A 142703-nucleotide genomic window follows, 5' to 3' on the forward strand; every position below is an offset into this window, starting at 1 on the left:
CACCCACCAGCCCTTCTACGGACACTAAGCCCCCGTTTACCCCTGCTTGTGTTGGGCAAAGAGTTGGAAAATGTAGTGTTTTGTGCTTTGGAGACATTGGTGCGTTGCACAGCCGCAGCATTGACGCGCAGGAAAGCACCACCATGGCTAGCACGGTAGGCTAGAAAGAATTGACACTCACGCTGGTCCCAGCGCCACTCTCACCTACACTGTTTCCACCATTCCCACCAGCCCCCTACGAATACCAACACTCCTAGTAGCCTTTCCAATTTTCCTCGCTTTGCCCAGCACCGCCATTGCCATGCAAAGACGCACCAGCGAGCTCACTAGTTGCCCGACCGTCATCTCCAAAAGAAAGATTTTCCCCTTCTGAATCAGAATCGGCGAACAGGAAACCCATCACATCACTATAAGTAAACTTTTTCCCAGTCATCATTTATTTATTTTGTCTCTAACTCTTGTAATCCAGCAATACCGCTTCAGCAATCAAGATCTGTGGCACACTTTCTCCGTTTTTTTCTCCTACTACTTGGAATGGACTTCCTCGAACATTCTACATTACAGTGTGACGTATTCCGACCCAAAGTATAAGTTGGGGATGTCTGCCAACTAGTGGACGGGAGTATAAGGCAAATTTGACACTCTGCTTGGCTCTATCGTCTGTTAAAGTCAACACCGCTCCTTGTTGCAATATTGCGACTTTGGCGCTTAAAGGGTTAATGATCATCTTATAAAGACAAACCAACTAATGTGCAAATTCAAATTTGTTTAAAATCGTAAAGAAAAAAGAATCTGCCAAACCATGAAACACTACGGATTTTCCATGTCTCACTGATCGAACGCAAGACTCTACTTGATACATTCAACCACTCTGAAAAACACTGATAAAAACCAACAAGCTTCAGTTGTGAGATCTATTCCTTTTTATGTATCAAGGAATGGATCGTTTGGTCAGAAAGGGTTCGTTAACTTGGAAGCTCTAAGAATACATCAACCAAAGGGGAATTAGCTCAAATGGTAGAGAGCTTGCTTCGCATGTGAGAGGTAGCGGGATCGACGCCCGCATTCTCCAGGTGTCCTTCCTTTGTCCTCTGTGGAGGAAATGATTAACAGCTGGATGTAGCAACCTTGGGTGCAAACTGAAAGAAAGACAGCTCTTTCACATTAGCCTGAAGTCACACTCAAAATTCTTCATGATAGATTCAATTGCCCAAATGAACTTTGTGTGGCTAAATAAAAACTTTTGCGACAAAAGCATTTTTTGAAAAGCCTGCTTGTAAGAAGTGGAATGACAAATATTAACAAACCAGCACAAAACTTGACATTCAAAGCCGACGAGGATGGGATTCGAACCCATGCGTGCAAAGCACAATGGATTAGCAGTCCATCGCCTTAACCGCTCGGCCACCTCGTCCTCTATCCTATAAGTTTGACCATAAAAATTTCCCTCTTAAACTAAAGCTGGTATTATTTTGATCTCAAAATTGGAGCCTCATTAGATACAATGGCCTTGCGTGCAGAGGATATGAATTTATCCTGCTTTCACAAAAATAGAATCATTATTATCTAAATGTGGTACCATGTAGGGATGTTTGAGGTTGTTTGATTTAAAATTGGGCGAAACAAAAGCAATTGCACTTAGGATAAGTCCAATTTAAGGTTGGGGTTAATACAATCTCTTCAGTATATACCCAAATATGGAAGACAAACTATGTCAAATTATAAAGAGCTTGCTTTCCAGGCAAAATGTGGCGGGATTGATGTCCGCACTCCTCAGAAATCTTTTAGGTGCTCTTCTGGTGAGAGGCCTTAATGGTCATCTTATAAAGACAAACCAACTAATGTGCAAATTCAAATTTGTTTAAAAACGGAAAGAAAAAAGAATCTGCAAAACCATGAAACACTACGGATTTTCCATGTCTCACTGATCGAACGCAAGACTCTACTTGATACATTCAACCACTCTGAAAAACACTGATAAAAACCAACAAGCTTCAGTTGTGAGATCTATTCCTTTTGATGTATCAAGGAATGGATCGTTTGGTCAGAAAGGGTTCGTTAATTTGGAAGCGCTAAGAATACATCAATCGAAGGGGAATTAGCTCAAATGGTGGAGTGCTCGCTTCGCATGTGAGAGGTAGCGGGATCGATGCCCGCATTCTCCAGTTGTCTTTCATTTGTCCTCTTTGGAGGAAATGATTAACAGCTGGATGTGGCAAAGGTGGATTTAAACTGAAAGAAAGACAGCTCTTTCACATTAGCCTGAAGTCACACTCAAAATTCTTCATGATAGATTCAATCGCCCAAATGAACTTTGTGTAGACAAATAAACATTTTGCGACAAAACCATTGTTTGATAAGCCTGCTTGTAAGAAGTGGAATGAGAAATTTTAACAAACCAGAACAGAACTTGACATTCAAAGCCGACGAGGATGGGATTCGAACACATGTGTGCAAAGCACAATGGATTAGCAGTCCATCGCCTTAACCGCTCGGCCACCTCGTCCTCTCTCGTAAGTTTGACCATAAAAATTTCCATCTTAAACTACAGCTGGTATAATTTTGATCTCAAAATTGGAGCCTCATTAGATACAATGGCCTTGCCTGCAGAGGATATGAATTCATCCTCCTTTCACAAAAATAGAATCATTATTATCTAAATGTGGTACCATGTAGGGATGTTTGAGGTTGTTTGATTTAAAATTGGGGAGAAACACAAGCAATTGCACTTAGGATCAAAGTGCTGTGCGTACATGAAAACTGTGAGTAAAGAGCTCAGGACATTTGTGTGCACTGTTACTGTAGTTTGTCATGTAAATTGCGGGATTTGTTGTTATGTTAATGACCACGTTTTTGCTAGCTTAATTGTTCTGCTAGTTCTCATGTCGTTTATTGTTATGCTAATGAGTGCTACGTCAAGGTGTGAATGAGACTGGTATTGTATGTCAGTGTCGGTCTTATCAGAGAGTCTCTAGGGCGGTTTATGGTCGGAAACCAGGTCGTCTGCGTGTGTGTCGCAGTTAACGCAGACATGCCCCCCCCCTTACGCAGACACTCTGGTGCACCTCCCCAAAATTGTAACTCAACACAGACAGTGCCGCAGATATCGCCGCAGGGAGGAGAAAAAGGAGGCCTCTGATTGGTCAACTCTACATCCGCTCTACATTATGCGTATTTCCGGTTTGCTAACCGGCTAACGGTGATGCTAACCGTGCTAACCGTGACGATTCTTTCGCCTCTCTGCCAGCTCCAGTAGTAGCAATATTTCTTCTATTTCTAGATTGATCAGCTGCATCTCAATCAAAGTGCGCATTCGTCCAGTCGCCATTGTTGTTGAATGACCTCCGTAACCGGAAGAGAAACACGCCACCCACCACATCCACAATCCTAGCTTGTTTGTGATTGTCCCTCTTGCGTTGTGGCGTGGGATTAACATAGCGCAGACCGCGCTTCAAAAGTGGGCATAAATCAAAAATAACTGCGTCATGTCTGCGACAAGCTCACTGCGACACACTGCTGCGAGAGTATACACGGCCCTTCTATTATGAGGAGAGAGAAAGCTGGCGGCTTTTTCCGGGTGGTACTGCACTCTAGGGGGCGCCAACGACGCAGTGCAGAGCAGGCAGAACTCTCTGGTGGTACTATGAGATCCACCTTAGATGCAGCCATTGCTTTGGATAGAATTTTTTATATTTTTTCATTTTAATTTTCCTAAAGGCAGGATAAATTATCCTTTCAAACGGCACTTGGTTTGATTTTTTAGACTCACTAGATTTTTTTAAAATACACATTTATTGTCAGTATTGCATCACGAGTGACGTCACGCATGTGGCATCACTTTACGGCATGGTCAGTCCTAGCGCTGAGCTAGCAGAGAGGTGTTAGCTCAAATAGTTACATATTTCAGCTCATGCATCCTGTCATCCTGCGTGGCTAGAATAGGTACTATAAAGCATATTAAAGTTGTGGGCTTTGCTAATTTTATGTAAAAGGGCTGTGACTCTGGCACAGTGAACGAGTGCCGTAAAGCAGCCGGTCGTAATCAGCCATGCGTTCTTCAGATTCCGTTAGCTAGATGCTAGCGGAGACTGACTCGCAAATGCCAGACCTGTAAGAAAACAGAAAGATATAACTCCCAGGTTATTGTACTTTTGATATAAATCCACATCCCTCTGTCAGAAATCACAGTATACTTTCAGGTTTCAGCCGCTAGCGGGGACATTTTTTGAGTTATTAGCGCCAGCCCTATGGCCAATGGTCATTCTGCACTCGCTCGCCAGCGCCCCCAGACAAAGTCAACTGAACTGCAGCCAAATTTTGTATAATGGGGCGAATAGGAAGCGGAACGGCTGTCTGTAAAAGGGCTGTGGTCTTATTGAGTGAAACTTTGTTAGTTCATTTATGACGGTTTTTTTGGAGCTTGTCACTCATTCTTAATATTGTGTGAGAGTTGTAGGCTTATACTTTCTATTTGCATCAATATGCAAAGTTCATTTAATATTAAGGAAATTAAGGTTTCTTATTCGTACATTGTTCTAATTTAAATGTGCATATGGGTGAAGTTGTAATTATTGTGCATATTCAGAAGTTATTATCTGATATTCAGCAATGTTTATTATTTTCATTTCAGAACCACACACATTAATGCACTTTGGATATTCTGTTGGTGACAGTGTGTGGATTTTGTAGATGGTGACGAAGCTTCTACATAAACATTCTCAAAGTCAACTTCAACTGTGTCTGTCTTTTGCTGGACATCCCGGAGCGTGTTTGAATCCTTTATTAACCACTAACAACGGGTGAGGGCTACATTAGCCAACCGTGCAGACGGGTGAGAGCTTCCAAGAGCTAACCGTATTTTTCAGTTACCGTCCCTGTCACATGGGGAAGGAGTAGGACTCAGAATTCAGTAGATTTTCATTGTATTTTTACTTATTGCCTATTTGATTCTCCCTCCATGTCTCATTGGATTTTTAATGACACTTTGCATTCCACTCGCCCTGTCCCTGACATGTTTTGGCTGTGTGGCCGTCACAGTAAGCTACATTCCAGTTTGCCTGCCAATTGGACTGGTAGGTGTGCCCATGTGATGTTGGTGTATAATGTCCGTATTGCTGTTGACCCTTTTGCTCCTCAAGCCACCAGCTCAGTACGCAAACGCTCTATTCCTGGCAGTTTTGATGATCGTGTCTATGTAGATGCAATTGGAGTCCCCAGAGGTGTCCCTGACGAATACAAAGCCAGAAATCAAATAGCTGCTGGTTTGAGTCTATTTTCTTATGGCCTACTATTAACAAAAATGTGGACTGGATCAATTGTCTTTTTTATAACCAACAGCGTTTTATTAATTACACTCATGATGCCATTGAAGGACTAGCTGAACAGCTAGGCCCACACTTTGAGAAGCACTGATTAAAACCATGAGATGAAGTGCCTCCAAGTACAGACTGTTTTGGAAGTCCAGCACTCCTGAAGCACTGCTGTAAACAGTTATGGCACCATGTTGACGTACATAATAACATCTTAAGGCACTGCTGGGATTTGAACCCAGGATCTCCTGTTTACTAGACAGGCGCTTTGACCAACTAAGCCACAGCGCCACATGGTTCATAAAACTGATGAAGGAATAAAGAGCAGGAACTGGATCCACTTCAGGAAGTGGTTTTTGTGATTCTGTACCTCAAGAATAGTTAAAGTCATGAGTAGAAGTGCCTCCAGTTGGTTCAAAACTTCATCATATTTTGCAGATATTGTTGGGTTTTCAACTCAGACCCTGGTGTTCATGAGGAAGTCACTTTCACCAGTTACAGTCAGATCTCATGAAGCGGTGTACTTATTACACGCCAAGTCATTTACTGTGTTTTTACAAGGCTTTTTTATGCTTTTGCGTATTATTTTCCGCTACATATTTCAAGGAAATGGCGTCCTGCCCTCAGCTTTTACTCTAACTCTGACTATTTCACGGTTTGTGCATTTATTTTGGTGTTATGTAGTGTAACAGGAGGAGAACTTCCACCGTACTGTACCCTAACCATTTGATGTGTTATGTGAACGGAGGAAAATTACACTCTGAAAGTATAAAATAGGCATAAATGACACTTTAAAAGCTGTATGCTATTTATACACACTTTCATTAAAGGGGAACTCCGGGGCATTTGAAGCGCGTTTCCATTGCTAGGGGTTGTCAAATAATGATAGTCGGACACAGAGAGGTGCAAATCTGCGCTCCCTGTGTGGAGATCGCGCTGTTCGCACACCCTGTCATGCGAGGCTAATACGTGGTGGCTAAGGGGCAAGCGCTAACCCTTCCACGTAAAACAACAACTTGCACACTGCAGAAACGTCACACCACTTTATAACCCATCCGACAATAAAGTCACAAGCCTTACCATCAAAACCATATGCATGGTTCTCACATTACTGGCATGGGGACGTTACAAAACAACTTTATAAACAGCATGTAACTCACCGGCTGGTTGTAGGCTCGCGCATGTGAAAGCCCAAAAGAGTCGATGGAGAATAATCCCATATACAAAACAATTATATTCTCTAGAAAAACTGTGTTCAAGTATTTAAAACATTACAACAATACATGCCCAGTAATATTCTTGTAATGTTTTTCTGGAGAATATAATTGTTTTGTATATGGGATTATTCTCCATCGACTCTTCTGGGCTTTCACATGCGCGAGCCTACAACCAGCCGGTGAGTGACATGCTGTTTATAAAGTTGTTTTGTAACGTCCCCATGCCAGTAATGTGAGAACCATGCATATGGTTTGGATGGTAAGGCTTGTGACTTTATTGTCGGATGGGTTATAAAGTGGTGTGACGTTTCTGCAGTGTGCAAGTTGTTGTTTTACGTGGAAGGGTTAGCACTTGCCCCTTAGCCACCACGTATTAGCCTCCCATGACAGGGTGTGCAGACAGAGCGATCTTCACACAGGGAGCACAGATACGCACCTCTCTGTGTCCTACTATCACTATTTGACAACCTCTAGCAATGGAAACATGCTTCAAATGCCCCGGAGTTCCCCTTTAAGTGGACCAGTGAGAAGCATTTAGTAGAAAGCTGATAATAAGCTGTTTTATATGCTAAGTCATAGCTTGCTCTGAAGGCCCACAGGCACTGCTGGGACTTGAACCCAGGATCTCCTGTTTACTAGAGAGGCACTTTGACCAACTAAGCCACAGCGCCACATGGTTCCTAAAACTGATGAAAGAATAAAGAGCAGGAACTGAAACTCAGTTCGGAAGTCTGGAAGTTTTGGAAGTCCTGAGGGGTGTTCCACAAAGCTGGATTCGCAGAAAGCCTGGCTTTTCTCGATAGTTCTGGCTAATCTAAGAGAGAGTTCCGCTCCACCAACGTGGCTCTTTTCTTTCAGTTGCTCTTTCCAGCTCTCTGCCTCTTTCAGAACTGACTGATATTCACTTTCTGCTGCTGCTGCTTTCAGAGTTTCACACAATCCTGCAGTGACTCGGTTGCACTGCTTGAGCTCCTGCTCACACTTTTGACGGAGATGCCGCTCACACGTCAAACAGTTTTGCACCTTCTTTAGTTTTTCCTCAGTCATGGAGCAGCCGCTCTCTGCTGCCACTCTTCTGTCTTTTTCTCCTGTCAGAAAGAAATGTTTCTTCAGCAGCTTTGTCCTCAGAATATCCATCCCATGCTATAAATAGCTGATCTTGTCATTCTTCTGTCGGTAAGAGTTCTGTCATTTCTCTGATCCATGATCTCGGTCGGCAGCAGAGGCGTTAGAGGGAATCCCCTCGGTTTGTGAAACTGGAAACTTCCACTTGACTGGAGGAACTACGGAGGCCTGGAGATGATCCTGCAGGAGCTGGACATCCTCTGAGTGAGGAGTCCCAGCTGCAGCAGAGACCTGGGATTGTTCTTTTTCCAACAGTTGCTGGGTTCCTCATAACTTTCCTTACTACCAAAAGTAATGGGACACGTGTAGAAACCCTCGGGCAAATCGTCGTCTGCCATGTCACACCACTGAAGTGGAGGAGATGATTTCTTAGTTTGACTCATTTTGCTTGTTGTTTATGAGTACTTAAAATAACATTTTTTGAAGATAGCAACTAAGCATTGTTTCTAAGTGCTTGTTAAAATGATTATTTAAGATAGTAATTAAGTGTTTTTTAGGCGATGTGAAAACCGTTTGCTGTGACTTTCAAATATGCTTCAAAAACTGGACGTGTTTCTTCAGATAAACTCCTGACCAACTGTGAAAAAGCAGTGAAAATGTCTGGCCTGTAGAAACTTTGTGATGTCATACAAGATCAGAGATGACATCGATTGTGATGTCACTACAGTGATGACATCACAGCTTTGTGAAGGCTTCTGTTCTGTCTCTTCTGGTCTGTGGTTCCAACCACAGATTCTGGATGGAAGTGAAGTCCGGATTCCAGAATGTTGATTTGTGTTCTCTGTTAATCTCTGGACGACTTCAGCTGATTACTTCCTGTCACTGTCACGTTGGAAGGTCAACTTCTGCCAGTTTTTCAGCAGCCAGTATCATGTTTTCCACCAGCAGTGTTTTCCAAGACAGAATAATGTCAGTTTGTTTAAAATGTTGCCAAAATAAACTATTACAATTACAACAAATGTCATCTCAGGGCACTTCAGTAATAAAGTCCAATTCAGGCCAATTGGAGTTTAATTCATTGTAATTATAATCCAATTAATTCAATTCAGAATGAATCCAATTCATTCATACAGAGCAATTCAAAAACTATTTCCTCGCTAAGGAAACCAACAGATGGCACCGAACTTGCACTATTTCTAATTAGATAGAACTTAAAAAGTTAACTTGTTAAATGTGTGAGTGGGTCGGTGTGAAAACTCAACATCGAGGATGTTATTTCCAGCTTCTACGTTTAACTGAAATAGAAAATCTGAGAATTACGACAATTTGGGTAGAGCTATTTTACGACAGTAAAATATTTGGCAGTGACTAAGTGCCTTTAGCACAGACAGGAGGGTGGAGGCGAGAGGAGACAATGAGGCTGATACCAGAGCAACCAGATGAGCCTCCAGCGTCCACCTGTCCTGATAGTCCCTCACAAGCAGCTGTCTGTTGTTAGCACGTTAAGCTTTGATTGGTCTGGGCTGGTCTGTGGCATTATTTATAAACCTTCACCCTTGCTGTTTCCTCTCATAGCTTGTTTTCACCATGACAGCTGCTGGGTTCTTCCTGAGGTATAAGCACAAGCTGTCTTTCACAGTTTTTGTTTGATTGATTGGAAACATTAGTTAATATTGCATTCTTACTCTTTGCTGTACATAATTTCAGGGTTTCCCTCTTTGCCTTGTTGACTGCTGCTACATGGGGTTTTCCCACTAAAAGTGTGCTATCATCTGTTGTGGTAAAACACTACATGCTTGCTTGAATCAGCTTCTGCTAAACTTGTTCTCATGCACCCAGGTTCAAAATCAGCAGGCCAGAGCAGCAGCGGCACAAGAGCTGCAGGTAATTTTGGCTCTTACCAGGGAGCAGCCGCTGGCCGCCCGGTGCCCGTGCCCTACACTGCTTCCAGTGATGTTTATATGGCGACACCTGTGCTATCCTCTGGTCTAAGTCAACCTGTTCTTCAGGCAGACCCAAGATTCAGTGGCTATGGCTCATTTGTGCCAACGCAACTGGTTGTCCAAGCTCCTGGCTTTGTCCAAGGTGCTCTTCAGGCAGACCCAAGATTCAGCAGCTCTGGCTCCGTTGTGCCCGTGCAAATGGCTGTGCAAGCTTCTGGTGTCCCACAGGCTGTTCAGACGGGTCCAGCATTGAGCAGCTTGAGCTCTGGCCTGCCTGCAACAGGATACTCTACTGTCACTTATGTGCCTGTTGACGTAGGATCTGACGCTGCCCAATCTGGACCACAAGGTAAATCTTCTGCTTGGAGTGTAGATGGCCCAAAATATGTTTGGAAGCCTAAAGGTGTCTGTGTGTTTTCATGTAGTCACTAGCAAATCTTGCTTAGTTAAGAATATGTTAAGACTCTGTGCTATCAGAACTTCTGCTGTGAAAAGGACTAATTGTGAAATGTCTCCACACAGAAACCCAGTGGGCTATTGCTCCCTCATTCTTTGAGGATGCGTCAGCCCAAGCCCTCAGCCTCACTGACGTTCTCCCTGCAGCCCCTCTGTCACCACCTGGCCCTGTCCTCCAGTCAGGGGAGACCTCCAGTGTCACCAAGGAAGCTGAACTCGGGAATTACCAGCAGCAGACGGAGGAATTCGGCTACCCGGATGACCGCCAAGGGTCTGGACCGGGATCCGCAACAGTACTGGTGCCACGCTTTGGTGTGGGTGGATCTCCTAACTTTGACTATAGGCTTTTGTACGGCTTGTACCCCTCTGGAACCTACAGCACCTTCAGCCAGCAGCATGAGAAGGGCAAAGACTACTTTCAGGACGTCCACTACTTGAAGGAGCATATTACTGACAGCCATGGTTCTGGGCAGCAGAAAAAGTTCTTCCCAAGTGCCCGCTAGAGCTGAACATGATGTGCAGAGGGTATGTTGAGAGTGTTACCTGCAAATGTCTTTATCTCAATGCTTTAACTAATCTGGCTCTGTTTCAGATTGGAAAGCTGAATCCAAAGGCACAAGATTCTTTTTAGTCTTTGAATAAAATCTTGTCAAATGATCTTGCTTCAGAATGATTGACTAAGGGAAACGATGGCCTGTGAACACCATCTGGGTTCAAGGTAAATGGCAGGCATCGCCTGTCATATTTGACTCGGACGTTCTGCTTTTGGTTTCAAACATGGCGTCTCAAAGCTCTGCATCTTGAGAGGAATTGCTATGGAAGTGTTAAATGGTTGCTCAATTGACTATAGCGATCAGCTACAGCATCCTTTACAGCCATTTCTCTACACCTGTACATGGCAGCCAGACACAATCCCTTCTAGAGAGTGCACGGTAGCCAACCTGAAGGCTTGCCAAACCAACGTTGAGCTTGAAATACTTGGCTGGTTACTCCTTAAATATTCTTCTGCAGTTAAGCCACAGCCAGTGCTGTCTTTGGCAGTCTTGTCATATGATGACTTTGTCTGGGTTTTTTTTTTTTTTTCCCCAAACCCTGCAGACGGCATGCTAAAGTAATGGCTAGCCAGTAGATGATCATAATTTCCATTTGTCTCCTAGTATCCATATACTATGACTGTAAAAATGGCTCATTATGTTCAAATATTCCCTCTAAAAAAATGTTTAAATGGAAAACTAAAAATCTGTATTTGCACCTCATGTCTGACGCACATACACATCTGGGGGCTTTCAATCAGCCAGGCGACGACAGCATTATCAATGGCAAGGCGAACTACAACGAGACATGACTACTTGTATAGGTAGACTAAGTTTAAACACATTTGACAATGTATTTGAGTTTAATATTATGCCGTGAACATTTTCAAGATGTAACCTCATGTTGCTGGTGGTCGAATGATAAGCTAACCGTAGCTTCCATACAACTTTAACTTGAGGCTCCAAAATTTGTGAAACGACCAAAATCTGAAGTATTTCCAGAAAGGACTTTTCATATTTTTGGGGATTAAAATCACTTTCTCTGCGCCTGCAGTCAAGTTGGGCCCTGAACTTTCTGCCATCTTCACAAGTCAACTTTCAGCAGTGACGCTTTACCAGACAGTGTGACTCCTGTGACCTGTCCCAGACCCCGTCATTCTATTCAAATTTAGAATATTCTTTGACAACCCTACCCTGTACCACTCTTCTGTGCTTTAATAGGCAACTTGTTGCCTTTCCACTCTGTAATGGCAGGTTCTGCAGTTGTGCCAGAACATGCCTATTGATGTTGCATCCTCTGAATTTACAACTTCTAAATGGGAAGTCAAATTTCCTTGTTGGTATCCTGGGTAAGCTTTATCAAGTCCTTGTACAGTTGGAAGTGTACATGGTTTACTGAGTAAACGTGAAATCTTTCATTTGCTATTCTGCTCACTGAGCAAAGTATTGGTAGAACTAACGGTGCTCTCCCAGTACCCAGCTCCTCATCCAGCTTTCAAATTTCTATCCAGCAGTTTTTGCTCATAAATGGTCCAGGAATGATGTTGGAGCAACTCTAAGCGAGATGGTGTGTTGCTAATGCATTTAAGAAAAATAAATTTGATTTGAAGACTGGTTTGTCTATGAAAATATAAAAACTATCTTTTGTATTTTAATCCTCCATAGATTCCTCAATTGGCCTTGTTTTAATGTGCTCTTTTCATGTCTTGTACGTGGTTTGTTTTTATAGCTGAGTTAATATTTTACTGTTTTCTGCAAATGCTTTTATTAGTGTGGTCATTTTACAATCCTTGTATTTTGTTTCATTCCATGTTTGTCCTTTTTAATTGCTATATCAAACGTTACATTTTGCTTGAAAAATGCTCTAAAGTCACAAGCCCTGCAAATCCCTGAGATGCTCAGAGAAAGTCTTAAAGGGGACATTATGTTAAAATAACTTTTTTGTTTTTCCCACCTGTGCTTTTAGAGCATGATTTGGGTGTCTGAAGTTTATATCTTTATATCACGAGTGTTTTGGGTATATCTGGAAGTGTGTTTACTGCATTAAATTGCACACCAGATGCCCAGGTTTTGATGACGGGAAGCAGCATCAAAGCTGAACAATGTGAACTTTAAACGTTATAGGATGTGAAATAAAATGTGCTGAAGAGCAGGATTTCTCCACACGTCAGTCATCATGATGTGAGTGCTCAGCTGCATAGAAACATAAGAAGAAGCTCCACTTTAACACTGTGTGATTGCAATGATCATCGTAGATTTGTCACCTTCAGTTTCTAAAGAATTTGTTCCAAAAATCTTCCCGTGAAGTGATTTAATTGTAGGTCAGCGCCCCCTGCAGGCTGTAGAGCGAAGAGATTCCTCTATTTTTACCAGAGAGCTGGCTTGAGAGGCTGCTGTTGAGCCTGCACATTGACTTCCCTGATGTGATTGTTCTCTGCAGCTGAAAATGGGACTCTCAGATAACTTAGTGTCTGTCAAGCTCCTCTTTTCCCTGTGTGTAGTTTTGTGTTCATTGTCACACAGCGAAACGAGGGAAGCTCAATTTGATGACATCCTCATAAACTGCATCTGTTCTAAACAGTATAGTTCTATTTTAGAAGTCAGAGAAACATCTATTATTGTACTCTATCTATAAAAAGCTTGTTTGTGATCACTTCTCTCGCGTACGGCCACACAGCCCTGAACACGCCCGATCTCTGAAGCAACAGTCAGTTTTTGACACATTTTATTTTGCTTTTGATACATAATTGTGTTGTAATTTGTTCTATCAACATATTTCCTTCACAGAAAGTTGTGTCCCTCAACACATGTGCAACGCTTTGACCAAAACCAACTCAACGTGCCATGAGAAAATACGACCAACGGGAAATGCCATCAAGCCATGTGCTAACTAACACAATGAAGGGACCAAAACTAAGTTCTTGTAATGTGTAAAATGCAATTAATCCCACAGCACTTTACACTATAAAGGTATATGTAGATGCGCACAGAAAAGTAAACAGCTGCACATAATATGTCCCGGTTATCAGATTTGATACATTTTACTGATCTGAACTGCATGTAATTCTATCTTCTCCCAGCTTTCTATGTTAGACTGATTAAAGGAGAAGGCAAGGCAATTTTATTTATAGAGCACAATTCGTACACAAGGTAATTCAAAGTGCTTTACAGCTACATAAAATCACAAGAAGGCAATAAAATCATTAAAAAGAAATAAAAAATAAAAAAAACCATTAAAAATAATCATTAATTAATTAATTTAAAAGTGAAGAGTGCAGATAAAACACTTTCAGGAGTCATATGCACAGCTAAATAGAACTGTTTTCAGCCTGGATTTAAACATTGTCAGAGTTGAGGCCTGTCTCACATCTTCTGGAAGACTGTTCCAGATTTTAGGAGCATAAAACTGAAACGCAGCCTCACCTTGTTTAGTCCTGACTCTGGGTACCAGCAGGAGACCCCTCCCTGAGGTTCTCAGAGCCCGAGTTGGTTCATATGGCTCTAACATGTCAGAGATGTACTTTGGCGCTTGACCGTGAAGAGACTTGTACACAAGCAGAGCTGTTTTAAAGTCTATTCTCTGAGCGACAGGAAGCCAGTGCAGAGACCTGAGCACTGGACTAATGTGGTCGTATTTCCTGGTTCTAGTCAGGACTCGAGCACCAGCGTTCTGGATGTACTGCAGCTGTCTTACAGCCCGTTTAGAGAGCCCAGCGAGCAGGCCGTTACAGCAGTCTAACCTGCTGGAGACAAACGCATGGATCAGTCTTTCTAAGTCTGGTTTAGACACTATTCCTTTGATTCTGGCAATGTTTTTTAGATGGTAAAAAGCTGCTGATGTTACTGATTTAATGTGGCTGTTAAAGTTCAGGTCTGAGTCCAATATTACCCCGAGATTTCTAACCTGATTATTAGGTTTTAGAGAGAGAGTCTCAAGGTGACTGATAACACTTTCTCTTTGTTTCTGTGGGCCACACACAATGATTTCAGTTTTGTCTGAGTTTAGCTGGAGAAAATTGTTTTGCATCCACACACTGATCTGTTCGATGCAGCGACACAATGTATCTACAGGCCCGTGTTCTCCTGCCGTCAGTGACACGTAGATCTGAGTGTCATCTGCATAGTTGTGGTAGGACACATTATAGCTGCGTATTAGCTGGCCTAATGGAAGCATGTACAGATTGAACAATACGGGTCCCAGGATTGACCCATGGGGAACCCCACAGGTCATAGCCATTTGGTCTGAGAAACAGTTACCAATTTCAACAAAATATTTCCTGTCCTTCAGATAGGACTTGGAAGCAGTTTAAAGCACAACCAGAGATTCCCCAGAGTCAGAAAAGTGCTGATATATTGGAATCCCATTAAAGACATGGTTGGTAATCCTGTTCAGAAACACATTTTGTAATACTGGGTGAAATGGTCCGTCTATCCTGAGAGAAATCTATACAAGATGTATTTAGAAAAAGGGACGAAAATAATCAGACCTCTGTGGCAGCTGTAGGAATGAGAAAAAGCTGACCAATCCGAGATCTTTGGTCAGCCTACAAAAACCAATCAGATGCCTCTGCTTTCTGCCTACGCCCCCCTCTATCGGCTCCCTGCTCCGTGTGCGCACGCGGTTCTATCGGCTTTGGATGAAGCACTGACGGAATGGGGAGGGGGGGGGGGGGGGGGGGTGGAGCTTAGAGGAGGGGACACTTTCGAATCTTGCTAGCTCTCTCGCTAGCTCTCCAGGATTACCTACCATAGCTTTAATCATTGTTGATTTAAACAGAAAGTTTAAGGCATAATCTTAAAGGTAGAGAGGGTGTCAGCTTCCAGCTCCAAATTGATCATGTAGCTTTGCACCCAAGGGCATTTGAGTGCATCTTCCACATGTGTGCACTTCAGGTGGTAGAGTCAGGAAAACAAAAGCACAGGGGAGAGATTTAAGTCTTGTGTAGGATGAAAATCCCAACATGGGAAGATGCGACGATGCCATGTTTAGGACCGAGTCTGTATGAAGCAGTGGCATAAGCCCTCCAGCTGTTGTCCCAGGTGAGATGAACAAGGCCGCACACACAGAGGGCAAGTTGAGACTGTTGGTTTAGGGATGTATGGCTCTGATGAGGCACACAGAAGACACCAAGTGTTGCCAAGCAGACGAGGGGCAAGGCTACGTAGCATAGGCTAATGAGTCATATGCAATTAAAGCTTGGAAAAGGCCAGCGAGTGCAGATTTAACTGAGGTACCTCCATGAATAACATCAAGCCCTGATTTATGCAGAGATCACATGAATAGTGGAAATAAATCACAAAAACCACTTCCTGAGGTGGATCCAGTTCCTGCTCTTTATTCTTTCATCAGTTTTATGAACCATGTGGCGCTGTGGCTTAGTTGGTCAAAGTGCCTGTCTAGTAAACAGGAGATCCTGGGTTCAAATCCCAGCAGTGCCTGTGGGCCTTCAGAGCTAGCTATGACTTATCAAGTAACTGTCTTCACGTGATAAAAGTCAAACTTTCATAGCTATAATTAGGTCTACATTATAATGCGGTTGTGTGTATCTGCATATTATGACCTCTTAATCCAGAGAAAAGCAGATGGTTTTGCGCTACCGCTTAACGGGCTGCTGTGCGCGCTCCCGCAGCGGCAAATCAGATTCTGACAGACAATCACTTTTTGCCACAACACCGGCACGAGGAAACTAGAGCACAGGGAATGGGGAGGCGAACATTGGGAAACAAAGGCAAGATAAGAACACAGAAAAACTTGCACTGGAGTCGGCTTAATTACCACGAGGAGATTTAGTCGAAGGAGAAGTTTGTCTCTCTTGTGTGAAAGAGCTGGATACATGCCTTTGAGCTTGTATTGAACAATTTTTTCACATTATTTATTATTATTCAAGTAGTGGACATCCTGAAAGTTTAAATAAAGACTTAATAAAATTCATAAATATCCGTAAAATCTCAACTATTAGCACACAAATGATGACATCACCTCATTTGCATAATTAACGCTGGCATAACTCCAGGTCCTAAAAAGTAAGCACAGACTACAGAATATATGGGGATGGGCGTCTTAATGGCAAATTATATTTTCACAAGAAACAGAACATATTATTTGGAAAGAGGATAGAGAATCAAAATCATCTTTTTCACGTTTTTGGTGTTAGTTCTGAGTCTCCCCGCTGTGGGGAGCACACACGAAGCGTCAGCAAGTGTCAGAACCTCTTTTTCAAGTACTCCCCTTTTTTGAATTGCCCCCAGAAAAAGTGCCAATCCGTGTTTGTGAAAAAGTGATGTCACTTTTTCAGCAATCGCCCCCCCCCACACCCAAATCCACAGCCACCCCCTTTCAGACACGCCCCTTCGGCGAGAAACAGGAACAGGTGTGCCTTCCAAGGCTGTGAAAGCGGAAGGCACTATTCACTAGTGTTCCGGAAGCCAAAGAATGAGGTAAGTTTTCCCAAATTGTGTTGCTAGCGGAAAGAGATTGTTGAGTTTCAACAAATTAGAGTCAGAAGTGGGATTGTAACACACTCCTCTTACAGCTTGTATTCTCAGAATTGGCACGACAGTCAAGCAACACATTCTGTATCTTCTTCAATGGTCAAAGGTTAGAATCCGCCTGTCAAGCCGAGGAACAGGGTTCGATTCCTTGACGGAAGGCTGCCATTTTCGCTCAGCAGCGAGGGATTCGCCAAAGTCCGTTTCACACCATAGCATCAGAAAATCTTTTTAAAACCTGCAAAAATTGACTTTACATGTCAAGAATAGCAGATGAGGCTCCCCTCCTATCCATAATTAGGAATATGTTGATGTTGCTATCATTAACGTGCAGTCATACATCTTCACACAAAAATGAAATAAATAATGGAGGAGCAAGTAATGTTTCCGCCCAGTTTCGAACTGAGGACCTTTCGCGTGTGAGGCTAACGTGATAACCACTACACTACGGAAACTGAAGCCATGCCTATTCACTAGTGTTCCGGAAGCCAAAGAATGAGGTAAGTTTTCCCAAATTTTGTTGCTCGCGGAAAGAGATTGTGGAGTTGCAACAAATTGAGTCAGAAGTGGGATTGTAACACACTCCTCTGGGAGAGCATGGATAAATAGAAGCATCGTAAATGAATATGCAATAAGAAACCAAAAAAGATTCAACTAGCAACACAGAGGTGTGACGTCAAATACCACAGATCCTCTCAGCTGGAACTGATCAATCATGCACTCTGGTGTCATTTCACAAGTGACTAGCCTACTCAACTCATCTTCTTTCCAGAACACAACCATGACAGCACACACCTGAAGGTTCCACCAAGATTTGAACTCAGATCACTGGATTCAGAGTCCAGAGTGCTGACCTTTACACCATGGAACCCCTTCCACAGTCAATTTACGCTCTCAGTCATGCAAATGCTTGACAATGAAAGGGTTTTAGCACCGTGATTTTTTTTTATCAATTTTTCAGTGATACTCTTACAGCTTGTATTCTCAGAATTGGCACGACAGTCAAGCAACACATTCTGTATCTTCTTCAATGGTCAAAGGTTAGAATCCGCCTGTCAAGCGGAGGAACAGGGTTTGATTCCTTGACCAAAGGTTGCCATTTTCGCTCAGCAGCTAGGGATTTGCCAAAGTCCGTTTCACACCATAGCATCAGAAAATCTTTTAAAAACCTGCAAAAATTGACTTTACATGTCAAGAATAGCAGATGAGGCTCCCCTCCTATCCATAATTATGAATATGTTGATGTTGCTATCATTAACGTGCAGTCATACATCTTCACACAAAGATGAAATAAATAAAAGAGGAGCAAGTAATGTTTCCGCCCAGTTTCGAACTGAGGACCTTTCGCGTGTTAGGTGAACGTGACAACCACTACACTACGGAAACTGGCGCCATGCCTATTCACTAGTGTTCCGGAAGCCAAAAAATGAGGTAAGTTTTCCCAAATTTTGTTGCTCGCGGAAAGAGTTTGTGGAGTTGCAACAAATTGAGTCAGAAGTGGGATTGTAACACACTGCTGTAATTAAACCTTTACTTAAAAAACCTACTCTTGATTCAGAAGTGTTGGCTCATTATAGACCTATATCCAATCTCCCTTTTATGTCTAAAGTTCTTGAAAAAATAGTTGCAGCTCAGCTTTGTGATCACTTACACAGAAATAATCTGTTTAAAGAGTTTCAGTCAGGATTCAGAGTGCATCATAGCACAGAAACTGCACTGCTGAAAGTCACCAATGATCTCCTCTTAGCCTCTGATAGCGGACTTGTGTCTGTGCTTGTCCTGTTGGATCTCAGTGCTGCATTTGATACGGTCGATCACAGTATCTTATTACACAGACTTGAACATGTTATTGGGATTAAAGGAACTGCATTAGGCTGGTTTAAGTCATTATATTTATCTGATAGATTTCAGTTTGTTCTTGTAAATGAAGAATCTTCCTCACACACCAGAGTAAGTCATGGAGTTCCTCAGGGTTCTGTGCTTGGACCGATTCTTTTCGCTTTATACATGCTTCCATTAGGTAACATTATTAGACAGCATGGCATAAATTTCCATTGCTATGCTGATGATACTCAGCTGTACTTATCTATAAAACCAGATGAACCCAATAGGTTGGTCAGACTACAAGCATGTCTTAAAGACATAAAGACCTGGATGACTCAGAACTGTCTGCTTCTAAATTCAGACAAAACTGAAGTCGTTATCTTTGGACCTGAGCGTTTCAGGGAGAAATTGTCTAGCTATATAGTTACTCTAGATGGTATTTCCTTGGCTTCTAGTTCTACAGTGAGGAACCTTGGAGTTATTTTTGACCAGAACTTATCATTTGACTCACATATAAAACAGGTTTCTAGGACTGCCTTCTTTCATCTTCGTAATATTGTTAAAATCAGGAACATCTTGTCTCAGAGTGATGCAGAAAAACTAGTCCATGCATTTGTCAAGATTGGACTACTGTAATTCTTTATTATTGGGCTGTCCCACATATTCTCTGAAAAGCCTTCAGTTGATCCAAAATGCTGCAGCCACAGTTTTGATGAGAACTAACAGGAGAGATCATATTTCTCCAGTTTTAGCTTCTCTTCATTGGCTCCCTGTTAAATTCAGAATAGAATTTAAGATTCTTCTCCTTACATATAAAGCTCTTAATGACCGAGCTCCATCATATCTTAAAGATCTCATTGTAAGATATTTTCCTAACAGAGCACTTCGTTCCCAAACTGCAGGTTTACTTGAGGTTCCCAGAGTTTCTAAAAGTAGAATGGGAGGCAGAGCCTTCAGTTATCAGGCCCCTCTCTTGTGGAATAAGCTGCCAGTAAATGTCCGGGAAGCAGACACCCTTTCCACTTTTAAGACCAGGCTTAAAACTTTCCTTTTTTATAAAGCTTATAGTTAGGTCTGTTGAATCTGATAGTGTGTCTGCTAGTGTGTCTTGTTCTGCCTCCACCTCTGGCACCCTCTATACTTTCATTACCCCCTACCCGAACCGGGGTTTGAATCCCATTCCCGCCTATCTTACCTCTTTTATTTCTCCCCCTACCCGAACCAGGGTTTGCATCCCCACCCCGCTGTGACTGTTGTGCAGTTGGTGAGAGTGAGTTGTATGGCTTTGTTTTTGCTGGTATTTTTAGTGATTGTAGGGCTGTTTAGGTGAGTCTGCTGAATCTGCTAGTGTGTCTTGTCCTGCCTCCACCTCTGGCACCTTCTATACTTTCATTACCCCCTACCCGAACCAGGGTTTGAATCCCATTCCCGCTTATCTTACCTCTTTTATTTCTCCTCATACCCGAACCAGGGTTTGCATCCCCACCCCGCTGTGACTGGTGTGCAGTTGGTGAGAGGCTGAGGTAGCTTGTGGCTGTAAAAGATGGTTCTATATATGGATCTATATAGGGAGTATAGGGAATTACTCACTGAGTCTGGTCCTTTATTTATTTTTATTTTTTTCATTAGCACAAGTTTCTTGTGTTTACCTTGAATAGGGATGGCTCAGGTAATCCTGAAACATCCCTTAACCCTCTAGACCCCAACAGAATTTTACAACAATGCTCCAGATTCCTGAGAATTCCGAAAGAAATGGGCAATTTGAGAAACATTTCAAATAACCAAGAATAACTTGAAAACTAATGACAAGTGTTCATTGTAAGTTTCTTTCTATTTAAAGATTGGAAATGGCTCTTTCAAATGATATGTGATCCATTAGGAATTATTCATTCATGTATTTCATAGACGACCATTGAACTGTATCAAAAAGGATATTTTGAGACTGAACAAATATTCACTCCTCTTTTTAACTTGAAATGGATAGTTATAGTACTGTAGGCATATTTAAGTATTATTTTGCATAACATATCAACATCTCAGGTGATTCTGAACGACCTCAGTAATAATAAAATGAGAGTAAAGTGAATGTAATGAAATTTGTTTTAATTGAAATTCAGTGTAATTTCCCCCCTCACCCGCTGCCATACACACACATTTACACACATGCCTACATGTAATGTAAAGCGACCATGGGTATCTTGAAAAGCGCTATATAAAACTAAGTAATTGTTGTTATTATTATTATAGACGATAGGCTATAATGCAGAGAAATAGGGGCAGCTATTTGGTAACCTTCCTCAGAGAAAAAAAGTTTGGGCCCACTTCAGAACTTCACTACAGTACCATGACAAGACTACCACAAACAATTTTCCACAAAATGTATTAAGTATTTCAAATACGTTTGCAAAATTACATTTATAAGATCGAGTTGATCGTAGTCTAACTCTGGCAACCTTAAATGCTGGGGCTATCACTTGGTGGACGAATGATGGTGACAGGTCCGGTTTGAAATTCTGGCATTATAATCAGGCACGACATCACTCGAAATGTTTGTTGATAGGCGCCTTACATAAACTGGGAAATATGTGTAGGCTACTTATACCAGGCAGGTAGTTAGATTACCAGTAGCAAACAAGGAGTTAGACTTTAAAAAAAACTACTATTAATACTATTTCGGGATCTTCAATGGTAACCAACAGATAAGGTAATGATCATCATCATCTTTGCTTTATTATCTCTTAGTTTAGGTGTAGTCTGGTGTAGGTGTAGTCTGCTCTGTTGAAGGACACCGGCAAGCTCGCAAATAACGATAAATCAGCTGGAGTTAGCATGGCTAATCAAAACGGCTGTAGGTGACAAGGTTGGCCACTACGTCTCAAATTTAGGTTGTATATCTATCTAAATCACATTTACAACTTATGTTAGTGTCACTGAAATCCGAGTCGGACAATTGCGAACCGGTGCAAATTGCCAGGTAAACATCCGCGGTCTTTTCGGAGCTGTCATTTTCTTGATCTTGATTTTCTTGAATTGAGTGGCTGAGGTAATCGAGTGATAATGAACGAAGCTGGTAGCTACAAAGTAATACTTGGCACACTGCGAACCAATATCAAACATAACTACAGTAGATAGCACAATTTGCCGGCTAGTGAAGCTGCGCCCAAACGCAGAACCTCCGCTCTCATATCAGTCTCAACTGCGGCCAAGAGAAATCCCTCAAAATTTTTAAAACATGACAATATCTCGAAATAATTTAATATAAACATATGCTTTTGATAATGAAAAAACAACGAAGAGGGTCTGATTTTTTTTGTATTTATTGTATTTTAGCTTTTGAAAGCATCTGGTGACTTGTATTCATCAATGACATAACACCGGCCGGCCGCGGCCGTTGTGGGGTACTGCAGCACGGCCGGCCGCGGCCGCTACGGGGTATAAAGGGTTAAGGCTGAGTTATACTTCTTTTTACTGCCCTTGCGCTTTCTTCTTGCGTTTATGTTAATGGCTCGAGACGTTTATACTTCATTTAGCTTTTCCGGCGCTTGCGTGTGCTGCATGGCGATTCACTGCCAGGAGAGTAGGCGGAGTAGCGGGTTTTTTCAATGATATGATGAAAGGAAATTCACCGCCAGGACCTCTTCGAGTGATTCATGCTTCTTCTTCTTGTAAATAGTCGGTATTTTGTCAGATTTTCAACACCTTGGGGGTCTAAACGACTACTTTCTCGCCTGAAAATGTTTCAAATGTTGCTAAAGTTATATATTTACAGAGTTTATAGCTTAAGGGAAATCAGCTTTTCAGGCTGGCTGATTTCGGCTCGGACAGGAGTGAAGTGCACTGTGTGTAAACGCTCTGCATACTGTCTGATCGATGAGTATGCCGTTTTCAAGTAGTAGGCTTGCGTCTTTTCTTGCGTGAAGTTTAGAAAATTGAGGTGACACACGCAAGCTCGCAATGGGGGGCTTGCAACCGCGCAAGGGCTTGCGTTTCTTCTTGCGTCTTGCTTTGCGTCTTGCGTTACCGACTATAAACCAGGCTATAGTTAAGCTGCTATAGGCCTAGACTGCTGGGGGGCCTCATCTGTCACACCTTTCCTCACTTTACTCTCTTTATGTATATGTGACATTATTGTGGTCATTAACTCGTGTTTCCCTGTTCCAACAGATATCCTTTGATTGGTGTTACAGTGTTTTTTTTCCCCCCTTTCTGTCTTCTCAAACCCCAGCTGGTCGAGGCGGATGGCCACCCTTCCTGAGTCTGGTTCTGCCAGAGGTTTCTTCCTGTTAAAAGGGAGTCGTTTCTCTCCACAGTCGACTCAGGCACGCCGCTCAGGCCGGGAGATTGGACCGAAAAACAAAAAGTTTTCAGTGCAATCTGTTGGTTTTCTTAGCTAGGAAATTGTTTTTGAATTGGCTCTCTATGAACGAATTGGATTATTTTATGAATTATGATTATTATTAATTAATTGAATTCCAATTGGCTTGAATTGGACTTACTATCTAAGTGCCTTGAGATGACATTGTATTTGGCGCTATATAAATAAAAATGAATTGAATTGAATTGAATTGAATTGAATTGAATCCTGTGGGAGAGCATGGATAAATAGAAGCATCGTAAATGAATATGCAAGAGGAAACCAAAAAAGATTCAACTAGCAACCCAGAGGTGTGACATCACATACCACAGATCCCCTCAGCTGGAATTGATCAATCGTGCAATCTAGTGTCATTTCACAACTGACTGGTCTACTCAACTCATCTTCTTTCCAGAACACAACCATGACAGCACATACCTGAAGGTTCCACCGAGATTTGAACTCTGATCACTGGATTCAGAGTCCAGAGTGCTGACCTTTACACCATGGAACCCCTTCCACAGTCAATTTATGCTCTCAGTCATGCAAATGCTTGACAATGAAAGGGTTTTAGCACCGTGATTTTTTTTTATCAATTTTTCAGTTATACTCTTACAGCTTGTATTCTCAGAATTCGCACGACAGTCAAGCAACACATTCTGTATCTTCTTCAATGGTCAAAGGTTAGAATCCGCCTGTCAAGCGGAGGAACAGGGTTCGATTCCTTGACGGAAGGCTGCCATTTTCGCTCAGCAGCTAGGTATTCGCCAAAGTCCGTTTCACACCATAGCATGAGAAAATCTTTTGAAAACCTGCAAAAATTGACTTTACATGTCAAGAATAGCAGATGAGGCTCCCCTCCTATCCATAATTATGAATATGTTTATGTTGCTATCATTAACGTGCAGTCATACATCTTCACACAAGGATGAAATAAATAAAGGAGGAGCAAGTAATGTTTCCGCCCAGTTTCAAACTGAGGACCTTTCGCATGTGAGGCGAACGTGATAACCACTACGCTACGGAAACTGAAGCCATGCCTATTCACTAGTGTTCCGGAAGCCAAAGAATGAGGTAAGTTTTCCCAAATTTTGTTGCTCGTGGAAAGAGTTTGTGGAGTCGCAACAAATTGAGTCAGAAGTGGGATTGTAACACACTCCTGTGGGAGAGCATGGATAAATAGAAGCATCGTCAATGAATATGCAAGAAGAAACCAAAAAAGATTCAACTAGCAACACAAAGGTGTGACATCACATACCACAGATCCTCTCAGCTGGAATTGATCAATCGTGCACTCTGGTGTCATTTCACAAGTGACTAGCCTACTCAACTCATCTTCTTTCCAGAACACAACCATGACAGCAGACACCTGAAGGTTCCACTGAGATTTGAACTGGGATCACTGGATTCAGAGTCCAGAGTGCTGACCTTTACACCATGGAACCCCTTCTACAGTCAATTTACGCTCTCAGTCATGCAAATGCTTGACAATGAAAGGGTTTTAGCAACGTGATTTTTTTTTGTCAATTTTTCAGTGATACTCTTACAGCTTGTATTCTCAGAATTGGCAAGACAGTCAAGCAACACATTCTGTATCTTCTTCAATGGTCAAAGGTTAGAATCCGCCTGTCAAGCGGAGGAACAGGGTTTGATTCCTTGACCGAAGGTTGCCATTTTCGCTCAGCAGCTAGGGATTCGCCAAAGTCCGTTTCAAACAACAGCATCGGAAAATCTTTTTAAAACCTGCAAAAATTGACTTTACATGTCAAGAATAGCAGATGAGGCTCCCCTCCTATCCATAATTATGAATATGTTGATGTTGCTATCATTAACGTGCAGTCATACATCTTCACACAAGGGTGAAATAAATAAAGCAGGAGCAAGTAATGTTTCCGCACAGTTTCGAACTGAGGACCTTTCGCGTGTTAGGCGAACGTGATAACCACTACACTACTGAAACTGAAGCCATGCTTATTCACTAGTGTTCCGGAAGCCAAAGAATGATGTAAGTTTTCCCAAATTTTGTTGCTAGCGGAAAGAGTTTGTGGAGTCGCAACAAATTGAGTCAGAAGTGGGATTGTAACACACTCCTCTGGGAGAGCATGGATAAATAGAAGCATGATAAATGAATATGCAAGAAGAAACAAAAAAAGCTTCAACTAGCAAATCAGAGGTGTGACGTCACATACCACAGATCCTCTCAGCTGGAATTGATCAATCGTGCAATCTAGTGTCATTTAACAACTGACTAGCCTACTCAACTCATCTTCTTTCCAGAACGCAACCATGACAGCACACACCTGAAGGTTCCACTGAGATTTGAACTCGGATCACTGGATTCAGAGTCCAGAGTGCTGACCTTTACACCATGGAACCCCTTCCACAGTCAATTTACGCTCTCAGTCATGCAAATGCTTGTCAATGAAAGGGTTTTAGCAACGTGATTTTTTTTTGTCAATTTTTCAGTTATACTCTTACAGCTTGTATTCTCAGAATTGGCACGACAGTCAAGCAACACATTCTGTATCTTTGCTGGTCAAAGGTTAGAATCCGCCTGTCAAGCAGAGGAACAGGGTTCGATTCCTTGACGGAAGGCTGCCATTTTCGCTCAGCAGCTTGGGGTTTGCCAAAGTCCGTTTCAAACAACAGCATCGGAAAATCTTTTAAAAACCTGAAAAAATTGACTTTATATGTCAAGAATAGAAGATGAGGCTCCCCTCCTATCCATAATTATGAATATGTTGATGTTGCTATCATTAACGTGCAGTCATACATCTTCACACAAGGGTGAAATAAATAAAGCAGGAGCAAGTAATGTTTCCGCCCAGTTTCGAACTGGGGACCTTTCGTGTGTTAGGCGAATGTGATAAGCACTACACTACGGAAACTGAAGCCATGCCTATTCACTAGTGTTCCGGAAGCCAAAGAATGAGGTAAGTTTTCCCAAATTTTGTTGCTAGCGGAAAGAGCTTGTGGAGTCGCAACAAATTGAGTCAGAAGTGGGATTGTAACACACTCCTCTGGGAGAGCATGGATAAATGGAAGCATCGTAAATGAATATGCAAGAAGAAACCAAAAAAGATTCAACTAGCAACCCAGAGGTGTGACGTCACATACCACAGATCCTCTCAGCTGGAATTGATCATCTGACTAGCCTACTCAACTCATCTTCTTTCCAGAACACAACCATGACAGCACATACCTGAAGGTTCCACCGAGATTTGAACTCTGATCACTGGATTCAGAGTCCAGAGTGCTGACCTTTACACCATGGAACCCCTTCCACAGTCAATTTACGCTCTCAGTCATGCAAATGCTTGACAATGAAAGGGTTTTAGCGACGTGATTTTTTTTGTCAATTTTTCAGTGATACTCTTACAGCTTGTATTCTCAGAATTGGCACGACAGTCAAGCAACACATTCTGTATCTTCTTCAATGGTCAAAGGTTAGAATCCGCCTGTCAAGCGGAGGAACAGGGTTCGATTCCTTTACAGAAGGCTGCCATTTTCGCTCAGCAGCTAGGTATTCGCCAAAGTCCGTTTCACACCATAGCAAGAGAAAATCTTTTTAAAACCTGCAAAAATTGACTTTACATGTCAAGAATAGCAGATGAAGCTCCCCTCCTATCCATAATTATGAATATGTTGATGTTGCTATCATTAACGTGCAGTCATACATCTTCACACAAGGATGAAATAAATAAAGGAGGAGCAAGTAATGTTTCCGCCCAGTTTCGAACTGAGGACCTTTCGCGTGTGAGGCGAACGTGATAACCACTACACTCAAAACTGAAGCCATGCCTATTCACTAGTGTTCCGGAAGCCAAAGAATGAGGTAAGTTTTCCCAAATTTTGTTGTTCGCGGAAAGAGTTTGTGGAGTCGCAACAAATTGAGTCAGAAGTGGGATTGTAACACACTCCTCTGGGAGAGCATGGATAAATAGAAGCATCGTAAATGAATATGCAAGAAGAAACCAAAAAAGATTCAACTAGCAACCCAGAGGTGTGAAGTCACATACCACAGATCCTCTCAGCTGGAATTGATCAATCGTGCAATCTGGTGTCATTTGACAACTGACTGGTCTACTCAACTCATCTTCTTTCCAGAACGCAACCATGACAGCACACACCTGAAGGTTCCATCGAGATTTGAACTCTGATCTTTGGATTCAGAGTCCAGAGTGCTGACCTTTACACCACTGAACCCCTTCCACAGTCAATTTACGCTCTCAGTCATGCAAATGCTTGACAATGAAAGGGTTTTAGCAATGTGTTTTTTTGTCAATTTTTCAGTGATACTCTTACAGCTTGTATTCTCAGAATTGGCATGACAGTCAAGCAACACATTCTGTATCTTTGCTGGTCAAAGGTTAGAATCCGCCTGTCAAGCAGAGGAACAGGGTTCAATTCCGTGACGGAAGGCTGCCATTTTCGCTCAGCAGCTTGGGGTTTGCCAAAGTCCGTTTCAAACAACAGCATCGGAAAATCTTTTTAAAACCTGAAAAAATTGACTTTACATGTCAAGAATAGCAGATGAGGCTCCCCTCCTATCCATAATTATGAATATGTTGATGTTGCTATCATTAACGTGCAGTCATACATCTTCACACAAGGATGAAATAAATAAAGAAGGAGCAAGTAATGTTTCCGCCCAGTTTCGAACTGAGGACCTTTCGCGTGTAAGGCGAATGTGATAAGCACTACACTACGGAAACTGAAGCCATACCTATTCACTAGTGTTCAGGAAACCAAAGAATGAGGTAAGTTTTCCCAAATTTTGTTGCTTGCGGAAAGAGATTTTGGAGTCGCAACAAATTGAGTCAGAAGTGGGATTGTAACACACTCATCTGGGAGAGCATGGATAAATAGAAGCATCGTAAATGAAAATGAGAGAATAAGGCGCCGTTTACACATACCCGGGTATTTTGAAAAACGCATATTTTCTAACCTTCGTTTTCAAAAAAAAAACCGTGCACACAGCCCCGTTTTTTAAAAAAAACCCGTCTACATTGATCCGGAGAAATACGCTATCAAGAGCTGTTAAATTACGCCAAGCCTGACGGTGGCAATGTTAGAACAATGAGAATTCCACACAAGCCAATCAGAAGCCTAATAGAGAACCGCTGACAGGCAGCTTTCTTCACAACATCAACAGAAGCGCGCATGTGAGTACTCTCACCCTGGATGTGCGGGCGTAGCAGTTCTGCTAGGGAAAGGAGTGAAAATCGTGACATCCTGAAATTTTCCCTCCATTCCTCCGGGACAACAAAGCCATTTTCAAAATTTTCCCACCATAAAGCAGTCCGTCCGGGTCTAATCCAGAATCGCCGTCGCTGGCGGTGGTATGGCCGGGCTCTGTCTGCCAACAGAAGCTCCGCAATTGTTGCCCTCCGCGCCGTAATGCGCCTTTGTTGTTCAATACTTTGTAGGAGTGTAATTTTCAAAATCACACAAGCGAGTATAGCTCTCAACAAAATAAATGCTGCTAGTACCTCCATGCTTGCCAGATAAACAATGAATGGCGTTATCCTGCCACTATGGTGGATAGGGGCGGGGCTCTGTACTATGACGACAAGTCCGCATTCCATTCTGAAAACTCCGTTTTCGTCTTTCAACCAGTTTACAGACAAACGCTAAACGGAGTTTTTAAAAAATCTCCACTTTTGCCGGAGTTTTTTTTTAGCTTCGTTTTCGGAGGAAAAAACTCCGTTTGTGTATAAACGAAAGGCACAAACGAAGGGAAAGGTCTTCGTTTTTCAAAATACCCGGGTATGTGTAAACGGCACCTAAACCAAAAAAGATTCAACTAGCAACACAGAGGTGTGACGTCACATACCACAGATCCTCTCAGCTGCAATTTAGCACTCTGGTGTCATTTCACAAGTGACTAGCCTACTCAACTCATCTTCTTTCCAGAACACAACCATGACAACACACACCTGAAGGTTCCACTGAGATTTGAACTCTGATCACTGGATTCAGAGTCCAGAGTGCTGACCTTTACACCATGGAACCCCTTCCACAGTCTATTTACGCTCTCAGTCATGCAAATGCTTGACAATGAAATGGTTTTAGCAACGTGTTTTTTTGTCAATTTTTCAGTGATACTCTTACAGCTTGTATTCTCAGAATTGGCACGACAGTCAAGCAACACATTCTGTATCTTCTTCAATGGTCAAAGGTTAGAATCCGCCTGTCAAGCGGAGGAACGGGGTTTGATTCCTTGACCGAAGGCTCCCATTTTCGCTCAGCAGCTAGGGGTTTGCCAAAGTCCGTTTCAAACCATAGCATCAGAAAATCTTTGTAAAACTTAAAAAAATTGACTTTACATGTCAAGAATAGCAGATGAGGCTCCCCTCCTATCCATAATTATGAATATGTTGATGTTGCTATCATTAACGTGCAGTCATACATCTTCACACAAGGATGAAATAAATAAAGGAGGAGCAAGTAATGTTTCCGCCCAGTTTCGAACTGAGGACCTTTCACGTGTTAGGCGAACGTGATAACCGCTACACTACGGAAACTGAAGCCATGCCTATTCACTAGTGTTGTATTTTTAATCATTATTGTTCACATTCAGATTTAGTTTGGATATTGTATGGATAGTATTGAAAGAACGGTTGTTTCTAGACCTGATTGATTTGATATTGTATTGTTGCATGTTTGGACTACAAGGGGGCGTTTCTTTGTTTGTATGTCAGTTGAGAACAGGTGAAGGTTCGAATTTAGAACGAGAAAACTAGTGAGCAAAAACAACGTATATCTCGAGTTGACTGTTAGTCGTTATATTATTTGTCCTGTGATAGTATTTTATTTGGATCAGTAAAAAACCTAAAAAGACACAGAGAAGTACTGCGATCGTTTGTACGAGAAGCTGCAGCTAAGTTCCCACATTTTTAGTGCCGAAACCCGGGATACGGGAGACTTAACGACTGAAGAAAGGAACCGTTAACCGATATCTGCAACTAACTGACCAACGGCAGGAATCGGGACAATATGGAGCGGCTACAGAGACTAAAACAAAGGCGAGGAGTTGTAAGAGCCTCAACGACAAAATTGCTGCGGGTTATTGAAGAGGAGACATCAAAGGACGATGTGAGTTGTGACCGCGTACGAGAGCTGCTGTCCATGTTATCGGTGAAGGAAGCGAATCTCCTGGAGATGGAAAAAGAGATCGAAGAGGAGATACCGATGGACGAACTGGAGGCGGACATCGTTAAGACGGTGGATTACCAGGACAATCTAATCCTCTGGAAAGCTCGAGCTACCAGACTGATTGAAAGAGAAGGAGCCACCGCGGGCGAACAGATGTCGCCGCGGCTGAGCGACGTGAGCGCCCGCTCGAGCAGAATGACCAGCAGACCATCGGTAAAGTTGCCAAAGCTGTACATAAACAAATATGACGGCGATATATCGATGTGGCAAGAATTCTGGGACCAGTTTCAGACAGCTATCCATGAGAATATTGAGCTAAGCAAAACTGAGAAGCTTCCTTACCTGAAGTCCTATTTGGTGGGTCCAGCAGCCAGAGCCATCGCGGGATTAAAGATAACAGAGAGCAATAATGACGCCGCCATAAACATGCTCAAGGAGAGATTTGGAAGAAAGGACCTGATTGTGAGTGCACACATATCTAAACTGTTGAGCTTGACCCCAGTTAAAAGATCCACAGACATTGGTGCTCTCAGGAGACTTTATGATGAATGTGAGGTCCAGATCAGAGGCTTAGAGGCAATGGGAGTAGTGTCAGACACATATGGAGGATTGCTGTGCCCCATATTACTGCAGATGATCCCAGATGACCTTGCTCTTGCTTACACACGTGAAATAGGTTCTGACCATGAACTGAAGGTTCCAGAGCTCATTGTTTTTCTACAGCAGGAAATTGAAAGCAGAGAGCGTGCCATGCACCTGACCAAAGCATTAAGTCACAACAAGGAATCACAGTCCCCTAACCAGCACAGATACAAACCTGATTCAGCAAGCGGAAGGTTCAGAAAGCCAAGTCTGCCATCAGCTGCCATGCTCTACACCAGCAGCTCACAGTTCCCTCCAGGATGTATATTCTATGACAGCACAAGTCATAAATCTGAACTGTGTACAGACAACACACTTAACCTGCGAAAAGAAAAACTGAAGAAAATGGGACGGTGTTTCATATGCTTAGGACAGCGACACATGGCCAAATTCTGCAAATCCAAGGGAGTGTCATGTAGTGTGTGTGGACGGAGACACCACCCCACAATGTGTGACAAAGGCGAAACCAGTGAAATGCAGAGCACCGCTCAAGAAACAACTGAGGCTGTCATCTCATCTGTGACCCCACACACAGTTAAGACAAGCACAGCCAAGCAGAAAACGGTTCTCCTGCAAACAGTAACAGCAGTGGCAGAGGGAACAAGGGGGAAAAAGAAGGTACGTTGTCTGATGGATGGAGGAAGTCAATGGAGCTTTATCCTGGAGAAGCAGGCAAGGGCATTAGGATTACCGGTTGTGAGAAAAGAGACTTTAAAGCTCCACACTTTTGGCAGTGACACCCCAGTAGCAACGGAACGAAATGTTGTGAAATTAATTCTGAAAAACATCTGTGACAAAGAGAAAACCCTTGAGATTGAGGCTGTTGAAACACCACATGTTAGTTCTGCCATCATGCAGGTTCCAGGAGAGCAAATTCAGCAACAGTTAGAAAGAAGAGGACTGACATCAGCAGATGTCTCAGGCAGCACTGACCAGGAGCTGGAACTTTCTGTATTGATAGGTGCTGATGTCTACTGGAAGATGGTTTCTGGAAGAGTTGAAAGACTGTCAGACACCTTAGTTGCCATAGAGACAATGTTTGGCTGGACAGTACAAGGCCCAGTGTCCATGTTAAGCATGAGTGAGACTTCATGCATGAAGATCTGCACTGAAGAGATAATGCAGGTTTCAAACCAGCTGCGTGCATTCTGGGAAATAGAGTCTCTGGGCATCTCCTGTAAGGGTGAAGAACGGGCAGCGGACACTGAGGCCCAAGAACACTTCAAAAGGTCAGTCAGCTACAAAGAAGGGCAATATGAGGTTAAGTTGCCATGGCATGAAGATAGAACAGAGCTTCCAGACAACCTGAGAGTTGCCCAAAAAAGATTTGAAGGTCTGAAAAGAAAACTGAAAGCTGATGTGACACTGTTCAAGAGATACAAGGATGTAATAGATGATTATCTTCAACAAGGAATATGAGAAGACGTCCCAGACAACAAGGTCACAGAAAACAACGTCAAATACTACTTACCTCACCATGCTGTGATAAGGGAGGACAAAGCAACAACCAAGCTGAGGGTCGTTTTTGATGCTTCTGCACATGAGAACGGCTGTCCATCTCTTAATGACTGTCTGCTAACTGGACCAAATCTGAACCCAGACCTACTCAACGTCCTTGTCAGGTTCAGGTTGCACCCCATTGCATTCATGGCAGATATCACAAAGGCGTTCCTACAGATATCAATTGCAGAAAAGGACAGAGATGTGTTGAGGTTTCTGTGGCTCACTGGTTGCCCTGATGCTAAGAACACAAACCTGCGTGTGCTGAGAATGACTCGTGTGGTGTTTGGTGTCTCATCAAGTCCATTTTTGCTGGCAGCCACAATCAGAAATCACCTAGAAAAATACCAAACAAGTCACACACAGGTCATTAACACTCTGAAAGACTCTCTGTATGTTGATGACTTTATTGCCAGCTCAAGCAGTGTTGGAGAGGCTTACGCATTGACAACAAGTGCAAAGAAAATAATGTCTGACGCAAGCATGAACCTCTGTAAGTGGACTACAAATTCCCCTGAACTGAAGGCCAAGTGGCAGCAAAGTGACTTTGACTTCGCCAGGGATCCTGATACAAGCGGCTGTGTGTTAAAGGTGCTAGGCCTTGTGTGGAGGCCAGAGACTGATGACTTTGTTTTTAACCTGAAACACCTTATGGATATTTTTAAGGACAAGGAGAACACAAAGAGGAGTGTTCTGCGCTCTTCAGCTAAATTATTCGACCCTATGGGATTTCTGACACCATTCACGATAAGAGTAAAATGTCTATTCCAGGACATGTGGCAAAGAGGCATCAGCTGGGACGAGAAGCTGCCAGATGATCTTTCACAAGGTTGGCAGCAGTGGTGTATGGAACTACTTCAGCTCCATCACATTGTCATTCCCAGGTGGTATGGAACTGAGACACTGCAAAACAATCAAGTTCTTCATGTTTTCAGTGATGCAAGTGAAAAGGCATATGGTGCAGCAGCATATCTCCAAGGAAAGACAGCTGAGGGAGAGTCCATGACTAGACTGGTCATGTCCAAGTCCAGAGTTGCACCCATTAAGAAACTCACACTGCCACGCCTTGAACTAATGGGGGCTCTGATTGCTGCAAGAATGGCAAACAATCTACTTCAAGCATTGAATATGCAGCCGAACCAAATTCGAATGTGGACAGACTCCATGATTGTGATTCACTGGATTTCCAGCTCACCACACAGATGGAAACAGTTTGTTGCCAACAGAGTGATGGAAATTCAGTCTCTGACCACACCAGAAACCTGGTCCCATTGTAGTGGAAAACTCAACCCAGCTGATCTCACTACAAGGGGCCAGTCAGTCACAAGGCTGAAGGAAGAGGAGCTTTGGTGGTCAGGGCCACAGTTTCTGAGTTCAGCAGTGCAGCAAGAGTTTCCTGACGAAGGGCTCTATGAAGAGGAGGTAAAGACTGAGCTTAGACCAAGTCATGTCACAGTCCAGCTCAACAGCATGGAACCAACATCAACAGATCCACTGTTAAAGCTGGAAAACTACAGCAAGTTAAAAACAGTTCTCAGAGTCACAGCATGGATTAAAAGATTCACACACAACTTACGTTCGAGTGAGAGGAAGCAAGGAGAGCTGACAGCCGAGGAGTTGGCTGAAGCTGAAAGATACTGGATTCTGGAAGCACAAAATCAAGGTTTCCAGAGGGAAAAAGGTGAATTAAGAGCAGAAAAAGACATTCACAGAGGCTCGAGAATTAGAGACCTGAAGCCGTTTCTAGATGAGCACGGTTTGATCTGTCTGGGAGGAAGACTGCAACAATCAGACATGAGTTTCGGTGAGCGGCATCCATACATCCTGCCTTCAGACCACAGACTCTCTGAAATGTTGATCAGGCGCTGTCATGACCAAGTGATGCATTCAGGTATGAGAGACACTTTAATGCAACTAAGAGACAAATATTGGATTCCACGAGCCAGACAAATGACAAAGACAATAATTACAGCCTGCACTACTTGTAAAAGATTCAGGGTAAAGGCAATGCAGCAGACAACAGCACCCCTGCCAAGAGATCGGATTACAGAATCACCTCCATTTGAGACTGTGGGGGTGGACTTTGCAGGCCCTCTGTATGTCAAGACTAAAAAAGACAAAGTGGAAAAGGCATATATAGCACTTTTCACCTGTGCTGTGACACGTGCAGTCCACCTGGAGCTGGTGTCCGACATGTCGACAGAGACGTTCCTCCTGGCGTTCAAGAGATTCATATCCAGGCGAGGCCTCTGTAAGATTGTGTATTCAGATAATGCCTGAACCTTCAAACGAGCTGATCAAGACCTCAGAGAACTCTGGACAGCCATCAAGGAGCCTGAGCTCTTAAGGTATTTCACTGAAAAGGGAATCGCATGGAAATATATTGCAGAACGAGCCGCCTGGTGGGGGGGTTTTGGGAAAGACTGGTTAGATCAGTTAAGACATGTTTGAGGAAAGTGATGGGAAGGGCTTCACTGAGCTTTGAGGAGATGACATCTCTATTGGCAGAAGCAGAAGCAACAATAAACTCACGGCCACTCACCTTTGTTTATAATGAACCTGAAGAGCCTCAGCCTCTCACCCCAGCTCACTTTCTGATTGGAAGGAGACTCTGCTCCTTGCCACCCAAGCCCTTTCATGCTGCCAGTCACAACCCCCGTTCCAGTAGAGAGGAGCTAACACGGAGATGGAAATATCGCCAGCGCCTTCTCAACGACTTCTGGACCCGGTGGAAAAGGGAGTACTTACTGGAGCTGAGATCTGCCCATACCAGTAAGAACTCACATTCTACCCTTCTCAAGGAGGGTGATCTGGTGCTCATTGGAGAGGACAGGACACCGCGCCAGATTTGGAAGACTGGGATCATCAGGGAACTCTTTCCAGGAAGAGATGGTCTTGTGAGATCTTGTGCTGTACGCATATCAGATGGGACAATATTAAGAAGACCAGTTCAACTGCTGTACCCCCTAGAGCTGACATGAAATGACATGAAATGACATGAAATGACATGACCTAGAGATGATATGAACTGTCTTCATGGGGGGGAGGATGTTGTATTTTTAATCATTATTGTTCACATTCAGATTTAGTTTGGATATTGTATGGATAGTATTGAAAGAACGGTTGTTTCTAGACCTGATTGATTTGTTATTGTATTGTTGCATGTTTGGACTACAAGGGGGCGTTTCTTTGTTTGTATGTCAGTTGAGAACAGGTGAAGGTTCGAATTTAGAACGAGAAAACTAGTGAGCAAAAACAACGTATATCTCGAGTTGACTGTTAGTCGTTATATTATTTGTCCTGTGATAGTATTTTATTTGGATCAGTAAAAAACCTAAAAAGACACAGAGAAGTACTGCGATCGTTTGTACGAGAAGCTGCAGCTAAGTTCCCACAACTAGTGTTCCGGAAACCAAAGAATGAGGTAAGTTTTCCCAAAATTTGTTGCTCGCGGAAAGAGTTTGTGGAGTCGCAACAAATTGAGTCAGAAGTGGGATTGTAACACACTCCTGTGGGAGAGCATGGATAAATAGAAGCATCGTAAATGAATATGAGAGAAGAAACCAAAAAAGATTCAACTAGCAACACAAAGGTGTGACGTCATATACCACAGATCCTCTCAGCTGCAATTGAGCACTCTGGTGTCATTTCACAAGTGACTAGCCTACTCACCTCATCTTCTTTCCAGAACACAACCATGACAGCACAAACCTGAAGGTTCCACCGAGATTTGAACTCTGATCACTGGATTCAGAGTCCAGAGCGCTGACCTTTACACCATGGAACCCCTTCCACAGTCAATTTATGCTCTCAGTCATGCAAATGCTTGACAATGAAAGGGTTTTAGCACCGTGATTTTTTGTCCATTTTTCAGTGATACTCACTACAGCTTGTATTCTCAGAATTGGCACGACAGTCAAGCAACACATTCTGTATCTTTGCTGGTCAAAGGTTAGAATCTGCCTGTCAAGCGGAGGAACAGGGTTCGATTCCTTGACGGAAGGCTGCCATTTTCGCTCAGCAGCTAGGGATTCGCCAAAGACCGTTTCACACCATAGCATCAGAAAATCTTTTAAAAACCTGCAAAAATTGACTTTACATGTCAAGAATAGCAGATGAGGCTCCCCTCCTATCCATAATTATGAGTGTTGATGTTGCTATCATTAACGTGCAGTCGTACATCTTCACACAAGGATGAAATAAATAATGGAGGAGCAAGTAATGTTTCCGCCCAGTTTCGAACTGGGGACCTTTCGTGTGTTAGGCGAACGTGATAACCACTACACTACGGAAACTGGAACCATGCCTATTCACTAGTGATCCGGAAGCCAAAGAATGAGGTAAGTTTTCCCAAATTTTGTTGCTCGCGGAAAGAGTTTGTGGAGTCGCAACAAATTGAGTCAGAAGTGGGATTGTAACACACTCCTGTGGGAGAGCATGGATAAATAGAAGCATCGTAAATGAATATGCAAGAGGTAACCAAAAAAGATTCAACTAGCAACCCAGAGGTGTGACGTCACATACCACAGATCCTCTCAGCTGGAATTGAGCACTCTGGTGTCATTTGGCAACTGACTAGCCTACTCAACTCATCTTCTTTCAATAACGCAACCATGACAGCACACACCTGAAGGTTCCACCGAGATTTGAACTCCGATCACTGGATTCAGAGTCCAGAGTGCTGACCTTTACACCATGGAACCGCTTCCACAGTCAATTTACGCTCTCAGTCATGCAAATGCTTGACAATGAAAGGGTTTTAGCAACGTGATTTTTTTTGTCAATTTTTCAGTGATACTCTTACAGCTTGTATTCTCAGAATTGGCACGACAGTCAAGCAACACATTCTGTTTCTTCTTCAATGGTCAAAGGTTAGAATCCGCCTGTCAAGCGGAGGAACAGGGTTTGATTCCTTGACGGAAGGCTGCCATTTTCGCTCAGCAGCTCGGGATTCGCCAAAGTCCGTTTCACACCATAGCATCAGAAAATCTTTTGAAAACCTGCAAAAATTGACTTTACATGTCAACAATAGCAGATGAGGCTCCCCTCCTATCCATAATTATGAATATGTTGATGGTGCTATCATTAACGTGCAGTCATACATCTTCACACAAGGATGAAATAAATAAAGGAGGAGCAAGTAATGTTTCCGCCCAGTTTCGAGCATGGATAAATGGAAGCATCGTAAATGAATATGCAAGAAGAAACCAAAAAAAATTCAACGAGCAACACAGAGGTGTGATGTCACATACCCTCTCAGCTGGAATTGAGCACTCTGGTGTCATTTGGCAACTGACTAGCCTACTCAACTCATCTTCTTTCAATAACGCAACCATGACAGCACACACCTGAAGGTTCCACCGAGATTTGAACTCCGATCACTGGATTCAGAGTCCAGAGTGCTGACCTTTACACCATGGAACCGCTTCCACAGTCAATTTACGCTCTCAGTCATGCAAATGCTTGACACTTCGCTGGTCAAAGGTTAGAACAGGGTTCGATTCCTTGATGGAAGGTTGCCATGTGATTGCTGCTGCTTGTGCTTTTTTGTGTGTTTGTTCTCTGCTTGTCTGCTTACAGGTGCTCCTGGTGCCTCTAAGGCTGGATTCCCCACAAAAGCCTTGGATTGTCTTCAGTTTTGTTTTTACAGGTGTTGCAGCTGGTTTTCTGATTTTTCATTGTTTTCTATGTTTGTCTCTTCATATTTCTGTTCCTTTTTTTCCCTTCTTCACTCTCCCTCTCTCTCTGTCCCCCGGTCCGGTTCGGCACTATCACACTATCACATCATGTTAAGTATTGTAACAAAAATAAATAAATGAAAATAAGGAGTTGATGGAGGGGGCTGCACGGTGGTGTGGTGGTTAGCACAGTCGCCTCACAGCAAGAAGGTTCCAGGTTCAACACCCAGCTGGGGCCTTTCTGTGTGGAGTCTGCATGTTCTCCCCGTGTATGCGTGGGTTCTCTCCGGGTACTCCGGCTTCCTCCCACTGTCCAAAAAATTGTCCTTAAGTGTAAGTGTGAGTGTGAGTGTGCATGGTTGTTTGTCTCTATGTGGCCCTGCGATGGACTGGCGGCCTGTCCAGGGTGTACCCTGCCTCTCGCCCATTGACTGCTGGGATAGGCTCCAGCCCCCCCCGCAACCCGACTGACGGATTCAGCGGTATAGATAATGGACGGATGGAAGGAGTTGATGGGCATCAAGGGGAGCTTTACATTCATAAAGCTTCCCTTGGTATAGCAAATGTGTTTGGCATAAACGGTATTCAGATTACAATTCTGCTGCCATAATGCTGGACAGGACAAGGGGTTTAAAAAAAAAAAAAGAAGTGAGTGCTCATCAAACACAGCTCCAAAGCAGTCCCCAGGTCAGAGCCAGCCTTCTTTAGCAGTTTGCTCAGTTTCTTTGAGTCGCTGGCTCTGATGCTGCTGCCACAGCAGATGCTGCTGAAGAAAGATGCACTCTGCACCACAGACTTATAAGAGATATGCAACAGGTAAACTCCCAGATGTTCCTCAGCCACCTCTTCTCCTGGGATGGAGACGCTGTTTGGCTCATTGGTGCTCCTCCTAAAATCAGCAGCTGAGGTGATCATTCCCACACCAGGCCACACAGTGGTTGCCCACCTCCCTGCCTCTTGTCCTTCCTTCCCTGGTTACCTGTCAGATTTTAAAAAATAACTGACATTATTCTGTCTTGGGAAACACTGCTGGTGGAAAACATGATACTGGCTGCTGAAAAACTGGCAGAAGAAACACGTCCAGTTTTTGAAGCATATTTGAAAGTCACAGCAAACGGTTTTCACATCGCCTAAAAAACACTTAATTACTATCTTAAATAGTCATTTTAACAAGCACTTAGAAACAATGCTTACTTGCTATCTTAAAAAGTCTTTTTTTTTTTTAAAGTACTTAAAAACAACAAGCAAAATGAGTCAAACCAAGAAATCATCTCCTCCACTTCAGTGGTGTGACATGGCAGACGGCGATTTGCCCGAGGGTTTCTACACGTGTCCCATTACTTTTGGCAGTAAGGAAAGTTATGAGGAACCCAGCAACTGTTGGAAAAAGAACAATCCCAGGTCTGTGCTGCAGCTGGGACTCCTCACTCAGAGGATGTCCAGCTCCTGCAGGATCATCTCCAGGCCTCCGTAGTTCCTCCAGTCAAGTGGAAGTTTCCAGTTTCACAAACCGAGGGGATTCCCTCTAACGCCTCTGCTGCCGACCGAGATTATGGATCAGAGAAATGACAGAACTCTTACCGACAGAAGAATGACAAGATCAGCTATTTATAGCATGGGATGGATATTCTGAGGACAAAGCTGCTGAAGAAACATTTCTTTCTGACAGGAGAGAAAGACAGAAGAGTGGCAGCAGAGAGCGGCTGCTCCATGACTGAGGAAAAACTAAAGAAGGTGGAAAACTGTTTGACGTGTGAGCGGCATCTCCGTCAAAAGTGTGAGCAGGAGCTCAAGCAGTGCAACCGAGTCACTGCAGGACTGTGTGAAACTCTGAAAGCAGCAGCGGCAGAAACTGAATATCAGTCAGTTCTGAAAGAGGCAGAGAGCTGGAAAGAGCAACTGAAAGAAAAGAGCCACGTTGGTGGAGAAAAGCCAGGCTTTCTGCGAATCCAGCTTTGTGGAACACCCCTCAGGACTTCCAAAACTTCCAGACTTCCAAACTGGGTTCCAGTTCCTGCTCTTTATTCTTTCATCAGTTTTATGAACCATGTGGTGCTGTGGCTTAGTTGGTCAAAGTGCCTGTCTAGTAAACAGGAAATCCTGGTTCAAATCCCAGCAGTGCCTGTGGGCCTTCAGAGCAAGCTATGACTTGGCATGAGAAACTGGTTGTTAGCAGGGTTCTACTGAATGCTTTGCGTTGTTGCTCTTCATCAAATGATGGACCTTTCAATGAGCATCATGGTTATTATGAGACTGTTCTTTTGTCAGACTTGATAAAAATGTTTTTTTATAAGTCACAGTTAGTTTTGGGAAAGTCTCTGGAGCTCATTTTCTGAGGTGGATCCAGTTCCTGCTCTTTATTCTTTCATCAGTTTTATGAACCATGTGGCGCTGTGGCTTAGTTGGCCCAAGTGCCTGTCTAGTAAACAGGAGATCCTGGGTTCAAATCCCAGCAGTGCCTTACATATGTCAACATGGTGCCATAACTGTTTACAGCAGTGCTTCAGGAGTGCTGGACTTCCAAAACAGTCTGTACTTGGAGGCACTTCATCTCATGGCTTTAAATATTCTTGAGGTACAGAAGATGGAACTGGGACTTAATCCAATGTTTTCACATATAGAGATAATTTGAAAAACATCAAGCCCTGATTTATGCAGAGATCACATGAATATTGGAAATAAATCACACAAAACCACTTCCTGAGGTGGATCCAGTTCCTGCTCTTTATTCTTTCATCAGTTTTATGAACCATGTGGTGCTGTGGCTTAGTTGGTCAAAGTGCCTGTCTTGTAAACAGGAGATCCTGGGTTCAAATCCCAGCAGTGCCTTTAGGCCTTCAGAGCTAGCTATGACTTAGCATATAAAACAGCTTATTGTCAGCTTTATACTAAATCCTTTTCACTGGTACACTTAAAGCTGTCGTCGGCAACTTTTTTTTAGTCTTATTAGCATGAACTGTCATGGGATTCTGGAGGTAGAATATTAAATAGGCTGTTTAGGAAAAATCCCGAATTCTGTAGCTCCCTCTGAAGCCTGTAATCGTGCCTGCAAAAATCGAGCGCTCCCGGCTGTTTTTAACCAATCACGTTAGGTTTATTATTTATCTATTATGTGAGCAGAACAGTCACCAACCACGTCTTCCATGCTGAGCGTGAGTCTGCCCCCAGCTTGTGTGCGCGCACACTGGTGTGAACTCACTTGCACAACCTCGTCCACAGAGGGGGAGGGACCTGAAAGTTTTATCAGTTCGAATTTTCCGACTTTAGACTCGGAATTTTGAAAACCTGCCAACGGCAGCTTTAATGAAAGTGCGTATAAATAGCACACACCTTTTAAAGTCTCATTTATGCCTTTTTTATATTCAGAGTGTAATTTTCCTCCGTTCACATAACACGTCAAATGGTTAGGGTACAGTACGGTGGAGCTTCTCCTCCTGTCACTCTACATAACATCAAAATGAATGTACAAACCGTGAAATAGTCAGAGTTAGAGTAAAAGCTGAGGGCAGGACGTCATTTCCTTGAAATATGTAGCGGAAAATAATACGCAAAAGCATAAAAAAGCCTTGTAAAAACACAGTAAATGACTTGGCGTGTAATAAGTACACCGCTTCATGAGATCTGGCTGTAACTGGTGAAAGTGACTTCCTCATGAACACCAGGGTCTGAGTTGAAAACCCAACAATATCTGCAAAATATGATGAAGTTTTGAACCAATTGGAGGCACTTCTACTCATGACTTTAATTATTCTTGAGGTACAGAATCACAAAAACCACTTCCTGAGGTGGATCCAGTTCCTGCTCTTTATTCCTTCATCAGTTTTATAAACCATGTGTCGCTGTGGCTTAGTTGGTCAAAGTGCCTGTCTAGTAAACAGGAGATCCTGGATTCAAATCCCAGCAGTGGCTTAAGGTGTTATTATGTAAGTCAACATGGTGCCATAACTGTTTACAGGAGTGCTTCAGGAGTGCTGGACTTCCAAAACAGTCTGTACTTGGAGGCACTTCATCTCATGGTTTTAACTATTCTTGAGTTACAGAAAATTAAACTGGGACTATATCCAATGTTTTCACATATAGAGATAAATTGAATCACATCAAGCCCTGATTTATGCAGAGATCACATGAATATAGGAAATAAATCACAAAAACCATTTCCTGAGGTGGATCCAGTTCCTGCTCTTTATTCTTTCATCAGTTTTATGAACCATGTGGCGCTGTGGCTTAGTTGGTCAAAGTGCCTGTCTTGTAAACAGGAGATCCTGGGTTCAAATCTCAGCAGTGCCTTAAAGGCCTACAGAAAGCTGACACTACACCCAATACATAATGATCATACATACACAGAGGAACAATAATGATCATTGGACTCTACACCAAAACATTTCATAAACGCATGAAATTTGAGATTTTGAATTTGCCGCTAGGAAACCTCCTCGAAAATCCGTGTGACGTCACACGTGCCATGGTTTTTCCTGGCTGCCGTGTTGCCCAGACGGCTGCCGGAACGCACCCAGACCTCTTCGAAACACTGAAGTTGGAAGCGCATACATCAAAAACCCACTTCGCACGATCCACGAGGGCCACAGCTGTGAAGTACCAAGAACTCTGTGACACCAATGGAATCAGAGCTGAAACCAAAACCACTGTAACCAACAAAGAATTCCTCAACTGGTGGAAATGGGACAGTATTGGAGCAGCATGCGAGCCAAAGTTTGGAGGATGCAGATGCGGCAACTGCCAACCAGGAGGAAAAGAAATGACACTGAGTGAGGAGAAGGAGCTTGAAATCATCAGGACAGGCCTCACCTACGTCAACGCTGACAATCACAGCAGTGAACCACACTGGGACACAAAGTACCCATGGATTGAAGATCCAACTTCTCTGTCCAACAACAGAAGTGGAGTGGAAGCCACTTTTCGGAGAACAGAGAAACAGCTCAAAAAAGAACCAGTGGAAAGTGGCATATGCAACTCAAGTTCACGAAATGGTGGAAAGAGGAGCAGCAATGAAGCTCACCAAAGAGACGATGGCCAACTGGACAGGACCAGTATGGTATGTCAGCCACTTGGTGGCGCCAAACCCACACTCTGTCACAACACCTGTACGCCTGGTCTGGAACAGCAGCCAAAAGTTCAAGGGACTCAGTATGAATGATCTTCTGCTGAAAGGACCTGATGTCCTCAATCCAATCCGTGCAGTGCTACGCAGGTTCAGGAGAGGTGTGCATGCTGCACTCGGAGACATCAAGAAGATGTATAATTCAGTGTGGTTGGAAGACCTGGAAATGCATCTTCACAGATTTCTCTGGAGAGACACCGAAGACAATGAACTTGACGAGTCAACATTGGTGACCAACCAGCAGGGTGCATCGCACAGCTGGCCATGAGAGAGACCGCAAAGCTGCCCATGTTCACTCATCTGGAGGAGGAGCGCAGGATTCTGGAGGAAGACTCTTATGTTGACGACGTGCTTACTTCCCACAACGACCTGGAAAGGCTGGACAAAAACACCAGAGGAGTTGAGGAAATCCTGAAAGCAGGCGGATTCTTCCTGAAGCCCTGGGTCCGGTCAGGCCAAAGTGGGAGGGACACGCTCGCACCAGAAGCACCAGCAAAACAATTCCTTATTCTCCCAAATCAAAGGAGAGAAGAAGATGACAAAGCCCTGGGAGTCGGCTACCTTGTCGAAAGTGACAAACTGTACCCCAACTTCTCCAAGAGGAGGAAGAAAATGAGAGTTGGTCAAAATCTCCTGGAAGAAGAGGTGAGAGAAAAAACTCCCAAGCCACTGACTAGAAGACATCTGTTGAGCCAAGTAGCTAGCCTGTATGACCCAATAGGTCTTGTCACTCCTGTGAAACAGAAAGGTGCCATTCTAGTCAGGAGAGCCTTCCAAGAGGCTGGAACCAGCTCAGCCCGAGACACTTGGGACAAGCCACTGTCAGGACAATTGAGGGAAGAAGCAATCCAGCTTTTTGAAGAATACATCCGCCTCAGCCAAATAACCTTCCACAGAAGTCTAACACCATGCAACTGGACCACAAAACCATGGGGAATAACGTTCTCTGATGGGAGTGACCAGAGCTACGGAGCCGTGGTGTACTTCAGGTGGGAGACTGCAAAGGGCATTGAGGTCAGACTCGTCGAGTCAAAAGCAAAGCTCACACCACTCGACCAGAAGGGAGAACCAGTCAAAGCTGAAATCTGTGGTGCTGTCTACGCAGTCCACCTCAGAAGATACATTGAGAAGCACAGTCGGATGGAGATAGAAAAATGGCTCCACCTGCTGGACAGTCAAACTGTGTTGGGAGCAATCCAAAGAGACAGCTATGGATATCAGACGTTCTTTGCGAACAGAGTCGGAGAAATCCAGAAGACCACATCCCCTGATGACTGGTGGTGGATCCAGGGAGACCTCAATGTGGCAGACATCATAACAAGAGGTGCAGCTCCAGAAGATCTCAAAGAGGATTCTGTGTGGCAGAATGGACCAGACTTCCTGAAATTACCTGTCGAAGAGTGGCCGAAAAAGTCTGCCAAAGAAGTTGCAGCTCACGCCAGAGAGGGGATAAACAAACTTCAAAGGAAGTCCTTCTCAGCAGCTCTGACCAGATCACAGGTCAAGAAACCCACACACAATGCGCCACCTTGTGGTACAATCAGTCCAGTGAAAATCACAGGCGAAAGAGACACTGATGCTCAGCTAGGCATTGCAGATGGAAAGGAGACCAAGACTCAACTCCGAAGACCAGCAGCTGGTTCTGCAGTGAAAGAACTGATCAATGTCACAAGGTTCAGCAGCCTAACCAAGGTGATCAGAGTAATTGCCTGGGTGAGGAGAGCTGCAATTAAATGGAAGAAATTACTGGACAAAACCCAATCCACAAGTAAGCCAAAGTGGGAGGGGCTTTCATCAGAAGAGATAAAGTCCAGAACCAAACAAGCTGTACTTACCGTCAGTGAGTATGAAGACGCACAGAGAGATCTCTTCCTCGCAGCACAAGAGGGTGCATCCTTCCAAGACACCACTCTCAACAGGCTGGCTGTTTACAAAGATGCAGAAACTAGTCTCTTGGTCTGTGGAGGAAGATTTCAGATCTTTGATGACGACAAAACTACGGTACCTATCTTACCTTGTGATGCATGGATATCCTCTCTTCTAGCACAGGAAGCCCACAATGTAAACCATGAGGAAATAGCAGGTACACTCCTGCGAATGAGAAGGAAAGCATGGGTTACAAGAGGCAGGAAACTGGTTCAGAAGATTGTGGACAGCTGTGTGACCTGCAGAAAGGCCAGAGCTAAAAAGTGCCAACAAATCATGAGTGACCTCCCATCCGAACGGATAACACCAGCCAGACCATTCGAATTCACAACAGTGGATCTATTTGGACCTTATGAAGTGAAGGATGAAGTGAAGAAGAAATCAAGGCTCAAAGTATGGGGGTTAGTCTTCTGCTGTATGGCATCCCGAGCTCTGCACACAGATGTCGTAAGTGACCAGTCTTCTGAAGGTTTCCTGCTGGCCTACAAAAGATTCACAGCACTAAGAGGACATCCAAAGAAACTGTGGTCAGACCCTGGAATAAACTTTGTGGGCGCCAGACCTGCCCTCAATGAGCTGCACACCTTTCTGGACCAGCTACAGTCGTCAGAGGTTGAAAATGAAGCCTCCAAGCATGGGACAGAATGGAGCTGGAAACTTCACCCCGCTGATTCTCCTCACAGGAATGGAGCTGCAGAGGCTGCTGTACGCACAACGAAACGCGCTCTGCACAACCTGGGAGGAGATGGATGCTTTACCTGGAGTGAGTTCCAGACCTTCCTCTACATGGCTGCAAACCTTGCCAACGAGAGACCCATAGATGCCAGAACTCAAAGCCGAGAAGACTGTGTAGACTACATCAGCCCAAATTCCCTTCTGCTCGGGAGAATAGGACCTAGAGGAGACCTGGGAAGCTTTGACTTTGAGGGCTACCCCTACAAAAGGCTAAAAGCCATTCAGACAGAAGTTGACCGGTTCTGGAGGAAGTGGAGTCAGTTGGCTGGGCCCAATCTGTTCGTCAGGAGCAAATGGCACACAGCACACAGAAATGTAGCCACAGGAGACATTGTCTGGATTGCCGACCAAAATGCTCTGAGGAGTCAGTACAAACTTGCCAGAGTCATCAGTGTCAACCCTGACAAGAAAGGTGTTGTCAGAGATGTTCATGTCCGAACCTTCCCCAGCTACCCAGTCTCGACCGTCAAATCAACCCAAAGGTCAACAAAGAAACTATCCACAAAAATACCCTCTACAATCCTGCACAGGGACGTACGACGTGTCATTGTTCTACTACCAATCGAAGAACAAAAGTAATCACCAAGGAAAAAGAAGACACTTACCATCCACAACTCTTGTGACCTCTCTGGGTTCCAGAACCGAGAGGTCAAGTGGGAGGTGTCACGCCAACTGACAGAACAGCACATCCAAAGCATCACATTCACATTCACAACAATCCAAACAACCAGTCTTCAGCCGGACCTACAGGGGCCAGACCATCAGTGGAACAACCACACCACAGCACCCCAACTGACTTCCTGTCTGGACAGGGCAACTACCTGAAAGACGGCCATTTTAACCTCAGATGAACACATGCAGCAGAGGAGAGAGAAGTAAATGTTTGTTAAGAGCAAATGCTTGGAGGAAGACAAACAAAAACCAACAAAAGAAACCAAAAAATCCCTCAGTTCACCGGTCAGACGCAACTGGTAGGAGATTTGACTTTCTTAAATACTTACCTTTGTTTGACTGTAGAAATGGAAGAACTTTGATCCTTCACATGTGCACATGTGAAATGTTTGCTCTTGGTTGACAACTGACTTTAAGTTGAATGTTTCACTTGTGATTGTTTAGTTTGAATGTTTGGCTTAAATGTGTAGTTTGAAGAGTTAAAACCTTTTGTTTACTACTTTTTGATTAGTAGCTCAAACTTTTAAATGTTTTGTAAAGGCAAACCTGCCACCTAATTTGACTGTAATTGGTAATTACTTTAATTTGTATTTTTTACATTTTAATGTTAATTTACTGTTTGTTTAAATTTGAAATAACATCTTTTCTGTTACATTCTTGTGTCCAGGTTTTCAACCTAACTAATTCAGTGAGACAACCCCTTCGATGAAGAAAATCAATCCAACAAAAGAACGTGAATAAAAACACAAAAGGGGAAATCATTGTTTGAGTTGTTCCTTACCCGACCGGGCTTTTTCAAGTTTGAAGCTTTACTGAGGGAACCATCAAAACCACCAAAACTTGACAGTGCCCTAATAGAAACACTGAGCTGTTCCTCATTATAGTAAGTGCTTCTTGTTGGGGTAGTTTCATGACCTGCAGATCTTCCTCGTGTGAGCTGAACGGCAAGCTCACCGTTATCCACTTTTTTTGAGAACATGGTGGAAAGTCGTGTTAAGTTTGGGTGAGATTCTGAACAGACTCCTTCAGCGATTGAAGACTGTCTTCCAAAGAATAAGAAATGATCTCAAATAGTCGTGTGGATACCTCAGTAGGACATGCACTTCAACTTTATGCACATTCTTTGGGGAAAATGGTGGAAAGTGCTTTAAAGTTGGGGTGTGATTCTTAACTGAATGCTTCAATTATTGGACAAGATTCCAGGACTGTCAACCAAATAGTAGGAAACTCTTGAAAATTCATGTGGATTCCTCAGTAGGACATGCACTTCAACTTTATGCACATTCTTTGGAGAAAATGGTGGAAAGTGCATGAGGTTGGGGTGGGATTCTTGCCTCACTGTATGATGAATCCAGACTCTTAAATCTTTCCACAGTGTGGGGAGCCAATTTACAATCCTCCCACTTTTTCTGTCTCTTACACTTGATACCAGACTATACATTTGGTTTTGTCTTGTTTTGAAGTACGTGTGATGGAACTCCAACTGGAGGCTTCCTTTGTCAAACAAGGAAATTTGTCCTCACTGAAGCCGCTTTAATATCTATGTGGAGGAGATGGAGTGGTGAAAACTATCTGCCTCATTCCCTCCCCTGGCAGCTGTTGGTACTAGTACATCAGGAAGTAAGTAGCATCCTTAGTGTGGCTGCAGTTCATCGTGGCACACTGACCCTCGTTCTTCCACAGCAGAAGAGTCTGGGTCACATCACTCCCATCAGTTAGACCTGCAGGAGTCAAAGTCACATTGGCCCTCATTTATCAAGCCGTCGTAGAAAGCATCGTAGATATGAGCGGAGAACTCGTCGTACGCAGAGGCTCAAGTGAGATTTACAGAACATGCGTACCACACCAATCCCATCGTAAGACCGAGCGTCTGTTGATAAATCCGGTGGCTGAAATCCATCGTAATGATCCTAACCACGCCTTCTACAAAAGGGGGCTGAGAGGCCGCACCTCTAGAATTTGCGACATGGAAAGACGAAAGGCGGCAAAGAAACGCTGTCAACAGCGTTGACAGCTGGGACGGCTGTCAGCAGCGTTGGCGATGTAAATCACAGACCGGACGAGTTATGTATTTTCCCCTACTGTGATGGTCAATAAAATGTGATAAACTCCAGATTAAATTAAATCTAAGATTGAGCGATGTTTTACTTTTTCTCCAGTAAGATCAGGAAGAAGTGGTCCGATATGAAATTGGCCAAAAAAGAAGGTCGCAGCTCTCCGACGCAGCATGTCACAAACGGAGGGATCCAGGTTTGGATTTGAGTGCCTTGGAGGAGAGGGTGGCTGGCGTGATCGGAGCTACGTCCTCACAAGGCGTGCCAGCTAAACTTGACACTGATGCGCCCATGCTAGAGCTCGAGAATGGTAAGAATGACTGCACACCCAAGACGTTTAAATAAAACAGTTGCTTTAATTTTCAACACAAATGAGGTTCCTAATCAAACTAATATTTTTCATTCACAGATGAATCCGAAGTGGCATCCGGGCAACCTGACCCGCGCAATGAATACGCGGCCCGTCAACATCCGAAGCGTCTGCCTCTGCCTCTGCCCCCCGGTCTGCAGCGTCACACCGGCCAGCCGTGTTAACCACAGAGGTCCTAGAAAGACAAACAGAGATCGTGAAGTGGATGATGGCTTTAACACACACCATGCAATCTATCGACAGTACATTGAAAGACATAAATGAAACACTGAAGTCACAGAATAAATGCTGAAAGAAATCGTTGTTCTCCTTTCTTTTTTCCTTGAATAACAGAATGCTTACCGAAAGTCAGAATCGCTGAATAAGTTCCTCTCTCCTCCTGAGCGCTCTTGGCTGTGCAGGCTGGTGGTAGGGATCTCTGGGTACGGGGTCCTCTGGATGTACATCTGGAAATGGCACTCCATTTTTTTGGGCAATGTTATGGAGATCCCCGCATGCAATAATAATATTGCATACCTTTTCGGGCGGATAGGGTTCCCCCCGCAGCCGAGAGACAGATCCAGCTTAAGGAGCCCTATACAGCTCTCCACAGTGGCACGCGTGCGCGAATTCGCAGTGTTAAAGCGCCTCTCCTGTTCGGTGTGAGGGTGCGCGGTTGAATAATGAGCCATCACTCTTCCAATTACGGAGTTGTACTTGTTTAATTCATTTAATTTGCGTTTATGTTTATATTTATGTTGAAGTCAAATAAAACATGGGCCTTCTTTGAAGTGATAAGTCTGTAATTTTAACCTAGGGATTTGTTGCGACTCCTGAGCACGCACTTGTGACGCTGCTGTATTGTAGTCACCGCAAGTCAAAATGGAAAAGTGCGTACACGCCCTCAGACCTGTCGTGGCGATTTCATCTTTCCTGCGCTCACGATGGATTTGATAAATGCCAACCTTTGCGCAGAAAAGAACGTACACACGACCTACGCACGTTTTTCGTCTTACGCAAGTTTGATAAATGAGGGCCATTGTGTTACAGAAGCTCCAACAACTCTTCTGTGTGCAAATGAAAAAGAACAAGATGAAATTCTGATTATGAATTAAAAGAGAAGAGAACTTCTTCTCCTTTCAGTCCTCAGCATCATCATGTGCATAAAGTACCTGCAATACAGAGCAGAGCTGCAGAGAGTTTGATCAGAGCAGCTGGGATCATTATTGTGTTGGGAGAAGACTGAACTTGGAGACCGCAGTCACTGTCAGTGTGTGTGATGGCAGCTCTGACATCACAGCACAGATATGAAGACTTGCATATGGGAGTGTCACATGACTGTGAGACAGTCAGCTTGTACTTGAGCTCCCCCTACAGGAGAGCAGATAAATACAGATGGGAACAGGGTGCAGAGGTTTTTGTTCAGTGTTCACATGTGTTTGGATCACTGTTGACTCACAGCACAGAAATACCAGCCTTTATCTTCTGGCTGCAGATTCTTTACTGTGAATGTTCCTCTCTCAGCTTCAGTCTTGGTGGCTGAGAATTTGTCTTTGCTGAATCCTCCAAAGTCGTGATCTGTTTTACCTGTAGCTGTGAACACGATAAGTTTCATAGTTTCTCCAGGCAGCTGTCTGTACCAGTACATCTGGTGATAGCCTCCACCCTTTGTGTGGTTACAGTGTATTGTTGCATTTTCACCCTGCTGCTCCCACAGTATGGGAGTCTGGTAGACATCACTTCCATCAACATGACCTGTGAGTACAACAGAGAAAGTTACCACAAATGAGCATTTTACCAGTTAACGGTTTCAGCGGTGCAGACACCATCTAACTGCTGAAATGAATCTGCTAATAACATACTACTTTACCTTTGATCCAGTGAGCAAGCACCAATAAGCTGAGGAGCCGATGTCTGATAGAGGTCATGCTGTAAAACTCAGGCTCTCAGTTACAGTATCTCACTGTGTAGTCCCAGATATGAAGAGATGCAGGGAGGTGTGTCACTGCAAGGTGTGACCTTCTCTGATACAAGACCGCAACCCCGCGTCACTCAAACGGCCACGCCCCCTTGCCGGTGAAAACAAAGGGGTGTGTTCTATAGGCGCCAAAACGAAAACCAAAATGCCGAAGAGTTGCTGTGTTGTTTATTGTTCGTCGAACAACTTTAAAGAACCCAAACTCAGATTTTCTCTGCTGCCCTCAAGACAGCGGGACAGCAAACGGAGAGATTTATGGCTTCAGGCCATACGACGAATGGACCGAAATGGCAAGCCGTGGGACCCGGCGAGTCCATATGTTTACGTGTGTGGTAAACACTTCATCACAGGTGCGTTAAATCATGATGCTAAATTTAGCTAATGTCAGTCGTCAAAGTTATTATTTAATGTTAAAGAGTAAAAGTAGTGATGCTGAACTGAAATGACACTAGCTAACAACAGAGTAAGTTATTGATTAACGTTATTGAAAACCTTTTTTATGTAATCAAATACATTCATGTCACGATATAGTAAATGTAAATGGACTGTACTTGTATAGCGCCTTTAATACAACATTATGGAATGATTATTGATTGAATTAAGCTCCAAGTAATTATCACAAACTATTCTGTGTGTACAGTACATTATTGTTGTATTCTTAATACACAAATAACATGACATACATATTTGATGAGAGAATTTAACCAAAGCTGTCTTAAATTCTTTTCACCCATAACTGACAAGTATTTTTCTGGCCTCAGGATACCATGTGAATGACTGCCAGCATCCGGACTATGTCCCAACTATCTTTCCGCAGCGGCGGCAGGCGGAGGGCACGGTAAAGTTAAGGCGTTACAATAATGCCAGGAAGCGAGAGGTTGGTGCTCATCATCAGGTTCTGCCACCCAAATGTGCACAAACAAGGCTGCCTACTGCACCCCCTGAGGTTTCTTCTTGTGACGATCAACTGGCAGAGCCCACTGAAGGCTTTTCACCTGCTCCTCCTGAAGCCTCTTCCATTGAGCCCCCCGGGGATTGCTCACCAGGTGACAGGCCTCTGTCCCGCAGCGAACAGGTTGCCGTTGCCATAGAGGTTGCCAATCTCAGAAGAGAGAGAGACCAGGCAAGGACGGAAAGAGATGAGGCAAGAAGCAAGCTGCAGAACTGGACAAAAGAGCGCTTGTCTGCACATGCTGTTCGGGGTAACGACCGTCTATGCTGTGCTTTGACTGGGCTCAGTTGGACGGTGTTCGATTGTCTCCACCGTTACCTTGCTCAGTTCAGTAAGTCACCCAAGGTTTCTGGGTTCTCAACAGAGGACCAGCTTTTCCTTTGTTTGCTGAAGCTACGGCAAAACCCATCCAATGCTTTGCTGAGCCACGTACTGGACCGACCAGAACCCACCATCCGCTACATGTTCCGACGTTGGCTGAATATTCTGTATGCCAAAATCACCTTCCTCATCCACTGGCCTGACAGGGAGTGCATCAGAGAAACAATACCCCCAGTGATGATGGTCAACTTTCCCCGTCTCACAGCAATTATTGATTGCTTTGAAATTCGAATTGAATATCCAAAGGGCCTCAAAGCTAGGTAAAGGTCACAAAAATGTGGAAGTTATGACTACTTAGCCAGGCAGCTTTTAATACAGTTTCTGCACAGATCTTGAATATAAACTGAACATTAACTATTTTAATCATATTGAACACCTGACTAAATATCCAAAACAATTCTAGTTCCATTTTAAACCCTGTTTTATTGTGTTTTTGTTTACCCCCACAGAGCTAAATCATACTCCAGCTATAAGAAGTGGACTACAGTGAAATACCTTATTGCATGTAGTCCTGCAGGCAGCATCACCTTTTTGTCTCAGGCCTGGGGGGGCAGAGCATCAGATGTAAAGATAACAAGGGAATGTGGCTTCATTTCACCCTGCTATCACCATCGTGGGGACCAGGTAATTCAATCCTCTACACCTTGCATTTATGCTAGTACATATATAATCTAAGATGATATAAGTTAAGGTACTCCTTCATGAGTTCCACAATGGGGAAATTTCAGATCTATATGTAAACAATCTATAATGTAACAGCTTTTGTATCGTATTGTTTTGTATTTTTGTAGTCATTATGGACAAGTACTGTAAATGTGTTTCACCACAAACATTAAAATGTATTACAATGTATGTACATCTAATGTATTACTTGTTTCAGATTTTGGCTGATCGGGGCTTTACCCTGAAGGATGACTTTTCTGTGCTCGGTGTCAGTCTCATAACCCCAGCCTTCACTCGTGGCAAGAAACAGCTCACAGGCAAAGACAATGAAGAATCCAGAATCAAGTCAAAAGTTCGGATTCATGTTGGCAAGTACATTTATTTTCCACAGATTAGCAAACTATTCCATACATCAATCTGATTGCACTTAATATTGGATTTCAATTTCATTGAAACTCATAAATTAATATCCAACAATGCAGCTCAAAGAATAACAATGAATAGGTATTGAGAAGCTGTTCCAGTTAACAACCAATAACACACTGGAATTGAAATTCCTATCATAGATCTCAGTACTTGAATATAAGTAACACAAGACATGTAAAATAACAGTATTAACTTTCATGCTAAAAAACACTCTAAAACCTCTTTGTGTTATTTTACAGAACGGGTGATAGGTGTGCTGAAACGGAGATTCCGCATACTGGATGGGCCACTCCCTCGCTGCTTTGTCAAGATCCTTTGGGATGAGGTGAAGGAAAGGGATGTGGTTACCATTGATAAGATAGTACATGTCTGTGCTGCCTTAGTCAACATGTCAGGTAGCGTTGTGTTCAATAAAAACAGAGAGGGGGATGTGTAGGTCAAGTCAGTCTTGTCTTGACTCAAGTCAATCTTGAGTCAAGTCTTTACTCTCATGTGAAGGTCAGTCAAGTCTTGCTCTCTTCGGTGTTTACGTGACTTTCCCTTTCCCAAATCTACCTTACTGTACTGCGCTTCACCCTGAACTGACAGTGGAGGTGTCCTGTAAATGTAGATAAACTGTGTTACAAATCTTCTTGCCATAAACCTAATTTCTATTTATATTTTACATTTTCATTCTTACACAATATTGAATCTAATTTGATGTTTAAGAAAGTATAGGACCCTGAATACATGAATTTTCTATATAACTGTAAAGTAGTGTTTAGAACATTGTTCATCTGTAATGGAGTGTTTTCTATATTTTGTGTTTTACCTGAAACTCCTGTTCTGAAGCGGTGTCTGTGGACTCCTGATATCACAAATAAATTATTTGTTATTAATTGGAATTGTGTTTCTCTATATTACAGTGGTATATATTTATTACATACTACATGACTATTATTAATGAGGCATTGGATGCACCTTCGCAAACTGAAAAAAGCTAGACATGAGGCACTGTCCCTTTCCTTTTTTCAAGTTTGTGAGTGCTACCCTCTATCCTTAGATGCGATTTAAAAAAAAAATGACAATACTGCATTCTCTGAGCAAAATGTAGGCATACCTGATGCTCCAGCTCTGATGGGACTCCTGCCAGCTTGGGGTACACATGTCTGGCCCAGAAACGGCTGATGGTGTCAAGGGCCCGAGAGATGAAACCCTCATCTCTTTTCACTCGGAAAATCACTGTTTGCCTTGGGGTCCAGGTGATGAAATCAGCATATTCTGTTTTGCAGACATACATCTCCATCTGTACCTGAAGAAAAAGTTCAGCACAGCCTCCTTTCACTATCACTACACAATTTCTAAAACATAAATTACATTTCTTGTGAGGTGTTACTTAGCTACCTACAGTCTTACCTGGGTGTAGTATTTGTGGGTTGTCCTCAGTGATGATAATGTCTCAAGATGACCTGTCTTGTCTGCTGGCCAGTTAGCAGGTGAGACATGTTCAGACCACCTCCAGGGGCACTTTGCTTCAATGACACCATTCCCACAGCAGGCGCAAGAGATGTAGGCATCACAGCTTACACCAATGTACGGCTTGTCCTTACAAACTCGGAAGCCTGCCTGTTTAATCTTGAGTCTCTGGTGAGGTTTATATATTTCATTTGATACTGTGATGGAAGTGTGTGATATACCTGTGGTTGTTAGGCCTAGGACAAATTTGTAGGTGTCAATAGCATCCTTTTCATGATTCCTGCCCCAAATGATCGGATCTGCATTCAGTTTGTCTTTTGGGGATCCTTTCTTCATTATTTCTCTCAGCAGGGCTTTGGAGGGATTCTCAAGAGAGGTGTGGAGCACCTTGTGTGCAGATGAACCTGTCACTCTCCCCACTCTTTCCTCATGCCACCTTGCACATGCTGCCTGCTCTCTCGTTTTTTCCTCTATTGCCAACACTTGGTCATCAGAGAATTCTGACAGATTTTGAAACCATGACTTTGGCTTAAAGGGCTCTGCAAAATTTTTAAGAGTACTTAGACCAATTGGCATTTTCTCAGTGGCAGACAACATTTCTAGGAACTGCTGTTGCTGGTCATGGTTTGCCTTCGGAATGGCCCTCTCCTTTCTCCTCACTGCTTGCTTGCATTTAGTCTTCTCTGTGTAGAACTGAATTTCCTTCACTGAGGCAGCCTCAACCTTTTTAGTGCATGCCTTATTCCAGGTACAGGCAATGCTTGTTGGTGCCACACTGGTGTAGCCAAGGCGAACAAATTTCTCCACCTTAAAAAGTAGAGCTGCTACATGAGAGCAACTTTCTCCCAGTCTAGATTAAAATAGAAGGGAATACAGTTTTTTGTCATCAATTAGGAAGATAATTTCTTCTCTTGTGATAGAATTATGTGTGTGTCAGTGTAATGATACTATTAATGTATTAATGCAATCGGTTTACCCTGCCATGCAATTGCAGTGTGCACATGCAATTTCCCCAGTCATCTTTACTGCAACCCAAGGGTGGTACGGCTTGTCAGTCACCCTCCATGATGGCTTGACCTTTGTTTTCAAAATTATTGTCTGAACACAGGGTCTGTGGTGTAGCACCTCATCCACCCAGCCATCATCATTAAATTTCTGAGCATCCAGGGACCTCCAATTCTTCATCAGGGTTGCTGTGTAAATCCCTAAAGAAGGGTGGATCAGTAGTGTTAAATTTGCTTTCTTCAGTAATGTGTTCAGTGGACATAAATTATGCATTTATCTTTCTTTTCTTTTTTGTTATTGTAAATTTTCATTTAAAAATAGTTGTCATAAGCCTACATTAGCCTACCTGGTGATTCAATGAGGTAGGAGTATATGTCTGGGTATGTCACCTCTGGCCATTGGGTGGGGTCGTTTACCCACTTCTCCTCCGGTAAGCTGTATGGACATACATCCCCTAGATCGTTAATTTTTTCTATATAACGTCGCCGATCATCGCTCGACAACGTCGTAATATAGCTAACGTTAGCCATTGCAGGAGGTTTTCAGGCTGGTTATCGTTAGATAGCGAGATGAAGACAGACTATGGCGGGATTTGTATTTACCGCCAGTCAAAGCCGGCACTTTGTTTTCACCGGAATGGGGGCGTGGCCTAATTTGCTACTGTCATCTATTGGTGATGCTGCATGTTGAAAACAACGACGCCACCTCATCCGGGTGTGGGCGTGGCCAGGTGGCGAAGGCTATGTTTTTGCTTTGCTGCTTTGACAGCCTTAACATCATTGTACGGTCTTGAAACTTGCCACACATGTCCACGCAAAGAAGCCCGTATTTATGTGATGGGTCTCATGTGTGGGCGAAGCTGCGTCCCTTAGACATTTAAAAAACCCTGCTGATGAAGTGATGATGTATTTATATGAATGGGATTCTCACTCCTTCTCTACACTTGACAGACAGCTGCACAGTGCATGTCTGACGGTGCCCAGTGCCGACCCTGATGGGAGCTTGTGTGGGGCCCATCATTGCTGCTTGCACCTTTTATTATAATTGTTTTGTGTTTAATCACAGGATTTCCAATGGCTGCGAGGAGGAGGAGGAAACCGCCATTACAAGATGAAATAGAACCTGCTGTCAAGGCACAGGACAAGACAGCAGAACTGGACGTAAAATACATCCATTCCTTTAAAGGTACTCTATTTGTGTGTTTATATTATACATTCAGGGTCCAAAATGAAAACCAGCCACCTGCAATAGGCAGGTAGATGACCTCGCTGGTATAAAATGTAAAACATTCTCTTTGTTTTGTGTTGCGGTATGAATCCAGCACACTTTAAATGTGGTGCATTTTCCCCCCTCCAATCTGTAGTCAGTGTTTCTGACCGGCAGCCTTGCATGACCTTATCAGACTGAATACTAGCTGATGTTTGCTGAGTTGTCAGCTCCAAGACAAGAAATTGACAGTGTTTGTATTGTTAAGAATCTAAACACGAAAGAAATATGATGAAAAGCAGATTGCTGGACATAGCAGACAGTGATAAAAGGTATGATACAGAGAGCAGCAGAAAGACGATGCATGAATGAACAATTAAGCTTGTAGAGCCCATTTAATAGCATTTTTTCCCATATCTTTAGAGAGATGCATGTTAAATAAAAATGTTATCTATTTAGTAGCCCTTTATTAAAGATAGCTCTCGTTCTTTCATGTTCATGTGGTCATTGATTTGTTTAGAATAAATAGCTTCACCATGAGAAGTTTTTAAGGTATGATAAAATAACATGTAATCTGTCTAACCAGGTCGAGGGGTGTTTGCAAAAGCTCCTTTCAGTAAAGGTGACTTTGTGGTGGAGTACAGAGGACAACTAATAACCTCTGAAGAATCAGTAAGGAGGAGGAGGACCTGTCACAAATCATGTGCTGTTTGATTTCCACTGGAAAGAAAAGAAGTGGTGCTAAGGTTTTGGTTGATTGTGAGATTTCTGCACAATTGAGTTTTTTCATAACAAAAACAAATGTGATATTTTTTTTTCAAGTTAGTGATCTGCAGCTATTAGTAAAATGGAGTTGTGGAAAAAAAACATGAGGTAATGTAATTAGTAATTAAATATTTCTGAGTATAATCATTCATTTAGTATCTTTCTCAAGTATTGATGCATCTCAAGAAGATGACAGCCTTGGACGACTTGTCAATGATGACCACAGACAGCCCAATTGCAAAATGAAGATCTTATCAGAGGGCAAAACATACCTGTGTTTATTTGCCTTTTGGGACATTCTACCGGAAGAAGAAATAACATATGACTATGGTGACAGCGATTGGCCATGGAGGAAACAGGTTTGTTATGAATGATAGTCAGTGTGAAGTCAACAAAGTGTAATGATTGCAAATAATGGCTTATTGTCAGATCTTTACAGTCACTGCAGTGCTACAGCAGGCTACATACGTGTCACATCATTCATAGCCAAGCTGTATCTATGCAAAAATATTTGTTTAATTGATGAATGTGTTCCTGTTGAAGAGCTTTGCATTAATAGTATGTTATTATTTCAGTTATGTGCTGACAAGTCCTCTGAAACCGAAGTCTCCAAAACAGCAGAGCAGACTGCTGAGAGACATTCACCTGCCATCATGGAGGTAAGAATCAGTTGTATTTCAATATTGTGTTTTTTCTTTTTTAGTCAAATATGTGTAAAGTTTACTATTGTGCATACTGTTTGTTTTGATTTAGTTTAGATCAGTCCCGCTCTGATGTCAAATATGTTTCCAAGCACAGTTGGGTTTTACTGATCAAGTGGGGACCGTCCAGTCATGTACTATGGCTGCTGTGTTACACACTTGTCAGGTGTCTTTTAGGTGCTCTTCTGGTAAGAGGCCTTAATGATCATCTTATAAAGACAAACCAACTAATGTGCAAATTCAAATTTGTTGAAGAAGTCCAAGAAGGCAGTACACTGATTGGTGGAGATGTCAGGAGGGAGGGTTTTAGGCGGTTGGAGCAAGCGGCTGACAGTTGAGAAGAGGACTCTGTTGTTTCCTGTACCAGTGTTGATGAGGTTGGAGTAGTATGAAGATTTGGCAGTGGTGAGGGCATCCTTGTAGTGATGGAGGTGGTCTGAGTACATTTGGCTGTGTACAGTGAGTCCAGTCTTTTTGTAAAGTCGCTCCAATCGACGGCCAGTGGCTTTGAGCTGGCGAAGCTCAGGGGTGAACCAGGGAGCAGTGTGGATAAATGAGAGCGTTTTTTCAGGGGGGCCAGGGTGGTGAGAGAAAAGGAGAGGCAGTTGTTATAGTGAGTCACCAGGTCAGCCGGGGAGGATTCTGGGTGAGGGCTGGGGTAGGAGCTGATCAGGGTGGAGAGATCTGTGGTGTCGATGTGTTTGATGTTTCTGAAGAAGATGGTCCGTTGTTCTTTGGCTTTGTGTAGTTGGGTGTGAATGTCAAAAAGTACAGCTTTGTGGTCGGAAATGGGGAAATCAGTGACATTAAGGTTAGTGGGGGTGATGTCAGTACAGCAGATTAAGTCCAGTATATGACCTTTGTTATGGGTTGGGAGGTTGACATGTTGTGTGATACCAAGACAGTCCAGGAGTGATGTGAAGTCTTTAGCAAAGATACTAGATGGGTTGTCAATGTGGATATTGAAATCACCGAGGAGGATAACAGTGGGGGACATTGCACATACAGATGTTAATAGTGATGAGAATTCAGTGAGGAAGACAGCAGAGGGTTTTGGTGGTCTGTAGATAGTCACAATGATAGTGGGTTTGAGGCCTGTGAGTTTTATAGCTAAACATTCAAAAGAGGAGTTATGGGGGATTGTGTTATGGGGAAAGCCGACGAGAATGGGATTCGAACCCATGCGTGCAAAGCACAATGGATTAGCAGTCCATCGCCTTAACCGCTCGGCCACCTCGTCCTCTCTCTTGTAAGTTTGACCATAAAAATTTCCGTCTTACACTACAGCTGGTATAATTTCAATCTCAAATTGAAGCCTCATTAGATACAATGGCCTTGCGTGTAGAGGATATGAATTCATCCTCCTTTCACAAAAATAGAATCATTATTATCTAAATGTGGTTTCATGTAGGGATGTTTGAGGTTGTTTGATTTATAATTGGGCGAAACAAAAGCAATTGCATATAGGATTAGTCAAATTTAAGGTTGGGGTTATTACAATCTCTTCAGTATATACCCAAATGTGGAAGGCAAACTATGTCAAATTATAAATGGCTTGCTTTCCAGGCAAAATGTGGCGGGATTGATGTCCACACTCCTCAGAAATCTTTTAGGTGCTCTTCTGGTGAGAGGCCTTAATGATCATCTTATAAAGACAAACCAACTAATGTGCAAATTATAATTTGTTGAAAAACGGAAAGAAAAAAGAATCTGCAAAACCATGAAACACTACGGATTTTCCATGTCTCACTGATCGAACGCAAGACTCTACTTGATACATTCAACCACTCTGAAAAACACTGAGAAAAACCAACAAGCTTCAGTTGTGAGATCTATTCCTTTTGATGTATCAAGGAATTGATCGTTTGGTCAGAAATGGTTCGTTAATTTGGAAAAGCTAAGAATACATCAATCAAAGGGGAATTAGCTCAAATGGTAGAGCGCTCGCTTTGCATGTGAAAGGTAGCGGGATCGACGCCCGCATTCTCCAGTTGTCTTTCCTTTGTTCTTGTGCTCTGTGGAGGAAATGATTAACAGCTGGATGTGGCAAAGGTGGGTGTAAACTGAAAGAAAGACAGCTCTTTCACATTAGCCTGAAGTCACACTCAAAACTCTTCATGATAGATTCAATCGCCCAAATGAACCTAGTGCAAGCAAATAAAAATATTGCGACAAAAGCATTGTTTGAAAAGCCTGCTTTTAATAAGTGGAATCAGAAATATTAACAAACCAGCACACAAGTTGACATGCAAAGCCAACGAGAATGGGATTCGAACCCATGCGTGCAAAGCACAATGGATTAGCAGTCCATCGCCTCAACCGCTCGGCCACCTTGTCCTGTCTTTTGTAAGTTTGACCATAAAAATTTCCGTCTTAAACTACAGCTGAAAGACAGACAGCTCTTTCACATTAGCCTGAAGTCACACTCAAAATTCTTCATGATAGATTCAATTGCCCAAATGAACTTCGTGTAGGCAAATAAAAATATTGCGACAAAAGCATTGTTTGAAAAGCCTGCTTGTAAGAAGTGGAATGAGAAATATTAACACACCAGCACACAAGTTGACATGCAAAGCCGACGAGAATGGGATTCGAACCCATGCGTGCAAAGCACAATGGATTAGCAGTCCATCGCCTTAACCGCTCGGCCACCTCGTCCTCTCGCTTGTAAGTTTGACCATAAAAATTTCCCTCTTAAACTACAGCTGCTATAATTTCAATCTCAAATTGAAGCCTCATTAGATACAATGGCCTTGCGTGCAGAGGATATGAATTTATCCTCCTTTCACAAAAATAGAATCATTATTATCTAAATGTGGTTTCACGTAGGGATGTTTGAGGTTGTTTGATTTATAATTGGGCGAAACAAAAGCAATTGCACTTTGGATAAGTCAAATTTAAGGTTATTACAATCTCTTCAGTATATACCCAAATATGGAAGACAAACTATGTCAAATTATAAAGGGCTTGCTTTCCAGGAGAAATGTGGCGGGATTGATGTCCACACTCCTCAGAAATCTTTTAGGTGCTCTTCTGGTGAGAGGCCTTAATGATCATCTTATAAAGACAAACCAACTAATGTGCTAATTCAAATTTGTTTAAAAAGGGAAAGAAAACAGAATCTACAAAACCATGAAACACTACGGATTTTCCATGTCTCACTGATCGAACGCAAGACTCTACTTGATACATTCAACCACTCTGAAAAACACTGAGAAAAACCAACAAGCTTCAGTTGTGAGATCTATTCCTTTTGATGTATCAAGGAATTGATCGTTTGGTCAGAAATGGTTCGTTAATTTGGAAGCGCTAAGAATACATCAATCAAAGGGGAATTAGCTCAAATGGTAGAGTGCTCGCTTAGCGTGAGAGGTAGCGGGATCGACACCCGCATTCTCCACTCGTCTTTCCTTTGTTCTTGTGCTCTGTGGAGGAAATGATTAACAGCTAGATGTGGCAAAGGTGGATGCAAACTGAAAGAAAGACAGCTCTTTCACATTAGCCTGAAGTCACACTCAAAATTCTTCATGATAGATTCAATCGCCCAAATGAACTTCGTGTAGGCAAATAAAAATATTGCGACAAAAGCATTGTTTGAAAAGCCTGCTTGTAAGAAGTGGAATATTAACAAACCAGCCCACAACTTCACATGCAAAGCTGACGAGAATGGGATTCGAACCCATGCGTGCAAAGCACAATGGATCAGCAGTTCATCGCCTCAACCGCTCGGCCACCTCGTCCTCTCTCTTGTAAGTTTGACCATAAAAATTTCCGTCTTAAACTACAGCTGAAAGAAAGACAGCTCTTTCACATAAGCCTGAAGTCACACTCAAAATTCTTCATGATAGATTCAATCGCCCAAATGAACTTCGTGTAGGCAAATAAAAATATTGCGACAAAAGCATTGTTTGAAAAGCCTGCTTGTAAGAAGTGGAATATTAACAAACCAGCACACAAGTTGACATGCAAAGCCGACGAGAATGGGATTCAAACCCATGCGTGCAAAGCACAATGGATTAGCAGTCCATCGCCTTAACAGCTCGGCCACCTCGTCCTCTCTCTTGTAAGTTTGACCATAAAAATTTCCGTCTTAAACTACAGCTGGTATAATTTCTATCTCAAATTGGAGCCTCATTAGATACAATGGCCTTGCGTGCAGAGGATATGAATTCATCCTCCTTTCACAAAAATAGAATCACTATTATCTAAATGTGGTTTCATGTAGGGATGTTTGAGGTTGTTTGATTTATAATTGGGCGAAACAAAAGCAATTGCACTTAAGTCAAATTTAAGGTTGGGGTTATTACAATCTCTTCAGTATATACCCAAATATGGTAGACAAACTATGTCAAATTATAAAGGGCTTGCTTTCCAGGCAAAATGTGGCGGGATTGATGTCCACACTCCTCAGAAATCTTTTAGGTGCTCTTCTGGTGAGAGGCCTTAATGATCATCTTATAAAGACAAACCAACTAATGTGTTAATTCAAATTTGTTGAAAAACGGAAAGAAAAAAGAATCTGCAAAACCATGAAACACTACGGATTTTCCATGTCTCACTGATCGAACGCAAGACTCTACTTGATACATTCAACCACTCTGAAAATCACTGAGAAAAACCAACAAACTTCTGTTGAGAGATCTATTCCTTTTGATGTATCAAGGAATTGATCGTTTGGTCAGAAATGGTTAGTTAATTTGGAAGCTCTTAGAATACATCAACCGAAGGGGAATTAGCTTAAATGGTAGAGCGCTTGCTTAGCATGTGAGAGGTAGCGGGATCGACACCTGCATTCTCCAGTCGTCTTTCATTTGTTCTTGTCCTCTGTGGAGGAAATGATTAACAGCTGGATGTGGCAAAGGTGGGTGTAAACTGAAAGAAAGACAGCTCTTTCACATTAGCCTGAAGTCACACTCAAAATTCTTCATGATAGATTCAATCGCCCAAATGAACCTAGTGTAAGCAAATAAAAATATTGCGACAAAAGCATTGTTTTAATAAGTGGAATCAGAAATATTAACACACCAGCACACAAGTTGACATGCAAAGCCAACGAGAATGGGATTCAAACCCATGCGTGCAAAGCACAATGGATTAGCAGTCCATCGCCTTAACCGCTCAGCCACCTTGTCCTGTCTGTTGTAAATTATACCATAAAAATTTCCGTCTTAAACTACAGCTGAAAGAAAGACAGCTCTTTCACATAAGCCTGAAGTCACATTCAAAATTCTTCATGATAGATTCAATCGCCCAAATGAACTTCGTGTAGGCAAATAAAAATATTGCGACAAAAGCATTGTTTGAAAAGCCTGCTGGTAAGAAGTGGAATATTAACAAACCAGCACACAAGTTGACATGCAAAGCCAACGAGAATGGGATTCGAACCCATGCGTGCAAAGCACAATGGATTAGCAGTCCATCGCCTTAACCGCTCGGCCACCTCGTCCTCTCTCTTGTAAGTTTGACCATAAAAATTTCCGTCTTACGGTGCGTTCACACCAGACGCGGTCGCGTGACGCGATTACATACAAAGTCAATGCAAAGACACGAATAGACGCGAATAGAAAAATGAAATCACCGCCTTCTCCAGGAGTTCCGTCTGGATGACGGCCGCTTCCAGAGGTATTTCACGCTCACCAGGACCCAGTTTGATGACCTGCTCGGGAGGATCGGTGCCGTGATCTCTCGGCAGGACACCAACTACAGGCGCTCCGCAGCTGAAATGGAGCTACGGTGCCGTGATTAGAGATGTCCCGATCCGATCACGTGATCGGAAATCGGCCCCGATCACGTGGTGTCAGACTCGATCGGAATCGGGTGTTACCTACCCGATCAGGACTCGAATAAATATCTAAATACATTCTCATAATTTATTTTAATTAACATATATTTTATCTATAGCAATGCGGTGGCACAGAGTGTAAAACCTCTTGACTTCACATAGAAACATCCGCATGTGCGACATGACATCATCCACGCTAACGGAAGTACATGCAACTCATTGCGGAAAGCACAGAGAAGATAGCAAGCCAGAGAAGAAAGCTACCGGTATGTCTGCTATTTGGAACTTCTTCAAAGTTGACGAAAAAAACATAGCAGTAGCGAACTGCTCGGTGTGCAACCTTGGTATTTCGAGGGGTGGGAAGGAAAAATCGGCATTCAACACAACTAATCTGATAAGACACTTAAGGAACAAGCACCCCTCACAATATGGTGAGTTTTCGCGGTCAAAAGAACCGAAGGCCAGTCAGCTTACTCTGCAACAGAGTTTGGGCAGAAGAGAAAAGATGGCGTTTGAGAGCGTGGCAGCTCAGGGGATAACGGCAAAAATTGCCGAGATGATTGCTTGGAGTGACCTGCCGTTCTCCTTTGCGGAGAGTCCCGGGTTCATGATGTTAATGGAGCACCTCCAGCCACGGTATGAAGTGCCCTCGCGCCACTATTTCACCGAGAAGGCGCTGCCAGCCCTTTTTAAAAAGACAGCTGACAAAATACGTGGGCTGCTGGTCAGTGTACCCTATGTTTCTTTCACCACGGATATCTGGAGTTCATCTGTGGCACCAATGTCTCTCCTAAGCCTCACAGCGCAGTGGATCGACTCAAGCTTTGCTTTACGCCGTGCGACCCTGCATGTGCAGGAATTTCGCGGATCCCACACCGCAGAGCGCATCCAGACAGCAATGGAGAATATGCTTAACAACTGGGCCATCGACAACACACGAGTCCATGTAATTGTACGAGACAACGCGGCCAATATGAAGAAGGCGATGAAGGATATGATGGTGCCGAGCGTGGGCTGTGTCGCCCATTCCCTCCAACTTTGTGTGCATGAGGGCCTGTTGTCTCAGCGCAGCGTGACTGACACCCTGGCCAACGCAAGGAAGATAGTGGGTCATTTCAAACATTCCCCTTTGGCCTACTCTCGACTGGAGGACATTCAGATGGAGCTTAATGTGGATGTTAGGCGTCTACAGCAAGATGTACAGGTAAGAATCCTCCTCCTATTTGCTATTATTATTTCTCATACTCAGTAAGCCACTAGGTTCTAATTCATTACGTGCTCTGCATTAGTAGTTTGACTTCGAGTTCAAACTTAATATTTTATATTCAAATATCGCGAGTGTCACGTCTTGTTTCCCCGCTGTCTTTCCTGAGCTCCTACGTGACGAGAAACTGTATTAAGCCGGGCTAGTTAAATTGTTAACCGAGAGCTCATAGCCGTTTCTCAGAGTGAAGTGTGTGGCACTTGCTAGTATCTGAATATACACAACACTAAATGAATCATGTTCTCTTGTGTGCAGACCAGATGGAACAGCAGCCTGTACATGCTGCAGAGCCTCCTGCAGCAACAGCGTGCTCTCAGTGTCTATGCAGCTGAGCGCAGTCTGCCAGCTACGCTGACCGCTACCCATTGGGAGCTCATGACCAAGACTGCCGAGGTGCTCTCCCCCTTTGAAGAGCTCACCAGGGATGTGAGCCGGGAGTCTGCAACTGCGGCCGATGTGATCCCTGCCATAACAGGTAATTGGAATATTATTTGTTATTTTTTTTAATACAGTAGGCCCTAACAGGTATTTGATGATGTTTGAAACAAGCTGTAATAGCATGCATTTATTCCTTCATTCATTAGTCCTCAGCCGTGTTCTCTCTCGGGAGGAAGCTGACCATGGTGTGAAAACTATGAAGAGGACTCTGCTGGAGGCAGTGGAGAAGCGCTTTTCCGATGTGGAAACTCAGCCTCTCTATTACATTGCCACTCTCCTAGATTCTAGATATAAAGATGGGTAAGAATATACATATTATAATGCATCTTTTCCAAGGGCCTGCTGGCCATTACTCGCACAGACTGAAGGCCACCAGTGATACAGTATTTCATGTAACTACTCCATTGCTATGGCCTTTGGCTGCTAGTTACCACAAGCACACACCTACGCGCACCTACTTTCCTAACTGAAGAGATGTGTTGTCTTTTGTCTTATAATTGAATTAACAACTACAATAATGTGTTTTTCTAGCTTCTTCACAAAGCCAGTCAACCTGTCGCTGGCGAAGGACCATCTCATCCAGGAGGTGGCAAAGGCAGAGGAGAGGAGGGGTGCCAGTGCCATGCCAGAGGATGCTGCAGCAGAGCCACTGCGCAAGGTGAAGCACAGTGAGGCACACAGCACCGTGGACATCACATTTCTGGAAATCTTACAAGAGAGGCAGTCGCAGGGACGGTCCGTGAGTACCACTTCTGCGGAAACCCAAGTGCACAACTACTTGTCAGAGCAAACAATTCCTAAGAATAGTGAGCCACTTCACTACTGGAGAGATCGTGCTGCACAGTACCCCTCTGTGGCTGCTGTTGCAGCTCGCTATCTCAGTGCCCCCTGCAGCTCTGTGGACAGTGAGAGACTTTTCAGTGCAGTTGCAAATGTTCTTGATGAAAAGAGAAACCGGCTCAAACCTGAGAACGTAGAGATGTTGGTGTTTATAAAGAAAAACATTAATATCCTCCAGTGAACCAAAACTGCACTTTAAGCAAGTCTGTGGCACATGTTTTGTATTTGTTTATATGTTTGCTGAGTTTTTTTTTTTAAAGATGAGATGCTGTTTTATTTTTTAAATCATTACAATTTATTATTGTTACTTTTTAGATAAATTTATGATGAAATTAACAATTAATTGAAGGGGGGGAGGTATCAATTCAAGCACTAGTAGGAGTTTATCATCAACAACAAAAATAGGAAAACATGTAAAAGTATAGAAAATTAATAACAAGAAAGAATATTCTGTTTGTTAATTCCTCAAATTTGTTTATATGCTTAGTATTTTTCAGATGACATGTTTAATTGTTGATTCCTTAAAGATGAGCTAAATAAATATGAGGAACATCTTGAATCTGTTTCATTGCTCTTTTTTAATATATATTTTTTAAAGTATTATAAAAGAATCGGATCGGGACTCGGTATCGGCAGATACACAAAATCAAATGACTCGGACTCGGACTCGGACTCGGACTCGGACTCGAGGGCAAAAAATCCTGATCGGGACATCTCTAGCTGGGATCATTATTGTGTTGGGAGAAGACTGAACTTGGAGACCACAGTCACTGTCAGTGTGTGTGATGGCAGCTCTGACATCACAGCACAGATATGAAGGCTTGCATATGGGAGTGTCACATGACTGTGAGACAGTCAGCTTGTACTTGAGCTCCCCCTACAGGAGAGCAGATAAATACAGATGGGAACAGGGTGCAGAGGTTTCTGTTCAGTGCTCACATGTGTTTGGATCACTGTGTTGACTCACAGCACAGAAATACCAGCCTTTATCTTCTGGCTGCAGATTCTTTACTGTGAATGTTCCTCTCTCAGCTTCAGTCTTGGTGGCTGAGAATTTGTCTTTGCTGAATTCTCCAAAGTCGTGATCTGTTTTACCTGTAGCTGTGAACACGATAAGTTTCATAGTTTCTCCAGGCAGCTGTCTGTACCAGTACACCTGGTGATAGCCTCCACCCTTTGTGTGGTTACAGTGTATTGTTGCATTTTCACCCTGCTGCTCCCACAGTATGGGAGTCTGGTAGACATCACTTCCATCAACATGACCTGTGAGCACAACAGAGAAAGTTACCACAAATGAGCATTTTACCAGTTAACGGTTTCACCGGTGCAGACACCATCTAACTGCTGAAATGAATCTGCTAATAACATACTACTTTACCTTTGATCCAGTGAGCAAGCACCAATAAGCTGAGGAGCCGATGTCTGATAGAGGTCATGCTGTAAAACTCAGGCTCTCAGTTACAGTATCTCACTGTGTAGTCCCAGATATGAAGAGATGCAGGGAGGTGTGTCACTGCAAGGTGTGACCTTCTCTGATCCTGTGAACCAACAGGAGGCCACGTTTGTTATGTGGGAGGAGCTTAACTGAAGTGAACACAGCTGTGAAACCAGGAAGATTACACTGTGTGAAGTATGAATCAGCTGATGGAGTTCCACCATGTGATCCGTTCTGATATTGACGTGCACACTTGTAACACTTTGAAATATCCCAGAGCAGTTTTTTTCATTTTATAAAATTCAAAACCACTGAAGTTGATAAGTCGTGTACAGTTTTTGTAGAGTTCAGAGGGGATTTGTGTCATTGTGCATCTGGTGCAGCACAGTAGTAAACTGCACTGTGCTTTTGTTGGGCTGCTTTGTTTGTAAGAGAACTATTCTTCACTGTATCCCCGCTCAAATCTCCATAGATGTTGAAGTCCTCTTTATATGGATCTTCCATTGTTTTATATTTTAAATACAAATGTCCGAGTGTTTCCATGTGACTGATGGTACCAGAGCATTATCCAGTAGTCACTTTTATTGTGGCTGCAGAAAATCTGCACTGTATCACCAGGATTTGTGATGACATCAGAGACAGAAAGACAATAGAACATTTTAGATAATGATAGATGGTAAATGTCATGAATTTAGTGATTTCAGACAAATTATTGTAATGTACTTTAACTGGGCCGACAGTTGTCCATTACTGCAGTGATACATTTCTGTGGCTTATCTGTCATTAATGCCCACCCAAAAGAATTTTAAGACCCAAAGAGACAATTTACAGCATCGAGCAGTTGGTTGTACTCACATTATGTCATCATCACTGAAGGCCATCATCTTCATTCAACACTGAGAGATGCAATGGATGTCTGCAAGCTGTATATCAACAGTGTTGAAGTTAGTTAAAGGCTTTCACAAACTACTGAAACAGGTGTTACTCTGCACCGGTCTGGTAAGGGTCCGACTGCCACGGGTTCCGTATTCTGTACATTAAGGGGGGTTCTGTGTGATGTCACAGGGGGCATGGAATTAAGATGCAGAGCAAAAAGAAAACAATTATTAAAAACCGTGATGGCCATCCTTGGTTCTAAGATTTTAGCCTAGAAAGTCATTCACTGCTGGTGGGGGTTGAATGGCATCTTGCATATTTTTGATGATGCTGGTAATGTTCTCATATTCATCAGAATGGTTGTCTTCAGTTCCAGAGGTCCGCTTGACCGTCTTAAAATCTACCAGCATGTTAAATTGGGAGCCATGTGGGTCGAGTGACCCATTGACTAAAACTGAGTTGTTTGTGTATACCCGAGCTTGGATATTTAATTCCACACCAATACGTGCCATGGTGTAGTTTGTTGAAACACGTCTAGTTGGCGTTTATTGAGTTGATTCCTTGCGTCGTCCTCTCTGGCGTCTGTGCGTCCTTGCACCGTTCGTCCTCGTGTTGTTCCTCCTCGGCGTGTGTTCCTCCTTGTGCCGTTCGTCCATGTGTCATCTGCTCCTCCTCTGTCGTTCCGGTTGGCAGCTTGGCTCCTCCGTTGCCTCGGGGATCTTCCTTCCGTGGTTGGCGTGAACCCGCGTCGTTCTCTGTCATCATTTGGAATGCCGGTGCTTCCTTCTCAGGCCCTCCACCCCCACTCAGTCGTCAGGCTGGCAATCATGGCGTGAAGTGGAAGCTGGTGGTGATTTTACCTGCTGACACAGATAGACAGAATAAGTTTTGCAATATTGTAACATATTTCCTTGTGTGAGTGAAATGGAGTGGTCTGGCTACAAACTCTGTGTGTAAAAGAATTGCAAAAGGTCTATGTGTATGTTAAATGTTTTCCTTATTTTAATATGCATAAGGACAATAGGCTTTTGTCTCTGGCAGTCCTGTTTCCTCACAACACTACGCTAATTTGATTTTAGAGTGTCATTTTCTGGCAGGGTGTTATAAACAATGTTGTTTGAGGTTAATAGCAAGAAATGTATTAATTTGGGTTATTGCAGAATTGACAAAGTGAGCTGGGAATAATCTCTGTTAGCAGAGCCTCTTTTGTATTTTGCTGGGAATACTTCAATTCAGTTCGACCACATGTCGATCTATTACTAAGCAATTATTAAATCTATCTATGTGGTGGGTGAGTGGGTGTGATCGTTTTGTTTTACCTGTTATGCGTTGCACAAACCGTTCATGATTGACAAAACTTGAAGAAAATCTGAAAATCCTTTAGTGAAAAGAGTGTTGGGTTATAGCATTATTCCCCCCTTTTGACACATGGTTCAACCCATGTGTCACTTATGCCAAGTGAGGAAAGAAATGTTCAGGCAGGAAAGATTTATCGTCAGGTCCACATCACACAGCTTCCTTTTCTGTGTGGCACTGGAGCGTCTTTTCCTGTGGTGTGGCAAAGGGCTGTGATGCTGTAAGAAAGTTGGGAATGGTAACAGGAATTGATACAAATAAAGGATCAGTGTGTTGGAGTGTCGCTCTGTTTGCAGCCAGCGGCATCCTCGCCTGCATTTCCTAGAGAGAGACAGGATCTGAGTTGTTAGTGTGAGAATAGAATATCAGCATCAGAATAGACCTGCAAAGTGGGATGCAAATCTTTAGGTCATCAGCATATTGTAACAAAGTAGTGTCTGGAGAGAAAACAAAGGATTCAAGACTGTCTGAGCGCTTCATTGGCTTTCACAGTATTCTTGAAACAGACGTGTGGATTTATGGCCTCGTGTGCTGAAGTTGAAAGCAAACCAGAATTAGCTTCCTGTGTAAACCTGGAGCCTCAGAGTAGATGTCTGAAAAAGTTGACCATTGATACAAATATTGTATTAATTGGCTGCATTACCTGCTTGCAGACCCTGAAAAACATGCCACTATTTTCTTCATCTCTGATCTTCTTATCAGGAAATAAAGTGTGCATTTTGGAGAATCATCATCTGGGACAATGACTCCTGCTGTCTTAAGAGGCTCAAAGAATCGATGGCTTCTTGTTTGACTGACTTACAAAGTTTAAAGTCTGATTTTGGAGTGATGACAACATTTTCACAAACTTTGAAAAACATCATACTTACCGACAGTCCACAGTGACTTGGAGACCTCCTGTAAGGCTGTTTGAGTACAGTGTTTTCTTTGGACAAACAACAACATTATTTTGAAGTGCTTTTAGTTACCAGCTGGATTTTCCACACAGATGTCACTTTTCCTTTTTTTTTTTTTTTTTTTTTTTTTCTCTAGTAAACTCTCTTTGAATTTTGTTCTGTCTTATTATTTCCTGTTCTCTTTTCTTCAGTTTTTCTTCTAACTTTGATATGTCTTTTAAACTAAGGGACCCCCTATTGGGAACCCAAACATTTAGATATTTTAACCTTTTTCCCCCCACATTTCTTTTCTCATAACGTCAACAAGTGGCCCTCCCCGGAGGCCGCGCTCCCTCAACGGGGACCCTGCTTCCCACCCCAACTAGGAAGCGTCGTACGACTGATTATTCTCCAAGTAGAACTTTCCTCTGCTTCGTTTTTCTTAAAGTTTACAAGCAGCAAAAAACTACAAACAAACACATTCACCATTACACATTCACTCTTCTGCTTCGTTTTTCTTAAGTTCACAAGCAGCAAAAAACTACGTTAGACAAACATTTACAACATTTAACGTACAAACACATTCACTCCGGCTTCGTCTTCTTAAGTTTACAAGCAGCAAAAAACTACATTAGACAAACGTTTTACGAACATTTAACATCCTCTGCTTCGTCTTTCTTAAGTTTACAAGCAGCAAAAAACTTTGCCACCTGCTAAGATCATGAGAAATGGAAATGCTAAAACCCAAATTTGAAATAATAATTTAGAAGTCAATATTTCAGTACTCACCAGATGGTTTTTCGCTGATCTATGTTCGTTGGACTTCAGCGGCAACGATTCAGGACAAATACACGGTTAAGCCCTCCCGTCTTAAAAACTAAACAGACGTTCAGAGGCTGAATTATATAATTCAGGACGGCCAATCGCTTCCCGTGTTTTGCCCCGGACGATTGCGCGTGAATCCTGCCGACAACGCCAAATTGTTATGGAATTATTGTCTTAATTCCCTATTAAGTTTTTGCTTACCTTCCTATTACATCTGATGAGAAGTGAAATAGAGACTTTCAATGTTTGTGCCGGCCGGCCACGTGTTTATTTCTTCTGCAAAAGAGGCCAAACCTCACCAGTCAGCGTTCGTGGTGAGAAGAGACCCAGAACAAAGGAAATCAGAAGCATTTATACAGAAAGAGGAGGGTTTGGACTTTCAGGTGACACCTGAAAGAACACACCGTGTGTATTCTCCAACTGTCTCCTTGCCACACCCCCAGGGGGAAAGTCTCGCACTTTGGGGAGATGCAGAATCCGGAGACAATGGTCATTTGAATGATTATTGTCAATGTGTTAATCAACAGACACATGGTCTGCAGACATTGGATTTTACAACAAGGTGTCATTTCAAAGACAAATGGTTAGCAGACATCGAATTTACCATAACAGTGCCGACACAGACGGTAAAACGACTGTGTTGCTCCGCCATCTTCTCATTTATTTTTTACACATGGTTAACAACAAAAAACTTCACTTCCTGCTTTCTCTACGTAAACTGCATTCAACTTCAACGGAAACACAGATGGCTCTAAATTCAAAGCATACGTGAACTTATTCCTCCAACAACATCAGCACAAATCAGTGCAACTAACTAAACAATAATAAATGGCGCTTACATTCCGGCACCGCTGGACTGATAGTAAGGCATACCGGGCATTTGCCTGCTGGTCTGATGACTTACTGGCCTGCGCTTTTTTTTTTTTTTTTACGAAATATAATATAATAAAGATTTAAAACATAATGCAATATGTGGATAACGGTATATAAACCCTCCTATTGGTGTATAAACTGGTAGATCGGCCCTTTAGTCATGATTGATTGAAGCCTGGGCCAATGAGGTGAGGGGCAGGGCAGGCCAATTAGGCCTACCCCTCCATCTCGTCCTCGGTTGGTAGGTTGGTAGTGCCAGGCAGAGCGATAGCGGGCAATATGGATGTTAGTGGGAAGAAAAGGAAGGGTGGCGCTGAAAGAGCCAGGGATCAAAAGAAAGCAGCCCTTCAGGCAGATGCTGCGAAATGCCTGAAAATATTGGATATGTTTACTGTAGTTTAGCCTACAGTATTACATTTATTATAATTATATTAACTAAAATGAATTAATTAATCTTTTAATATAATTCCTTAACTTAAATTTAAGTAACAAGGCTGAAATAAATGACACATGTCTAAAAAGTAATGTGACCTACGGTCAATAGATCATAATTTTGATAAGCCTATAATAACAGTATTTTGGGAGAACTTTTCATAATGCTTCTCATAGTGTTAAAAATGTTTGTGTCTCCTGGTGCACATTGATCATTTAAGGCAGTGATTCCCAACAAGGGGTTAGGGGTACGTATACCACCAGAGGTACGCAAGCACACTGCAGGGGGTATGTGGAAAAATTAACAAATGTGTGCAGCATAGTCACACAGAGCATGAGTGAAGGGGTACTCATGGTATGACAAAAAGGCTTAAGGGGTACGCACGTCAAAAGCAGTTGGGAAACAGTGGTTTAAGGGACAAAAAAAAAAACACGCTGTCACAGCGCACTTAATTTTTTCCCCTTCAATACCTGGTGGTGGCCTGGTCTTGGTTAAAAATGCCCGGCCTGAAAAATTTCCCCAGTCCAGCCCTGCATTCCGGCCCCTAATTGTTACTGCTGGGACATAACAATTACATTTCTACACATTAAAGCGTCATTTATCTGAAACACTGAATATGTAATGAACTTACTTTTGTTCCCTTCGTTTACATGAACCATCATAAATTTCTTCACATAAACAGTACTTCAGATATACATCTATCCAACATTATCTTAATTCAACAATCACCCAAGTTTAGTGTGTAGCATAAATCACATGCTCTAAACACAAGTGTATCACACACAGAATAAGAACTTATTCATCCATTTCAAGCAATAAACACAACTTATCTATTGGTCTTTCCAAAAGACTAGTTTTAGTTTTCACAAAGACACGTCTCACAAGACCTTTTGCATCAGAAACAACCTTTTCAACTTTTCCCATCAACCATCAACTTCTTGGTGCGCTGTCGTCCACTATGAGAACGACATCTCCTTCCTTTAGATTTTTCCTGATTTCAGGCCACTTCTGCCTCTCCTGCAGAAGCGGCAGGTACTCCTTAGTCCAACGCTTCCAGAAGATGTCAGACAGGTATTGTACCTGTTTCCACCTCTTCTTGGCATGCAAGTCCTCTTTCTGAAACACTCCAGGAGGCAGCACAGGTTGTCTTTTCAGAAGAAGTAAATGGTTAGGTGTGAGAGCCTCAATGTCATGTGGATCATTTGACACTCTTGTTATAGGTCTACCATTTACAATAGCCTCGACTTCACAAAACAATGTGTGGAGACGTTCATCATCAAGAGGCTGCTGTTTCAGAATCTGGTTAAGAATTCTCCTCACAGAACGAATCTGCCTCCAAAATGTGATCCTGCTGGTGGATTGAATATCCAAGTGATTCCTTTCTGCATGAGCATATTTGAGCATATCTGATTCTAACCTTTGATTGCTTCACGCATTTCTTTCTCTGCACACATCAGATTTGTGCCATTTTCTGACCTCATTATAGACACCTGGGCCCTGATTTATCATTAGTGCGTAGAATCCCTTCTAAATCCTGTCGTATGAGTGAAATTTAGAATGTGCCCAAGTACAAAAAAATCGGCATTCATCAAACGTTCTTAGACAGGTCGTACGCACACTGGTAGGTAATCTGCAATGATAAATACCACACCTGCCAGTTCACCTTGCGCGGGCACGAGCAGACTAATTTGCATCATGGAACGCCCCCAATTAACCATGTATGGCACCAACATTCCCTTTAAAAGCCACCGGAACTTGCTTGCTTGCGCTTGACTCAGAGCGCGGATCTCGAAAACACATGAGAAGCAATACAGAATCATACGCGGCGGACAGCACAGCTTTATGCCAATTATGCACACAGGCTCCACACCTCCACACACGCATCGCGTCTGCAATCATAACTCATTAGGGGAAATCACATTTTGCCAATATTTTAGAGACCCCCCAACATTTCCCAAATCATGTTTTCGGGGGTCTCGTGTCAGTTTCAGGGGGTCTCGGATCCCCCGAGTCCCCCCGTAGTTCGAACACTGAATATAACCAATGTTGCAAACATGCTGCGCAACACTCACCAATAAGCCATCCATCTTCAACAGCTCCTTCTTGTAAACGAAGGCCCACGGAGCTGTTCTGCAAAATAAAGGAATCGTGCGTCCCCCCTGGCCATCAGGCAACGACATTGAGAAGCAGCATATCACTGTCGCATATAAGCTGTACATTAATGGAGTGCTTCCCCTTCCAATTCACGAGGTTGTATTCGTGCTGTGATGGTGCTTTTAGTGCGACGTGAGTGCAGTCTATTGCTCCTATGACGTTGGGGAACTGCGCGATACCATAAAACCCTCGCTTAATGCTGCCTGGCGTGGACCCCCATAAGGGAATCGAATGTAAGTCGGGGCCAAAGAAATAATCGCATCCAACACTGTGGGCAGAATTCGGCTCATGGACGGCTGAGAAATGCCGCATCGATCTCCTACCTCGCGCTGAAACGTACCTGTAGCCAAAAAGCCCAGAGTGGACAGCACCTGTATGCACAGGTATGGCTTGCGTGCGCTTAGTTTCTCGCTCGAGAAATGGCCCCAATTCACGGCAGAGGTCGAGCAATATATGTTTTGGAAATCTGAACCTGCTTAGAAGCCACTCACTACTTTCTGCCAATAAATCTGCACGCTCCCTAAACACGCGCTCCCTCCGTAGCGCACGGTTTTCCAGATCCTCAAGCAATGCAAGATGGGCCATGTTGCGTTCTGAATGGCATGTCCTACGTGTGCCTTTTATACCCATATCAATTAAACTAGGCTGATTATTGTCAGGTCTTCTGGTGAAACAATTATTGTTACACTCTGAATGAAATGCAATGAACGCCAGGTAGGTCTAATGCACCGTGCTTTGGAATTGCATAGGCTACGCGGACCCAAATGCCGTCAGACATACTGTAAATGCAACAATTGAATGAACATTGTAATATTCCCCTGTGCAGCGATCAACACCATTTGCAGTTTCGTAATTCTACCACTAGGCAATGTGCGTAAGCATGGTCAAAGCTGTGCGTAGATTTAGGCACATTTCTAAGTTCAAGTACATGTTCATAAATCCCACACTTTGCTCAGGAATGATCGCACGCACGCTTTACGCACAGATCTGTTCCTAAGAACGCTTGATAAATGAGGGCCCTGGCCTCTCCTGGCTATAAATCGTCTGATGGCATTAATGCAGGAATCAGTTTCAAGAGAATTAGCAACCTCTAGATGAATTGCTCTGACTGCAAGACATGTGAACAAGACCCCATACCTCTTGACCACACTCCGCCCACACTTGACCTCAAAAGGTCCGAAATAGTCTATTCCTACACTGGTGAATGGAGGGTTGTCTGGTGTCAGGCGATCTTGTGGCAGATTTGCCACTCTCTTTTCACCAGGTTTTGCTGATATCTTTCTGCATATTACAAACTTTGAAAGTATCTTTCTAAGAGCTGAGTCTGCTTGTGGAACCCAGAATCTTTCTCTTAGCTTGGACAATGTATAATTCCTTCCACTATGTCCTGTTTCTTGGTGAACATGTTTGAGGATCAAGGGTGACACATGATGGTTGTTAGGAAGGATCACAGGATGTTTAGCATCTACTGGAAGTGCAGACTGATGCAGCCTTCCTCCTACTCTTAAAATCCCATCCTGCACAACAGGATCAAGCTTGATGAGATGACTTGTCACCTTTCTGAAGAGTCATCAGTTCATCAGAAAAGCCTTGCTTTTGACACAGTTTGATCATTTCAATCTCCCCCATTGCAATATCTTCAGCAGTGAGCAAAGAGCCACCCATAGCTGTTTTGAACTTTTGCATCTGGTTTCTCAGTTTTCCTTTCATGACTCAGTTTCTCACTTCCTAGTGATGTGAGTAATTTGTGATGTGCGCTCAGTTTGCGGAGCAGTTGTTTCAACTTCATCATCCAGGAAAGTGCTCTTGTTAATCTGTGCCATTCTGAATAGTGACAAATGAGCTTGCTAAGTGTATCCTCATATGCATTTGTAGCATTCACACTCACTGCAGCTTTAACTTCTACATCATTTTTCTGTACCTCTTTGATAACAGGTGAAACTGGCCAGAGTTTCTCATCTTCCTTCAGAAAATCTGGCCCACCAGTCCAGTCCTGACACTTTATGAATGTGTCTGCATTCATACCTCTGGATGCATGGTCGGCTGGATTCAGCTCAGAGTTCACATACATCCACTGACTTGGCTTAGTGTTGTCTCTGATAAGCGACACTCTGTTGGCTACAAAAGTTTTAAATCTAGCATTTTCACTAGCAATATATCTCAACACAGTGGTACTGTCAGACCAAAACATGGATTCTTCCAGTGGCATTTGCAGCTCTTTTTTCATAAGCCTGTCCATTTTCACAGCGACAGCAGCAGCTGCCAATTCCAGTCTCAGAATTGTCGTTTGCTTTAACGGAGACACTCTGGACTCTCTCTTTCCTGCCACACAACTCCTGCAGGATCATTTTAGCTGGAAGGATGACAGGTGACAAAAACCCTAGCGGGTCATATACAGCACTTACAAATGACAGGATGCCAGGTCTAGTCTGTTGTGTATTCTTTGCATTAATTCTGACCTTGAATACATCTGACTCTGTACACCAGTTCACTCCAAGGACTCTTTCGTCAGGTAATGCATCATGACTAAGGTCCAAATCCTTAACCTCTTTTGCTCTTTCTGACTCAGGAATGGAGGCTAGAACAGTCCTGCTATTACTCATCCATTTTGTAAGATGAAATCCTCCACTCTTACACAGTGCTGTCAAGTCCCTGACCACATCAACTGCTTGGCTTTCATCTGACACTGACAAAAGGCAATCATCTACATAAAAATTGTGCCTAATTGCTTTAACTGCAGGATGTGCCATTTTGTCCTTAGCATCCCCAGCTGTCTTTCTTAGTGCAAAGTTGGCACAGCTTGGGGAGGATGTCGCCCCAAACAGATGCACAGCCATTCTGTATTCTTTCAAGGGCTCATTCAGGTTTCCATTTGGCCACCAGAGGAATCGCAGGAGGTCTTGATCCTCTGGTGGTACTCTTACTTGGTGGTACATTGCCTCGATGTCTGACATTAAAGCAATGTGGTCATGTCTGAATCTTGTTAACACTCCTATTAGTGGATTTGTTAAATCTGGTCCTTGTAAAAGTTCCGCGTTCAATGACTTGCGCTGAAATGATGCTGCACAGTCATAAACTACGCAAAGTTTCCCTTTTTGGGGATGATATACCCCGTGATGAGGTATGTACCACACTCTATCATTGTTAGACACAGTCTCTTCCTTTGGTACTTCCACCGCATACTCTTTACTGATTAGGTCAGACATGACTCTCTGATACTCTTTATGAAAGTCTTTGTTTTTGACAAGTTTCCTTTTCAGGTTTTCTGCTCTCTGAACGACTACACTGTAGTTGTCAGGCATCTTGACAGCTTTGTTTCTTAAGGGAAGACCTATGCTATAGTGTCCATCAACCTTTTTCACTGTCTCACTAACAGAGTCCATAAACTGTAGGTCTTCCTGTGACATTTCTTGCTTTTCTTCACTAGCTTTCTCTGGAAAGTCATAGTTAAACTGTTGTACAAGCAAGTTCTCTACATTGGCAATGGAGATGCGATTGACAGAAACACTTTGTCCACTTTCAGGTGGAGAAATGCAACCATGACCCCTGAGGGGACCATTCACAACCCAACCGAGGATAGTTCGAATTGCATATGGACCGTCATCCTCATTATGGATGATTTGCCATGGTTCCATGGCCTTGTACACATCACAGCCTATCAACAGTCCTATATCTGCCTTTATTTGTGGCAGCTCGATGCCACGAAGGTGTGGCCACTTTTCCAAATCTTCCTGCACAGGAATGTTCCTTTTGCACACAGTCATGTCTTTATGAGTATAAATCTCAGGTAAGTCAATGTAAATGTTCTCTTTCAGACCACAAATCTCTAGACCTGAAACTTGGTAGCTTGGCTCTAACTTTTCCTGGCCCATCGTATGAAGCAATATTTGAGTTTTCTTGCCTTCAATACCAAGCTGTCTCATTAACCTTTCATCACAGAAAGTGGCTTAACTTCCATTGTCTATGAATGCGTAAGTCTCTATTACCTTGTTGCCTTTCTTCGCCTTTACACACACAGGCACAATTGCCAAGACACAACTGTCTTTTCCGGCCCCGGTGGCACAACAAGCTCCACTTGAGATGTGTGTTGTTTCACAAGTTGTCGTGTTTTCTGTGGTGCTTTTCTCACTGCTCTTAACCGCTTCGTTATCATCTTCACTTGTGACATGAACCATGCTTGGATGTTTCTTAGAACAGTGTTCACATGAAGCTCTCTTTTTACAGTCTTTGTTCATATGACCTTGAGTCAGGCATGAAAAACACAGTCCTTTTCCTTTAAGAAACTCCAATCATACCTTGTGAGGCTGCTTTCTTATTTTGAGACATTCTGCCTATGTGTGTTGTCTTTCACAGAATGTACATGGATTCTGAAAGGCATTAACAACTTGACGAGAGGAGCTTTTACAGTTTTCAGGTGGGTTCTCATTTGCAGCTTGTGCTACACTTGTAGCGAATGTACTCCCCTTAGGCCTGGTTGCTCTGGCTGTTTTCATATTTGCAAAATGTTTCCTCTTATCTTCAGTATCCTTTATGTCACCAAAGAGAGGATCTGCAGCTATTTTAGCTTGTCTGTTTATGAATCTGACCAGATCTGCAAATCTTGGTCTCTTTCCACGAGCTTCTTGAATATCGAATGCAGAAACTCTCCACATCTCTCTCATTTTATATGGTAACTTGGAGACAATGATTCTAAGATAAGTGGGATTCTCCATTTCTTGCAGTTGATCAAGGTCTTGCATTGCATTGTTACAACCAGTTAAGAACAGAGAGTAACTATGGAGAGCCTTAGCATCATCTGGCTTGATTTGTGGCCAATTGAGAGCTCTGTTCATGTAGGCAGATAAGATTTTCAGCTCATTGCCATAGTGATAAGTTAACAATTTTCTTGCTTCACTGTAGCCTTGACATGAACTCATATGTTGGCAACTCCTGAGTCTCTGGGCTCACCTCTTGTAAACTGTTCAAGGTAGTATAACCTGTCACTGTCATTATCAATTTTATCATGAATGGTATAGTCAAATGCCCTTATGAAGGATTTAAGCTCAAGGGGATCACCACTGAAAACAGATATGTCTCTTTGAGGCAAATGGGTCAGTGTCTGTTGTTTGACTAACATCTCAGTGATGTCATTTTGTTTCAGCATCACTTTACACAGGCTAACTGCATCATCACTGGTATTAGTGTACTGTGTCTCATTTTCTTGTTTCACTTTGTTATTTACCTGTGACCTTTCAGCGGGTTCACACTTTGCTGCTGGCTCTTGTCTGGATAGCAGATTGTCCACTGATCTTGTCTCAGAATGAGCAGTTGCAGGTTGTTGGCTCTCATACTCACACTTCTCCAGCACTTTTATTTTTGCTGAAGATGCAGCAATTGCTGTCTCGATTTCAAGCTGATCTTTCTTTGCCTTTAACTTGCACTCTTCAAGTTCCAATGCCTCTTTCTGTTTCAGGGATGCTGCTTGTGCAAGTCAGGCGGCGTGTTCTGCTTGTTCCCTCTGACGTATAGATGAGATGGACAATCCTGACAATCCTGATGATCTGGAAGATCTGGAAGATCTTGAGGATCTGGCTGATCTAGATGATCTGGATGGTCTCAAGAAATGGGCAGCCGTTATACCTTGTTCCATATGGAGCAACCATTTGGAGCTGGTGTAGCAACCACAGATGCGCTGTCATCTGGGCTCACTTCTTCTTGATGCTGTGGCCGTGATGCACAGATCCATTCTTCAACTTCATTAATAAATTTGTTGAATTGTTCATCCTTTGGTTTGAACCAAAATGTTTGATCTGCATTCTTTTCATCATCAGGCAACAGTCTGAGTACACCGTCATTTGCATGACCAAACTCTCTCAAAAGTTTTGAGTATTCATTCAAATGTTCATCGACAACATCTGGACTCTCATTGGCTTTCATTAGTCCATTAATTTTATTCATTTTTTATGTTAACTGTGATAGTTTTGCTCTTCTTGTATTTATAAATCTGCTAATTAGCTCTTCTAGCCCCCTTTCCGTGGGCTTTGGTTCCCTTTTGCGGTCGTTACTGCTGCCGCAGCTCTGTTCTTGATCTCGTCGCAGCGCCGTCGTCTGCCATATTGTTTACGCGTCTAATTCAACAAGTGTTCATGAAACGGTCTATGACACAAAGCACTGAATGGCTTTCTCCATAAGTGTCATCTTCTGAAGACCCAACATGCTTGTCGTCTAATTTCCGTCTTCAATGTTCGTGTACTTTCACTTATCTGGATCCATATTCTTGTCTCGTGTTCGGACTTGGGACATCATGGCGACGTTACGGTCGTATTGCTGAGCAAGTCGTTTTACTTAATGTAGTGGCTATCTTACGTTCTTTTCTTCTTTCTTTGTTTCTTACTCTTTTAACCACTCTTGAGAAATGACATGAGACCACGTTACTCGTTGAGCTGGCTGTGTGCCGACACAGACGGTAAAACGACTGTGTTGCTCCGCCATCTTCTCATTTATTTTTTACACATGGTTAACAACAAAAAACTTCACTTCCTGCGCTTTCTACGTAAACTGCATTCAACGTCAACGGAAACACAGATGGCTCTAAATTCAAAGCATACGTGAACTTATTCCTCCAACAACATCAGCACAAATTAATGCAACTAACTAAACAATAATAAATGGCGCTTACACCAACTGTCACACTCAATCTTGACCCATAACAACACGATTACAGCACAAACCTCAGCTTGTCTCTCTGACATCACCACATTGATGAAGGAACTCCACCTTCAACTAAAACTCTTTGACACTGATCTCTTGGTCATAGGCCAGATAATCATTTGTCCAGTGGAACATCTGATAAAAAATTCCAATTCAACTATTTTCCAACAAACATGGTGAGAAACCCTGGAAAAATGAGGCTGTGCTTGATTTAGTGGTACGGCCCATGGTCATCTCTCACCTGGACTGTTGCAGTTCTACTCCAGCAGGCGTCTCAGCATGCACAGGGAAACACCTACACATGGTACAGAACCTGGTCAACATCAAAATAGCAAATGCCACTCCACTGCTCACTGAATTCCACTGGCTACCCATGGCAGCCCACATCACATTCAAGTTATTAATGCTTCTTACAGTGTTCCTAGACTCAATGTTTCCCCAATCGCTTGCTTTTGTAATCTGACTCACAGATTGTCTGATTTTGACTCCTGCCTTGAGCACAAAGAGGTCTAGAACTCCCCCTACAGATAGATAAAGACAGTGATTTCCTCAGTTTGCCATGTGACCAACAGCTGGGTTTTTGTGCAGCTCTTTGAGTCACCTGCATCACTGTGTTGGCTCACAGCACAGAAATACACTCCGCTGTCCTGAGGCTGCAGCTTCTTTACTGTCAGAGATCCAGTCTGAGCATCCTTCTTCTCTGCTGGAAATTTGTCCTCACTGAAGCTGCTTTCATATCCATGTGGAGGAGATGGAGTGGTGAAAACTATCTGCCTCATCCCCTCCCCTGGCAGCTGTTGGTACCAGTACATCAGGAAGTAAGCAGCATCCTTAGTGTGGCTGCAGTTCATCGTGGCAGACTGACCCTCGTTCTTCCACAGCAGAAGAGTCTGGGTCACATCACTCCCGTCAGTTAGACCTGCAGGAGTCAAAGTCACATTGTGTTACAGAAGCTCCAACAACTCTTCTGTGTGCAAATAAAAAAGAACAAGATGAAATTCTGATTATGAATTAAAAGAGAAGAGAACTTCTTCTCCTTTCAGTCCTCAGCATCATCATGTGTATAAAGTGCTGCCTTGTGTAGTGAGATCTTCAGCAGGTGTCCCAGAGCAGTTTTTTTCATTTTCATTCAAAACCACTGAAGTCGTGTTCAGTTTTTGTAGCGTTCAGAGGGGATTTGTGTCATTGTGCATCTCGTGCAGCACAGATGATTTGTTTAAAAGCCTTTAAAAAACAAAACACATAAAACTATGTTTCACAGAGTTTTGCAGATGTTGATACAGTCAGAAAAGTCTCAGCATCTATACTTGTGTTAAGGCTCAAATGAGATGAGTGAGGTTTAAAGAGGAATGAAGAGGATGCAGAAACACCATCACTGTAACTGATGAAGTGGAAGGAGGGAGTGGCTTCACATATTCTTGCTGCTGTAGATTGCCTTCCTGGATGTATAAATCGTGCTAAAGTGAGACACCAAGTTAAAGTGTACAGAAACAGTGTTACAGAAGTGTGCTGCGAATGCATCAAGCTGAAAGGCAACCACATAGCAGCTGCTTTGGGAGCCTGCAGAAAAAAACTTGTGTGCAGTTTTTGTAGAGTTCAGAGGGGATTTGTGTCATTGTGCTTCTGGTGCTGCACAGTAGTAAACTGCACTGTAATTCACTCCTGCATCTGGGATGTGCACAGATCCATTCTTTGCTGCGTCTCCACCCAAATCTCCAGCGAGACTGAAACCATCTTTATATTTGTCTTCCATTGTGACAGCTTTGTAGTTCAAATATCCAATGAGTTTCATAGCTGTGTCTCCAGGTGACTGCTGGTAGCAGAGCATCACTCTGTAGTCACTTTTACTGTGGCTGCAGAAAATCTGCATTTTGGCACCAGGATTTCTGATGAGATCAGAGGGAGACTGACGGACCTCAAGACCCAGACTAACAGCTGGAAACAGAAAGACCATTTAAGAAAGAACATTTTAGATAATGATAAATGGTAAATGCCATGAATTTAGTGATTTCAGACAAATTATTGTAATGTACTTTAACGGGGCCGACAGTTGTCCATTACTGCAGTGATACATTTCTGTGGCTTATCTGTCATCAATGCCCACCCAAAAGAATGATTATTTTTTTATTGTCATTCAGAAACAAACATTCACATCCGGTACATGTGCATACATCTTGCATCTCTTGTCTGTCCTAAATGCCAAAGTGATATTTTTATTTTATGTCTAAACGATAACAAAAAAAAAGAACCAAACAGCAACAAAAACACACAAGAATATGTACAAAGTGGGGAGTGATCCTTTTTATATGGCATAGTTATTGATTTGTAAAAATAAAATCAGGCCTATGGGGCGTGACATAGTTGACCCAGTTTTCCCAGTATGAGGTGAATTTCTCCAGTTTAAAATGAACAAATGCTGTTATTCTCTCCATTTTATATATGCCCATTGTGATGTCCATCCAGATGTTGACAGTTGGGCTCTCTTGTGAGAGCCATTTCCTGGTGATATTCTTTTTGCAAGCCATTAGCAGGATATTTATGAGGTGCTTATCTCTTTTCAGCCATCCCTCAGGTATGTGTCCGAAAAACATAGTCTTAATGTCAAGGGGTATTTCACATTTGAAGATGTCCTGTAGGGCGTTGTGTATCTTTTTCCAATAGTCCTTCATGACCGGGCAGTCCCAGAAAATGTGATAATGGTTTGCATTTTGATTTCCACAGTTCCTCCAGCAGACTGAGGAGTTATTGTCATAGTGAGATTTCTGGGAGGGTGTAATAAAGCACCTAATCAGGCTTTTCCAGCCAAACTCCCTCCACTTCTGTGAGCTGGTACACATCCATTGATACCTCCATATTGTTGTCCATTCTTCTTCAGATATAATTATTCCTCCTTCCTTCTCCCATTTTGTTTTAATATATGAAGTTGAATGTGATTTCAAATTCGACAGACTCTTATATAAGCATGAAACAGTTCTATCAATAGTTTCTGAATTATAGACTTTTGTAAACAGTTCAATCAAACATGTGCCAGTCTTTGTTACATTTTTCATCTTCGTATCAACGTAGTGTCGCAGCTGCAGATATCCATAGAAGTCTTGTTTTTCTAATAAACGTGTCCTTTTAAGCGTTTCAAAACTGAGCATTTTTCCATCTTTCATTACCCTGCATAAGGCTGTTATACCCTTAGCTATCCAATCTTTGAATCTAGAGTCCAACTTATTAGGTGTAAACTCTGAGTCATAGGCGCACCATTTAAGAACTGTAATATCACTCTCGAGTTTATGTTCCTTTATGATAGACCCAAAAGAATTTTAAGACCCAAAGAGACAATTTACAGCATCGAGCAGTTGGTTGTACTCACGTTATGTCATCATCACTGAAGGGCATCATCTTCATTCAACACTGAGAGATGCAATGGCTGTCTGCAAGCTGTATATCAACAGTGTGGAAGTTAGTTAAAGGCTTTCACAAACTACTGAAACAGGTGTTACTCTGCACCGGTCTGGTAAGGATCCGACTGCCACGGGTTCCGTATTCTGTACATTAAGGGGGGTTCTGTGTGATGTCACAGGGGGCTCAGCGAATAAATTAGAACATTCTGGGGTTCTAATTCTGCACTAAGAGAAAGGGTCATGGAGTAAAGAGGTTTTTAAATCAAAACAAACATTTCTGTCCAGGCTTCTCATGTTGGAAGCTGAAAATCTGCTATACTTGTACACACTCGTTCAGGTTCACAGTTCACACCAGTGAGCAGCTAACAACTACGTGAAAACAGCGTTATATAGTGGCCATCCCCCTCTATATTCTCACCATTATCTGTTGGACAACCCATAATAAAAGTGGTGGTTCTTTTGACTCCAGGGATTCATTTGATGTTGATCCAAAACCTTCTAAGTACATCAGTCGGGCAGAGAACTTGAAACTGTTGATGAACTTGCTTCGAGACAACAGCTGAAACATCCAGTTTGAAACGTTCTACGTCTTCAAGGTTTGCATCTAAATGTTTGATGTTCAACCACGTTGTCAACATTCAATACGAATGACTGGAATGTTTATTTAAAAAGGGAAACTGGGCCGCGAGAGGCCACCCAGCCTTGTGCAACAAAGTTGTTAAATACTGATCTCTTAAATCAGTACCGGTCCGCGAGACATTCCAAACCGGGAAAAAAAAAAAAAAAAAATGTTTTAAAATTAAATTTTTTTTTCTTTAAATTTTAAAAAAAGACATGGAAATCGGGAATTCTTTAATTTCACTCGCTCCTACACTCGATTCTATACTTGGAAATTGCATAGATTGCATTATAGGAGGCCGATTGTGCACGTTTATTTTTTTCAATGATGACTGTCTGTCATCATATCCTAATTATCCTAATTTGTAAAAGCGTCTGCTAAATGTAATATAAAAGAAGTGAATGCATGTTGAAATACCCCCACCCTCAGTGTCTGTTGAACGTAAAGTACAAAAAAAGTAGCTCATTTCGACTGTTTGCTTCTCTTCTTTGTACAGATCAGGTGGAGTCTGGCTGACTGTCACTGAGAGAGGAACCTGTGGCTTTTAAGATTAAGATTAAGAGTCTCATGCTCTACCGACTGAGCTAGCCGGGCTATTCACATGTGATAAAACATGCCTTCCGAAAAAAAAAGATAAAACAAGCCTAAGTCAACTTTCTGAGATTTAGAATGACATCAGAACACATTCCTCCCTTTTCAACCTCTACCTACTCCACTCGACTGGATCCCACTCAGCTGTTAGGGTTTTCCATGAGGTAATACCACCTGGCACCAGGTGGTACATTTTTAGCACCTACTCGGTCGGGGTCGAGTTGAGTTGAGCCGAAAATGTGACATCTACAGACTGCAGGCCACTGATTGGCCAGGGAGTGATGTCACTGGATGAGTCATGAAAGCCACTCCTTAACAAGAACCGGCAACAGCAACAGTTGGATTTTATGTATTCTGTGATCGTCAACGAGGTGGATTGCTAGACGCAAAGACATAGACCAAGCAGCAGGTATACCTTTGCCTCGATGTCCTAAATTGTTGTGTCATGTTTGTGTCACATAAAACTGACATCACAGGACTTTTGGACCTCCTTGCTATAACGACCCCACCCACATTGAGGTGGTTGTGAGTAAGTACTAGTGGAAAAGAGCTTAATGTTGCAGGAGAACTGCCTCATCGCACATCAGAATTGTGTATGTTAATGGGAGGAACTGAAGGCCCGTCTTCAGAGATAAATGCCCTTTTTCACCATGGCCTGACATGGCTTTCTTCATGGTCTTCTAATATGCAAGTAAGATTTAAGCATGAAATTAATGTCAGGAGTGGGATTTGAACCCACGTCTCCTTTGGGAGACCAGAAGTCCCTGGGGTAAGGAAGGAATGAAGCCTTGAGTCTGGCGCCTTAGACCGCTCGGCCATCCTGACACCATTACTTCTGTGACTGTAAAATACGACAAACGTGAACCAAAATGCAAAACGCTACTCCACTTGACTATATTCGACTCAGGTTTTAGGGTTTTCCATGAGGGAGTAACAGCTGGTAGCAGGTACATTTTTAGCACCTACACGGCAGGGATTCGAGTTGAGTCGAGCCGAAAATGTGACGTCTACAGACTGCAGGCCACTGATTGGCCAGGGAGTGATGTCACTGGATGAGTAATGAAGGCAAGAGAGGGCCAGAGGCCATGGGTCGTTATTCAGATTTTTCTTATTTTGTTTTAAAGTGAATGATCATACTTGAGCAAAAAGGGAATACAGAAATGACATGAGCCCAAAGAAAGGTAAACTTAATGCTCTTGCGCAAGTTTGAATGTTTTTGATTCATTTTGTGCATTTCAGGAGGTTTGTGATCATTCAAAGAGGCACCACTGAGGACGCTGTGATGGTGGTAACAGAGCTGAACTTTGACTTTAAGTGCTGGATCAAACATCTGTTGATTACTAAAACTGCTACGCCCAACGTGGGGCTCGAACCCACGACCCTAAGATTAAGAGTGTCATGCTCTACCGACTGAGCTAGCCGGGCTAATCACATGTTATAAAACATGCCTTCCGAAAAAAAAGACGAGATAAAACAAGCCTAAGTCAACTTTCAGAGATTTAGAATGACATCAGAACACATTCCTCCCTTTTCAACCTCTACCTACTCCACTCGACTGGATCCCACTCAGCTGTTAGGGTTTTCCATGAGGTAATACCACCTGGCACCAGGTGGTACATTTTTAGCACCTACTCGGTCGGGGTCGAGTTGAGTTGAGCCGAAAATGTGACATCTACAGACTGCAGGCCACTGATTGGCCAGGGAGTGATGTCACTGGATGAGTCATGAAAGCCACTCCTTAACAAGAACCGGCAACAGCAACAGTTGGATTTTATGTATTCTGTGATCGTCAACGAGGTGGATTGCTAGACGCAAAGACATAGACCAAGCAGCAGGTAAACCTTTGCCTCGATGTCCTAAATTGTTGTGTCATGTTTGTGTCACATAAGACTGACATCACAGGACTTTTGGACCTCCTTGCTATAACGACTCCACCCACATTGAGGTGGTTGTGAGTAAGTACTAGTGGAAAAGAGCTTAATGTTGCAGGAGAACTGCCTCATCGCACATCAGAATTAATAATAATAATAATACATTTTATATATAGGCACCTTTCATAGGCACTCAAGGGGGGTATTCCTAGAAAGTAGCTAAAGAAAGCCAGGCTGTAGCCGGAAAGCGTCGCTTGAACTGACACCATCTTCCAATTAAGCCTCACGTCGTTCCATGAAGCCAGCTCAGCTGCATCTCAGTGAGGCTAATCCAAGCGAGGCTTACATAGCCTGGCTAAGTGCGAGTGCACGAGGAACGTAAGAAGCCCTGACGAGTGGATTGTGGAAAAACAGAGATGGCAGAAAAGGAGAGCAAGACAAGAGCTTTTATTTTTTCGGCAGCTGAACAAATAATGCTTATGGAGCTGCATGAGGATTTTAAAAGTTCATCACCAGAAATGGTAATACAGCTGTGATCAATAAAGCGAAGAAACGGCATGGCAAACAACTGCTGACAGACTAAATAAGTTATGAAAGTTTCATACCATTGTCAATTGTTAGACATTTATTTTACTGTCCTCATGTATTTATGCTCTCCTCTTTGTGTTATAATGTGTTTACATAAAGCATGCTGAATTGTCTCTGTATGAGATGTACAGCACACATATACTGGCCCTGCTCACTTTATTAATAACCCAATAATCGACACGCATCATCATACTTTGTGACCATATTATCCTGTGTGTGTGACCCAGATATTAATTTTTCACTGTTACATCTCAACAGGAGCAATCTTAACAGCCAAAAGCGTACCTGGCAGCAGGTGAAGGTAAAGTACAGGAAAATATTTCAGAGTGGTAAGTTGCCTTTGAAGACATGTGTTTGTCCAATAAAGAGAGCGCCAAACGAGATATGGAATACAAGAAACTGAAAATAAAAAAGATCAAGCTAGAGATTATGAAACTGGAGAGGGATGTATAAATTCAGATAAAGGAGAATTTCATGTTGTGAACTGTATTTAATTCTGGTTTCTCTCCACAGCTTGAGAAACATGTAATAATAATTAAACAATTCAACACAACTTGAACTCAAACTTGTCATTATTGTACGGTTCATGCAACGTGTTAGAAATGTGTTTTTTACATTTATATTCACAGTGGGGTGCCATGACCTAACGTGTGGAAAGTTATAAATCATCTCTGTCCATTTAGCCTTCTTACACTTGCTCTGACTTAAACTGCTACTGTGTCAATGCTAAATTATGAAAAGAAGTTCTAACTCAAAGGTCCCAACAATAAGGATCAAAGGAAATATGTGTCCCCGTACAGGTCCCTCACTGTGTCAGGAGAAACTGAGTCCTTTCAGGCACTAGAACCTGCAGGGACTCAACGAAGAAAAGACTTGAGCCTGAAAAGTTGTCCACAAGACAAAATGTATAAAATATGAAGTATACTATTAATTTAAGATGGCTGTCAGAAGTCAGCCATGGTGCCTGAGAACTTTAAGCAATGAACCTGTATTTAATTTGACCAAAGGTCATTTCTATCCGTGCCCTTGTTTTAGCATGTGCATGTGCATGTGCATGTGCATGTGCATGTGCATGTGCATGTGCATGTGCATGTGCATGTGCATGTGCATGCCTCTTTCTGAACACAACACCCAGTGTGGACACATCATGGCTGGGACAGCAGCAGCAGCCACAAACACGTCCAAACTTTCTGTATTCAGCAGATGTGGAATATAGCTGATGGAATATAGCTGATGGATCACTTTTTAAAGAAAGTCCACCAAAACTTTGGACACATTCTGAGTCTCCACAAAAGAAGAAGAAATGTTGTTGAAAAGTCAGTTTGTCATTTTATCGAGGTCTCTCTGCTCTATGTGTAACTTAGATATTCTACATCTGAAATGATTCTTTATAAAGTATTTTATTCAAATAAAACGATAACCTCTGATCTGAAGACAGCTGATTTAGTGCCGGTCACATGATCACATCATTTACAGGATTAAAAACATGTTAGATTTGTACAAAAGAGCCTCAGATTATCAACACTGATTATTTTAGATCTAAAGAAATGAATGATCACTTTTCTTTGTGCGACACGTTTCCATCAAAGTGTGAGACGATAGGAATGAATGGATGAATGAATGAATGAATGAATGAATGAATGAATGAATGAGTTCAGAGTTGGTTCAAACAGCTCTTCAACATGTTGAACTCATCAGTTACAGAGGAGACGGAGAGTTCATTTAAGGGCTGTAAATCATCTTTAATGGTGCCACATGTGTCCAGTTTGTCTTTGTTACCATAACTGGACAAACACTGATGATCAGGACTGAATAAATGTTTCTGATCCATGTTCAGTTCAGATCTAATGTAACTAATATCTGCTGGAACTGGGACGGAAGGAGACTCTTCATTTATGGCGCCCTCTTGTGGTGTAAATATAAACTGCATGGTGTCAGTTTGGCCTCTCGGACTGCAGAAACTCCATATTTTTACTGAACTGCCACAAAAAGGACAGATCTGTCAAAGATGAAGAAAATAAATGTAGAAATATATAGACTTTTCTCATCTTCTTGTTGAAGCTCCAACCTCCATCACATCATAAAGATCTCATCCATCCTTTCCCTGTTCCTGCTGCACACACCTGTTGTAGTATAAGCAGCAGGATATCAGAGTCTCCTGAGGTGACACCACAGTCTGTAATGCAGATGTTGGTAAATTGTTCAGAACAACATACTCACACTCACACACGCACCAAATGAAGCACAAGCTGTGTTTGTGGAACCAACAGGAGGCCGTTGATGTCTGCAGTGATTTTAGTGGCATTAAGACTCATTAGAGCGGAGTTATTGAATATTTCTTTAGCAGGTGTTGCAGCCGGCTGCACATGGAGACTAATGTTATTTTCCTGCTCCAAGGACAGCTTATTTGGATTCAAATGAGCTTATTGTTTATCTCGCCACAGATGGAGAGAGGTGGGAATTGATCTGGAACGACGCTTCATTTTGGAGGTATTTATTCAGCAAGTGCGAATCTGTCAATATGTGTCTTTTTAGGCGTGTTGAATCAGTTTTTTGGGGTTGAGGAGTGAACCCTCAGAAAGAAAATTACGCTTAAAAACATGAAGCCTCATGTGTTTGTTCTTGTGGACAACTTTCCTGTGAGCTGAAACATTTCAGAGTTCTCCTCAGACTGTATTCAGTGGGCATAAAGGTGTCTTTAACAGAGGGAACGAGGATTTATCTCTGTGCTTCACCCCGGCAGAAGCAGACAGTGAGGGGGCGGGGCTTGTTCCAAACGCTCAGCTGCTCTCCCATTGGTTATTACTTATGACGTCAGAGACGGACAAAGTTCCTACTGGCTCCTGAAGCCGGTGTAGCGGAAGTGGTTCTGGAGGCAGCAGCGACACTTGTAATGTTCACAGCTTCTGTTTGACACCTCAGAGTTTATAAAACTCATACAACACTATCAGAACACATTGTCACCATAGGAACCTTTATAAGTTCAGGCTTTCTAAAGTAACGGGACACACACACATCAGTCCAATCCAGATGTTTTTCTCATCTTTTCATAGTTTCCTGTTTTGCCTTCATAACTCAGATGGAATCAGTCAGTGAAAAACACAGCAGGCTGTGAGAGAAAGTAAAGGTGTTCACCAGACCAACCAAGGCTGAACCTGAGGGATGTATCACTGAAATTACTGAGCACACCATCAGACAGGAGAAGAAGAAGCCCATTTTCACTGATATCAGCATCAGACAGCAGACCTGGAGGTGCTTTTCTTTCTACAGCTGGCCTTCACTCCTCTGTGTCTTCTCTCCAACCATCTTTGTCCCAACCATTGCATCTGTGGTGTTCAGCACATCTGCAGCATCAGGCCCGCTGGCTCCGTTCTGCTCGTCTTCTGCAGACGGAGCTTTTTCATGGCAGGAAACCATCCAGTGAGTCAGGATTCTGCAGGAACCACTGGAAGACTTTCACTTCCTCCTTTAGTTGAACGCTTCATCAAACTGACATCATGCAGTTCCACTATTCGCCACCAGAGGGAAACACATCTCCATCAATGCAGAGTCCCGCTCAGTATTACTGACAGTACTTCACAGCCACTGAGAGGACACATTTAAATCAGTAACATACAAAGAAATGATTTCTATATTTGAGCCAGGCTTCCACCTCCATATAAGACACACACTGTGTCCTCATACAACAAGCAGCTCTCCTGTCTGAGCTTCACATCTTTACAGTTAGCATCAGCACACACAGCATGTTGATGAAGATTCTCACTCATCCAGGTCATGGTAATCCTAAGAGCTCACATCCTCTGGCCTAAAAGGCCTCTAGCAAAGAGCCAGATAAGACCAGAGCCACCCACTCTCCAGATAAAGTGCCTTATGAACAATCAGTTAATATAAACATATTTGATGTTAAAGATGTTATAGAACATAACAGCGTTATAGAACACAAAAAATAACGCCAGAGTTACTTTGCTGAGTAACAAATTACTTTTACAATGTGGTAACTGAGTTACTAACTCAATTACTTTTTGGGAGCAGTAACTAGTAATTAAGCTAATTACTTTTTAAAAGTAACTAGACCAACACTGTTGAATGGTGGATATACATGAACAAGTGGTTCACTTCAAGGCAAATAAGAACATTCATCTTGAAAATCAACAGATATCAGCTTGCTGCACTTTTGCATGAAAGGATAACAAATCCAAGCCTGCAATTGTTATTAAGTTTTAAACAAGAGGCACAAGACTGAAGCGTTGAAACAGACAATTATAGCAGATAATAAAACACTTGTGATCTGTGGTGATTTCAACACTGACCTCTTAAAGGTACATACTCCTAAACAAACTTGTGATTTCTTGGCTGCGTTATACGGTAGAGGCTTGTATCCACTGATCACAAAGCCGAGCAGAGGAGCCACAGATAGTTCACACGTGAAAGGTCCTCAGTTTGAAACTGGGCGGAAACATTACTTGCTCCTCCTTTATTTATTTCATCCTTGTGTGAAGATGTATGACTGCACGTTAATGATAGCAACATCAACATATTCATAATTATGGATAGGAGGGGAGCCTCATCTGCTATTCTTGACATGTAAAGTCAATTTTTGCAGGTTTTCAAAAGATTTTCTGATGCTATGGTGTGAAACGGACTTTGGCGAATCCCTAGCTGCTGAGCGAAAATGGCAGCCTTCCGTCAAGGAATCGAACCCTGTTCCTCCGCTTGACAGGCGGATTCTAACCTTTGACCAGCAAAGATATAGAATGTGTTGCTTGATTGTCGTGCTAATTCTGAGAATACAAGCTGTAAGAGTATCACTGAAGAATTGACAAAAAAACACTTTGCTAAAACCCTTTCATTGTCAAGCATTTGCATGACTGAGAGCGTAAATTGACTGTGGAAGGGGTTCCATGGTGTAAAGGTCAGCACTCTGGACTCTGAATCCAGTGATCCGAGTTCAAATCTCGGTGGAACCTTCAGGTGTGTGCTGTCATGGTTGCGTTCTGGAAAGAAGATGAGTTGAGTAGGCTAGTCACTTGTGAAATGACACCAGATTGCATCATTGATCAATTCCAGCTGAGAGGATCTGTGGTATGTGACTTCACACCTCTGCATTGCTAGTTGAATCTTTTTTAGTTTCTTCTTGCATATTCATTTACGATGCTTCTATTTATCCATGCTCTCCCACAGGAGTGTGTTACAATCCCACTTCTGACTCAATTTGTTGCGACTCCACAAACTCTTTCCGCTAGCAACAAAATTAGGGAAAACTTACCTCATTCTTTGGCTTCCGGAACACTAGTGAACAGGCATGGCTTCCAGTGGCGGCTGGTGATGTTATATGTAAAACAAAGCACATGGTCAATTAGCTTTTTAAAAATCTTTATTTTAAAGAAAACGATCAAAACAAGAGTTTTTCTGGAAGAGATTTAAATAAGTTCTGAATATGCATAGAAGAGAGGTTACATTTGAGTCTATTTTCTTTGTTCAAAACTTAAAACAAAAACCTGAAGTCTGCACACTGAGGAAAACTGGTTTTGAGGATATTTATTAAATTTCCTCCTAATAACCAACTTGGGTCGGTGTCCCCAGTGGAACATTTTATGTGTAGTCTGCAGGTTTCATGTTTTCAGCTGGAGATGGATGCTTTTTGTTCTGTATGTTACACATTTTTATCTTGATCATGGACATTCAGAACGAAATCAGGATTTTATTAGAGCAGAGCGACAGTCTGGACATGCTTTAAGTGACCACGAGTTGACACGTAGTCTTAATGGGCTGATTTTCAGTTTAGCCGTCTGACAGAAGAAACAGAAAAATATGTGGATGAGAGCAGCTTTATTGGGAATTTGGCTGGAAATATACACTCATTCTTTCCTGTTTTTACTAAAAGATGCAGAAATATTAAACTCTGTAACATGTGTTTAGTGCACCAACCCATGCCAACTCAGTTAGCATACATACAGTTATAGGAATAGTTTACTGAATGTCCCATCTTGTAGACGGCCTCAGTGTTGCATTTCCAGTCCAGTCTGCTGTCCAGGTGAACCCTCAGGTATCTGTAATCCTCAACCACCTCTTCACCGAGGATGGAGACGCTGTTCAGCTGCCTGCTGCTCCTCCTAAAATCCACAATCATCTCTTTTGTTTGTATCCAGATGAGGCGATAGTTTATTTTCCTATAGATGTGATAGTTTCATGTAGATGTGCTGAGGTGTGACAGGGAAGCTGTTGGTACATGGAGGATGTGAGGTCTGTAGCAGGAGGCAGCAGCATGCTGAGTTTGTCTGAACTCTTCCATCTGTCTGATCCCACATTATCCCAAAGCCTGTGAGCTTTTCCATTCCTGACCACACATCCCTCACACTGTTCTGCTGCAGATAGTTTCCCACCGACTTGCTCTCTTCCTTTTTTCTTCACACTCCTCCTTAACTCCCTGTTTCCCTCCATGAAGGCCTTCTTCTTTATGCTCAGTGGCTGCAACACAAGTTCACATCAACCAGGCGTTTGTTCAGAAAACAGCGTCACAGCTTTGGACTCAGGAAGTGTTTCAGATGTCAGCTGTCACTCAGACACACTCTCATAGGGCCTGGATAGCTCAGTTGGTAGAGCATCAGACTTTTAATCTGAGGGTCCAGGGTTCAAGTCCCTGTTCAGGTGTAGAAATGTAATCTCTCATTTAACCTGTACTTCCCTCTATGCCTGCACTCTGTTTCTACACTGTCACCTCTGACAGAGCCTGGCTGATGCTTTTCCTTCTATGTAGCTTATTGTTAGCTTTGCTGTTAGCCGCATCGTTATATCCTCATTTGTCAGTTATATAAACTATAGAATAATTCTATAGAAACTATAGAAATCACCTTAAATACACCAGTTGCAGAGTGTTGATCACATTCACTGAAACTACAACAGGTTAAGAGCATTTATCATGAATAGCTCTGCTTTATATCAGGGCTTCTTTTCACTTAGATTTCACTATTTGGACAATCTGTAATGAATGAACACCCAGAACAGAACACAAGACATTACAGAGATAAATCAACGCTGGTGCAGTTTAAACAACAAGGGCATTGTTTGCTTCATTTAAGTGGCAATAAAACAAAGCACTTCATCAGAAAAATCAGCGTCAGAAATATATTTTGTAAAGGCCTCAAGAGACATAGATGTTGGAGGAAGTTGCGTAAACTGTGATGATGTCACAAGTTCAGTCGCAGTGGTGCTTCCAGCTTCTCTGGAGTTTGGTTTGTTCCACATAAGGAGCAGTATTCTTTAGTATTTCAGCTTTAGACTGACAACATTTGCTGCTCAGTTTTCCTCTGAGCCACAGAGATGCTCAGCTTTCATTGTGTCCAATAACTGCAGCTTCTAAAGTGGATTTCATAGCACTGCTGCATCTCTGACAGTTATCAGATCATTTGGGTGGAAAAACATACATCACAACCCTCTGAATCTGCTTTCAGTCCCACCTGAACAGTCTCTCACAGTTTCAGACACAAAATGTGTCTTTTAGTTTGAATCTCAGCTGATATCTCCAACAACTGTAGAGGGACTCATATCATTTCACCAGCTGGTGTGATAAACTTACAGAAACACCTGTTATGGTAAATTCGATGTCTGCTAACCTTTTGTCTCTTAGATGACACCTTGTTGTAAATCCAATATCTACAGACCATTCGTCTTTTGATTAACACATAGACAATAATCATTTAAATGACCATTGTCTCCGGATTCTGCATCTCCCCAAAGTGCGAGACTTTCCCCCAGGGGGTGTGGCAAGGAGACAGTTTGAATAATACACACCTGAAAGAACAAAGCCCCTTCCCCCTGTATAAATGCTTTTGATTCCCCTTGTTCTGGTTCTTTTCTCACCATGAACGCTGACTGGTGAGGACTGACCTCTTTTGCAGAAGAAAATAAACACGTGGCCGGCCAGCAGAAACATTGAAAGTCTCTATTTCACTTCTCATCAGATGCAATAGGAAGGTAAGCAAAATCTTAATAGGGAGTTAAGACAAAATTTCCACGACAGTTTTGGCAGGACTCACGCGCAATTGTTCGGGGCAAGACACGGGAAGCGATTGGCCGTCCTGGATTATATAATTCAGCCTCCGAACGTCTGTTTAGTTTTTAAGACGGGAGGGCTAACCGTGTAGTGTCCTAAATCCACACCCGTCGCCATGGGCGGGCCCTGGGGGGCCGGGCCCGCCCACTGATACGATTGGGCTCGCCCTGGCCCACCCAAGCAAGCCAGATCACAGTCACAGATCTCAAATAAATAAATAGATAAATAAAATCCCAATTTCATTTTATTGTACTTGTTTTGGGTTAAAACGTAGTGTTGCATAATCATTAAGACAATAAGTATATTATAACCGTGTGAATTTGTTGGAAAGTTTGTCTACGTATGTAATTTGTCAGTGTTGCCCAGCAACAATCAGTTAACGCATTTGTGGAGGGAAATGAAGTGTGAGTTTTTGCGAGCAGACATGCTAGTTTTAGTGCTTTTCTAAATATGGATATACGTAACTGGTTTAAAGCCCCAACATCGGTAACTTTGGATAAACCAAGACATGATGCCGTCGTTGGCAAAGAAACCCCTGGACCAATTTCTTCCTCCGTGGATCCTGACGGTGTCAGCCGGACCTGCAGCGACCACGAAGAGGAGCCTAGCACTAGCAGGTAAACTATTGTAGCTGCCCCCACTGATGGATCTGTGAATGACCTCGGCACGGATAAACCCAATCAGGTTTAGTTGAAAAAATACCCCGTGAGATCTTTTGGTTTGAAAAGACGTTCATTTTTCTCTAGCTGGTATGTGAACAGGGATTGGCTCGAGTATTCCGTTGAAAAGGACGCAGCCTTTTGTTACGCTTGCAGAAGATTCAAATCTGTATCGTCAGACACAACCTTCTCTCTGAAAGGATTTAGTGATTGGAAACATGCTATCGAAACTGGCAAAGGCTTAAACAAGCATGCAGCTTCCAAGGAACATTTAGTATGTGAAGCGATGTGGCGAGATTCAGAAAAGCGCAAAGAGACCGGCAAAGAGATTTTCACTCTTTTAAATTCAGAACAGCTGGCTCGCAACAGATACTACATGTCAGCCATAATAGATATGCTGGAGTTTTTAGTGGTGAATCAACTGCCGTTACGTGGCGATACTGCTGGCTTTGCCAGCGTGCTAGATGCTAGCAGTACTAGTTCCAGCTTCCACAGCAATGTGTGAAAACTCGTTTTACACTCTCAAAAGTGTTTTCTCAGAGCATCGACGCAGTATGCTACACAGACGCAAGGCCCAGCTGATTCAGCTTGCTTTTGAAAAGGACCTTACACACAAGTTCAAGTCCGAGTGGCTCGGACAAACGCCGCATACAGCTCTACTGACACTGGGTGGACAACCGAGAGGACAGCACTGCCACTCTACTCAAAGTAAAAAAAGTCCATTTTTTTTAGTGTGTGTGTGTGTGATGGCAATTGGTACTATTGCTACTATGCCTCTGTTGGTTGCTTTGGAATGCACCCGCCGTGGTGTCTTTTTTGTTTAGTTTGAGATGCTGCTCGTCATCTAATACGTCATGCACACTGAGTGGTGGTGGCGGCGTGTGCGTGTGTGTATCTCTGTGTGTGTGTGTTGGCAATGGGTAGCTACCCCTCTGTTGGTTGCTTTGAAATGCACCCGCCGTGGTGTTTTTTTGTTTGTTTAGTTCGAGATGCTGCGTGTGATCTAATACGTTATTTGTACGTGTGTGCGCGCCCGCGTGTGTGTGTGAGAGAGAGAGAGAGAGAGCGCACGCTGGTCCGGCTATGTTTAATATAATGATTATTGTGAAGGATTAGGGCTATGAGAATAGTAAAATAATCAAAAATAAGCTAATAATAGTAGTGCCCCCCTGTTGGATTTCATAAGCCCCCCTTAAGACTGAGCTCTGGCGACGGGTCTGTATGTACTCAAGTGGTAAAAGGTACATATATGTACCTTTTTTTCTACATGCTGGGGTACAATAGACAGTCTGTGTCAGGCTACTTCAGTATAAGGGTACAAAACTATCCTTCAGAGGGTACTGCCCCAGTGACAAGCCATCGTACCCCTAAATGTACAATTCTGTACTTTATTTTCTGAGTGTATTTTTAAACTGTTTTTTTTTATTAGATTGTTTATAATTGTATTGCTTTATTATGTCTTGCTACTGGATGCTTTAATCTCCTTCGGGATCAATAAAGTATCTATCTATCTATCTATCTATCTATCTATCTATTACACAGGTGACCGCGGCGGCAGCAGCGCAAGGTCCCGCTGTTGAGAAAACATGTGGTGCAGCCAACAACACAACACTTCATGTGTGATTTTCCTTTCGTAGCCATGTATGCTCGATGCACGATGGCGGATCTTCAACTAATGTGTAGAGGGTGGGGAGTGGGTGGGGACTCGACAGGTAGATGCAAATTCCCTTATTGCGACGTCACTATAAGGGAGCCATCCAAATGGCTCACAGCAGCATTTTTTTCTTGACACCAAAGTCTTTCTACTGACCTACAGAAAATGGATGGATGGGTTTTTTTCGCGTTTGGAGTGTTTAAAGGAACAGTAGAGGCCCAAATATGAACACAAAGACCTGGAAAAAGTGAGTTTTGCATAATATGTCCCCTTTAAGTTTTGTACAAAGAAAATAGACTCAAATGTAACCTCTCTTCTGTGCATATTCAGAACTTATTTAAATCTCTTCCAGAAAAACTCTTGTTTTGATCGTTTTCTTTAAAATAAAGATTTTTAAAAAGCTAATTGACCATGTGCTCTGTTTTACATATAACATCAGTTACAGAGGGAAACACGCAAAGTTAACATATTGACAGGTTTCAAATATATGTTTCAGTGGCGGCCGTGCTTTGGCTCACTGGGCCTTCAGTGCGGGTTTACCGTCCATTCAGAGTCGCTATTTAAATCCGTCCTGAGTGCCCACATGGATCTGGATCTCACTAACCGTGCTGTATGCCAATAAACACAGAGAGACAGCTGTTAGAAGACTTTCTTCTGCAGCTTTCCTTCTGATTTATTTATTTTTAAACACATATTCAGCAGCAGGATGTTTATTCATCAATTAGCCTATAATAATGAACTATGAGAGAGATTTCACGTATTGAGAGCAGCTACCATTGTTATTGTTATTATTATCACGAATATCAGCAGTTCAGAATATTTGATCATTTATATTTATAATATAACATTTATACATGTAAATAAAATACATAATACTCACAAGAGTTCCTGATTATTATCTATTTATGGACATAACACTGAGATGCTCCATATGTTAGTCCATTGTTGCCAGTTAACTGCAGCCTTGCACCTTTCAGCAGCAGCTGTTACCGCTGAGCAATCAGTTCCCTCTGCACTGAGGATCATATGAAAGCAGCTCCTGCAGCTTCAGGTTAGTGTCACAGGGCTCTGAACTTTGTGTTAGTGCAGTTTGGCAGCAGCAGGTCCCAGGCAGGCTTTAATTATATTGCAGCAGAATGAGGTGAGTAACTTCTAGTCTATCCCAGTGCTTCTAAGTGGTGGCACTGAACCTCTGCTGCCTTAAATGTCTGAGGCAAGCAGAACCTCATTTGGTCGCAGCATTACACTATGAATATGCAGTTAAGCTCAACAGGAGTGGGCATGTTAAGGGGAGGTGGTGGTTGGACCCCACTGGTCTCTAAATGTACTCAGAACTTCATATGAGATGTCCCTGTTTCTGCAGGGTTTTGTGGATTTCTTGTGTGCTGCTTGGAAGCATCACCTGCATTCCTGCACAAAGCGGTAAGCTGATCCCAATCAAAGCTCAACAACTAAAAGCAGTTTAAATTGACTCTGGGTGTAAATGGAAGGCTGATCTTTATTCTCCGTTTTCTCACCCATGTATTCAGTTTATGGACAAGCTCTATCTAAGCCAACGTATCAGAAAGCAGCTGGAACCAGTGGTTCTGCAGCACAGCAGCATGGTGCTCAGGGAGGTCAGTCTGGAGCTCCTGGCAGCAATTACCAGTTTGAAGATGGGAGCTGGAGCCTTTCATCTGACACCAGCGGCGAGGACGAGCCAGTCTTCACTCCTGTGACCGACGAGGATCAAGTCTACGCTTACAAATCTCGGTCCCGCTACAACCAGAAGCGTGTGCTGTTCAGCCAGTTCCGCTACAGCCCAACAGAATCTGAGCCAGACCACGGCAAAACATCTCAGCACAAGGTTCCAGTTCAGAGCGGCTTCTGAGGATCTTTCTGGTGAGGCTCATTTTACTCTGCATGTGTGCTCTCTGTAGCTGCTGCTAGGTGACTGACTTTCTTTGTCTTGCAGATCTGCATATTCTAGAGGCATCGCTGCTGCTGCCGCTTGAATAAATGGCTTTAACTTGAATACCTTGTTGCTCCATCAAATGGCTCCTAGCTGTCTCTGGGTCATCCAGTTGTGGGTTGGAGGGGATAGTTGAGGGCCTGACAGGTTGACATGACTTAATCCTATAAATAAGGTGTTGGCATTAACTTAAGGACAGTATCTGATCAAAGGTGAGCTTGTGATGGTCTTGATGACTTCAGCTTGGATTGCATTCCCAACTAAAAATGGCTGAAAAGCCAACTGCAGCTCTCTGACAGCAGTGGGTAAAGGTGTGGCCTTGAGCTCTATCAGAAGATTCCACTGCTGCATATTGTGCTGAGGGGGAAACCTTTCCACTCTGTAGCAATCCTCACCCTACAGCTCTGGGTAAGGGCAGACCCATCAGATGCTGGGGCCATGTGAAACCTGGACAGTAGTTTCTGCAAGTCCATGACCGAGGATGGCTTCATAACTATCCTATGTGGTTGCAAAGATCTTGTACTCTTTGTGCTTGTGCTACACATATCAAAAGATGTGGCAGCTACTTTTAGTGGCTTGGGAACAAAATTTATAGGCTCACTTACTCACTACCTGGAGTAAGTTTGGGCAAGCATCTATTTTGTTCTACATTTGGATGCAAGAAGGCGAGCCAGGTGTTGGAATATATTCAGTTAAGTCGTGAGCTGTACAACCACACAGTGGACTGTGCACAAAAGCATTCACTATCCTGTCTGGAACATGAACAAACATGTCTGATTAATACTGGGCCTAATGCAACATCAAATGTTCCATCTATATGTGAGAATCAGATGTCTTACCTGGACATATACTTGCACATAGTCGACATAATTAAAAGAAAAACTTCTGTGGACTTGTTCCCACACTTTCAGTCACTCACATTGTTAACCTGCAGGTTGCAGTTTAAATATGAACATGATAAAGTCTGGTCTTTGTGTGATTTTATGAAAGTAATTATGAGGACAGATGATGTGAACTACTGTAACAAATGTTAGTTTTCAGAATTAAAACAACCTGCAGATATAAATATTCTCATTTACATAAATAAATATGAAGTTCAGGTGTGACAGTCAACATTTTACAGTAAAAAATACTTTCTCAGAAACTTAGACCCATATTAAAAAAGAGCATTATTCAAACAGACATATTTTCCCTTTTAAATGAGTTAAAAATGTAACTTTAACTTCAGTGTATTTTCAGTACAGTTCCACCTCACTGATGGCTGGTAAAGCCTCCACAGTACAAAGAACAGAAAACAGTCGCCTACAGACTATAAAGTGCTCAAATGTCACATTTCCCATGTTGGAAGTTTGCTGTGTCACAGGGAGTCTGTGGGAGTCTTTGGTTGTTCTCACAAGGCAACAAGTTTTCAGGAGGAATGATGGAAATCCACAGAAATCATCAAGACAAATTTGAGAAACACTTCCAGATATGAACAAAATGAAGGCACAAGGTGCTTTAAACATTTAACCTCCGTTATGTCCTGTTTAATCAAGTTCATCTGAAATAAATCTAAGATCTCCTCCATATCACTTAATAAAAGAGCAGCTCTGCATCATGTTGTCTCACGTTTCTACATCTCAGCTCAGATATTAATCTGAGCTTTAAACATCTCAGAGTGCGCAGAAGGCAGTTAGCGTGACTTTAGGAAGAATACACCCTCTGCTATGTTCCAAACACATCCATGCTTCTAGATCCTCTGGATGAGAGAGCTGCAGAGCTCCTTATTCCTGCCAAGGAGTCAGCATTATGTTAGAGTTATTTCCAGAACTCAGCAGGTTAACTTACTAAGACTCCAGTCTTATGTCACGCTGAGCTCACTTTTTTCCCCTTGAAACCCAACTAGCAGCTCCCACTAGTGAAGTGGACAAGTGATGTGCTGGACCCCAATTTCATGACTGTGACGTCTTTGTGACGTATTAGAACCGAGGTTATGACCTGGAGTCCTTCAGACCAAATCTCTGTCACTCCCCTCACACTCCCCAGCCAGAGATTAGGGGCCCACAGTGATCTGCAGGACTTTGGTCCAGATGTTTAACACCGTATCTGACCAAGCGTAATTCACCTTCTTTAAAACATCCCATGTTCATTCCTCACATGTTGCAACAAACCTTTTTAAATGTCAGAAGTGTTCATTTTCAGAGCTGAATTGAATGCAGCACGATCTGACTGGGTCCCAGGTGAGATTTATGAGTGTAATTAGAGCAGGTAGAGCACCAATATAAAGTCAGCTGCAGCCTCAGATGAGTTACAGCACAAATCTTCTCTCAACACCACTCGTTCCTTAACATGGCATCACATCTTCCCATGTTGGTTTTCATCCTACACAAGACTTAAATATGTCCTGCTTTTGTTTTCTTGATTCTACCACATGTGGACGATGCATTTTCAAATTCCCTCGAGTGCAAAGCTACATGATCATTTTGCAAAATATCTTTTAACTCCTTCGATTCAGATCACTTGCTATTAAATTAGCAATAGTTGGCACAATCAAACTTTCAAAGTACTCTCCCACAGTAGGCTCTGTGATACGGCCCTCTAGAAAAGGTCTCCAAACAGTTCTAGCAGAGTCCCAGTGAATGGAAGTGTGGAAATTATTAGACCTTTTGCTGAGTGATGGACTGGAGATATACTGCACAGTATGAAGTATTTTTATTAAGGCTTAATGGTGTTTCCTAAAGGGGGCTCTGTTAAACCTGGCAACGCAGCCCGCTTAAACCACCGTCAAACTTGACCGCAGTGCACGCTAGCTCCATTAGCGAGATGCAGGCACAATGGGTCTGTTTTTAATTAAAAAAAGGACTAAACCATGCTCATCTTGAATGTCTCACTATGATTGCAACAAACTACAAATACAACATGAAGAAAGTCAAGGACATGCATGCCAGCTTCCAGTATTGAGTATTAAGGATTCCAGTATTCAGGTAAATGCGGTCTTAATTGAAAATGTATTGGCTGTGTTGTTTCTTTTGTGGGATGTTTTATATGTAGAAATGCATATTTGCAAAAGGGGACTTAGTATGTTGTCATAAAAGTTGCTCTTCCCTTGATGTTGCTCTGCCAATGTGGCTCTTGTGGGAAAAAATAGTATCACTGGGCTAAAGGCTTCCACTACCCTAAACTGGATACATTGAGTAAAGTAAATGGATGGTAAGATAGTTCCAGTGAGGAACCTTGGAGTTATTTTTGACCCGAATTTATCATTCAATGCACATAAAACAGGTTTCTAGGACTGCCTTCTTTCACCTTTGTAATATTGTTAAAATCAGGAACATCCTGTCTCAGTGATGCAGTAAAACTGCTCCATGCATTTATTACTTCAGGAGTGGTACAGGGTAGGGTTGTCAAAGAATATTCTAAATTCAAATAGTTTATAAAAACAGACGAAGGTGAAAATTAATATCGAATGTGGAAAAACATCTGCGCAGCCACTGCATGAGATGGACACAGGAGTCACACTGGCAAATGTCACTGCTGAAAGTTTATTCACATGACGATGGTAGAAAGTTCAGAACCCAACAACTGCAGGCACAGAGAAAGTGATTTTAAACCCCCCAAAATATATAAAGCACCACCTGGCAATACTGATTTGTCAGTTGATGGAAAAATTTGAGCCGAGACCAAATTGTATACGAGCTACAGTTAGCTTATCATTCCAATAGCAACATGACGTTAATTCTTTATGTTCAACTAAATGGACTTGGCATAACATGAAACAAATTGTTAAATGTTTAAACTTGAATAAACCACCTATACAAGTAGTGAAGTCAGTTTGTCCCGTTATTGACGTAAAGTGCTGTTGCCTGGCAGTTTGAAAGCCCCCAGATGCGCATGTGTCATTGACATGTGCTAATACAGATGTCTGAAAACATTTTAGAAGGCATATGAAATCATTTGACAGCCCTAGTATATGGATACCCAGAGACAATAGAAATCATGTTCATTAAAAAAAAAAAAAAAAAAAAAAAAACTACCCAGACAAGGTCATCATATGACAAGACTGCTGAAGACAGCACTGGCTGTGGCTCAACTGTAGGAGAATATTTAAGGAGTATCCAGCAAAGTATTTCAAGCACAACGTTTGTTTGGCAAGCCTTCAGGTTGGCTACCGTGCACTCTGCAACCTATAGAAGGGGTTGTGTCTGGCTGCCATGTACAGGTGTAGAGAAATGGCTGTAAAGGATGCTGTAGCTGATCGCTAGTCAATTGAGCAACTATTTAACACTTCCATAGCAATTCCTCTCAAGATGCAGAGCTTTGAGAAGCCATGTTTGAAACCGAAAGCAGAATGTCCGAGTCAAATATGACAGGTGATGCCTGCCATTTGCCTTGAACCCAGATGGTGTACACAGGACATTGTTTCCCTTAGTCAATCATTCTGAAGCGAGATCATTTGACAAGATTTTATTCAAAGACTAAAAAGAATCTTGTGCCGTTGGATTCAGCTTTCCAATCTGAAACAGAACCAGATTAGTTAGAGCATTGAGATAAAGACATTTGCAGGTACCACTCCCAACATACCCTCTGCACATCATGTTCAGCTCTAGCGGGCACTTGGGAAGAACTTTTTCTGCTGCCCAGAACCATGGCTGTCAGTAATATGCTCCTTCAAGTAGTGGACGTCCTGAAAGTAGTCTTTGCCCTTCTCATGCTGCTGGCTGAAGGTGCTGTAGGTTCCAGAGGGGTACAAGCCATACAAAAGCCTGTAGTCAAAGTCAGGAGATCCACCCACACCAAAGCGTGGCACCAGTACGGTTGCGGATCCCGGTCCAGACCCTTGGCGGTCATCCGGGTAGCCGAACTCCTCCGTCTGCTGCTGGTAATTCCCGAGTTCAGCTTCCTTGGTGACACTGGAGGTCTCCCCTGACTGGAGGACAGGGCCAGGTGGTGACAGAGGGGCTGCAGGGAGAACGTCAGTGAGGCTGAGGGCTTGGGCTGACGCATCCTCAAAGACTGAGGGAGCAATAGCCCACTGGGTTTCTGTGTGGAGACATTTCACAATTAGTCCTTTTCACAGCAGAAGTTCTGATAGCACAGAGTCTTAACATATTCTTAACTAAGCAAGATTTGCTAGTGACTACATGAAAACACACAGACACCTTTAGGCTTCCAAACATATTTTGGGCCATCTACACTCCAAGCAGAAGATTTACCTTGTGGTCCAGATTGGGCAGCTCCAGGTTGCAGAGCGCCAGCGTCAGATCCTACGTCAACAGGCACATAAGTGACAGTAGAGTATCCTGTTGCAGGCAGGCCAGAGCTCAAGCTGCTCAATGCTGGACCCGTCTGAACAGCCTGTGGGACACCAGAAGCTTGCACAGCCATTTGCACGGGCACAACGGAGCCAGAGCTGCTGAATCTTGGGTCTGCCTGAAGAGCACCTTGGACAAGGCCAGGAGCTTGGACAAAACCGGGAGCTTGGACAAGGCCGGGAGCTTGGGCAACCAGTTGCGTTGGCACAAATGAGCCATAGCCGCTGAGTCTTGGGTCTGCCTGAAGAACAGGTTGACTTAGACCAGAGGCTTGCACAGGTGTCGCCATATAAACGTCACTGGAAGCAGTGTAGGGCACGGTCACCGGGCGGCCAGCGGCTGCTCCCTGGTAAGAGCCAAAATTACCTGCAGCTCTTGTGCCGCTGCTGCTCTGGCCTGCTGATTTTGAACCTGGGTGCATGAGAACAAGTTTAGCAGAAGCTCATTCAAGCAAGCATGTAATGTTTTATCACTACAGATGATAGCACACCTTTAGTGGGAAAACCCCATGTAGCAGCAGTCAACAAGGCAAAGAGGGAAACCCTGAAATTATGTACAGCAAAGAGTAAGAATGTAATATTAACTAATGTTTCCAATCAATCAAACAAAAACTGTAAAAGGCAGCTTGTGCTTATACCTCAGGAAGAACCCAGCAGCTGTCATGGTGAAAACAAGCTATGAGAGGAAACAGCAAGGGTGAAGGGTTATAAATAATGCCACAGACCAGCCCAGACCAATCAAAGCTTAACGTGCTAACAACAGACAGCTGCTTGTGAGGGACTATCAGGACAGGTGGACGCTGGAGGCTCATCTGGTTGCTCTGGTATCAGCCTCATTGTCTCCTCTCGCCTCCACCCTCCTGTCTGTGCTAAAGGCACTTAGGCACTGCCAAATATTTTACTGTCGTAAAATAGCTCTACCTACATTGTCGTAATTCTCAGATTTTCTATTTCAGTTAAACGTAGAAGCTGGAAATAACATCCTAGATGTTGAGTTTTCACACCGACCCACTGACACATTTAACAAGTTAACTGAGGCCTGTAGAGTCTGAGATGTAGCTCTTATTGGTCTTTTAAAGGAGACATGTTTTGCCCTTTTTGGTACAATTTCCCGAGGTCTTACTGAAATGTATGAGACAGGTCAGGAGCTCCTGGTCTTATTGGCCAAGTTTTTCCCCCAAAAGTGTATTTTATTTCCTAAACATGATGCTTTTCTAACTTTAACCCAGTACTTTTAATGTTTTACACCTTTCGACCAAGGAGTTTTGGAAAAAAAGCTGAAAAACGAATGAAGGAAACAACGGTCTCACAGCAGTTCAAAGACTGGTGTCAAACACAAGTCCCGTGTTTAGGAGATGGCTGACTATCCTCTGCATCCTTTTTAATCTCCTGACTTGGTCAGTGTTACTTGTTGATAATCCAGCGGTGCAGGATGATGTTTCCTGTTAGTTTTGGCAGAACTGGTGCTCAGCTGCTGGCACAGAGGAATAACTGGCCCAGCAAAGAGCCTCCAACAAATAACCAACCGGATGATCCAGAACTTCCTGCAGCTAAACAAAGATAAAACAGAGGTCATTGTCAGCTGTTAAAAATCTGAGCTCAGCTTCAGGCTGTGATGTTAAAAAGCACAAACCAAGCAGGAATCTGGGTGTTATTATGGACTCAGAGCTGAACTTCAGCAGCCAGATCAGCTCAGTTAGGAAGTCAGCCGACTATCACCTGGAGAATATTTCCAGGATTAAAGGACTTCCTTCCCTGGTTACCTGTCAGATTTTATTACTCATTTTAAAAGCTTTGAATAGTTGGACGGTTGCCTCTGTCTATGATCTGTGAACTCCTTACTCCCCTGATTGCTGCTCACACGGCCCACTGTTTAATATAACTGAGCTGTTCATTAGATGGAAATGAATCCCTGCATACTCCTAAAAATCACTTTATTTTGAGGCTTTTTCTTCTAATTAAAACCCCACTTTCATAATTACTCGGGACTCTTTGTAAAATGCAAATAAAACCAGAAAGATATGATCTTAGAACTATTAAAAAGTTCTATCTAATTAGAAATAGTGCAAGTTCGGTGCCATCTGTTGGTTTCCTTAGCGAGGAAATAGTTTTTGAATTGCTCTGTATGAATGAATTGGATTCATTCTGAATTGAATGAATTGGATTATAATTACAATGAATTTAACTCCAATTGGCCGGAATTGGACTTTATTACTGAAGTGCCCTGAGATGACATTTGTTGTAATTGTAATAGTTTATTTTGGCAACATTTTAAACAAACTGACATTATTCTGTCTTGGAAAACACTGCTGGTGGAAAACATGATACTGGCTGCTGAAAAACTGGCAGAAGTGGACCTTCCAACGTGACAGTGACAGGAAGTAATCAGCTGAAGTCGTCCAGAGATTAACAGAGAACACAAATCAACATTCTGGAATCCGGACTTCACTTCCATCCAGAATCTGTGGTTGGAACCACAGACCAGAAGAGACAGAACAGAAGCCTTCACAAAGCTGTGATGTCATCACTGTAGTGACATCACAATCGATGTCATCTCTGATCTTGTTTGACATCACAAAGTTCATACAGGCCAGACATTTTCACTGCTTTTTCACAGTTGGTCAGGAGTTTATCTGAAGAAACACGTCCAGTTTTTGAAGCAGATTTGAAAGTCACAGCAAACGGTTTTCACATCGCCTAAAAAACACTTAATTACTATCTTAAATAATCATTTTAACAAGCACTTAGAAACAACGCTTACTTACTATCTTAAAAAGTAATTTTGATTTTAAGTACTTACAAACAACAAGCTAAATTTTTTTGTTTTTTATCCTTTCATCAGTTTTATAAACCATGTGGTGCTGTGGCTTAGTTGGTCAAAGTTCCTGTCTTGTAAACAGGAGATCCTGGGTTCAAATCCCAGCAGTGCCTGTAGGCCTTCAGAGCAAGCTATGACTTAGCATATAAAACAGTTTATTATCAGCTTTCTACTAAATCCTTTTCACTGGTCCACTATAAATAGCACACAGCTTTTAAAGTCTCATTAATGCCTATTTTATGCTTTCAGAGTGTAATTTTCCTCTGTTCACATAACGTCAATTGGTTAGGGTTAGGGTACAGTACAGTGGAGGTTCTCCTCCTGTCACACTACATAACATCAAAATGAACGTACAAACCATGAAATAGTCAGAGTTAGAGTAAAAGCTGAGGGCAGGACGTCATTTCCTTGATATATGTAGCGGAAAATAATACGCAAAAGCATTAAAGAAGCCTTGTAAAAACACAGTAAATGACTTGGTGTGTAATAAGTACACCGCTTCATGAGATCTGGCTGTAACTGGTGAAAGTGACTTCCTCATGAACAGCAGGGTCTGAGTTGAAAACCCAACAATATCTGCAAAATATGATGAAGTTTTGAACCAATTGGAGGCACTTCTACTCATGGCTTTAAAAAAGCCATGAGTAGAAGGGTAGGTTCACTTCCTGTAAAAGTGAAAACTTGGCCCAAGTTGTCGCAAATTGACCTGGGAACTGCTCCCCCATGACCCCCTCCCCTACTTAGGAGAGCCTTTAATATGTAAATGCCAGTGATTAGGTCGGGAGCTGCCACAGTCATTTTCAAGTGAGGTGGGCAGCATAGACATAATATAGGTAGACGCCCCATTGACTGCTTCAGCCCGTTGCCGTGACGTAAAACGTCGCCGCCATATTGCTTGAGGGCTCATTTGGACCAGAGGTCTGTCAAACAAGCGCAAGTTGCCGGGAGCATCGTTTTTTCTAGATAAAAATCACGATTGTCTTACATTTTGCAACCGATTTCACTGAGTCGTTTTTACATTCAATGGTGTATGATCTACGTGGAGTACCCCCCAAAAGATTTGTCTCAATGTTTGAATCTTTGAATCTCGCTAATTAGGCTCTAACCTCCACACATGTGCATATGTCTATAATAATCGCTGATAGACGTTCACTTTTCTTGTACTCCCAAAGCTTGTGCACGAATCTAAACTATCGAAATGGTGCTTCTTTAGCTACTACGTATTGACCATCATTAAGAGAAATAGCCTACAAATCAAATAGTGAGACACTGGCAGTCAGTCTGTTTTTTATAGTTGCGTTTCAAATATGTGCATTGAGAAACCACCTTGAACAATGCAATTTACAATAAACAACACTACAAAAAAAGACAATGGTGAACAAACATCAAAACAGCTGCAGCTTTCTATAGCAGTAAAGTATGCATATCTCAAAATATTTAAATAGTCTAATATAAATACCATAATATATAATATAATATAATGACTCAGTATTATGTATTATGTGATGGAATAACATACGTATATATATATATATATATATATATATATATATATATATATATATATATATATACAGTCAAGCCCGAAATTATTCATACCCCTGGCAAATTTTGACTTAAATGTACTTTTATTCAACCAGCAATTTTATTTTTGACCGGAAATGACGCAGGCATCTCCCAGGAGATAATACAAAGATGTACAAGAGGCATCATTGTGGAAAAAAATATTCCTCAGCTTTTATTCACATTTAAACAAAAAGTGGCATGTCCAAAATTATTCATACCCTTCTCAATAATTAATAGAAAAGCCTTTATTGCCTTTAGTTTCCGTATTATCTCCCGGGAGATGCCTGTGTCATTTACGGTCAAAAATAAAATTGTTGGTTGAATAAAAGTACATTTAAGTCAAAATTTGCAAGGGGTATGAATAATTTCGGGATTGACTATACATATATATATACAATCATGCTCATAAGATTTTCACATCTAAGCAACAGTGCAATTGACAATAAAAAGTCATTTCCCAAACAAAAACTTCTGATACAGAAGACAAATGTAAACAAACATCAAAACACCTGCTGCTATTATAAATAAATACCATAGTATTTCAATAGTTTAATTCTAATACACATATAGTAATATAAAATATAATATAATAATTTAAATATGTATGTATATATTTGTATATATAAGCTTGTGTCTAGGCTTGTATCTTGGAGCTAGAACCCTTTAAAAAGTATAGTTTTGCTAAGCCTTTTTTGGCTGTTGCCACTCTGTAATTCCAGTGTTTTGAGTCTGGCTGGTGCAGCCTGAGTTTGTGAAATGTGGACACAACCAATGACAACAGTGAAAAGTGGTGGTTGTATATACCAAACTATGTGTCCTGAATAGAGTCCTGCACTGGAGCCCGAGGCCCGTGGGGCCCGACGGCCCTGAAAACAATTGAACGCAGCAGCAGCTGCTCTGCCCCGCGCCAGCACCTCCCTTATATAGGCATACGGACTCACACAGTCCTCCGACATGTCTTAAACACAGATGAGCTGGCTGAAGTAGTCCCAGTAGCAACAACAAAGCAAGGCTGCTCAATTTCTCCATTGATAAAATAAATTCACAACTCTACAACGTAAAAATTCATGTAGAATATAGCATATACTTTGTTGTCCACAGTAGTAGATCAACCCTCATCTTACTTTGAAGCTCACAGCTCCCAGAAGTGACGTCGACGCAGCTTTAGCATCACCGAAGCTATCAGGCTTGTGTTGATAATAATAAACTCCTGGACTATGTACAAACTTCCAAATGCATCGTTTTGTGAGTACAGATCATATTTGTACTACTGTAGAAGTTTGGTGTCATGGCATGTGATTTTAGTGTGGTCATTTTGGAGATACTGCCAGGGTCCGTCAGCGCTTGTACTAAGCTATTCTGGATAACTCGGTAACTCGGCTGATGTTCAGCCAAGATCGGAAAAACTTCGGGTGGGCTACTTGGCTGTAGCCTGATTAACATAGACTTTCAAATCTCTTGGAGATTCTGGTCTGACCAAGACCATAACGAATACGATTCGAAATGGCCTGGTCAACCCGCCTCCCTCGGGTTGCTACTGGTTGTGGCCAGAAAAGGCTGTGCCTAAGCTTAAGCCAATCACACCACTCTTTCCTCTGACGTATGATTTAGCTACCAGCGGGGCTAACTGGTAGATTAAACTCTTACCAAAGCCAGTAGGGAGCAAGGCAAAAACGTCTTTCCTGTCAAGAAATGATTCAAGGGCTGTTCTCCCGTCAAACACTTTAATTACAGCATCTACAGCAGTGTCAAAAGCTTGACGCTGCTCCATGTTGATATTGAATGAAGCGCTTCCGTGTACAATCCATGGGTTGAGTGGCAGTTCAACCACGTCACTACCTTGAACACGCCTCTACCCTGGGCCGTTGGCGCTGCTCAAAGTTGATTGCTTCCCGACAAAGTGGGTGGAGTTCCCATTTTTTCGGGAACTCGAATCCACCTGAATGAGCAGTTTGCCTGAGTAAGTGTAGCAGAGCCGAAGGTGTTGCGTCACTGCGAGGGCGGAGCCTGGGTAACTTGGCTGGATATCACGGGTCAAATGACCCGGGTGAATCTACTCCGAGCCGTGGTGAGAGCGCATGATTGCGTGATGTCTCCCCAGATGGTCTGTGTCTACGAGTTCTCAAGCTGCTGATCGAAACATGAGCCCCTATTTTAACCTGCTCTTTTATGTCCATTTTGATCTGTCAGAAACCGTTTGCTTATTCACAGAAAAATAGAATGCTGTTTTTTTCTATCTGCAGAGCGTTATCCCATTTTCAGAGCGGCAGATTGAATTTACGAACGCACACATTGAATATAGCGTTCTATCGTTAAAACATTGTTATGGGAGGTTAAAAAAAAAAAAAAAAAGTCGGGCCTGAGAATTCTGAAAACCTGTCGGACCGGGCCGGGCTGGGGCTCCACCCCCTCGGGCCAGGGCCGGGCTCGGGCCCAGATAATAGGCCCGTGCAGGGCACTAGTCCTGAATGTGCTCCTTGAGCAGAAACACATCATCTGAGCCAATTTCAGCCCGAACAAACTGCTCTTTTACCGACACACTGACAGCTTGCCCTGATACAGACCGGCGATCTTGACGCAACTGACTCCCTAGCAAGATGGCGGCGACATTTAACGCGACCCAGAGGCGAAAGGGGCGTCTACCTATAATATGTCTATGGTGGGCAGGCCTGTTTCTACACGTTCACTATCACCTCTAACTCCAGCCAAGTTTGTTGCTGTGTTGTCTTGAAAAAGAAGAGGTGCACGCTGTCTGCTGGTGACAGGTGATGCATATCTGTTTTTTTTCTCCCAAACACCTCTTTTGTGATACCGCTTTTTGTGGGCAAAATTCAAGGATTCAAGGATTCAAGGATTCAAAGGTTTATTGTCATATGTGCAGTTAGAAACGTGTTTCCCTGAACAATGAAATTCTTTTCTTTGTTGCCCGCACTGGATGTCCAAATGTATAATAATAAAGATAAGATAAAGATAAAATAAGCATGCAACAGCAATATTCTAAAAGGTTTCTTAAATAAAATAGAAATATAGAAATAAAAATATAGAAATCTGGCCTGTATACATAATGTGCAGTAGTGCGCTCAGTGTTTTATTGTGTATGGCTTAATTCGGTGTCACAATGGTCACAATATCGCCGAGGTCTTTTCTTTGTCCTTGCAGAGTCCATTTTTGTGTCAAAACAGTGCAAATTGCCAGCTGTGGTCAGACAACATTAAATAGCAAAAGGACGGGAGGTTGTCTCGCGAGTATTCCGTGTAATGACGTATACGCATATGATTGGTGGAGCTTAACGGCTCGCATAAGCTCTCGTTCAATCACGTATGAGAAACATTGTGTCGTGCAGTGTAAACAAAAAGTTTAAGGAGCAGATCTGGCGGCAGAAAGGCAGACAGAAATCGCTGAGGTCCCGTGCTGTGAAAACTGCCCTGGTTTGCGGAATACAATGGCTGGAAGACGACTAGCTTTCAACTCCCCAGCAACTCTCTGCGGGTCTACAGGTTTGTGTGTTTTTTTCTACTTGCACATGACCTTTTGATTGTTTAATTTTAGTCTTGTTGACACTGTACAGCACTTGGGACTGTTCTCGCTGATTTTAAATGTGCTGTATATTAAACTTACTCACTCACTTGCTTACAGGCAGATTAAATGAAAGTCCTGTTGAATGCTATGACCGGAATGTCTCGTATGGTGGCCAGCACTGTGGATACGGTCGTGGAGAGGGTGCTGGAGGGAATCGACGAGAGATTCGCTAGGTTGGAGGCAAGATGGCCGTCGAGAACGGACTGAAGTTACATTCCAGAGAAGTTGAAGAGCGCATCCCCAAGAGAAGGCGGATACAGAATCCGAAAATCGCGGTAAGAGTAGGTTATTGACTGTGGCTTTAGGCTAAACTCAACTTAATTGTGTCCATCACGTGAAAACCAGTGTGAGTTGCTTTATTTAAAAAAAATGTATTTCGTGTTTTCAATTTATAGGCAGCAGTTCGCCGCCTGCATAACTCACCGTGGCATTATAATCCAGATCAAGGAATAGGTAAGAATAAGTGAATGTTCTAATATCTAGTTGAGTTGGACCCGATGTTACGTTAATGCAGTTTTTTTTATTAACCATAGGCCTGTTGTTTTTACAGGCTACTGTCACCTCACAATATGGATGTAACGAGTCGCTTGAAGGAGGCGGTGGCAAACAGTCCGAACTTCAGAGAGGTAGACGGGGACACTATCGAGGGTGAGCGGCGCTGGCTTTTACCACGGCTGGCACTGATACTTTTAAGCACTGGTCATTTTATTCATTCCTCTTGTTTGTTTTTTTCAGCTGAGTGACGGACCTGTGTGCTGTGCTACAGGCGCGTCTTGAAGCCAACCCGAAATACTCACAGTCTCACCACAGAAGAGTGAAAGAGAGTAAGAACATATACGCTGTCAATATGACTTTCGTTACTTTATAGACAAGTTGTCAATATGCTGTGCATGGATTATTTATTGGTTATTCCAACAGCTCCCAGAAGCCAGCCTCTGATCCAGGATGAGGACGTCTGACAACTCCGCAGACCCTGCAGGGACCGGAGGAATGCGAAGAATGCGGATTCCAAACGGCGGCGTTTAGACTTATTGTGTATATTGTAGGCTACAGCAGTGTGTGTATATAGTTTTCAATTCTTTATTATCAATATGATTCTTATTACAATGTAAGCTATGTACATTGTGTGGTGTGGCAATAAAAGCGCTTTAAAAAAAAAAAAAGTTTCCTTTTTCATTCTCAATAGATTCACGTCATTCATGCCTGCATTAGCCTAGTCATAGTGCAGCTTATAAGAATGACGTGAATATATGAAGTACACAAACATCCCAGGAATATTAGTAATCATAATCACAATTATTAATCATAATTTCTGAATGATATGCCCATATAAAGTATGCATATATTAACCTTATTGGCCAATGGGCGGTCAGCTTTACAGGAGCTTTTTTTATGTAATCACGTGCCTTTTTCGTCCAATACCAGCGAGGCCAATGAGAGGTCCAGGCACTCTCACAGCGGGGTGCTAATCGCTGAGCCATTAGCACCCCGCTGTGAGCCCGCCGAGAGTCGGGTTCGTTTCCGACGATTTTCTCGCTCAACAAACTTAAAGTTTGTCTGCCTGCAAGCACCCAGGTGCGTCCGAAAATTAGGCAAATTCGCGGATGTTCACTGCCGTCCACAGTGACACAAATCCCTCTTTTCGTGCAGTGTGGTAGTTAGCAGGGTTCTACTGAATGGTTTGCATTGTTGCTCTTCATCAAATGATGGACCTTTCAATGAGCATCATGGTTATTATGAGTCTGTTCTTTGGTCAGACTTCATAAAAATGTTTTTAGAAGTCACAGTTAGTTGTGGGAAAGTCTCTGGAGCTCATTTCCTGCTCTTTATTCTTTCATCAGTTTTATGAACCATGTGGCGCTGTGGCTTAGTTGGTCAAAGTGCCTGTCTAGTAAATAGGAGATCCTGGGTTCAAATCCCAGCAGTGCCTTAAGCTGTTATTATGTACGTCAACATGGTGCCATAACTGTTTACAGCAGTGCTTCAGGAGTGCTGGACTTCCAAAGCAGTCTGTACTTGGAGGCACTTCATCTCATGGCTTTAAAGGCCCACAGAAAGCTGACACTACACCCAATACATAATGATAATACATTCACAGAAGAACAATAATGATCATTGGACTCTACACCAAAACATTTCATAAACGCATGAAATTTGCGATTTTGAATTTGCCGCTAGGAAACCTTCCTGGAATTGCAGACTGGGGGCGGGGCTTCCGTGCGACGTCACAAGTGCGATGGTTTTTCCTGGCTGCCGTGTTGCCAATTTAGCGACTTTGTCAGAAGACAGAAGCACTGCAGGACGGCGGCAACCCGGCAACCGTCATTTCCTGTCAAAACGGCAGTTTCAAGCTAGCTACAACGAGGGTAGGTTCACTTCCTGTTTTCCCTATGATAAAAGGCAACGGGTATTTTATTTAGTCACAATAACCGGAAGTGCGTTGCTCAATGCGGCTAGCTTTAGTAGCGCCGAATTCGTCGCAACAAAATGGTAAACAGCCGGTATTTTGTCAGGTTTTCAACACGTTGGGGATCTAAACGACTACTTTCTCCCCTGAAAAGTTTCAAATGTTGCGGGGACAGAGGAAGCAGAGAGACCTGCGGTCGGAACTTGTGTCTGTGTCTCCCTGTCCGCCTGCCTCCTCTCTGGTGAAATCAGCCGGAGCCATCCCGCCGTGTTCAGCTCCCTGCGGTGCGGACACTCAGGGGGAATCCACCTGGCGGAGAGCGGACACACCGCGGGATGGTTGTCCTGAAATCAGCCGGCAGAGCGATCATCAAGAGCCCCGACGTGGACATGATCGCTCTGCCGGCTGATTTCCACTCTCCACCTGGCAGAGTGTGTTCGCTCTCCGCCAGGTGGATTCCTGTCCGACCGCAGGTCTCTCTGCTTCCTCTGTCCCCGGTGGTGTGAGCTGCTGGTGCTGAGGGCAACACACGCACTTCATACATCTACTCGCAATAAAAACTGCACTGAACCCAACGTTTTACATTTCCAAGCGACATCCCGCGGCACACATCGAAATTTGCCGTGAAGAAGCTGTCCAGGTCTGGCAGACTGCTGGCTTCGCTACTGGAACTACTGGTATCAGACATGTTTATTGTTTAGTGCACTCGTGACGTCACGCACCTATTGTCGGTTTGCCAAAATTCGAATCAAAAGTGGTGATAGTTTATTGGGTCTAATCAGGACTATCCAGGGACCTAAAATTATTTTGAAATCATAAAACAATTCCATGGTATATAAGGAATCGATCTGCCATTTCAGTTTTGTGCAAAAAATCACCTTTCTGTAGGTTATATCCAATGTTTTCACATATGAAGATAATTTGAATAACATCAAGCCCTGATTTATGCAGAGATCACATGAATTTCGGAAATAGATCACAAAAAACACTTCCTGAGTTGGATCCAGTTCCTGCTCTTTATTCTTTCATCAGTTTTATGAACCATGTGGCGCTGTGGCTTAGTTGGTCAAAGTGCCTGTCTAGTAAACAGGAGATCCTGGGTTCAAATCCCAGCAGTGCCTTAAGGTGTTATTATGTACGTCAACATGGTGCCATAACTGTTTGTAGCAGTGCTTCAGGAGTGCTGGGCCCTCATTTATAAAGCGTTCTTAGGAACAGATCTGTGCGTAAAGCGTGCGTGCGATCATTCCTGAGCAAAGTGTGGGATTTATGAACATGTACTTGAACTTAGAAATGTGCCTAAATCTACGCACAGCTTTGACCATGCTTACGCACATTGCCTAGTGGTAGAATTACGAAACTGCAAATGGTGTTGATCGCTGCACAGGGGAATATTACAATGTTCATTCAATTGTTGCATTACAGTATGTCTGACGGCATTTGGGTCCGTGTAGCCTATGCAATTCCAAAGCAGGGTGCATTAGACCTACCTGGCGTTCATTGCATTACATTCAGAGTGTAACAATAATTGTTTCACCAGAACACCTGACAATAATCAGCCTAGTTTAATTGATATGGGTATAAAAGGCACACCGTGGAAAACCGTGCGCTACGGAGGGAGCGCGTGTTTAGGGAGCGTGCAGATTTATTGACAGAAAGTAGTGAGTGGCTTCTAAGCAGGTTCAGATTTCCAAAACATATATTGCTCGACCTCTGCCGTGAATTGGGGCCATTTCTCGAGCGAGAAACTAAGCGCACGCACGCCATACCTGTGCATATACAGGTGCTGTCCACTCTGGGCTTTTTGGCTACAGGTACGTTTCAGCGCGAGGTGGGAGGTCGATGCGGCATTTCTCAGCCGTCCATCAGCCGAATTCTGCCCACAGTGTTTGATGGGATCGAGACCCCCTGAAACTGACACGAGACCCCCCGAAAACATGATTTGGGAAATGTTGGGGGGTCTCTAAAATATTGGCAAAATGTGATTTCCCCTAATGAGTTATGATTGCAGACACGATGCGTGTGTGGAGCCTGTGTGCGTAATTGGCATAAAGCTGTGCTGTCCGCCGCGTATGATTCTGTATTGCTTCTCATGTGTTTTCGAGATCCGCGCTCTGAGTCAATCAAATCAAATATGTACAAACAGTTCAAAGTGCTTTACATAAAATAAAAGCATTGCAGCAGGGAGTGCAAGAAGCATTAAAAATACGTAAAAGAATATAAAGAGAAACAAATAAAATCATTTAAATGAATTTAAAAACAGGCAACAGTCTAGATAAGTTAAAAGATATTTCATGCATAGACACATGAGAACAGAAATGTCAAGCGCAAGCAAGCAAGTTCCGCTGGCTTTTAAAGGGAATGTTGGTGCCATATATGGTTACTTGGGGGCGTTCCATGATGCAAATTAGTCTGCTCGTGCCCGCGCAAGGTGAACTGGCAGGTGTGGTATTTATCATTGCAGATTACCTACCAGTGTGCGTACGACCTGTGTAAGAACGTTTGATGAATGCCGATTTTTTTGTACTTGGGCACATTCTAAATTTCACTCATACGACAGGATTTAGAAGGGATTCTATGCACGAATGATAAATGAGGGCCCTGGACTTCCAAAGCAGTCTGTACTTGGAGGCACTTCATCTCATGGCTTTAACTATTCTTGAGTTACATAAGATTGAACTTGGACTTAATCCAATGTTTTCACATATGAAGATAATTTGAATAACATCAAGCCTTGACTTATGCAGAGATCACATGAATTTCGGAAATAGATAAAAAAAAAAACATTTCCTGAGGTGGATCCAGTTCCTGCTCTTTATTCTTTCATCAGTTTTATGAACCATGTGATGCTGTGGCTTAGTTGGTCAAAGTGCCTGTCTAGTAAACAGGAGATCCTGGGTTCAAATCCCAGCAGTGCCTGTGGTCCTTCAGAGCTAGCTATGACTTAGCATGAGAATCAGGTTGTTAACAGGGTTCTACTGAATGGTTTGCATTGTTGATCTTCATCAAATGATGGACCTTTCAATGAGCATCATGGTTATTATGAGTCTGTTCTTTGGTCAGACTTCATAAAAATGTTTTTAGAAGTCATAGTTAGTTTTGGGAGAGTCTCTGGAGCTCATTTCCTGAAATGGATCCAGTTCCTGCTCTTTATTCTTTCATCAGTTTTATGAACCATGTGGTGCTGTGGCTTAGTTGGTCAAAGTGCCTGTTTAGTAAACAAGAGATCCTGGGTTCAAATCCCAGCAGTGCCTTACATACGTCAACATGGTGCCATAACTGTTTACAGCAGTGCTTCAGGAGTGCTGGACTTCCTAAACAGTCTGTACTTGGAGGCACTTCATCTCATGCTTTTAACTATTCTTTAGGTCCAAAAGATTAAACTGGGACTATATCCAATCTTTACACATATAGAGATTAATTGAATAACATCAAGCCCTGATTTATGCTGAGATCACATGAATATTGGAAATAAATCACAAAAAACGCTTCCTGAGGTGGATCCAGTTCCTGCTCTTTATTCTTACATCAGTTTTATGAACCATGTGGCGCTGTGGCTTAGTTGGTCAAAGTGCCTGTCTAGTAAACAGGAGATCCTGGGTTCAGATCCCAGCAGTGCTTGTGGGCCTCCAGAGCAAATTATGACTTAGCATATAAAACAGCTAATTACCAGCTTTCTACTAAATCCTTTTCACTGGTCCACTTAATGAAAGTGCGTATAAATAGCACACAGCTTTTAAAGTCTCATTTATGCCTATTTTATGCTTTCAGAGTGTAATTTTTCTCCGTTCACATAACATGTCAAATGGTTAGGGTACAGTACGGTGGAAGTTCTCCTTCTGTCACACTACATAACATCAAAATGAACGTACAAACCGTGAAATAGTCAGAGTTAGAGTAAAAGCAGAGGGCAGGACGTCATTTCCTTGAAATATGTAGCGGAAAATAATACGCAAAAGCATAAAAAAGCCTTGTAAAAACACAGTAAATGACTTGGCGTGTAATAAGTACACCGCTTCATGAGATCTGGCTGTAACTGGTGAAAGTGCCTTCCTCATGAACAGCAGGGTCTGAGTAGAAAACCCAACAATATCTGCAAAATATGATGAAGTTTTGAACCAATTGGAGGCACTTCTACTCATGGCTTTAACTATTCTTGAGGTAAAGAATCACAAAAACCACTTCCTGAGGTGGATCCAGTTCCTGCTCTTTATTCTTTCATCAGTTTTATGAACCATGTGGCGCTGTGGCTTAGTTGGTCAAAGTGCCTGTCTTGTAAACAGGAGATCCTGGGTTCAAATCCCAGCAGTGCTTTAATGTGTTATTATGTACATTAACATGGTGCCATAACTGTTTCCAGCAGTGCTTCAGGAGTGCTGGACTTCCAAAACAGTCTGTACTTCGAGGCACTTCATCTCATGGCTTTAAAGGAGAAATGCGGTATTTTCAACATTAAGCCTCATTTATGAGTCGTCTGCAATGTTTTAGAACCCCCCTGGGTGGCGGGGGCCTGGCGGGGCTGGTAGGCTGCCGCCTCTGGGGGCTCTGCCTGATACTTGTGGGGGCTCTGTCCGGGAGCTTCCTCTGCTGTCTTCTGGGGGGATGCGTGGTTGTCCCTTCCCGGGTTCTGTGCTCCTTGGGGGCTGTTGGTGGCCTGGGTCTGGGGGCCCTCTCGGCCTGCTTCTGATTGCTGGAGGGGGGGATTGTGACACTATACACTGATATTTAAGCATGGTTATTATGTGGGACCATCTATGTGTATTGCATGTTCATGCACACACACTCACACTCACACACATTCATTAGCCCAGTAGCATGCTCACCATGCTCACTAAGCAGTTGTTGTACTGTCCTGTGGTTTAAGGTCACCTGTGTATTATATGTGATTGCTGCTGCTTGTGCTTTTTTGTTTGTGTGTTTGTTCTCTGCTTGTCTGCTTACAGGTGCTCCTGGTGCCTCTAAGGCTGGATTCCCCACAAAGTTATTGGATTGTCTTCAGTTTTGTTTTTACAGGTGTAGCATCTGGTTGTCGGATTTTTCATTGTTTTCTATGTTTGTCTCTTCATGTTTCTGTTCACTTTTCACAGGTCAGAGCCAGCCTTCTTTAGCAGTTTGCTCAGTTTCTTTGAGTCGCTGGCTGAAGATTAACAGAGAACACAAATCAACATTCTGGAATCCGGACTTCACTTCCATCCAGAATCTGTGGTTGGAACCACAGACCAGAAGAGACAGAACAGAAGCCTTCACAAAGCTGTGATGTCATCACTGTAGTGACATCACAATCAATGTCATCTCTGATCTTGTTTGACATCACAAAGTTTATACAGGCCAGACATTTTCACTGCTTTTTCACATTTGGTCAGGAGTTTATCTGAAGAAACACGTCCAGTTTTTGAAGCAGATTTGAAAGTCACAGCAAACGGTTTTCACATCGCCTAAAACAGTAATTACTATCTTAAATAATCATTTTAACAAGCACTTAGAAACAACGCTTACTGTTTCCCTTCCTTAAGAACGGCTTCTTGACAGCCACCCTTCCATGGAGCCCATCTCTGATGAGGCTCGGGCCAACAGCCGATGGATCAGCTGAAGGTCCAGATGCATCTCTCAGCTCCTGTGTCAGGTCTTTGCTGGATTTTTTCCTCTTTCTTAAGGACGTCACTTTCAGATATTGTTCATCTTCTGTAGATAGTTTTTTAGGTCTGACACTTCTTCTTTTGTCCTCCACTTGTCCAGTTTCCTCAAATGTTTTAAGGACACACTGCAGAGCAAGACTGGAGCAGATTCTGGCAGGCGCTGGCGCTCAGAACTGTGACAGCGACACAAAGGAAGCTCCTTTAGAAACACCTCCTGGGACGTCTGAGGAGAGCCCATCTGCACCTGTTCAAAACGTGGCAAAGAAAGCCCTCAAAGTGTGCCCCGTTTGCTCTAAAGCATTTGATTGTGTCAGAAGACTGAACAGACACATACAGTGCCACACGGACGATCGGCCCTATCACTGCATCCACTGCAACAAGCATTTTAAACACATGCACGGCTGAAAAGACACCAGATTTACGCCATTTGCCAGAAGAAGAGCTCCCGTTTCTTTTGGAGAAAAGAGTGAAGAGCAGAAGTGAGCGGCACCGACCACCAACAGGGGTCGTCGCTGAAGATACCCGTGTGGTGCTCAAACTGCGGCAAACACTTCCAGTACGCGTCCGCCCTGAAGGAGCACCAGGAGAACCTCGTGGAAATGAGGGACCTCATGAAATGTGACGACTGCGGGAAGGAATTCAAGAGCATGACGATGCTCAACGTGCACCAGAGGATTCACGAGCCGCTGTACTGAGTTACATTCATCAGCCGCTTCAGTCAGATGGCCAAACACCTTATTGTCCTTTATGAAACACTTAGGTTGATCTGGTGATCAAGGCTTATTCACCATTACATTATTTAGGATGTTCCATGGGCGCTTCATATTATTTTGATTTATTTGTAACATTTTATCATAATGTTGCTTCTTTGCTTGCCTCAACATGTTGCTCAGCCTGTTTTTGTACATCTCAGCGTTTCTCAGCAACCTCTGTTCTAGTTTTGATGAAGTCTCCATAAAGTTTATTTTTCTTCTTACATGCATTTTTTAATGCCTTTGTTATCCGAGGTTTCTCAGCATAACTATGCTTATGTGAACATAAACCTGTTGGACAGTGTTTATCATAGAGAGATAAATAACAGTTGAAGAATGAATTGTCTGCAGTGTTTATTTCATCTGTATGAAACTCATTCCACTCTTGTTTTAAAGCTCATTTCTGAAGCATTAATTGCTTTAACAGTCCTTACCCTTTCATATCTACGCTTTTCTGTTTTCTTCCTCTGTAGCTGATCATTAAATGTTGCAAATACTGCTAAATGATCACTTACATCACTTATTACCAAACCACTATTTAAACCAGTGTCCAAGGAATGTGTAAAAATGTTGTCAGTTAATGTTGCACTATCTGTGGCTCCTCTGCTCGGCTTTGTGATCAGTGGATACAAGCCTCTACCGTATAACGCAGCCAAGAAATCACAAGTTTGTTTAGGAGTATGTACCTTTAAGAGGTCCATGTTGAAATCACCACAGATCACAAGTGTTTTATTATCTGCTATAATTGTCTGTTTCAACGCTTCAGTCTTGTGCCTCTTGTTTAAAACTTAATAACAATTGCAGGCTTGGATTTGTTATCCTTTCATGCAAAAGTGCAGCAAGCTGATATCTGTTGATTTTCAAGATGAATGTTCTTACTTGCCTTGAAGTGAACCACTTGTTCATTTACATCCTCCACTCAACCTGATAGCCATTAAATACTGTGTCTTCTGAGCTGGTTTGGTGGTTCAACAACAAAACAAATGTAATGAAGTTTTAAAACTGCAGCGAAAGAGATGGAATAAATGGAGATCTGACACATTACGAACTACAGGACAGTTAGGATTAGCTGTTGTTTGCATGGAGATAAAACAGGTTTTAAAGGTGTTGCAGCTAACATTCAGAAACACTTGGTGTAACTCCAGAGCACCAGAGCCTCTGACCAAAAGAGAAACTAATATAAACTTATTTACCTGAAGAACTTCAGCAGCTCATAAGGCCCTTTATCTGGAGAGTGGGTGGCTCTGGTCTTATCTGACTCTTTGCTAGAGGCCTTTTAGGCCAGAGGATGTGAGCTCTTAGGATTACCATGACCTGGATGAGTGAGAATCTTCATCAACATGCTGTGTGTGCTGATGCTAACTGTAAAGATGTGAAGCTCAGACAGGAGAGCTGCTTGTTGTATGAGGACACAGTGTGTGTCTTATATGGAGGTGGAAGCCTGGCTCAAATATAGAAATCATTTCTTTGTATGTTACTGATTTAAATGTGTCCTCTCAGTGGCTGTGAAGTACTGTCAGTAATACTGAGCGGGACTCTGCATTTATGGAGACGTGCCTCCCTCTGGTGGCGAATAGAGGAACTGCATGATGTCAGTTTGATGAAGCGTTCAACTAAAGGAGGAAGTGAAAGTCTTCCAGTGGTTCCTGCAGAATCCTGACTCACTGGATGGTTTCCTGCCATGAAAAAGCTCCGTCTGCAGAAGACGAGCAGAACGGAGCCAGCGGGCCTGATGCTGCAGATGTGCTGAACACCACAGATGCAATGGTTGGGACAAAGATGGTTGGAGAGAAGACACAGAGGAGTGAAGGCCAGCTGTAGAAAGAAAAGCACCTCCAGGTCTGCTGTCTGATGCTGATATCAGTGAAAATGGGCTTCTTCTTCTCCTGTCTGATGATGTGCTCAGTAATTTCAGTGATACATCCCTCAGGTTCAGGCTTGGTTGGTCTGGTGAACACCTTTACTTTCTCTCACAGCCTGCTGTGTTTTTCACTGGCTGATTCCATCTGAGTTATGAAGGCAAAACAGGAAACTATGAAAAGATGAGAAAAACATCTGGATTGGACTGATGTGTGTGTGTCCCGTTACTTTAGAAAGCCTGAACTTATAAAGGTTCCTATGGTGACCATGTGTTCTGATAGTGTTGTGTGAGTTTTATAAACTCTGAGGTGTCAAACAGAAGCTGTGAACATTACAAGTGTCGCTGCTGCCTCCAGAACCACTTCCGCTACACCGGCTTCAGGAGCCAGTAGGAACTTTGTCCGTCTCTGACGTCATAAGTAATAACCAATGGGAGAGCAGCTGAGCGTTTGGAACAAGCCCCGCCCCCTCGCTGGCTGCTTCTGCCGGGGTGAAGCACAGAGATAAATCCTCGCTCCCTCTGTTAAAGACACCTTTATGCCCACTGAATCCAGTCTGAGGAGAACTCTGAAATGTTTCAGCTCACAGGAAAGTTGTCCACAACAACAAACACATGAGGTTCCATGTTTTTAAGCGTAATTTTCTTTCTGAGGGTTCACTCCTCAACCCCAAAAAACTGATTCAACACGCCTAAAAAGACACATATTGACAGATTCGCACTTGCTGAATAAATACCTCCAAAATGAAGCGTCATTCCAGATCAAATCCCACCTCTCTCCATCTGTGGCGAGATAAACAATAAGCTCATTAGAATCCAAATAAGCTGTCCTTGGAGCAGGAAAATAACATTAGTCTCCATGTGCAGCCGGCTGCAACACCTGCTACAGAAATATTCAATAACTCCGCTCTAATGAGTCTTAAAGGATAAGACCGTTTTTTTTACATTGGGCCCTTGATTTCACATTATAACATGATGTTCTACTCACCCCTGCTTGTTGTTGGTCATTTGGAGCTGTTCTGAAGATATTCGCGAGGTGTCTGGCTGCTCTCTTGAGATATTCGGCCATGAAACGGTTTCCTATGGGCAAGCTTATACAGGCACAAACTATGCTGTTTATAATTTATTAATTACTGTACACTAGCACTGATAACGTGGAGGTGCGTCGCTTACTTAAAAAAATCCGGGTTACTAATTTTGAATTTTAGCCGAATGAATAAATAGGCAGCAGGTCTGTGGGCTGTCTGTGGCAGTAGCACCACGATGACGTCAGTAACACCCACTTTACGATGAAAAAAACAAAATTACAGTAACCCGGATTTTTTTAAGTAAGCGACGCACCTCCACGTTAAAAGTTCTAGTGTACAGTAATTAATAAATTATAAACAGCATAATTTGTGCCTGTATAAGCTTGCCCATAGGAAACCGTTTCATGGCCGAATATCTCAAGAGAGCAGCCAGACGCCTCTCGAATATCTTCGAACAGCTCCAAATGACCAACAACAAGCAGGGGTGAGTAGAACATCATGTTATAATGTGAAATCAAGGGCCCAATGTCAAAAAACCGGTCTTATCCTTTAATGCCACTAAAATCACTGCAGACATCAACGGCCTCCTGTTGGTTCCACAAACACAGCTTGTGCTTCATTTGGTGTGTGTGTGTGTGAGTATGTTGTTCTGAACAATTGACCAACATCTGTATTATAGACTGTGGTGTCACCTCAGGAGACTCTGATATCCTGCTGCTTATACTACAACAGGTGTGTGCAGCAGGAACAGGAAAAGGATGGATGAGATCTTTATGATATGATGGAGGTTGGAGCTTCAACAAGAAGATGAGAAAAGTCTTTATATTTCCACATTTATTTTCTTCATCTTTGACAGATCTGTCCTTTTTGTGGCAGTTCAGTAAAAATATGGAGTTTCTGCAGTCCGAGAGGCCAAACTGACATCATGCAGTTTATATTTACACCACAAGAGGGCGCCATCACCATAAATGAAAAGTCCCCTTCCGTCACAGTTCCAGCAGATATGAGTTACATTAGAGCTGAACTGAACATGGATCAGTAACATTTATTCAGTCCTGATCATCAGTGTTTGTCCAGTTATGGTAACAAAGACAAACTGGACACATGTGGCACCATTAAAGATGATTTACAGCCCTTAAATGAACTCTCCGTCTCCTCTGTAACTGATGAGTTCAACATGTTGAAGAGCTGTTTGAACCAACTCTGAACTCATTCATTCATTCATTCATTCATTCATTCATTCATTCATTCATTCATTCATTCATATCGTCTCACACTTTGATGGAAACGTGTCGCACAAAGAAAAGTGATCATTCATTTCTTTAGATCTAAAATAATCAGTGTTGATAATCTGAGGCTCTTTTGTACAAATCTAACATGTTTTTAATCCTGTAAATGATGTGATCATGTGACCGGCACTAAATCAGCTGTCTTCAGATCAGAGGTTATCGTTTTATTTGAATAAAATACTTTATAAAGAATCATTTCAGTTGTAGAATATCTAAGTTACACAAAGAGCAGAGAGACCTCGATAAAATGACAAACTGACTTTTCAACAACATTTCTTCTTCTTTTGTGGAGACTCAGAATGTGTCCAAAGTTTTGGTGGACTTTCTTTAAAAAGTGATCCATCAGCTATATTCCATCAGCTATATTCCACATCTGCTGAATACAGAAAGTTTGGACGTGTTTGTGGCTGCTGCTGCTGTCCCAGCCATGATGTGTCCACTCTGCGTGTTGTGCTCAGAAAGAAGCATGCACATGCACATGCACATGCACATGCACATGCACATGCACATGCACATGCACATGCACATGCACATGCACATGCACATGCACATGCTAAAACAAGGGCACGGATAGAAATGACCTTTGGTCAAATTAAATACAGGTTCATTGCTTAAAGTTCTCAGGCACCATGGCTGACTTCTGACAGAGCCATCTTAAATTAATAGTATACTTCATATTTTATACATTTTTTCAGGCTGAAGTCTGAGTCCCTGGAGCTTCCAGTGCCTGAAAGGACTCAGTTTCTCCTGACACAGTGAGGGACCTGTACAGGGACACATATTTCCTTTGATCCTTATTGTTGTGACCTTTGAGTTAGAACTTCTTTTCATAATTTAGCATTGACACAGTAGCAGTTTAAGTCAGAGCAAGTGTGAGAAGGCTAAATGGACAGAGATGATTTATAACTTTCCACACGTTTAGGTCATGGCACCCCACTGTGAATATAAATGTAAAAAACACATTTCTAACACTTTGCATGAACCGTACAATAATGAGAAGTTTGAGTTCAAGTTGTGTTGAATTGTTTAATTATTATTACATGTTTCTCAAGCTGTGGAGAGAAAACAGAATTAAATACAGTTCACAACACGAAATTCTCCTTTATCTGAATTTATACTAACATCCCTCTCCAGTTTCATAATCTCTAGCTTGATCTTTTCTATTTTCAGTTTCTTGTGTTCCATATCTAGTTTGGTGCTCTCTTTATTGAACAAACACATTTCTTCAAAGGCTACTTACCACTCTGAAATATTTTTCTGTACTTTACCTTCATTTGCTGCCAGGTACGCTTTTGGCTGTTAAGATTGCTCCTGTTGAGATGTAACAGTGAAAAATTAATATGTGGGTCACACACACAGGATAATATAGTCACAAAGTATGATGATGCGTGTCGATTATTGGGTTATTAATAAAGTGAGCAGGGCCAGTATATGTGTGCTGTACATCTCATAAAGAGACAATTCAGCATGCTTTATGTAAACACATTATAACACAAAGAGGAGAGCATAAATACATGAGGACAGTAAAATAAATGTCTAACAATTGACAATGGTGTGAAACTTTCATAACTTATTTAGTCTGTATGCAGGTGTTAGCCATGCCGTTTCTTCGCTTTATTGATCACAGCTGTATTACCATTTCTGGTGATGAACTTTTAAAATCCTCATGCAGCTCCATAAGCATTATTTGTTCAGCTGCCGAAAAAATAAAAGCTCTTGTCTTGCTCTCCTTTTCTGCCATCTCTGTTTTTCCACCATCCACTCGTCAGGGCTTCTAACGTTCCTCGTACACTCGCACTTAGCCAGGCTATGTAAGCCTCGCTTGGATTAGCCTCACTGAGATGCAGCTGAGCTGGCTTCATGGAACGACTTGAGGCTTAATTGGGAGATGGTGTCAGTTCAAGCGACGCTTTCCGGCTACAGCCTGGCTTTCTTTAGCTACTTTCTAGGAATACCCCCCTTGAGTGCCTATGAAAGGTGCCTATAAATAAAATGTATTATTATTATTATTAATTCTGATGTGCGATGAGGCAGTTCTCCTGCAACATTAAGCTCTTTTCCACCAGTACTTACTCACAACCACCTCAATGTGGGTGGGGTCGTTATAGCAAGGAGGTCCAAAAGTCCTGTGATGTCAGTCTTATGTGACACAAACATGACACAACAATTTAGGACATCGAGGCAAAGGTTTACCTGCTGCTTGGTCTATGTCTTTGCGTCTAGCAATCCACCTCGTTGACGATCACAGAATACATAAAATCTAACTGTTGCTGTTGCCGGTTCTTGTTAAGGAGTGGCTTTCATGACTCATCCAGTGACATCACTCCCTGGCCAATCAGTGGCCTGCAGTCTGTAGATGTCACATTTTCGGCTCAACTCAACTCGACCCCGACCGAGTAGGTGCTAAAACTGTACCACCAGGTGCCAGGTGGTATTACCTCATGGAAAACCCTAACAGCTGAGTGGGATCCAGTCGAGTGGAGTAGGTACAGGTTGGAAAGGGAGGAATGTGTTCTGATGTCATTCTAAATCTCTGAAAGTTGACTTAGGCTTGTTTTATCTCGTCTTTTTTTTTCGGAAGGCATGTTTTGTAACGTGATTAGCCCGGCTAGCTCAGTCGGTAGAACATGAAACTCTTAATCTTAATCTTAAAAGCCACAGGTTCCTCTCTCAGTGACAGTCAGCCAGACTCCACCTGATCTGTACAAAGAAGAGAAGCAAACAGTCGAAATGAGCTACTTTTTTTGTACTTTACGTTCAACAGACACTGAGGGTGGGGGTATTTCAACATGCATTCACTTCTTTTATATTACATTTAGCAGACGCATTTACAAATTAGGATAATTAGGATATGATGACAGACAGTCATCATTGAAAAAAATAAACGTGCACAATCGGCCTCCTATAATGCAATCTATGCAGTTTCCAAGTATAGAATCGAGTGTAGGAGCGAGTGAAATTAAAGAATTCCTGATTTCCATGTCTTTTTTTCAAATTTAAAGAATAAAAAATTTTAATTTTAAAACATTTTTTTATTTTTTTTTATTTTCCTGGTTTGGAATGTCTCGCGGACCGGTACTGATTTAAGAGATCAGTATTTAACAACTTTGTTGCACAAAGGCTGGGTGGCCTCTCGCGGCCCAGTTTCCCTTTTTAAATAAACATTCCAGTCATTCGTATTGAATGTTGACAACGTGGTTGAACATCAAACATTTAGATGCAAACCTTGAAGACGTAGAACGTTTCAAACTGGATGTTTCAGCTGTTGTCTCGAAGCAAGTTCATCAACAGTTTCAAGTTCTCTGCCCGACTGATGTACTTAGAAGGTTTTGGATCAACATCAAATGAATCCCTGGAGTCAAAAGAACCACCACTTTTATTATGGGTTGTCCAACAGATAATGGTGAGAATATAGAGGGGGATGGCCGCTATATAACGCTGTTTTCACGTAGTTGTTAGCTGCTCACTGGTGTGAACTGTGAACCTGAACGAGTGTGTACAGGTAAAGCAGATTTTCAGCTTCCCACATGAGAAGCCTGGACAGAAATGTTTGCTTTGATTTAAAAACCTCTTTACTCCATGACCCTTTCTGTTAGTGCAGAATTAGAACCCCAGAATGTTCTAATTTATTCGCTGAGCCCCCTGTGACATCACACAGAACCCCCCTTAATGTACAGAATACGGAACCCGTGGCAGTCGGATCCTTACCAGACCGGTGCAGAGTAACACCTGTTTCAGTAGTTTGTGAAAGCCTTTAACTAACTTCAACACTGTTGATATACAGCTTGCAGACATCCATTGCATCTCTCAGTGTTGAATGAAGATGATGCCCTTCAGTGATGATGACATAACGTGAGTACAACAACTGCTCGATGCTGTAAATTGTCTCTTTGGGTCTTAAAATTCTTTTGGGTCTATCATAAAGGAACATAAACTCGAGAGTGATATTACAGTTCTTAAATGGTGCGCCTATGACTCAGAGTTTACAGCTAATAAGTTGGACTCTAGATTCAAAGATTGGATAGCTGAGGGTATAACAGCCTTATGCAGGGTAATGAAAGATGGAAAAATGCTCAGTTTTGAAACGCTTAAAAGGACACATTTAGTAGAAAAACAAGACTTCTATGGATATCTGCAGCTACGTTGATACGAAGATGAAAAATGTAACAAAGACTGGCACATGTTTGATTGAACTGTTTACAAAAGCCTATAATTCAGAAACTATTGATAGAACTGTTTCATGTTTATATAAGAGTCTGTCGAATTTGAAATCACATTCAACTTCATATATTAAAACAAAATGGGAGAAGGAAGGAGGAATAATTATATCTGAAGAAGAATGGACAACAATATGGAGGTATCAATGGATGTGTACCAGCTCACAGAAGTGGAGGGAGTTTGGCTGGAAAAGCCTGATTAGGTGCTTTATTACACCCTCCCAGAAATCTCACTATGACAATAACTCCTCAGTCTGCTGGAGGAACTGTGGAAATCAAAATGCAAACCATTATCACATTTTCTGGGACTGCCCGGTCATGAAGGACTATTGGAAAAAGATACACAATGCCCTACAGGACATCTTCAAATGTGAAATACCCCTCGACATTAAGACCATGTTTTTCGGACACATACCTGAGGGATGGCTGAAAAGAGATAAGCACCTCATAAATATCCTGCTAATGGCTTGCAAAAAGAATATCACCAGGAAATGGCATCACAAGAGAGCCCAACTGTCAACATCTGGATGGACATCACAATGGACAGATATAAAATGGAGAGAATAACAGCATTTGTTCATTTTAAACTGGAGAAATTCACCTCATACTGGGAAAACTGGGTCAACTATGTCACGCCCCATAGGCCTGATTTTATTTTTACAGATCAATAACTATGCCATAGAAAAAGGATCACTCCCCACTTTGTACATATTCTTGTGTGTTTTTGTTGTTATTTGGTTCTTTTTTTTTTTGTTATCGTTTAGACATAAAACAAAAATGCCACTTTGGCATTTAGGACAGACAAGAGATGTAAGATGTATGCACATGTACCGGATGTGAATGTTTGTTTCTGACTGTCAATAAAAAAAGAATCATTCTTTTGGGTGGGCATTGATGACAGATAAGCCACAGAAATGTATCACTGCAGTAATGGACAACTGTCGGCCCGGTTAAAGTACATTACAATAATTTGTCTGAAATCACTAAATTCCTGACATTTACCATTTCTCATTATCTAAAATGTGCTATTGTCTTTCTGTTTCCAGCTGTTAGTCTGGGTCTTGAGGTCCGTCAGTCTCCCTCTGATCTCATCAGAAATCCTGGTGCCAAAATGCAGATTTTCTGCAGCCACAGTAAAAGTGACTACAGAGTGATGCTCTGCTACCAGCAGTCACCTGGAGACACAGCAATGAAACTCATTGGATATTTGAACTACAAAGCTGTCACAATGGAAGACAAATATAAAGATGGTTTCAGTCTCGCTGGAGATTTGGGTGGAGACGCAGCAAAGAATGGATCTGTGCACATCCCAGATGCAGGAGTGAATTACAGTGCAGTTTACTACTGTGCAGCACCAGAAGCACAATGACACAAATCCCCTCTGAACTCTACAAAAACTGCACACCAGTTTTTTTCTGCAGGCTCCCAAAGCAGCTGCTATGTGGTTGCCTTTCAGTTTGATGCATTCGCAGCACACTTCTGTAACACTGTTTCTGTACACTTTAACTTGGTGTCTCACTTTAGCACGATTTATACATCCAGGAAGGCGATCTACAGCAGCAAGAATATGTGAAGCCACTCCCTCCTTCCACTTCATCAGTTACAGTGATGGTGTTTCTTCATCCTCTTCATTCCTCTTTAAACCTCACTCATCTCATTTCAGCCTTAACACAAGTATAGATGCTGAGACTTTTCTGACTGTATCAACATCTGCAAAACTCTGTGAAACATAGTTTTATACGTTTTTTTTTCAAGGCTTTTAAACAAATCATCTGTGCTGTTAAAGGAGAAAATGTTCTGCCTTCTCATTTTTTGCTACATGCCAGGTAATCATTTGAAAAAGTATTCCTTCTTTATCATGTGGATGTTTTTCTGATGCATTATCCTGATCTAAAGTTCTCTTTTGCTCTTGCTCCAGCTGTTAGTCTGGGTCTTGAGGTCCGTCAGTCTTCTTCTGATGTCATCCCAAATCCTGGTGATACAGTGCAGATTTTCTGCAGCCACAATAAAAGTGACTACTGGATAATGCTCTGGTGTCAGCAGTCACCTGGAAACACAGCTATGAACCAATTGTTTTTAAAAGATAAAACAATGGAAGATCCATATAAAGAGCACTTCAACATCTATGGAGATTTGAGCGGGGATACAGTGAAGAATAGTTCTCTTACAAACAAAGCAGCCCAACAAAAGCACAGTGCAGTTTACTACTGTGCTGCACCAGATGCACAATGACACAAATCCCCTCTGAACTCTACAAAAACTGAACACGACTTATCAACTTCAGTGGTTTTGAATTTTAAAAAATGAAAAAAACTGCTCTGGGACACCTGCTGAAGTGGTTTTATTATAATGGGGTGTGAGGGTATAAATGCTAGATCCTTTAGACAAACAGAATTTCTAATGTAATGAAGTTTGCCAAGAAAAAAGAAAAGGGAATTAAATCTTAGGTTTCATGTCATTTCCTTCATGGAAATAGTGATTAAACAGAAGTCTCCTTGTTGGTACCCTATGGCATCCAGAATCTGCAGATGAGCTGCCCCTCACCTCTGGAACGCTCCCACCAGACACACATCACATGTCTCGCACTGTTGATTGTGGAAGTTGATTTACTGTTTGTTGGCCGCTCCGTTTGGAAATGTGATGTCACGTGTTTTTGACACGTTGCCATAAATCAAATGACTTCTTTCTTCTTCCTCTCCTCATCTTCCAGTTTGGAAGATCTCACTACACAAGGCAGCACTTTGGGTTTTAAAAAAGTGTAATGAGCCTTTTTCATGTTTTCTGAAAAAGCAAAAGTTTAAGAATGCAGGTAAATGATGGATAACTGCAGCAACAATGGGAGCCATCAGTCTGCTTTACAGCCACAGGAAGCCACTCCTCTCTTGACATCACATCGGTTGGCCCATAAAATCCCTCTCAGTTCAGTTAAAAGGAGAAACCCTGTCATGATTTCACTCCTGTGTTTCATTGCTAACGTCAGAGTGACTGCATTCATGTCAGACTTCTACAGGATCATCACATTTTTTATTTATCATTTCCTCACAGGTAGCGATTGTTTCATTGTGAATTAAGATGTCTTCTACACCAACGGTGAGTCATTCACAAACTTAACTTCACGGTGAAGAAAACTGGTGAATGTGCAGACAGTGAAACAAACAAAATAGACAAAAAGCTCAAAAGTCCTGTGAAAAACCCCAAATAGTATATCTATATCTGTAGTATATCAGATAGTATATCTATATCTGTAGTATATCAGATAGTATATCTATATCTGTAGTATATCAGATAGTATATGTGCCTCTGTCTTTAAAGCACCATCAGCTCCGTCAACATGTCCAAAGACACTGACGAACTCCTGTACCGACCACACACAAACCCGCCTCCGTTTAACATGTTTGAATATTTGTTAAGGACAGAAAAATGTTCATTCCAATATTTCAAAGTGTTACAAGTGTGCACGTCAATATCAGAACGGATCACATGGTGGAACTTCTCCATCAGCTGATTCATACTTCACACAGTGTAATCTTCCTGCTTTCACAGCTGTGTTCACTTCAGTTAAGCTCCTCCCACATAACAAACGTGGCCTCCTGTTGGTTCACAGGATCAGAGAAGGTCACACCTTGCAGTGACACACCTCCCTGCATCTCTTCATATCTGGGACTACACAGTGAGATACTGTAACTGAGAGCCTGAGTTTTACAGCATGACCTCTATCAGGCATCGGCTCCTCAGCTTATTGGTGCTTGCTCACTGGATCAAAGGTAAAGTCGTATGTTATTAGCAGATTCATTTCAGCAGTTAGATGGTGTCTGCACCGCTGAAACCGTTAACTGGTAAAAATGCTCATTTGTGGTAACTTTCTCTGTTGTACTCACAGGTCATGTTGATGGAAGTGATGTCTACCAGACTCCCATACTGTGGGAGCAGCAGGGTGAAAATGCAACAATACACTGTAACCACACAAAGGGTGGAGGCTATCACCAGATGTACTGGTACAGACAGCTGCCTGGAGAAACTATGAAACTTATTGTGTTCACAGCTACAGGTAAAACAGATCACGACTTTGGAGAATTCAGCAAAGACAAATGCTCAGCCACCAAGACTGAAGCTGAGAGAGGAACATTCACAGTAAAGAATCTGCAGCCAGAAGATAAAGGCTGGTATTTCTGTGCTGTGAGTCAACACAGTGATCCAAACACATGTGAACACTGAACAGAAACCTCTGCACACTGTTCCCATCTGTATTTATCTGCTCTCCTGTAGGGGGAGCTCAAGTACAAGCTGACAATGTCTCACAGTCATGTGACACTCCCATATGCAAGTCTTCATATCTGTGCTGTGATGTCAGAGCTGCCATCACACACACTGACAGTGACTGTGGTCTCCAAGTTCAGTCTTCTCCCAACTCAATAATGATCCCAGCTGCTCTGATCAAGCTCTCTGCAGCTCTGCTCTGTATTGCAGGTACTTTATGCACATGATGATGCTGAGGAGAAGAAGTTCTCTTCTCTTTTAATTCATAATCAGAATTTCATCTTGTTCTTTTTCATTTGCACACAGAAGAGTTGTTGGAGCTTCTGTAACACAATGTGACTTTGACTCCTGCAGGTCTAACTGACGGGAGTGATGTGAGCCAGACTCTTCTGCTGTGGAAGAACGAGGGTCAGTCTGCCACAATGAACTGCCGCCACACTAAGGGCGCTGCTTACTTCCTGATGTACTGGTACCAACAGCTGCCAGGGGAGGGAATGAGGCAGATAGTTTTCACCACTCCATCTCCTCCACATAGATATGAAAGCGGCTTCAGTGAGGACAAATTTCCTTGTTTGACAAAGGAAGCCTCCAGTTGGAGTTCCATCACACGTACTTTAAAACAAGACAAAACCAAATGTATAGTCTGGTATCAAGTGTAAGAGACAGAAAAAGTGGGCGGATTGTAAATTGGCTCCCCACACTGTGGAAAGATTTAAGAGTCTGGATTCATCATACAGTGAGGCAAGAATCCCACCCCAACCTCATGCACTTTCCACCATTTTCTCCAAAGAATGTGCATGAAGTTGAAGTGCATGTCCTACTGAGGAATCCACATGAATTTTCAAGAGTTTCCTACTATTTAGAAGACAGTCCAGGAAATGTCTTCAATCGCTGAAGCAGTCAGTTAAGAATCACACCCCAACTTCAAAGCACGTTCCACCATTTTCGCCAAAGAATGTGCATAAAGTTGAAGTGCATGTCCTACTGAGGTATCCACACCACTATTTGAGATCATTTCGTATTCTTTGGAAGACAGTCCAGGAAATGTCTTCAATCGCTGAAGGAGTCTGTTCAGAATATCACCCAAACTTAACACGACTTTCCACCATGTTCTCAAAAAATGTGGATAACGGTGAGCTTGCCGTTCAGCTCACACGAGGAAGATCTGCAGGTCATGAAACTACCCCAACAAGAAGCACTTACTATAATGAGGAACAGCTCAGTGTTTCTATTAGGGCACTTATCATGACAAAGTCTCGCTTCTGATAGAAAATAAGTGTCATTTTAATCGTGACCAAAATATTGATCTTCAATTTGACTTGGAAAATCACATGTCATCCCTAGAAGTAACACACAGTTTGTCTCAAAGGTTCAGATCTTGTACATTTTCACTACCAAGACAACCCCAAAGAGAAGCACTTTTGAGCACAAGAATCAGGAGTGACTCCTTTGAGGTGATCTGAGAGTGATTTGCCCACAAAAATGAGGCTTCACATTTATGCAGTGAATGTGGTCTGTCCCAGAGTGTCGCACTCTTTCCCTTCAAAGCCATGCAAATGCTCAAATGAGTTAGAAATTAAATAGAAATTCCTTGCAAATACATTTTTATCTATAGTTCATATTTTGTAGGATTGATCTTTGATTGAGAGCCGTCTACAAGATTACCCCAACAAGTAGCACTTACTTTTTGAAGAAATGTAGTCAGTGCCTGTGTTAAGGTAATGTTGGGGACAAATTCAGGAAAAAACAGTCATGTCTTAATGAAGAAAATCTCACAAGCGAAACAACCCCAAAAGAGAAGTACTTATGATATCAAGAACCATCAGTGTGTCTGTTTGAGGTGGTCTCCATGTGATACACTCATCTGCTAGCTTCAGTTACAGTCAATAGCAGTTGTCGTGTACAATCGCCCCAACCAGAAGCACTTCCTGAACTCAAACACAAGTCAGCACAGACAATGAATCCGATTTTTTTCCTACATGAATTTCTCCTCACTCCAGTTGATGCTTTCTTGTGTCCTCCACGTTGCGTTTCCAACTGGATGAGTGTGTTGAACAGAGTTGCCCTTTTTATATGCTCAGTGTTTGTGGTTCCAACAAACTCCACCTTCCTTTTCCACAAGGTTTCTATGGTCAAGGCAATGGGCCATTAAACAACCATTCAAAGAAGAATCGTTTTGGAATGAATGCAGACATGAGGGCAGTTAGGTGTTATTGAGTGATCAATCAGCTTTCTGCAGGTTTGCTCCATGAAACTTGTTTGACAAAGGAAGCTTCCAGTTGGAGTTCCATCAAATGTACTTTAAACAAGACAAAACCAAATGTATAGTCTGGTGTCAAGTGTAAGAGACAGAAAAAGTGGGAGGATTGTAAATTGGCTCCCCACACTGTGGAAAGATTTAAGAGTCTGGATTCATCACACAGTGAGGCAAGAATCCCACCCCAACCTCATGCACTTTCCACCATTTTCTCCAAAGAATGTGCATGAAGTTGAAGTGCATGTCCTACTGAGGAATCCACATGAATTTTCAAGAGTTTCCTACTATTTAGAAGACAGTCCTGGAAATGTCTTCAATCGCTGAAGCAGTCAGTTAAGAATCCCACCCCAACTTCAAAGCACTTTCCACCATTTTCGCCAAAGAATGTGCATAAAGTTGAAGTGCATGTCCTACTGAGATATCCACACCACTATTTGAGATCATTTCGTATTCTTTGGAAGACAGTCCAGGAAATGTCTTCAATCGCTGAAGGAGTCTGTTCAGAATCACACCCAAACTTAACACGACTTTCCACCATGTTCTCAAAAAATGTGGATAACGGTGAGCTTGCCATTCAGCTCACACGAGGTAGATCTGCAGGTCATGAAACTACCCCAACAAGAAGCACTTACTATAATGAGGAACAGCTCAGTGTTTCTATTAGGGCACTTATCATGACAAAGTCTCGCTTCTGATAGAAAATAAGTGTCATTCTAATCGTGGCCACAATATTGATCTTCTATTTGACTTGGAAAATCACATGTCATCCCTAGAAGTAACACACAGTTTGTCTCAAAGGTTCAGATCTTGTACATTTTCACTACCAAGACAACCCCAAAGAGAAGCACTTTTGAGCACAAGAATCAGGAGTGACTCCTTTGAGGTGATCTGAGAGTGATTTTCCCTCAAAAATGAGGCTTCATATTTACGCAGTGGATGTGGTCTGTCCCAGAGTGTCGCACTCTTTCCCTTCAAAGCCATGCAAATGCTCAAATTAGTTAGAAATTAAATAGAAATTCCTTGCAAATACATTTTTATCTATAGTTCATATTTTGTATGATTGATCTTTGATTGAGAGCCGTCTACAAGATTACCCCAACAAGTAGCACTTACTTTTTGAAGAAATGTAGTCAGTGCCTGTGTTAAGGTAATGTTGGGGACAAATTCAGGAAAGAACAGTCATGTCTTAATGAAGAAAATCTCACAAGCGAAACAACCCCAAAAGAGAAGCACTTATGAAATCAAGAACCATCAGTGTGTCTGTTTGAGGTGGTCTCCATGTGATACACTCATCTACGAGCTTAAGTTACAGTCAATAGCATTTGTCGTGTACAATCGCCCCAACCAGAAGCACTTCCTGAACTCAAACACAAGTCAGCACATACAATGAATCCGATTTTTTTCCTACATGAATTTCTTCTCACTCCAGTTGATGCTTTCTTGTGTCCTCCACGTTGCGTTTCCAACTGGGGGAGTGTGTTGAACAGAGTTGCCCATTTTATATGCTCAGTGTTTGTGGTTCCAACAAACTCCACCTTCCTTTTCCACAAGGTTTCTATGGTCAAGGCAATGGGCCATTAAACAACCATTCAAAGAAGAATCGTTTTGGAATGAATGCAGACATGAGGGCAGTTAGGTGTTGATGAGTGATCAATCAGCTTTCTGCAGGTTTGCTCCATGAAACTTGTTTGACAAAGGAAGCTTCCAGTTGGAGTTCCATCAAATGTACTTTAAACAAGACAAAACCAAATGTATAGTCTGGTATCAAGTGTAAGAGACAGAAAAAGTGGGAGGATTGTAAATTGGCTCCCCACACTGTGGAAAGATTTAAGAGTCTGGATTCATCACACAGTGAGGCAAGAATCCCACCCCAACCTCATGCACTTTCCAGCATTTTCTCCAAAGAGTGTGCATAAAGTTGAAGTGCATGTCCTACTGAGGAATCCACATGAATTTTCAAGAGTTACCTACTATTTAGAAGACAGTCCTGGAAACTTGTCCAATAATTGAAGCAGTCAGTTAAGAATCCCACCCCAACTTCAAAGCACTTTCCACCATTTTCACCAAAGAATGTGCATAAAGTTGAAGTGCATGTCCTACTGAGGTATCCACACCACTATTTGAGATCATTTCTTATTCTTTGGAAGACAGTCCAGGAAATGTCTTCAATCGCTGAAGGAGTCTGTTCAGAATCACACCCAAACTTTACAGGACTTTCCATCATGTTCTCAAAAAAAGTTGATAACGCTGAGCTTGCCGTTCAGCTCACACGAGGAAGATCTGCAGGTCATGAAACTACCCCAACAAGAAGCACTTACTATAATGAGGAACAGCTCAGTGTTTCTATTAGGGCACTTATCATGACAAAGTCTCGCTTCTGCTAGAAAATAAGTGTCATTCTAATCGTGACCACAATATTGCTCTTCTATTTGACTTGGAAAATCACATGTCATCCCTGGAAGTAATCCACAGTTTGTTTCAAAGGTTCAGATCTTGTACATTTTCACTACCAAGACAACCCCAAAGAGAAGCACTTTTGAGCACAAGAATCAGGAGTGACTCCTTTGAGGTGATCTGAGAGTGATTTGCCCCCAAAAATGAGGCTTCACATTTATGCAGTGAATGTGGTCTGTCCCAGAGTGTCGCACTCTTTCACTTCAAAGCCATGTAAATGCTCAAATTAGGTAGAAATTAAATAGAAATTCCTTGCAAATACATTTTTAGCTATAGTTCATATTTTGTAGTAGGATCTTTGAATGAGAGCCGTCTGCAAGATTACCCCAACAAGTAGCACTTACTTTTTGAAGAAATGTAGTCGGTGCCTGTGTTAAGGTAATGTTGGGGACAAAATCAGAAAAGAACAGTCATGTCTTATTGAAGAAAATTTCACAAGCGAAACAACCCCAAAAGAGAAGCACTTATGAAATCAAGAACCATCAGTGTGTCTGTTTGAGGTGGTCTCCATGTGATACACTCATCTGCTAGCTTCAGTTACAGTCAATAGCATTTGTTGTGTACAATCGCCCCAACCAGAAGCACTTCCTGAACTCAAACACAAGTCAGCACAGACAATGAATCAGATTTTTTTCTTACATGAATTTCTCCTGGGTCCAGTTGATGCTTTCTTGTGTCCTCCACGTTGCGTTTCCCACTGGATGAGTGTGTTGAACAGAGTTGCCCTTTTTATATGCTCAGTGCTTGTGGTTCCAACAAACTCCACCTTCCTTTTCCACAAGGTTTCTATGGTCCAGGCAATGGGCCATTAAACAACCATTCAAAGAAGAATTGTTTTGGAATGAATGCAGACATGAGGGCAGTTAGGTGTTGATGAGTGATCAATCAGCTTTCTGCAGGTTTGCTCCATGAAATTTGTTTGACAAAGGAAGCCTCCTGTTGGAGTTCCATCACACGTACTTCAAAACGAGACAAAACCAAATGTATAGTCTGGTATCAAGTGTAAGAGACAGAAAAAGTGGGTGGATTGTAAATTGGCTCCCCATACTGTAGAAAGATTTAAGAGTCTGGATTCATCATACAGTGAGGCAAGAATCCCACCCCAACCTCATGCACTTCCCACCATTTTCTCCAAAGAATGTGCATGAAGTTGAAGCGCATGTCCTACCGAGGAATCCACGTGAATTCTCAAGAGATTCCTACTATTTTGTTGACGGTCCTGGAAACTTGTCCAATAATTGAAGCAGTCAGTTAAGAATCACACCCCAACTTCAAAGCACTTTCCACCATTTTCGCCAAAGAATGTGCATAAAGTTGAAGTGCATGTCCTACCGAGGAATCCACGTGAATTTTCAAGAGATTCCTACTATTTTGTTGACGGTCCTGGAAACTTGTCCAATAATTGAAGCAGTCAGTTAAGAATCACACCCCAACTTCAAAGCACTTTCCACCATTTTCGCCAAAGAATGTGCATAAAGTTGAAGTGCATGTCCTACTGAGGTATCCACACGACTATTTGAG

General features: G+C 42.6%; 2 protein-coding genes and 32 non-coding genes across 34 annotated transcripts; 16 read left to right on the forward strand and 18 right to left on the reverse strand.

Annotated features, from left to right (window-relative positions):
* Positions 1-1332: 1332 nt before the first annotated feature.
* trnas-gcu (transfer RNA serine (anticodon GCU)) lies at positions 1333-1414 on the reverse strand. Its single transcript has one exon. It is a non-coding gene; the product is annotated as a tRNA-Ser (tRNA).
* Positions 1415-2424: 1010 nt separating this feature from the next.
* Positions 2425-2506, reverse strand: trnas-gcu (transfer RNA serine (anticodon GCU)). The gene has a single exon. It is a non-coding gene; the product is annotated as a tRNA-Ser (tRNA).
* Positions 2507-5526: 3020 nt separating this feature from the next.
* trnat-agu (transfer RNA threonine (anticodon AGU)) lies at positions 5527-5600 on the reverse strand. The gene has a single exon. It is a non-coding gene; the product is annotated as a tRNA-Thr (tRNA).
* Positions 5601-7123: 1523 nt separating this feature from the next.
* trnat-agu (transfer RNA threonine (anticodon AGU)) lies at positions 7124-7197 on the reverse strand. Its single transcript has one exon. It is a non-coding gene; the product is annotated as a tRNA-Thr (tRNA).
* Positions 7198-15888: 8691 nt separating this feature from the next.
* Positions 15889-15962, forward strand: trnat-agu (transfer RNA threonine (anticodon AGU)). Its single transcript has one exon. It is a non-coding gene; the product is annotated as a tRNA-Thr (tRNA).
* A 1432-nt stretch (positions 15963-17394) lies between these two features.
* On the reverse strand, positions 17395-17467 carry trnav-cac (transfer RNA valine (anticodon CAC)). The gene has a single exon. It is a non-coding gene; the product is annotated as a tRNA-Val (tRNA).
* Positions 17468-24146: 6679 nt separating this feature from the next.
* trnav-cac (transfer RNA valine (anticodon CAC)) lies at positions 24147-24219 on the reverse strand. Its single transcript has one exon. It is a non-coding gene; the product is annotated as a tRNA-Val (tRNA).
* A 3613-nt stretch (positions 24220-27832) lies between these two features.
* On the reverse strand, positions 27833-27905 carry trnav-uac (transfer RNA valine (anticodon UAC)). Its single transcript has one exon. It is a non-coding gene; the product is annotated as a tRNA-Val (tRNA).
* A 1739-nt stretch (positions 27906-29644) lies between these two features.
* Positions 29645-29717, reverse strand: trnav-aac (transfer RNA valine (anticodon AAC)). Its single transcript has one exon. It is a non-coding gene; the product is annotated as a tRNA-Val (tRNA).
* Positions 29718-36712: 6995 nt separating this feature from the next.
* Positions 36713-36785, reverse strand: trnav-aac (transfer RNA valine (anticodon AAC)). Its single transcript has one exon. It is a non-coding gene; the product is annotated as a tRNA-Val (tRNA).
* Positions 36786-40555: 3770 nt separating this feature from the next.
* On the forward strand, positions 40556-40629 carry trnat-agu (transfer RNA threonine (anticodon AGU)). The gene has a single exon. It is a non-coding gene; the product is annotated as a tRNA-Thr (tRNA).
* Positions 40630-40923: 294 nt separating this feature from the next.
* trnat-ugu (transfer RNA threonine (anticodon UGU)) lies at positions 40924-40997 on the forward strand. Its single transcript has one exon. It is a non-coding gene; the product is annotated as a tRNA-Thr (tRNA).
* A 1006-nt stretch (positions 40998-42003) lies between these two features.
* trnat-agu (transfer RNA threonine (anticodon AGU)) lies at positions 42004-42077 on the forward strand. Its single transcript has one exon. It is a non-coding gene; the product is annotated as a tRNA-Thr (tRNA).
* Positions 42078-42381: 304 nt separating this feature from the next.
* trnat-ugu (transfer RNA threonine (anticodon UGU)) lies at positions 42382-42455 on the forward strand. Its single transcript has one exon. It is a non-coding gene; the product is annotated as a tRNA-Thr (tRNA).
* Positions 42456-51278: 8823 nt separating this feature from the next.
* LOC142391250 (uncharacterized) lies at positions 51279-53859 on the forward strand. Its single transcript, XM_075477020.1, has 5 exons — positions 51279-51351; positions 51763-52594; positions 52784-52958; positions 53215-53365; positions 53663-53859. The coding sequence occupies exons 1-5, from the start codon at positions 51279-51281 to the stop codon at positions 53857-53859; spliced, it is 1428 nt and encodes a 475-aa protein (XP_075333135.1).
* Positions 53860-59713: 5854 nt separating this feature from the next.
* trnas-gcu (transfer RNA serine (anticodon GCU)) lies at positions 59714-59795 on the reverse strand. Its single transcript has one exon. It is a non-coding gene; the product is annotated as a tRNA-Ser (tRNA).
* Positions 59796-60810: 1015 nt separating this feature from the next.
* On the reverse strand, positions 60811-60892 carry trnas-gcu (transfer RNA serine (anticodon GCU)). The gene has a single exon. It is a non-coding gene; the product is annotated as a tRNA-Ser (tRNA).
* A 239-nt stretch (positions 60893-61131) lies between these two features.
* trnas-gcu (transfer RNA serine (anticodon GCU)) lies at positions 61132-61213 on the reverse strand. Its single transcript has one exon. It is a non-coding gene; the product is annotated as a tRNA-Ser (tRNA).
* Positions 61214-62213: 1000 nt separating this feature from the next.
* Positions 62214-62295, reverse strand: trnas-gcu (transfer RNA serine (anticodon GCU)). The gene has a single exon. It is a non-coding gene; the product is annotated as a tRNA-Ser (tRNA).
* Positions 62296-62527: 232 nt separating this feature from the next.
* On the reverse strand, positions 62528-62609 carry trnas-gcu (transfer RNA serine (anticodon GCU)). The gene has a single exon. It is a non-coding gene; the product is annotated as a tRNA-Ser (tRNA).
* Positions 62610-63605: 996 nt separating this feature from the next.
* Positions 63606-63687, reverse strand: trnas-gcu (transfer RNA serine (anticodon GCU)). Its single transcript has one exon. It is a non-coding gene; the product is annotated as a tRNA-Ser (tRNA).
* Positions 63688-63919: 232 nt separating this feature from the next.
* trnas-gcu (transfer RNA serine (anticodon GCU)) lies at positions 63920-64001 on the reverse strand. The gene has a single exon. It is a non-coding gene; the product is annotated as a tRNA-Ser (tRNA).
* An 841-nt stretch (positions 64002-64842) lies between these two features.
* Positions 64843-67060, forward strand: LOC142391251 (zinc finger BED domain-containing protein 4-like). Its single transcript, XM_075477021.1, has 4 exons — positions 64843-65541; positions 65857-66076; positions 66186-66339; positions 66571-67060. Exons 1-4 carry the CDS (start codon positions 64843-64845, stop codon positions 67058-67060), a joined length of 1563 nt encoding a protein of 520 aa, XP_075333136.1.
* A 20652-nt stretch (positions 67061-87712) lies between these two features.
* trnal-caa (transfer RNA leucine (anticodon CAA)) lies at positions 87713-87823 on the reverse strand. Its single transcript has 2 exons — positions 87786-87823; positions 87713-87758 (listed from the first exon to the last, which is right to left on the reverse strand). It is a non-coding gene; the product is annotated as a tRNA-Leu (tRNA).
* Positions 87824-88350: 527 nt separating this feature from the next.
* On the reverse strand, positions 88351-88423 carry trnak-cuu (transfer RNA lysine (anticodon CUU)). Its single transcript has one exon. It is a non-coding gene; the product is annotated as a tRNA-Lys (tRNA).
* A 5929-nt stretch (positions 88424-94352) lies between these two features.
* Positions 94353-94424, forward strand: trnaq-cug (transfer RNA glutamine (anticodon CUG)). Its single transcript has one exon. It is a non-coding gene; the product is annotated as a tRNA-Gln (tRNA).
* A 1611-nt stretch (positions 94425-96035) lies between these two features.
* trnak-uuu (transfer RNA lysine (anticodon UUU)) lies at positions 96036-96108 on the forward strand. Its single transcript has one exon. It is a non-coding gene; the product is annotated as a tRNA-Lys (tRNA).
* Positions 96109-109921: 13813 nt separating this feature from the next.
* On the forward strand, positions 109922-109995 carry trnat-ugu (transfer RNA threonine (anticodon UGU)). Its single transcript has one exon. It is a non-coding gene; the product is annotated as a tRNA-Thr (tRNA).
* Positions 109996-116883: 6888 nt separating this feature from the next.
* On the forward strand, positions 116884-116957 carry trnat-agu (transfer RNA threonine (anticodon AGU)). The gene has a single exon. It is a non-coding gene; the product is annotated as a tRNA-Thr (tRNA).
* Positions 116958-118481: 1524 nt separating this feature from the next.
* trnat-agu (transfer RNA threonine (anticodon AGU)) lies at positions 118482-118555 on the forward strand. Its single transcript has one exon. It is a non-coding gene; the product is annotated as a tRNA-Thr (tRNA).
* A 1724-nt stretch (positions 118556-120279) lies between these two features.
* On the forward strand, positions 120280-120353 carry trnat-agu (transfer RNA threonine (anticodon AGU)). The gene has a single exon. It is a non-coding gene; the product is annotated as a tRNA-Thr (tRNA).
* A 261-nt stretch (positions 120354-120614) lies between these two features.
* Positions 120615-120688, forward strand: trnat-agu (transfer RNA threonine (anticodon AGU)). Its single transcript has one exon. It is a non-coding gene; the product is annotated as a tRNA-Thr (tRNA).
* Positions 120689-120981: 293 nt separating this feature from the next.
* On the forward strand, positions 120982-121055 carry trnat-agu (transfer RNA threonine (anticodon AGU)). Its single transcript has one exon. It is a non-coding gene; the product is annotated as a tRNA-Thr (tRNA).
* A 619-nt stretch (positions 121056-121674) lies between these two features.
* Positions 121675-121748, forward strand: trnat-ugu (transfer RNA threonine (anticodon UGU)). Its single transcript has one exon. It is a non-coding gene; the product is annotated as a tRNA-Thr (tRNA).
* The last annotated feature ends 20955 nt before the right edge of the window (positions 121749-142703 follow it).

Source organism: Odontesthes bonariensis, chromosome 11, assembly GCF_027942865.1.
Source record: "Odontesthes bonariensis isolate fOdoBon6 chromosome 11, fOdoBon6.hap1, whole genome shotgun sequence".
In the NCBI taxonomy this organism is placed as follows: domain Eukaryota; kingdom Metazoa; phylum Chordata; class Actinopteri; order Atheriniformes; family Atherinopsidae; genus Odontesthes; species Odontesthes bonariensis.

Coding starts and splice junctions, on each gene's coding strand:
- LOC142391251 (XM_075477021.1), top strand. CDS start 64,843: ATGGCGTTTGAGAGCGTGGCAGCTCAGGGGATAACGGCAAAAATTGCC. Junction 66,077..66,185: donor TGTGATCCCTGCCATAACAG/GTAATTGGAATA, acceptor TTCATTCATTAG/TCCTCAGCCGTGTTCTCTCT. Junction 66,340..66,570: donor GATTCTAGATATAAAGATGG/GTAAGAATATAC, acceptor GTGTTTTTCTAG/CTTCTTCACAAAGCCAGTCA.
- LOC142391250 (XM_075477020.1), top strand. CDS start 51,279: ATGGACCGAAATGGCAAGCCGTGGGACCCGGCGAGTCCATATGTTTAC. Junction 52,959..53,214: donor ATCACCATCGTGGGGACCAG/GTAATTCAATCC, acceptor TACTTGTTTCAG/ATTTTGGCTGATCGGGGCTT. Junction 53,366..53,662: donor AAAAGTTCGGATTCATGTTG/GCAAGTACATTT, acceptor GTTATTTTACAG/AACGGGTGATAGGTGTGCTG.